At 44.9% G+C, this 139,655-nt stretch overlaps 10 protein-coding genes and 1 pseudogene across 17 annotated transcripts; 6 read left to right on the top strand and 5 right to left on the bottom strand.

Annotated features, from left to right (window-relative positions):
• Window positions 1-707: 707 nt before the first annotated feature.
• ptp4a1 (protein tyrosine phosphatase 4A1) lies at window positions 708-5,134 on the bottom strand. Its single transcript, XM_020106418.2, has 5 exons — window positions 4,763-5,134; window positions 4,386-4,478; window positions 3,417-3,547; window positions 2,874-2,948; window positions 708-1,919 (listed from the first exon to the last, which is right to left on the bottom strand). The coding sequence occupies exons 1-5, from the start codon at window positions 4,865-4,867 to the stop codon at window positions 1,802-1,804; spliced, it is 522 nt and encodes a 173-aa protein (XP_019961977.1). The 5' UTR covers window positions 4,868-5,134; the 3' UTR covers window positions 708-1,801.
• Window positions 5,135-6,908: 1,774 nt separating this feature from the next.
• lgsn (lengsin, lens protein with glutamine synthetase domain) lies at window positions 6,909-22,657 on the top strand. Of its 2 annotated transcripts, none has more exons than XM_069529741.1 (4): window positions 6,909-7,315; window positions 20,076-20,760; window positions 20,973-21,139; window positions 21,289-22,657. In XM_069529741.1, the coding sequence occupies exons 1-4, from the start codon at window positions 7,064-7,066 to the stop codon at window positions 22,480-22,482; spliced, it is 2,298 nt and encodes a 765-aa protein (XP_069385842.1). In that variant the 5' UTR covers window positions 6,909-7,063; the 3' UTR covers window positions 22,483-22,657. The 2 variants fall into 2 exon arrangements, with proteins under 2 accessions (XP_069385842.1, XP_069385843.1); XM_069529742.1 differs by lacking the exon at window positions 6,909-7,315 and adding an exon at window positions 19,515-19,906.
• On the bottom strand, window positions 11,160-18,012 carry LOC138411098 (uncharacterized). The gene is made up of 3 exons (XM_069529743.1): window positions 17,850-18,012; window positions 13,816-16,858; window positions 11,160-12,842 (listed from the first exon to the last, which is right to left on the bottom strand). Exon 2 carries the CDS (start codon window positions 16,844-16,846, stop codon window positions 15,737-15,739), a length of 1,110 nt encoding a protein of 369 aa, XP_069385844.1. The 5' UTR covers window positions 16,847-16,858; window positions 17,850-18,012; the 3' UTR covers window positions 11,160-12,842; window positions 13,816-15,736.
• Window positions 22,658-22,916: 259 nt separating the features above from the next.
• Window positions 22,917-30,673, bottom strand: LOC109644554 (protein FAM83B-like). Its single transcript, XM_020109957.2, has 5 exons — window positions 30,436-30,673; window positions 29,769-30,248; window positions 27,629-27,793; window positions 26,173-26,297; window positions 22,917-26,074 (listed from the first exon to the last, which is right to left on the bottom strand). The coding sequence occupies exons 2-5, from the start codon at window positions 30,207-30,209 to the stop codon at window positions 24,049-24,051; spliced, it is 2,757 nt and encodes a 918-aa protein (XP_019965516.2). The 5' UTR covers window positions 30,210-30,248; window positions 30,436-30,673; the 3' UTR covers window positions 22,917-24,048.
• A 138-nt stretch (window positions 30,674-30,811) lies between these two features.
• Window positions 30,812-51,698, bottom strand: myom2a (myomesin 2a). 5 transcript variants are annotated; one of them, XM_069529736.1, is made up of 38 exons: window positions 51,556-51,698; window positions 50,743-50,871; window positions 49,199-49,291; window positions 48,590-48,734; window positions 47,819-47,973; window positions 47,440-47,532; window positions 45,992-46,080; window positions 45,875-45,913; window positions 45,179-45,343; window positions 44,874-45,035; window positions 44,647-44,788; window positions 44,226-44,425; window positions 44,087-44,140; window positions 42,566-42,693; window positions 41,503-41,686; window positions 41,033-41,050; window positions 40,259-40,433; window positions 40,026-40,147; window positions 39,297-39,484; window positions 39,072-39,198; window positions 37,880-38,058; window positions 37,570-37,684; window positions 37,156-37,315; window positions 36,838-36,944; window positions 36,713-36,757; window positions 36,031-36,167; window positions 35,748-35,892; window positions 35,480-35,539; window positions 35,271-35,338; window positions 34,902-35,015; window positions 34,589-34,676; window positions 34,462-34,500; window positions 33,939-34,044; window positions 33,470-33,633; window positions 33,347-33,383; window positions 33,240-33,262; window positions 32,920-32,975; window positions 30,812-32,226 (listed from the first exon to the last, which is right to left on the bottom strand). In XM_069529736.1, the coding sequence occupies exons 2-38, from the start codon at window positions 50,847-50,849 to the stop codon at window positions 31,666-31,668; spliced, it is 4,590 nt and encodes a 1,529-aa protein (XP_069385837.1). In that variant the 5' UTR covers window positions 50,850-50,871; window positions 51,556-51,698; the 3' UTR covers window positions 30,812-31,665. The 5 variants fall into 5 exon arrangements, with proteins under 5 accessions (XP_069385837.1, XP_069385836.1, XP_069385839.1 ...); XM_069529735.1 differs by having other exon boundaries at window positions 49,199-49,294; XM_069529738.1 differs by lacking the exon at window positions 41,033-41,050 and having other exon boundaries at window positions 49,199-49,294.
• Window positions 51,699-55,608: 3,910 nt separating this feature from the next.
• LOC109641845 (hexokinase-1-like) lies at window positions 55,609-72,365 on the top strand. Its single transcript, XM_069529719.1, has 18 exons — window positions 55,609-56,050; window positions 58,616-58,778; window positions 61,419-61,567; window positions 62,785-62,904; window positions 62,985-63,080; window positions 63,193-63,292; window positions 63,482-63,665; window positions 63,947-64,102; window positions 64,179-64,412; window positions 64,853-65,157; window positions 66,302-66,450; window positions 66,692-66,811; window positions 66,978-67,073; window positions 68,900-68,999; window positions 69,087-69,270; window positions 69,440-69,595; window positions 70,166-70,399; window positions 71,118-72,365. Exons 1-18 carry the CDS (start codon window positions 55,988-55,990, stop codon window positions 71,266-71,268), a joined length of 2,760 nt encoding a protein of 919 aa, XP_069385820.1. The 5' UTR covers window positions 55,609-55,987; the 3' UTR covers window positions 71,269-72,365.
• A 4,479-nt stretch (window positions 72,366-76,844) lies between these two features.
• Window positions 76,845-83,789, top strand: zbtb45 (zinc finger and BTB domain containing 45). The gene is made up of 5 exons (XM_069529722.1): window positions 76,845-78,152; window positions 78,522-78,656; window positions 80,065-80,205; window positions 81,735-82,008; window positions 82,213-83,789. The coding sequence occupies exons 1-5, from the start codon at window positions 77,103-77,105 to the stop codon at window positions 82,623-82,625; spliced, it is 2,013 nt and encodes a 670-aa protein (XP_069385823.1). The 5' UTR covers window positions 76,845-77,102; the 3' UTR covers window positions 82,626-83,789.
• Window positions 83,790-87,865: 4,076 nt separating this feature from the next.
• dla (deltaA) lies at window positions 87,866-93,905 on the bottom strand. Its single transcript, XM_069529721.1, has 11 exons — window positions 93,686-93,905; window positions 93,218-93,520; window positions 92,866-92,926; window positions 92,490-92,747; window positions 91,505-91,565; window positions 91,267-91,397; window positions 90,404-90,573; window positions 90,068-90,284; window positions 89,189-89,969; window positions 88,975-89,083; window positions 87,866-88,879 (listed from the first exon to the last, which is right to left on the bottom strand). Exons 1-11 carry the CDS (start codon window positions 93,752-93,754, stop codon window positions 88,874-88,876), a joined length of 2,166 nt encoding a protein of 721 aa, XP_069385822.1. The 5' UTR covers window positions 93,755-93,905; the 3' UTR covers window positions 87,866-88,873.
• Window positions 93,906-104,899: 10,994 nt separating this feature from the next.
• LOC109648280 (rho-related GTP-binding protein RhoU-like) lies at window positions 104,900-108,783 on the top strand. Of its 2 annotated transcripts, XM_069530472.1 has the most exons (4): window positions 104,901-105,780; window positions 106,003-106,061; window positions 106,186-106,215; window positions 107,177-108,783. In XM_069530472.1, the coding sequence occupies exons 1-4, from the start codon at window positions 105,507-105,509 to the stop codon at window positions 107,663-107,665; spliced, it is 852 nt and encodes a 283-aa protein (XP_069386573.1). In that variant the 5' UTR covers window positions 104,901-105,506; the 3' UTR covers window positions 107,666-108,783. The 2 variants fall into 2 exon arrangements, with proteins under 2 accessions (XP_069386574.1, XP_069386573.1); XM_069530473.1 differs by lacking the exon at window positions 106,186-106,215 and having other exon boundaries at window positions 104,900-105,780.
• Window positions 108,784-110,475: 1,692 nt separating this feature from the next.
• Window positions 110,476-119,642, top strand: arhgap19 (Rho GTPase activating protein 19). Of its 2 annotated transcripts, XM_069530469.1 has the most exons (13): window positions 110,476-110,623; window positions 111,483-111,637; window positions 112,933-113,207; window positions 113,426-113,506; window positions 113,727-113,936; window positions 114,154-114,380; window positions 114,608-114,694; window positions 114,843-114,908; window positions 115,141-115,347; window positions 115,434-115,541; window positions 115,749-115,862; window positions 115,955-116,056; window positions 116,282-119,642. In XM_069530469.1, exons 2-13 carry the CDS (start codon window positions 111,594-111,596, stop codon window positions 116,336-116,338), a joined length of 1,578 nt encoding a protein of 525 aa, XP_069386570.1. In that variant the 5' UTR covers window positions 110,476-110,623; window positions 111,483-111,593; the 3' UTR covers window positions 116,339-119,642. The 2 variants fall into 2 exon arrangements, with proteins under 2 accessions (XP_069386570.1, XP_069386571.1); XM_069530470.1 differs by lacking the exons at window positions 110,476-110,623; window positions 111,483-111,637 and adding an exon at window positions 111,669-111,960.
• A 3,021-nt stretch (window positions 119,643-122,663) lies between these two features.
• The window catches only part of LOC109643916 (slit homolog 1 protein-like), a 39,287-nt pseudogene continuing 22,295 nt past the window's right edge, over window positions 122,664-139,655 (top strand).

The raw sequence follows: 139,655 nt of genomic DNA on the forward strand, positions 1-139,655 counted from the left end.
ACTTTAGTAATACTGTGGAGTACTTTAGTAATACTGTGGAGTACATTAGTAATACTGTGGAGTACTATAGTAATACTGTGGAGTACTTTAGTAATACTGTGTAGTACTTTGGAGTACTTTAGTAATACTGTGGAGTACTTTAGTAACACTGTGTTGTACTGTGGAGTACTTTAGTAATACTGTGTAGTACTTTGGAGTACTTTAGTAATACTGTGGAGTACTTTAGTAACACTGTGTTGTACTGTGGAATACTTTAGTAATACTGTGTAGTACTTTGGAGTACTTTAGTAATACTGTGGAGTACTTTAGTAATACTGTGGAGTACTTTAGTAATACTGTGGAGTACTGTGGAGTACTTTAGTAATACTGTGGAGTACTGCGCCTGAAGGTGAATTGATACCGTAATGATGTTACCATGGCAACCAAATGAAGCTTCATTCATTTCCACCATTCAGACAGAAAGACTACTACCCCCCCCCCCCCCCAACTGACCACACGCCCACGTCAGACGCCGTCCACAAACCAATCAGTGAAGTACAGGTAGACGACGCCCACCTAGGTGATGACGACAGGACGTACGTGTGTCAGACAAAATGTAGTCCCTGGATTACAAAGTGAAACTAATTGAACCCGTTTCTGATTTCTAATTAGTACTTAAACAAATACTGTGAATGCAAAGAAATGATAATAACAACTTAACGCGTCCATTTCTGATTTTTCAGTGTATCATTTAATGTACTCTCACAAGTTGGTGAACAGGTACAACTTTGTCGCTCACAGTACTAAATCACACATCCATTGATAGTATAAATAGCCAACCTAATAATAATAGTACACATTTTTCAAATACATAAAATCATCAAGTATCCAAGTCTTAAGTTACGGACATCAAATAAAAAGGCATACAAAATATCGCAGACGTTGGAAGTCCAGTTTGAAGCGGAAAAAATAAACTGAAAAATAAGAGAATCACATTTTGGACATGGCAGTTAATTAGTAAACAGATGGTTTGATAGAGAAAAGAAAAAAAAGACGAAAATCCTTGACTTTCAGTTGACAAGTATTGCAACAATTAAGCATTTTTATATTAAAAAATAGTTGCTGAAAGGGCATCGGTGTGTGTAAGACTTCCTGCACAAGACAAAGGCAACTATCTCTTTTTTTTTGTTCCGAGTAGAAAAATGAAACCATTTCCAAATGCCAGCGGGAGACGAATCTGCCTCGATTGCCTTTGTTCCACTTTGATTGTAAGGCATTTATGGATGAACCATCTGATTTCAAGGAAGGCATACCTCTTTCTAGTCAGTCTGGAAAACAGAATCCTGAAACTGAAGTGGAGGGGGGGGGGGGGGACAGAACTGCTCACATGAAATAAATCTTTATCTTTTTTTTTTTTTTTTTCTTTTCGCACATTCTCAGGCAACGTAGACGCACCGGCCGATCTAAATCTTTGAGTTGCGTTTGCAGAAGAAACAATGAATCCAACATTTTACAAAGATACACGACTCAGCGCTGCCCTTCCTTTTTTTGATTTTGTTTTAATGGGCATTAGAACAGGAAACATTCGGTTCACACAACTCTGGATTCGTCTTTTTATGACACTTGTTTGGAGCCTGAAGGGGGGCGGGGCGGGGGGGGGGGGGGGGGGGGGTTTAACTACCGCACATGGTTTTCCAAATCAAATGACTTCAACACAATGACTAAGAAAAAACAAGCCCGCCAGAATAGAAGCTAGCAAGGTTGAACTGAACTCTTCCGCAGGGTGGTGGTGGGCGGTGTTGGAGTGGCTCAGGGTTTGGCTCTACTGGATGCAGCAGTTATTGCGATGGCCGTTGGAATCTTTGAAGCGCAGGCGCATCTTTGGACGATATTTCTCCAGGTAGAACAGCTGCTTGCTGTTGAACGCTCCTCGACGCTTCCTGAAAGAAAGAAGACGTTTGTTTTTTTAATCAGCATGAAATTGTCTCCTCTCACACTTGACATCCACACTGACGCCGGTTTGTTTGAAAATGAGATTTTCTCTGCGTGTCCGCTCGAGTGCACCGGGGTGAAGGAGTTGACAGGAAGCATTCGGTTGTTAGTTGTATCAGCGATGCTTGTCATTGATTCTCCATGTTGTGTTCTACTCTGGTAGCTGAGGCTGAGGCCCGTCGATTTCTTCCGGAAGGCCTGAGTCATGTGATAGAAGCCTGAACGAATCAGGGCAGCAGCTCACAAAACTCCAGAGTAGTGCGGGCGCCAGAAGAATCATAAGCAGAAATGTGTTTACGAGCAAAAATGTAGAAATGTGTATGTAGCCTTCACATCCACAGAAACTAACTAAAATTATGAAATCCTCAAAAATATCCATCCACATACACAACAGCTCTACGTGCAGCACGAGAGTGAGGCAGCCCACAGAGAAACGTAACGTTAAAGGTCAAAGTAAGAACGAGTTTATCATCTGGTGAGAACACGGACAAATCTCGACTCGAAACATATCAAGCGATGACTCATCGTACTTTAAAAGCCCTTCCTCCACCTGAGTCACTCATCTTGATATCTCATCTATTTAGAGCTGTGATTCATCGCTGCCTGTTTCATGTGCGGCAAAATCCTCCTGTTTGTGGGAAATGCAGGTTACGTCACACAGAAAAAGTATTTTGTTCTAGTGGACAGTAATTATATTGTGGATGATAAGTTAGAGATTGTGCTGTGACTAACTTAACTGTAAAACATAGCACTCGCACATATTTGCCTAAACTATCCAGTCTCCATTGAGAGTACCTTAGAAATCCTGTTTCATTTTGACAGAAGGCTCCATCAGCTTTTCATTCAGAACAACCTTCATCCTAACAAAACCTCCGACAGTTTTTATTGTCGCGTGAACTTACTGTCGAATGAACTGGACAGCATCTTCATATTTCATCCCACATTCAATCAAGGCGAGTGCGACCAGGACAGGAGCTCTGCAGAGGAAACAACACGTCACTATAAGAAATATCAGAAATATACTAAGGTTCTTTTTTTTTCTTACGATAATGCGTCCTTCACAAAATGTCAGTATTTAAATGATTTCCTATAGTTTGTTGAGTTGCGCAGCTTTCTAGCTCAGGTTGTACAGAGTATGGAGATATGACGCATTTGAAGATTACATAAGAAATTACATCACAGCAAGAAATATAGACACTGTAAACACTTTTATTGTAGAGTTTAAATAAATAATCTATCAAAATAATACTTTCATTATCATTTCAGAAGCTGAAACCTGAATATCTTTGAGGTTTTTCAGTGAAAAAAAGACATTAAACAATCAACTATTTCTTCCTGTAGCAGAAAACAAACCAGTGTGAGTTTTATTTGTCATATTCAAATTTACGAGCGCAGCTGACGTGTGAACTAATCACTGAAGACGAGAACAGGATACGAGCGCTCACCTCCCCAGTCCTGCCACACAGTGGACAGCAATGCAGCAGCCGGGCTCCTCCCTGAACTTCAGCTTCAGCAGGTTCAGCCAATCGTCCACGATCTGGTTGGAGGGAGGAGCTCCATCATCGAACGGCCAATCCTGGAGCAGGAGAGGGAGAAAAGGGGAAATAACGTCATCGGCCCAGTTTCTTGGAAACCACAACAAAAGAAGTGCGAGGGCCGAGCCGGCAGCGGGGAGAGAAAAATGTTGTTGCAGGGGGAGGGATGAAGGGATGGAGGATTTTTTCCTTTCTTCTGTTTCAGAGTCTTTGTTTGACATTATTAAACATTTAGTTTTAATTCATTTTTACACTTTCAATTGAAACAGGCAGAGCATCAATTATAAAAAATACAGAAAATACATTTGAAGCGAAAACGTATGAATATTGATTCAATATGAATTTGTTTTAAACTGTTGCCTGGACAGAAAAACACTCGGCTTATTGCTTTATCATTTTTAAAAAACTGAGCTGTTCATATAAAACAATCTGCAGAATAATCGATGATCAAAATAATGGTTAATTAGCTGCAGACACACATTTAATACAATCATTAAAATCAGGTTTACATGCTAATCCATCGCCTACAGGAAGCAACGTCATGACCTCAACGCTTTAAATCAGTTCAATATGATGTATATGTACTGATCTGTAAAAAAACTCGGTTCCATGTCAGCTTCTTCTTGTTTTTAAAGATATTAATCCTCACAGTGAGTCTATGAACTAAACCTGAGCACAAACTCATCGTGTTGACAAGAGAGAAAGAGCTGTGAGTCATGAATGCACTTTGTCTGTTAGGTGTTTTATAGATGGGAGTTTTTACATAACGCTGTAAGAAAACATCTTGACTGACCACATGTTCGGGAGGGAAACCCACAGCACAGAGAGAAAATCCAACAAGAGTCACGAGGTTTGTTAGTTAGTTAAGTTTGAACTCACCAGAACCTGGATTCCCTCTTTCACCACCAGGGTGGCATCATAGGTGGCCTCACAAACTCTCACTACAGTGGTGACTCCATATTTCTTCAGCTCCTGCAAAAAATACATCAGAAGACTGGTGAGAAATAACAAACAGACAGAAACACATGAACACTACGCTCGATCAAAAGATATGAAATCTGCTTTTATTGTTTTATCTTCTTCTGAAACACGTGTTCAAAGTGCTTATGTAACAATATCTCTACTCAAATCAGTCCCCCAGCCTGGGGTCTTTGTCCTCATGCTTCCTAAAAGTGAACAGACACTTCTACCTGACTGTATTTTCCACTTCTATCTGAACAAATTAACTATTCTTAACCAATGAAAACGCAGCTCACCTCGATGAACTTGTTCAGGGTGGCATTGGTGGGATTGTGGGTGATGAGGAACCTCATGTTTTTGTACGTGATCTCCACAGGGGCAGGTCTGTTCATGCGAGCCATTGTGACAACGTTAAAGAAAAACAAAAATGACGAAACCCAAACGTCTTCCACGGAGTGAAAACACCAATGTAAACACTTAGTTGAACTCGGAGGGAATGTCAAAACGCAAGATGTCCAACGAGCTTCCAGAAACAAAAAATACCTCTGGTCGTCTTCGAGGTTGGCAAAGCTTGAAAAAAAGAAAACGTAACTAACGAAGGCTGCGACGGGCAGATTTGGGGAATTGGCGGCCGAAAAAAGGTTGGACAATCAGAAAAGTAACTCAAAACCCTCTTCTTTGGAATAAAACTAAAGAAAAGGAAGAAAAATAAAAAAACAAGGCTGGTTCCACCTTGATTCTGGCCGACGAGGGCAGTGTGCAGCGGGTGGAGTTACCCCATCCAGGCCGAGTTGTCGCTGGTTCTGGGAGGCGTCCCGGTCCTGCCAACGTTCCGGGGTCCCTCCTGTGGCTCAAGTGCTTCGGATCGATGGCGAGTTTGGCTGTTCACTCGTCTGCATAGGCAGCGTGCTGAGCCTGGCAGTAGTCCCCACTGCCCTTCAGAAACTCCATAAATGTGTGACCCAGAACACCACAGAACTGCTGCAGGACACAGGACGAGACAGAAGAAGCAGCTCGTTAAAAAACATGGGGACACAGAGGTCCAGTGTTTGCATGGACGACTTCTAAAAAACTAAAATCTGAACACGACAGAGCAGCCACGGGAGGGCCACTCGAATTATTGTTCATTTTTTAGTTTGATCGCTTTCAATGTTTTGGTGATTCTCCAACTTCCAGCCCAATAATGTTAGTTTAGAACAAACCTCAGATGTTTTATTGTAGGATCAAATCAAGGTTTAATGAAAAAGATTTAAGAATTATGAGTTTAACTATCGATTGACCGACAGACACAAGATTTCTTTTTTTTAAGTCAACTGAAAATTTCTCAGAAATCTGGAACCAGTCAAATTCTGACGCTTCTATTAAAAGAGAATCAAGTGAACTTCTGTTGATCATTTGACTTTTCAGTCGCGTTAATCCACGTTTCAAACAGGTGAGCAAACAAAGAGTTGAAATGTAATTGTTGTCAGTTTGGAAATGTGAGCGTCTATTGGATTTTCTCTATTTTCACAATATTATAAATTAAATGTGTTGGGTGTTTTTTCCAACACCGTTCATGAGATTTGTCATATCTTTGATTCAACTTTAATCTCTTGAGTTTAGTCCAACACCGGCGCTGATGCTGGTCCAGATCCAGCACAACGTGAGGAAGCAATAACACTTGTGTTAAAATGATAAAGTGTGTCGGTGTATTTTGTATTGACAAGTTCCTTCTACACTGAAAAACAGGTAGGTCGAACTCCTGCGTTCTTTCCTGAGAGATCACTAAAAACCAGTGTCAGTCACCACTGACACGCTGATGAGCAAGGCACTACCCCACCACATCAACCACCCACTCAAACTGAAACCAAGCGACAAAAACAGAGAAGAAACAAAAAGGTGACTTTCTTCTCTCATCTCTATTAAAATATGTTTTTGAATGAATGAGGCCATCCTGAGTTTTACTCCATGTTTCAACACTGACGATAACATGTCTGCTCAGTCCTATAAACGGGAAAAACATTTCACCACCTCCCAGTGAGAACGTCACGGGCCGAGATGAAAACCAACATGCACGTTGAAGGGGCTGATTTCCCACCAGGCCACATGGTGCAGATCCAAATAAAATCCAGATCTGGTCAGATCTCTGGCAGAGACACGACCTCTCTGAGGGCCATTGAGTGTAATGTGATTATTACTCCACCTGCCTGGATGTTCTGATGACTGCAGCTCTGTGTGATGTCTGATGGCTGCTGAGCACAACAGAGAAGATGCTCTGACACCTGGGTCACATCTGTGTGAACTGAGCTCAGCACCTTCACCTGGGCTTCACCCGATCCTCTCACATTTTAAACCCCCTGGATGTTTTCACAGGCCTCAGCAGGGACACCTCTGCAGATGTGCACCTCTGCAGATGTGCACCTCTGCAGATGTGCACCTCTGCAGATGTGCACCTCTGCAGCTCCTCGCACCAAATAAACCGGAGTCGCTCCGACGTCGATCCGGTATTTTCCGGCTCAAACTCTGCATTTCGGTAGAAACATATGAAAACCGCGGATAGAGGAGGCGATTAAAAAAAAAAAAATGAGGCAGACACGGAGGAGACATGCAGAGGAGACATGCAGAGGAGACATGTAGAGGAGACATGCAGAGGAGACACGGAGGACGGACAGGTTTCACACGGGGGTTCGGTGTTCAGCCTCCTTTGTGTGCGACGCTGGCCGCCATCATCATCTCAGGCCTGCAGGCAGCAGCTCCGGGCTGCACCGACTCTCCGCCTCCTTCGGGCCGCACACACGACGCCTCGCTACGGCAGACAACAGCTCGACTGTGTCCGCGACCACGGAGGAAACGTCCGTCGCCATTTTCAGGTATTTCACGTTACGACACGTCGATGTTTGCGCCGAGCGTGAGAGCCGGGAGCTGCCCGGCAGCTGCGCATCTGACAGCGGCGTCCTCATGCTCCTCACTACGCAGACAACCCGGAGCTTCAACCGCAGCGGAGCCACCGGGACAAACCCCGGGTCAGCCCGCTCCGGTCACCACCGAGAGGCCCAATGTTAAACGTTAGACTCGCCGGGATTTTGACCCGAGTTAGTCCCGAGCAGGCCGTGATTTCCCCCCCCGACAGCCCGGAGGCCAGCTGGGGACGAGCAGCTCCAGATTCACGGCGGAGGAGCGAAGTCAAGATGGACGCCGCGTGAGCCGCCAGGAGACGGGACTTACTGGAGTGTGTTTACTCATTGAAGATTGTAGCTCAATCATTCAGCCGCTCCCCAGAAAACGGTAGAATTAACGGACACTTCTCCACCACACGGTCCGGCGATGATTCCCCGAGCGGAGCCGAAGTCTCCCGGTGATCTCCGGATTTCTCCTCCAGACACTTCCGCTTTTCAAAATAAAACGCCTGGTTTCCTTTTGCATTCACTTTAAAATGACTTTATATCAAATCACCTGAAGTCTTTACGACTTTAAATGGTTCAATTTGCTTCTTGTCTTGTATGTATTTAAAATGGACAGTGTACATGAGTGAATATGAGAACAATGGTTCATGTAAATGTACAGGAGTTAGTCTCTTGGATTAAATGTTCAGTCCCAGGCAGGTTGGCGTTAAAAAGACAAACAAAGAACAAACAGACAAAAGAAAAATCTTACACACTGAGGAAGAATCCACAATATACAACAACATGCCTTGTATTTGTTTCAAAAAGTGCTTTATAAATAAAGGTATTATTATCAGGAAGGAGAGGGAACCATGGGAGAACAGCAGAGAAAAAGGCCTAAACTGAACAGAGAAGATCATTTTCTCTGTTTTGTACACCCTAAAAATGCTGGATTATCAAACCATCCCAACTCAGCTTACTTTAGTGTCTACAATAATAAATGTATTTGGTTTTATTTCAGACCCATTGCTCCATATCAGGTTTAACTCAGGTTTAAGTCATTTAACTGTGTAATACTTATTTCTATCAGTGCAATTCAATGGTAATCTGTACACTGTTCATACACTGTTGTGTTTACATGTTTATACTTTTACTGATGTCCGCACTTTTTAGGAACACTGAGGTCATGCCTCTTTGATAAAATTATAATTTATGTGAAGATCAGTTCCTTATATGAAAGACTAAATAATGTCCTCTTCACATTTATTATAAAGAATCCTTTATTTATCACAGGTAAATAAAACATATACACCTTGAAGGCTGTAAAGTAGAAGTTGTGTTTAAAAATATAACCTCAGTAGAGGCAGCAAAATAAAACTGATAAACAAGAAGAAGAGGAAGTTGATGAAAAGGAAGAAAAACAACAGTGTCAGTTATTTGAAAAAATTGGATTCTTCTCACATTTTCAGATATATTTTTATATTCAGACTAATATGACACAAAACGTCCTGCAGAGATCCGACCGAAACATTTCCTTAGTGTCAATACTTCAAATATTTGGCAGGAGGTGAAGACAGTTCTTAGTGCGAACTTCCCACGCAGAAATGTTTACATACAGGTGGATTTTTTTGGTCTAAACAGGTGCAGGTCAAAGGTCAAACACAAAAACAACCATCACCAGCCGGCAAAGCAGGAATGACAAGGTTTTTAGCACAACAACACGTTAAACTGTTTTCATCTTGACACCTCCTTAAAATCATTTACATATGCTGTTAAAATGTATTCGTTTTTTAATCATTTTTTACTTACTATGATATATTATATTCTTTACCTAAAATATATACTATTCTGAACAAGTAGTATACTTTTGCTCACATTGATTTCACACATGAAGTATTATTTTGAAGACAAACCCTAGAACATCTGGTTCCTCCTGCTTCATATTGTCTCCAGCTTGACTGAGCAGTGGGAACCCCACCCTGAAAATGTGAGGTCCAGACCATAGACTGAATATAAAGAGGGTCAGACATCTTTGTGACATAATGCAGAAGTAATCCTCAAAATAATCTCACCTTGCACCAGTATTTGTAAAGTGCAGACAAATCTGTGAATGCGATGATGAATCTTTTAACGTGTACCAAGATGTTAGAGGCTGAAAGAGTTGGAAACACTTCATTAACTCAGACGGGCCTCACTATGAGCTGTTACAGTTTTTGTTTTTAACTGTTTTAAACATGAATTCTGCTGCACTTCAGATGTGGCACATCTCAAAATGTGAGTTGGGGTTTTGTTCGTATCCATCAGTGTCCATATTGTCTCTTAATTTACCCTGAGCTGAGGTTGTCTCCTGCTTTTCAGTATCAACAAGCTTTTTATAACTAGGATTTATATATTTGAATCTGTTTAAATTGATCATTCTGATACAAACATACAAAAGCTAATTGTGATTGTTTTCACAATTTCACACAAGAACACACAGATGGATACGAACTCATTATCTGACGAGTGATTATTAATCAGGCTGTTGAGAATAAACTTCATGTTGACTCATTCTGCCACATTGTGTTTGTTAATGTTTGATAATCAACGGTTTGAGTTATAATAATTATATTTTTTTACGTTTACAACATCTTTGGTTGGTGTTTGGGGAGGGGGTTGGTTCGTTGTCTACGTCTATCTCCACTGTGACCTCGAAGTCTCTTCCTGAAGGCCAGACGCATGTATTCAGCTGACGTGTCAACAGGAACTATGAGGTGTGCCACAGTGCTCTCTCTGTGACCGTGTTGTGGGTTGAGCTGGATTTGCAGGTTGTAACACCGCTGATTGTCCCTGTTGATCAGTCCCTGGTTGTCAATGCGAAGATGTTTCGATTTAATCAACTCGAATCTGGCCTGCTCAGTCAAGCCCTGGTTGTCTCATTTGTTAATTAGGTCTAACGCTTCAATAAACAAGTTTTTCTTGGGTTTTTTGATGTTACTTTGACTTTCCACATCTTCGAAAGTTACTCTTCTGTTGTTGTTGTCGTCGTCCCTCCTGTTACAGATCACTCTTGAATTACCTGGTTGTCGTTTGCTGCGCTGTGTCTGGGAATACTCACACTCTCCAGGACCGATAGTTCCACAGTAATCCCAGTCGTTGTTGTCTGAAGCTTCATGTGTTTGATCATGTTTCCTGTGATCTGTGCTCTGAAGGAGAGTTTTGTTGTTGTGTTTAGTCACAGCTGTAAAAGTACACAACATCTGGTTTGTGACACTTCCATGTTCATGATTCGAGATCGGGGAGCCTCTAAGATTATCTTGTAAACCAACACGTCAGGATTATTTGGGCAGATAATCGGCACCGAGTGATCGATGGTCAGAAGGTGAAAATCAAATCTAAATTCATCCCGATTATCCTCAAGTGTGTAGCAGCCTTAAAGGTTCAGTGTGTAGAATTCAGTGACATCTAGAGGTGAGGTTTCATGTTGCAGCTAAATACTCCCCCACCTCCAAACATGACAGAGAACCTGTGGTGAACTTCAGTTGTCATGAAAACTTGAAAGGTTTTACTTTGTCCAGTTTGGACGAGAGTTAAAAACATGGCGGCCTCCACAGAGAGGACCCCCCCCCCGATGTCAATATGAAGTATTTAAATATAAAGGTCCCATTCTAGTGTAAAGAAAACAACAACTCATACAATTAAATGAAACACACCAGTGAAAACATCACTAGGATTAGTTTATATTCAATTTCTGTCAAAAGTCCCTTTCACCTAAATCTTACACACTGGAGCTTTAACGAGCAGCATCACTTATTTATCACAGTGGTCAGGGACAAATGAGTCAGAGACAGAATCAAGCTCAGAATCAAAGTCTTTAATACAAACGTTCACACGGAGAAACTTACTCCACAAAGTGCTGGACTCAGAAGTGTCAAGATGAACAGGTGAGGCTGAGAAAATCAGAGACTAAACACTGAGAGGAGAAAACAACAAGACACAGGTGAGGACAGGTGAGGACAGGTGAGGGGGACCAGTCAAAACAGGAGGTGGAGGAAGTAGTGACCTGAAATAGGACAAAATGTGAGTTTCAAAATAAAACAGGAAACGAGGCAACATGCAGAATAAAATGATCGCTAAACTAAAGATGTGACATCGATTTGTGTCAATCAGTAGAACTTGTCTCGACACACAAACCGCCGCAGTGTGCACGAGAGGTCCAGGCCCGATGAAGCCAACAGAAGCACATCATCTGCAGAAAGCACTAAGAAGACAAATAATACAAACGGTCTGAGTCTGTTATTGATTGATTATTGATAAAGACTGATTGATAACAGATCAAGACACAACATTTGATAACTGAGAGCTTCACTGACTCATTCTGCCTCTGTCACAATCATCAGCTACACACGTTTGAGTGATATTAATTTTTACGTCGTTTACAACACTTCTGGTTGTTGTTTGAGGAGGTGGATGCTCCATCGTTGACTTCCAACACCACTGTGGCCCGGCGCTCTAAACTCTCCCTGAAGGCCAGACGCATGTATTCAGCTGACGTGTCAACAGGAACTAGGATGTGTGCCACAGTGGTGCTTTCTCCCCTACTGCGTTGTTGGTTGATCTGGATTTGCAGGTTGTAACACCGCTGATTGTTCCTGTTGCACAGTCCCTGGTTGTCAAGGCGAAGACGGCTTGACGAAATCAAGTTGGACCTGGCCTGGTCAGTCAGGCGCTGGTTGTCCCATTGGTTAATTAAGTCTAACGCTTCGTTCTGTAACCTATTGTTGGTTTGAGCGATGTTCCTGGAATCTCCTTCTTCTCTGAAAGTGGTCACTCTCCTGTTGTTGTTGTCGCCGTCTTCCCTGGTACAGATCACTCTTGAATTACCTGGTTGTCGTTTGGTGCGGTGTGTCTGGGAATACTCACACTCTCCAGGACCGATAGTTCCACAGTAATCCCAGCTGTTTGTTGTGTAGCACCAGCTGTAATCTTTACCATGCCTTCCACACTCGTGATTTTGGCGACAGGGCTCATTCTTGTAGGTGTAGTCTGGTAGAGGTGAGCAGTAGTCCCAGCTGTCTGCAGTATTGCACCAGAAGTAATCCCCTGACTCAGAATACTGACAGCTGTCAATGCATTCTTTCAATTCCTTGGTGTAATGAATCATTGCCCTCGGCTCCACCCGACCACATTTGTCCAAGGATCCTCCCACCAAGAGACACTGGTTGAAGTTTTCTCCATAATTGCCACAGGGATATTCTTTTTGACAAGTGTAGCCTTGGAAATCAACGTTCTCTCCTGGTGAGCAGTAATCCCAGCCATGTTTGGTGTTGCACCAGTAGTAGTCATAACCATGCTTGTCACACCTGTCAGAACATCGCACATTGTACGTGGCAGTGAAATACCTCGCCGGACATTCTTCAATGCATTGTTCCCAAAAGTTGTAGGTTTCTCCAGACGTGAGCCACAGTGAGAAGCAGAGGATGAAAGTGAACGACAGCGTTGAATGTCTCCTCGGATCTTCCATTTCAGCTCTGTGCTGCAGAGAGAGAGAGAGAGAGAGAGAGGAAGAAGAAAAGAAGAGAGAGAGGGGAAGAATAAGAGAGAGAGAGGAGGAATAAGAGAGATTGAAAGAGAGAGGAAGAAGAAGAAGAAGAGAGAGAAGAGGCAGAATCATAGTTCAAGTAGCTACAACAACTCAAATATACAGAATAACACATGATGACCTCCATCATCACCACAGTCTATATAAAAACAGTCTATATATAAAGTTGGGTGTCGACATCTCCACTTCCTTCCACTATCGAGAACTGAAGCCAAAGTATCTTGGATACGAATGCTGCCATCTTGTGGGGAGGACGTCATCAGGCATCAGTAGCAGACACTCGACCAATCAGGAGTGATTCTCAGCTGTCAATCAGGACGTCTCCGCCCGTTTTTATATCATCAAATAACTAATTCAAACCAAACTGATCAGAAACACTTGAACAAACGTCAGTGAGATAATTCCAGAAGAGAAATAGATGTATTATTCATTAGTAGTAGTATTATTAGTTTTATTAGTATTATTACAACAATGTCAGAAATAAAGTGACAGAACAAATAATTATGAAACAGTTGGAAAAAGAGGAATTTACTCGTTGCTGTGTTTGTGTGTGTTCACATTTAAAGCTGAAATAATATAGAATTACAGACACAGTGAAAAAACCCTTACTACTACCCAAGGTGACCATTGTATCACATTCACAGCAATAAACATTGATGACAAAATACATTTATAATGAGGAAGAGTTAAGTAATATATAAAGAAAATGCATCTTTTGATAAATCCCAGTTCATGAGGAGATTTTTAAAACTGCGTCACCTCGACATGTCGAACATTCATCATGTTTATTGATCAGAGACAGCAGAGAAACCTTCTACAAATAAAATGACCCAGTATGTGAATTCTAACACTGAGAAATTTTACTAAATCATCTGTTTCTGATTTTAATAGAAAAACAGTCACTTACAGTCAGTTGCGTGTTCTGAAGTCTGTAGTTTTTGCTGCTGACGTCCTGACATATATATACAGTGTTTGTCCCAAAGTCTTGGACTGAAGCATTGTGGGAAACCTTGAACTGCTCTGAACTCGTCAAACTCTGTTCAATGTCTCTGTTTGAGTCAAAGATGTTTATTGTTCGACTCCCCTGAAAGATACAGAGTCTTACACACACTTTTAATTATGCATATATAAGTAGACTGTATGTTACTATTGACAGGGACTTGATCTATAACTTAGAAACAGTTATATTCCATGTTCATGTGTAAACAGCTACAAGCTTTGGCTTCAGATGTTGTCACGTATCCTTCACTGATGACCCTGGTTCTGAGGCTGATAAGAGAGCAGAGGACAAATTCAATATTTGATAAGCGACTCTTCCCGTCAGCCTGAGCTCAACATTCATCTGAAAATCATCCAACAAGCACACAGGTCGTGTTTTTAATCAGTAGTTAGACATATTATAGTTACTGCGTCGTTTTAATTTAACAGAGGAAAATAAACATCACACTCAGTATCAGCGCTAATGCAAAAAGAAAAGCCTTGTAAGACTCCTCCACACACTGGAATCTGTGAGAACTCAGAAAATGATCCACGTTTCAGTCAGAGATTCTTTAAAGACGTTTTCTCTCTGAGTCCGAAGCTTCATGTGTTTGATCATGTTTCCTTTGATCTGTGCTCTGAAGGAGAGTTTTGTTGTTGTGTTTAGTCACAGCTGTAAAAGTACACAACATCTGGTTTGTGACACTTCCATGTTCATGATTCGAGATCGGGGAGCCTCTAAGATTATCTTGTAAACCAACACGTCAGGATTATTTGGTCAGATAATCGGCACCGAGTGATCGATTGCCAGAAGGTGAAAATCAAATCTAAATTCATCCCGATTATCCTCAAGTGTGTAGCAGCCTTAAAGGTTCAGTGTGTAGAATTCAGTGACATCTAGAGGTGAGGTTTCATGTTGCAGCTAAATACTCCCCCACCTCCAAACATGACAGAGAACCTGTGGTGAACTTCACTTGTCATGAAAACTTGAAAGGTTTTACTTTGTCCAGTTTGGACGACAGTAAAAAACATGGCGGCCTCCACAGAGAGGACCCCCCCCGATGTAAATATGAAGTATTTAAATATAAAGGTCCCATTCTAGTGTAAAGAAAACAACAACTCATACAATTAAATGAAACACACCAGTGAAAACATCACTAGGATTAGTTTATATTCAATTTCTGTCAAAAGTCCCTTTCACCTAAATCTTACACACTGGAGCTTTAACGAGCAGCATCACTTATTTATCACAGTGGTCCGGGACAAATGAGTCAGAGACAGAATCAAGCTCAGAATCAAAGTCTTTAATACAAACGTTCACACGGAGAAACTTAGTCCACAAAGTGCTGGACTCAGAAGTGTCAAGATGAACAGGTGAGGCTGAGAAAATCAGAGACTAAACACTGAGAGGAGAAAACAACAAGACATAGGTGAGGACAGGTGAGGACAGGTGAGGGGGACCAGTCAAAACAGGAGGTGGAGGAAGTAGTGACCTGAAATAGGACAAAATGTGAGTTTCAAAATAAAACAGGAAACGAGGCAACATGCAGAATAAAATGATCGCTAAACTAAAGATGTGACATTGATTTGTGTCAATCAGTAGAACTTGTCTCGACACACAAACCGCCGCAGTGTGCACGAGAGGTCCAGGCCCGATGAAGCCAACAGAAGCACATCATCTGCAGAAAGCACTAAGAAGACAAATAATACAAACGGTCTGAGTCTGTTATTGATTGATTATTGATAAAGACTGATTGATAACAGATCAAGACACAACATTTGATAACTGAGAGCTTCACTGACTCATTCTGCCTCTGTCACAATCATCAGCTACACACGTTTGAGTGATATTAATTTTTACGTCGTTTACAACACTTCTGGTTGTTGTTTGAGGAGGTGGATGCTCCATCGTTGACTTCCAACACCACTGTGGCCTGGCGCTCTAAACTCTCCCTGAAGGCCAGACGCATGTATTCAGCTGACGTGTCAACAGGAACTAGGATGTGTGCCACAGTGGTGCTTTCTCCCCTACTGCGTTGTTGGTTGATCTGGATTTGCAGGTTGTAACACCGCTGATTGTTCCTGTTGCACAGTCCCTGGTTGTCAAGGCGAAGACGGCTCGACGAAATCAAGTTGGACCTGGCCTGGTCAGTCAGGCGCTGGTTGTCCCATTGGTTAATTAAGTCTAACGCTTCGTTCCGTAACCTATTGTTGGTTTGAGCGATGTTCCTGGAATCTCCTTCTTCTCTGAAAGTGGTCACTCTCCTGTTGTTGTTGTCGCCCTCTTCCCTGGTACAGATCACTCTTGAATTACCTGGTTGTCGTTTGGTGCGGTGTGTCTGGGAATACTCACACTCTCCAGGACCGATAGTTCCACAGTAATCCCAGTTGTTGTTGTATGTTGTGTAGCACCAGCTGTAATCTTCACCATGCCTTCCACACTCGTGATTTTGGCGACAGGGCTCATTCTTGTAGGTGTAGTCTGGTAGAGGTGAGCAGTAGTCCCAGCTGTCTGCAGTATAGCACCAGAAGTAATCCCCTGACTCATAATACTGACAGCTGTCAATGCATTCTTTTAAATTCAGGGTGTAATGAATCATTGCCCTCGGCTCCACCCGACCACATTTGTCCAAGGATCCTCCCACCAAGAGACACTGGTTGAAGTTTTCTCCATATTTGCCACAGGGATATTCTTTTTGACAAGTGTAGCCTTGGAAATCAACGTTCTCTCCTGGTGAGCAGTAATCCCAGCCATGTTTGGTGTTGCACCAGTAGTAGTCATAACCGCGCTTGTCACACCTGTCAGAACATCGCACATTGTACGTGGCACTGAAATACCTCGCCGGACATTCTTCAATGCATTGTTCCCAAAAGTTGTAGGTTTCTCCAGACGTGAGCCACAGTGAGAAGCAGAGGATGAAAGTGAACGACAGCGTTGAACGTCTCCTCGGATCTTCCATTTCAGCTCTGTGCTGCAGAGAGAGAGAGAGAGAGAGAGAGGAAGAAGAAAAGAAGAGAGAGAGGGGAAGAATAAGAAGAGAGAGAGGAAGAAGAGAGAGAGAGGAGGAATAAGAGAGATTGAAAGAGAGAGGAAGAAGAAGAAAAAGAGAGAGAAGAGGCAGAATCATAGTTCAAGTAGCTACAACAACTCAAATATACAGAATAACACATGATGACCTCCATCATCACCACAGTCTATATAAAAACAGTTTATATATAAAGTTGGGTGTCGACATCTCCACTTCCTTCCACTATCGAGAACTGAAGCCAAAGTATCTTGGATACGAATGCTGCCATCTTGTGGGGAGGACGTCATCAGGCATCAGTAGCAGACACTTGACCAATCAGGAGTGATTCTCAGCTGTCAATCAGGACGTCTCCGCCCGTTTTTATATCATCAAATAACTAATTCAAACCAAACTGATCAGAAACACTTGAACAAATGTCAGTGAGATAATTCCAGAAGAGAAATAGATGTATTATTCATTAGTAGTAGTATTATTAGTTTTATTAGTATTATTACAACAATGTCAGAAATAAAGTGACAGAACAAATAATTATGAAACAGTTGGAAAAAGAGGAATTTACTCGTTGCTGTGTTTGTGTGTGTTCACATTTAAAGCTGAAATAATATAGAATTACAGACACAGTGAAAAAACCCTTACTACTACCCAAGGTGACCATTGTATCACATTCACAGCAATAAACATTGATGACAAAATACATTTATAATGAGGAAGAGTTAAGTAATATATAAAGAAAATGCATCTTTTGATAAATCCCAGTTCATGAGGAGATTTTTAAAACTGCGTCACCTCGACATGTCCAACATTCATCATGTTTATTAATCAGAGACAGCAGAGAAACCTTCTACAAATAAAATGACCCAGTATGTGAATTCTAACACTGAGAAATTTTACTAAATCATCTGTTTCTGATTTTAATAGAAAAACAGTCACTTACAGTCAGTTGCGTGTTCTGAAGTCTGTAGTTTTTGCTGCTGACGTCCTGACATATATATACAGTGTTTGTCCCAAAGTCTTGGACTGAAGCATTGTGGGAAACCTTGAACTGCTCTGAACTTGTCAAACACTGTTCAATGTCTCTGTTTGAGTCAAAGATGTTTGTTGTTCAACTCCCCTGAAAGATACAGAGTCTTACACACACTTTTAATTATGCATATATAAGTAGACTGTATGTTACTATTGACAGGGACTTGATTTATAACTTAGAAACAGTTATATTCCATGTTCATGTGTAAACAGCTACAAGCTTTGGCTTCAGATGTTGTCACGTATCCTTCACCGATGACCCTGGTTCTGAGGCTGATAAGAGAGCAGAGGACAAATTCAATATTTGATAAGCGACTCTTCCCGTCAGCCTAAGCTCAACATTCATCTGAAAATCATCCAACAAGCACACAGGTCGTGTTTTTAATCAGTAGCTAGACATATTATAGTTACTGCGTCGTTTTAATTTAACAGAGGAAAATAAACATCACGCTCAGTATCAGCGCTAATGCAAAAAGAAAAGCATTGTAAGACTCCTCCACACACTGGAATCTGTGAGAACTCAGAAAATGATCCACGTTTCAGTCAGAGATTCTTTAAAGACGTTTTCTCTCTGAGTCCGAAGCTTCATGTGTTTGATCATGTTTCCTTTGATCTGTGCTCTGAAGGAGAGTTTTGTTGTTGTGTTTAGTCACAGCTGTAAAAGTACACAACATCTGGTTTGTGACACTTCCATGTTCATGATTCGAGATCGGGGAGCCTCTAAGATTATCTTGTAAACCAACGCGTCAGGATTCTTTGGGCAGATAATCGGCACCGAGTGATCGATGGTCAGAAGGTGAAAATCAAATCTAAATTCATCCCGATTATCCTCAAGTGTGTAGCAGCCTTAAAGGTTCAGTGTGTAGAATTCAGTGACATCTAGAGGTGAGGTTTCATGTTGCAGCTAAATACTAATTAATTGATTAATTAATTATTAAAATATAAAGAATAAAAACTTTAAACATTGAATCTGTCCATTATCAATTTGTTTAATGGACTGCTATAATATTAATGATTGACTGACATTTGCAGCTGCAGCCCTGATGTTATAAAAGAAACCCCATGAGTGTTTACTAATGACTTGCATGTTTGCAGGTGTAAAGGTTAATAGGTCATGATAATTCATTTGATGCTGTTTAAAAAATAAAAAGAATGAGCTCCAGTAGATTTTCCACAACACCTTGAATAAGCCTCATTATTCTTTTATTATCGATCTCTAAAGTATAGTAAATAATTCAACTACCACATATACATTTAAACAAGTGATGGAAATGTTACTTCTTATCTCAGCACAACATTTAGCAGCCGTTCAGGAGCTTTCTATTGTTTCTTCATCAGCACTTTGCTCTGTGGTTATGATTCTTTTTAGATATTTAACATGATGAACATGTGAAATGTTAGATCAACAGCTTGTTTTATTGACCCAAACTTTATAACCAGTATATATTTATGATTTATAGATGAAATTATTGTATTAGGAGAAATGAAACACATTTAATCAGATATTTTTAAGATTCATGTTCTCTGGTGATTTTTAGATTGAGTGATTCTCAGACAGCAGCTGTTTCATGCAGCAGCAGCAGCAGCAGCAGCCATTGTCAGTTTGTGTTTTTTTTTATCTCTAGAAAAAATACTTCGGTATCTTTCTGGAAGCACAAACAGAGCTGCTGAGCTCTGCAGTCTCACTTTGCAGCAGCACAAAGGCGACTCTGAATTGTCCTGCAGCCAATGAGCCGGCAGCTCAGCAGCTCAGTGTCCACCAGCGGCCGGCGGTTGCCAGTTTCCAGCCAGACTCCCGTGGGTGCTGGGGGCGAAAAAGAATTTTCTAATCCGTCACCATTGTACCAATTGTCTATAAAGATTAATGTGCGAGAGAAGCTCTGTCCTCACATGAGGGCCCTCAAATTTCCAAATCACTGTTCATGAAATATTTCAAACAAAGAAATGAATGACTCTGAAGATTTCAAGGTAACAATTCAATGTCTAACCTTGTGATTTTAATTTAATTTCAGCAAAAAACTTTGGCTTTTAACACAGTTTATTTTTCGAGTAGCTTGTGTGGCTTAATTTTGAATGAGTATTTTTATAGATTTGATCTCTTCTCTTCTCATTCATGTGATGGACACATGTTTTCCAGGAGGGTGAGAGAAGCAAAGACCAGATAGACGGCACAGGGATGAGTAGCAGGAAGGGAGTGAGGGTGACTGGGAGATATGTGCCTCCCGTGGATTGGAGCAGCAGAGGAGGAGGTCCATCCATCATCCACTCTCCTACCAGCACCCCCATACCTCCAGACACCCCCACTGTCATCTCAATCGGCCCCCTGCCTCACAGGCTCCCAGAGCGGGTCACTGAGCGCAGAATGGATGAAGCCTCGTCTGGGGACGACTGGCCCGGGGAGACATCGTCTCAACCCAGAGTTTCCTACAGTGAAATGGGTGTCCCCAGGCAGACCATGGAGGAGCTGAAGACCATCCTGAGGGACAGTCCTCTGCTGAGCATCCGGGTAAGAGATGATGGGAAGCCGGGGAGTCCTTATACATACCTCCATGGAAGCAGGAGTGGTAGAGACGGTGGTAGACGGCCCGATGGAAGGCAGGAAGATGGAAACCCCCACAGAGTGTTAAGCACCTTCAAACCCCAGTCTGATGCTTCCAGAAAGGGGCCCAGGTCCAGAGAGAGCACATCTATTCAGCTGCCTTCCAGCATGGATTCATCCAGCTCGTTCAGGTCAGATGGGAACACAAATAGGCAGCCAGGCGTCAGTGCACACTCACATGCAAGAGGTGGCTCCTGGGAAGAGACTGGAGCTTCTCATTCAGGTTGGTGAAGCTTTGTTTATACGATGAGTTTACACGACTTATTCATCGAATTGTAATCAGTATTAACTTGTTCAAACAGAGCTGATCTCGGATTTGACTAAAGTCGTCTTGACAACACTGGAGAAAACATGGCTTTGTGGTTTTTTTTTAGGCTTAGTATTTGAAATCAACAGTTGTGACATTTTGCAGATTTTTCAAACTGTTTTCTACAGATAACGGGAACGAAACAGTTGAGTTCTCTGGTAACCAGAGGTTCATTGCAGCCATGGAGCAGATCAAGCAGCAGATTGCCCGAGAGAACATCAACTTTGTCCGATTCGAGGCCACCGATCTCCACGGGGTGTCCAGGTCCAAGACAGTGCCTGTTCGCTTCTTCCACGTATGGAAACCTACCTACCTACTTACTTAACCCTCTATCTACCTGCCTACCTGTGGTCTTTAAGCGAGGCTAAACATCTCCCAGCAGTTCCTCTGTATGTATGCATTTTCCAAACATGTTAGCATTCTCCTTACATGTTGTATTTGCAGGAGAAAGCTGTATATGGGATTCCAATGCCAAGGAGTTACTTGGAGCTAACCCTGAGCCCTAAGAGCAATGAAGTGGACCACGCCAACACTGCCAACTTCAGCAGTGATGTCCTTCTGATCCCTGACCTTTCGACCTTCAGGGTCCTACCCTGGGCCGAGCAGACAGCCCGGGTCATCTGTGACCCCTGCACAGTGACAGGAAGCCCCCTTCGCACTTCACCTCGCCTCATCGCCAAGCAGCTCCTCGGCCAGCTCCAGAGCCTGGGATTCTCGCTGCACTCCTCCTTCACCTACGAATGTTGTGTCCTGGGAGCACCTGACCGGATTGGACCAAAGACGCTCCTGTTCCCTGCTACCACCCTGCTGAGCAACCATGACCTGCCTTTCTTCCAGCAGTTGGTGGACAGCATGTACTGCATGGGTGCAGACATAGACAGTATTGCCTCTGCCAGTGGGCCCGGCCAGATGGAAATCAATCTGAGGCCAGAATTTGGTATTGCGGCGGCAGATAGCGCCTTCACCTTCCGCACTGGCATCAAAGAAATGGCTCGTAAACACAGCTACATGGCTAGCTTCTTCACAGATGATGGCCTGTACAATGCTGGAGTGCTCTCTCACAGCTTGTGGGATGCTAATGGGCGACGTAGCCTCTTCCACAGCGGGGAGAAGGCAGACGAGCTGTCTGAGATTGGCAGAAAGTGGTTGGCCGGGCTGCTCACCCACTCTGCCGCCCTGAGCTGCCTGATGTCGCCTGGCCTTGGCTGCCGCAGCCACATAGCCAAGACAATTAAAGACCCAAAAAGGATGCTGTACGCCACCTGTGGCAGCAACGATAACAGCAGTTCCTTCAACATCAAATGTCACGGTGGTAGAGAGACGCACATCGACAACAAGCTGGGCTCAGCCATGGCCAACCCTTACATCGTGCTGGCCGCCACAGTGGCTGCAGGACTGGACGGCATCAGGCGGAACCTGACCGTTGAAAGTGGTCTGAACAAAGCCCCTTGTCAGCAGAAGGAATTTGCCATCCCTGTAAAGCTCGACGATGCTCTGGAGGCACTGGGGGATGATCACGTGATTCGCAGCACACTCGGGGAGCCGTTTGTTCAGTATTTCATTGCCATGAAAAAGTTTGAGATTGAGACCCAAGAACTGGATGATGAGAGGAACAAGTGTCTGGAGTATTTTATTTAAAAACGCTTCTTTATTTGAAACACACTTCCTCCTGCCACATAAATAAAAGCATGAGAAACTACAGCTTGAATATAAAAGTTGTTTATTTTATATATTATGTTGATATATGATCATTATCACTAGATCATACATATTTTTCAGAGTCATTTCAAAATAAAGGTAAATATATCCTAAAGTGTTGATGTGCAGTTTTGTGTGTGTGTGTGTGTGTGTGTGCAAACTGGTGTTTACATAAAAACTTAACAACTACAACATTCAACCAATATGATAAAAAACTAAGTAAGTGGCATTGCCCTGCTCTGAGTAAGTCGCCTACGGCAGGAAATAAAACTGCAATATTATGTAACTAATGTTTGGAAGTTGTTTCTCTATTTTAAGTCGGTTCAACACTTTTGTTTTCTGATGTGAAATAAAAGTAAACAGTCTTGTCTTAGTCTTGGTTTCCTGTAGTTTGGTGGAAATCTTTATTTTCAATATCATGTGTCAGTGGAACGTTCAAACTATTCACAGAAAAGACACAAGTGAAATACTACAGAAGAAGTGTTTGTGAGAAACACTGCATTTAATATCTAAGGTTTTTTTTTTACAATGTACTTGATATTTACAGTGAACACATGTTAATCAAGTTATTTTTGCAGTTGATCCAAATGTTGACATTTGTTTGACAACAAAAACGACAGTATAGAGAGAAGTTTTACACGTTTTTTACATTAGAACAAATCTGGCAAAACTGAAGTTCCAGTTTATGGGTGTTCTGGAGCTTTGGATCATATCTTGTGATCATCTTCAGGAGAGCACGATATGGTTGAAAGCTCCACTTTAGTTATTATAAACCAGGCAACAGTGTTTTCATCGTAATAAAGAAACTTGTCAAACAGTTTCTGGAGTTCTGAGGCTTCAGATACGTTCACTTAACTTTTCATCAGGATCCATTTTTGTTGGTTTTTGGACTTGTAGGATCTATTGTGAGCAAAATACAGAACATCACCAGATTTGAGCTTAAACTGAACATTTTAAAATAACAGACACATTTAATATAGAACATCGATAACATTTCTTTACAATTCAACTCTCTGGATATTCTTTTTTTAACAATCTAAAAGTGCTACCATCATATTCATCCCATTTTTAAAGGAGACATATAACGTTTCAGTGTTTTTATCCTCCAGTGTGTTAGATTTTTTTGTAAATGTAAAAGTTCTGCAAAGTTAAAAAAGGTGTTTTCTGAACATTAGATTATGTAAACCTTCTACAGTCATAACACTAATTTAATTATCAACCTGAATATGTCTCCTTTAACATCATGAGTAATTAACTGACAAGTATTTTCACATCGACCCTCCTTCAAATGTTCGATTCCCAGGTAATATAAAGACACTTTGTACCAGATACCAAATAGATCATATCCTTCATTAGGATTTTGTTTATAACATCTTGTGTTTTGGCCTCGGTGATAAATACCTTCCCTCGTAAACTCTGAGCCACATTGTGAAAAACATAAGAGATGAAGCAGAAGTGAGGATCCCAGCACGGTGCACAAATGTTGCCTCCACTCCTCCTGCATCTCTACTTATTCTTGCCTATAAGATTTCCAACTCGCTGCATGAATCTTCCCAGTTTGTTTTCAGAGCCACTTTGTGTCTGATACATTGGATAACCTGAGTCATTCCGGCCATGAACGGGGCTCGTGCTTCTGTCTTTGTCTGAGGGATACATACTCGTCATCCTACTTTCAGTGCTGAGCAAATACTCGTATCGGCTGTAGGCTTTCTCTCTCCTGGTTTGAAAGACGGTCGCCCCCTCGTCGTCCAGAGTGCTCTTTGAGCCTCGATCCTGCTCTGCTCCGGGGTTTGTCTTTTTCTTGCTTGAACGCTGAGGAGATAATCTTGCGAAAGCAGATTTATGCCTTTCGGTGTCTGTTGAACTACTGGTGTGCTGTGACCTGGAGACACTGGGCGACTGACCTTTCTTTGTTATTTGCCCAGCAGAGGACCCCTGTGAATGGTCTGCCCTGATGGGTTGGTTGGATCCTGAGGGATTCTGCGGTCTCATTGAGGCCTTCCTCTGGAGGGACTTCTCCTCTTTTTTGGAGGCTTTCTTTTCGTCAGATGAAAGCATCGATTGCACTTTCATTCTCATGGAGTTCTTCCTCTGCAGCGTCTGTTCCTCTCTGTGTTTTTCTGAGTGACTACTCTTACCCTCCACTGCAAGCTGAGATCCAGTAGATGTGTTCAAAATCTTTGGAACGTTTTCTAATGATTTCTTTCGTTCTTTCGCAGCAGTAGAACTGTTGGCCACTTTACCAATAGAACCACGACTTCCTCTGGCTTCATCTCGACGTTGTGGTTGTTCAGGTAAACTTGATTTCACAAAGTTCTCTTCTGGAACAACTATTTCATCTTTGCTAATTTCCTCATTTCCGTTGTCGAGCGTTGTGTCTGAAGTGTTGATACGAGAATTTGAACTGTCTTTTTCTTCAGGGATCTCAATCAAAGACTCCATTGCTCTTAAATGCTGGATGCTGCTGGACTGCAAATGAGAGAGTTTTAGCGAAGGATCGTTCAGTTTCATGTCTAATTCAGCAGCTGACACTGATACTGTCCTGGAAGGAGGCTCACGCCAGTCATACGTGTGCAGCCTCTCTTTTCTGTCACCTTCCTTACTTGGGTCATTGATTTTCTGGTTGGTTGATTCCATGTCACCACCATTTTGTGCATGTGGCTCGAATTCTGCCACACTCTGCATCTTGTCCAGATTTCTCAACGAAGACACAAATTTCGGTCTTTCTAGACTGGGACACATCGACCTCAAGCTCTCTTGGCTATGTCTGAAATTAGCATATTCCTGCAAACTGAGCCTCTTCTGCCTCATTTCTTCTATCCTGGACTTAATGTCCCTCGACCGGTTGTGAATCCCCTGTGATTGTTGCTCGTTTAAGCCTGTGTGGCTGCTATACGGGGATATCATGGGAGATATCACATCATATGATGCATCAAGAGGCAAATCGCTCTCATTAAAGTACGAGTCGATCTTCCACCTGTGCAGTGAAGTTTCTGAGTTGAACGGTATCAGATTCTGGTCTGCACCGTAACGACTGTGATGCCGAAGCTGCTGCTGAGACAACCTGTTTGTTGGCATCAGGTTCGGTCCAGTCCTGTCAGGTATTCCAATGTCCCTGGTCCCCATCCTCAGCCGAGTCATGGAGTGTAACTTCTGCAGTTCGCCACCATAACTGTGTCCCCGCACCAGATTCCCCATGTCGGGACAGTGGGACTGATGCAGCCTGTCCTGCATGCTCAGGCCCCTGGTTAGCATGGCGGGGTTATTAAACCTATCATCCTGAGCGCTTCTCATGTCGTGCATCAACCTGGGTGTGATGTGGAGCTGGTGGAGGGACAGTTGGCTGGAGTTTGGGCTCGTCAAGGCCACAGAGTCTCTCAGGTACGGGACAGATATTCTCTCCCTGGACAGGACCGGAGGAACTGTGGAGCGAGCGTACAGTCTTCGAAACTCCTCGTCATAAGAGCAGACCAGCTGACCGGTTACCACCAGAACCATACTGAGGTTGATCTTCTCATAAGACCACGTGAAGCTGAAAGACAAAATAGAGGCACAGTCAACGGAAACGTAGACAGACAGAGGACTGGCCTGTATCCTGGTTATTAAGAGGCAGGACCGGCACTGACTTACCTGTAAGTTCCATATAAAACTGTTCTGCAGTCCACCAGAATAAACTTCTGCTCCAAACCTCCATGAAACTTGACCCCGGACTGACACTGGTACTGCTGCCCCTGAACTGTCCGAACCCGAATGTTCTGAGGTAGAAACAAAGAAAGAAGGTAGTTTTAACTGAGCAGAACTTTGAACATTTGCTTTTTCAACTCAGTTTGCTAGAGATTGAGACACAAACTCCTTAGGAAAATGTTTACAGACTTCTTTTTTCAACCAAGAGAATACAGGATTCAGGCACTTTCCCATTGACTTCAATTTGCAGAACCAGAGCTTATGTTTGTTTTTAGAAATAGCAGATGAACTGAATTCTAAGTTCACCGCCTCAGATCCGGGGCGCAAACAACTGCAAGATCTTTTTATGGCTGCAGCAACCAAACAAATGGAAATATTCTCAAGGGTTTGCACATTTCCATTTTAAATTAGATGCATTTTACTTTTCAATTTAAATCTAAAGTAAAGTGGTGGTTTTAGTTCCCATTTCTATTACTAGCAGCTTCAACACACCCATGTAAAAGCACACACACACACACACACACACACACACACACACACACACACACACACCTTTTAACTCTCAACAAGATCAAACCTGCGTCTCATTTTTTCTGCTGTCTTACTTGAAGTGGCTACTGGCTAAGTTTAATGTGCAGAGAGATCACGTCGCCGGGTTTCTTCTGTCGACTTGCTGTTTGACTGTTCAAATGACGTCCTGATGCAGTTCAACAGGAAAATCCAGCCACGCTAACAGATCTGTCTCATGGCTGCTGCAGCCGCCTCGTGTTAATGACAGGTAGCCGTGCAGAAGACATGTTTCCACGAGGGTGTGGAGCAAATGTCAGACTTAATCCGCTAAATGCTCTAGCCAACAGAAGAAAGGTCAACCCAGAGGCGATGCTTTACCTGGAAACTTAACTTAACCTCCAACTTTACACTTTGAGCAGATGAAATGTAGATGCATGAAAGGACTTGACAGCTTTTATATAAAACGCTAAACTAACAAACTAACTGAGGGTGTTTTTAAACATTTGAAATGAATGTTCGGAGGTGGATCTCAACCTGCGTTTGTTCACTCAGCAAAATGTTTTCATTGCTGTTTGACTATTCGTCTGCAGGATTACACACAAACCGTTGAACCGATTTTCTTGAAACTCGGAGGAAGGATGGGACATGGGTCAAGAAAGAGCTCAGTCACTTTTGGAGCCAATTTTTTTAACATTGCATGAAATGCAGAGATAAATAAATGTTGTTGTTGTTGAGGAGTCTCAGCAAACAACCCCTTCAGTTCATGTGCAGCCTGCGTCCTCCGCACGCTGTCACTGAACGTTCTCTCACGCTGCATCGTCCCACAACCTCACACATTCATAAGAATCCACTCTCGTTGCTCTGGAATCTCACGGAGACGTGTCTGTCTCACCTTGAGGTCCTGGATGTTGACGCCCACCCTGTGCGACATGGTGAGGAAGCTCCTGAACTGAGAATTATCCAGGAGGATGTAGACCACCACCCCCCTCAGCGTGGCACTGACGATCTCTTTAAAAATGTCCACATCGGTGAAGACGTCCATCGATATGGCAACAACCTGGAGACACATTGGACACATGAACAATGTTTTCAAATCCTCAGGAGACTTTTAAGTAAGCAGCTGTTGTAACACATTTAAATTTAATAAAAACTACGGGAAGTATTTCGTGGAAATACTTCCCGTAGTTTTTATTAAATTTTAAGTTTGGAAGGATGTGGTCTGGATCCGGATCAGGGCGCAGATCCAGAATCCTTTTTTCCTCTTTCTTCAACAGTGTGAGACGCTTTTCAACATTTCCGTTGATTCGTTGCAGACGATACAAAGAGTTTGTTTATTAGGAGGTCGTCGTTAATGATCGTCAATGATTATGTTTACTGCGTTTCCAGATCTTTTATTACTTTAATTATCAGTATGAGTCAAAACCAGGATTTAACATTTAAACATCCACATGAACACAGTTCAGTTCAGTTCTGCAGCTTTTAAAACATTAACTTCGACCCTGGACATGAACACAAATCCATTCTGCACATCAACAGGCTAATTTTCAATAGGCTGGATATCTATAGAATAAAAGTCCACTTCCTGCACACACACACACACACACACACACACACACACACACACACACACACACACACACACTGTGATGTATGAATTATTTTCTGCAGCTCTGGAGACAGTGAGACGTGTGGAGCCGAACATCGAACAGATTCAAGATGAGACATGCCGGCTGCTTCATGCTAACGTGTCTGAAAATGAGCTGTGGCCTTTCTGCACAAATCTTACACTGTGGAAAATTAGAGAGAGAGTGTGTGCGTGTGTGTGTGGAGAAGCAGACGTTTGTGTAAATGTTGAGTTGTGTTAAACCTCATGCTGTGACAAGATCTTGAAAAAGGACTAAAGACTAATCACTGGCCTCAGGTGATTAGTTTCTCTTCAACACTGATGTAACGTTCGTTTCTGTTCGAGTCTCGTTCTTTTCTTCACGCATAACTTCCGAGATCCATAAAACTGTTTATTGTTACATAGACTTTTAACACTTTTTTTCATGAATAAATAAATAAAATACAAACTACGTGCGAAATAATCTCAAGATCTTGAAACAAACTTTTATAAAGATTTTCTTCATGTAAATTAGAAACAGCAGGAGGTGAACTTCCTTCAGTTTGATGGAAGAAAACACTACAGAGGCACATCAAACTTTGTACTGTATATATGATAAATTATATATTTTTATATATTATATCTATTCTTTTTATATTACAGTGTTTATATTGCACGTTCACTTATTTATTATTTTTACAGCATTTGACAGCAAACCTCCCTGTTACCTTATCTTATCTTATCTTAAGTTTTTAGTTTGAGGTCTTTTTTCTCGACACCATTTCAAATGTCTCAGACTCTGTGTTTCTGAAGAGATGAGCAAACAAGAGGAAAACTGTCAATTTTACTTTAAAACCAAACTGGTCTTTAGAGTCGATTTGGTCTGAATCTGTTTAGTTTAATTAGCGAAATGTCAGGAGATTAAAAGTGACAAAGTTTCCTCCACAACGACCTGAATGAAACAATGAGATGGTGTTGTCAGCTGTGTGTGTGTGTGTGTGTGTGTGTGTGTGTGTGTGTGTGTGTGTGTGTGTGTGTGTGTGTGTGTGTGTGTTGCACTGCAGCCAAGCCCACAGTTCACTGTTCACTGCAGAGAAATATGTGGTGATATTTATTTTCCTCTGAGTAAAAGAAACGCCTCTCATTGTGTTTGTGCTGCTTTTGTGTGTGTACCTGTCACCGTGTGTGTGTGTGTGTGTGTGTGTGTGTGTGTGTGTGTGTGTGTGTGTGTGTGTGTGTGTGTGTGTGTGTGTGTGTGCAGTGATAAAAGACGAAGAAGAATCCTCTACATTAACACAAACCTGACAGATCAGTAGAGTCTGGTTTCACCCTCAGTGTGTGTGTGTGAGAGAGTGTGTCTATCTGTGTGTGTGTGTGTGTGTGTGTGTGTGTGTGTGTGTGTGTGTGTACAGTATCTGACAGCTCTCACCTGCCTCGCCTCCTGAATCTGTTTTCGAACCACCTCCTTGATGGTCGGCGTGTTCTCTCTGGGGGGGTGGAACAGCAGACTGATGCTGGTGTCCGCCGTCTCCAGCGTGGCCTCGGGCCAGCCCAGGTCCAGGTCCGGCACCTCCTCGTCCGACTCTGTGGGGAAGTAGGTGGAGGGGCTGACCTCGTCCGTGACCGGCCTCGTGACCTCCGCCTCGTCCTCCACGGCCGGCAGCTCTGCATTTTCCAGAATAAAGAAGATCTCCTCTTCGGACAGGAAGTGGCTGATCTGCTCGGCCCGCAGGAACTCCTCGTAGGCCTCTTTGCCGCCGCAGAGCAAGGCGTAAATGGCCAGGCGGTAAGTTTCCTTGTAGTGTGGCTGAACGTAAAGCGGCTCCTCGTCGTCCTTCAGTGACGACAGGCCGGACAGGCTGGCCTCCATGGCAGCTGTTACTGGTGCAGTTCACACCTGAAACCTTCACTGGACGACAGATACCGAGAATCTCATTGAGAGGGGAAACAGCACAGTGTGAAAACCTGTCCGTCGAGTGTGTGAATCACCTCCAGCAGATAAACAGAGCGAAGCATGTGGTGACTCCGAGAGCTTCGCTGAATTTAACTAAACAAGCATTTGCAGAAGAAGATGAAGAGGCTAAAGTTAAACTCACGTCATGATTGGAACCAGCGACTCTGGTGTTTCCAGTGAGAGGAGGCCGCTCTCCTCAGTGTGTTTCTCCTGCAGCAGCTCTGAGGTGTGGATTTGAACTCTCGGTGTTAAAGAACACTCGTACCTGCCCTGTTCTGTCCACTGACAGCTCGCGCGCTGTAACAAGCCCCGCCCACCTCAGCTCACCTGGGTCGCAGCAGCAGGTTTGTTCAACCTGCTCGACTCAGCCGCTCTTTCACTTTGTGCACTTTTTTTCTCTTGTGTGTTTTTTTTTCTTTATTCGTTGCTGCTGCTGCAAGAGTCGTGTTACCTCCGGCCGGGGGGGAGGAGGTGTGAGGAGGTGTGAGGAGGGAGAACATGACTCAAAGACGACAGGATGAGGTTGATAAGTGAAGTTTATTGCCATCACAAAGCACTGGGGGGAGGGGGGGAGGGGGGGGGGCACAAACATGTATCAGACCTCTCTGTCAGGAAGTGAATATTTTACCTTCACACATTTTAAACAAAGAAAGTCACCTGAGACAAACGTCACTTACACGCTGACAGTTTCCAACAGTTTGAGTCTGACTCGTGAAAACGCTCGCCAGGATTGAACAGCTGAGATCGGAGACGGTGACGTGGCTACGATAACGTGAGAAACTCAATTAGAGACGAGACGACGGGTTCGTCCGATGATTCAATCCAGTTCATTCAGAGGTCACTGGTTATCGGCCCTGAACCAGATGTTTACGTCATTTCTCTCGTCACCGTGTTTCCAGATCTCATATTTATCACCATGAGCCAAAACCAGGATTTAACATTTAAACAACCACGAAGAGAGTTAACACAGGCGTTCCGCTAACAGAGCGGAAGGTGCAGCTTTTTAGAAACACGGAACATTAACATCGACCCTGGTCTTTTTATTTTTCTGACTTTTCTGCTTTTTCCCGCCCGAGTCAAAGCGCAGCGACCAGATCAACGACGTGAACGAGCTGAGACGGACAAATATATTAGTAGTCGTTGCAACTTGTCCCTTTTTTGTGGGTCTGTTTTATTTTACTGTGAAACTAGGTTTTGAAAAGTAACACAATAAGAACGAGTCGGCGGCCGGTTCTCGGACAGTCGTCGTCCGGTGCGGCCGTGCAGGAAGTGGGACTTTTAACAGAGACTACGTCTAAATAACTTTCACACTCATGCTAAACACCAGCGTTGCTAACGGCGGACGTTTCCCCCTCAGACGTCAGCTCCACCTCTACTTCCTCGGTGGGGTCGGAGACTTCATGAATCTGGGAGGGGTCGGGGACTTGACGCCGCGAGGAGTTGGGGTCGGGGATTTTGGGGTAGGGGTTGGGGACTTGGGGACGGGGGTGGAAGCAGGGGTGGAGGCTTGACTCTTCATGGACGGCGCTGGGGTGGAGGCTGGAGTTGGGGTCTTCGCGGGCGGCGCCGGGGTCTGGGACTTGGAAGGTGTGGGGGTTGGGGTCTTGGAGGGGAGAGCCGGGGACTTGGGCGGCACAGGCGTGGTCGCGGGCGTGGCCATTTTGGCCTGACCCAGTTTGGCCTCGGGGATCTGCTCGCCGTGCTTGTAGACGCTGACGGTGATCTCGACGAACTCGCCGCCGTACTTGTTCCGCACGTTGATGCTGTACTTGCCGGAGTCTTCGGGGGTGACTTTGTTGATGACGAGGCTGGAGAACTTGCCGCCGTCAAACGTGACCTTGGTGTGTTCGGTGGAGGTGACTTCCTGCTCGTTCTTGAACCAGGTGACCTCAGGGGTCGGCTCGCCCCACACGGTGCAGGTCAGACTCAGGGACTGCGGACGGTCGAGAGTCAGAATTTAATTAGAGACAGATTTTTAACAGTGCAGCTTCATCCACACGATGAAAACACAGATTCACGACTCCGGAGTTTTATAAACGCTAAAACAGAGAAGTTTGTTAACGTTACCGTTTCTGTCTGAAAACTCTACGGGTTCGTTTTAGTGGACGAGCAGAAAATGAGATGTCGACGCTCACACCCACTTGCTGATTGGGTCCTTAAGCTATGACGTAGCTTTCTCTGATTGGTCACATGACCTCCTCACTGACCCTGTTGTTCAGCTCGGTGCTGTATTTGACACTGATTCAGGCTGTGGAGGAGACAAACTATAATTCAAACAAATCTGCAACACTCCCTATGTCCAGCAGTGTTTCCGGCCCGACACGTATTCAGCGTGTTCAGCGTACGTGAGAGGTCACGTGACATGTGCTCTCAGGTGTGGACGACCTGGAGCCTTCGGACTGAAACATCACAGAGTTGACTCACAGCTGTAATTTTCATGTTTTGCTCCGCCACTCATTTCATAACAATGTTGCTCGACCTGTACGACTCGTACAACAAGCACTCGGCCGGTGATGAAACAAAAATACCTGCGATAAAAAGGTGTCAAACTTTCTGCATCATCGCTGTTGTAGAGTTTATTAATATCATCATGTGTGACCTGAGGGCGGAGCTGAGAGACCCTCACCTTGTGCTCCATGATGGTGACCACGTCCGGCAGACCACCAACCACTCTGCCGCGGTCTGAGGAGACACAACAAAAATGCACAGAATGTCACTTCTGTTCTGACCGAACACACAGAAGAGGAAAACGTCATCGTGCTGTGTTTGCTCTGTGACAGTCGACCGGTCCCAGTGTAAACAACACGCAGATATTCAGAGGAGGAAAGAAGGCGAAGCCGTAAATCTCTCATCTGTCAGGCGTAACGTTAAAAGCAAACAGTCTCATACACGACATCTGAAATGTGGGTCAGTGTCCCTGAGTGTGTAATAAACAACGATACTCACTCTTCTCAGCGAAGGCAGCGGCCCTGCAGGATGAAACGAGGACAGAGTGAGCAACACAACATTTAAAGGTTCAAGCACACAAACGTTTGTTCTGTCAAACGACTCACTTCAGTCTCAGGTACTCCTCATAGGCGTCAGTGTAGGCTGCAACAAAGAAAATAATAAATGTAGAGACGACAGATTTCAAATGAAACTGAAAACTCTCAAGGACGGGAGGACGGATGTCTCACCTTGTCCAGAGAGGTCAAAGGTCCTGGAGTGAGTCTTCACGCCGTCGGAGATCTCGATGGAGTAGTGACCCTTCTCTTTGTCGGACGGATCGCAGATCTGCATCCAGGCCATCTCCGCTGTTCCACCGATCCTCATCTTCTCAGAGGAGGCGATCTTTGTCTCCCTGCGGGTTGGAGTCGCGGGTCAGAGGTCAGAGGTCAGAGGTTTAAACTGTGGTGGTGAGTTCACGTTCACGACCGACACAGATAACAATGAGGTCGCTTTAACAGAAAGTACCAAGAAATAGAAAAGAACATTGAAACTTGGGTCTTAAATTGGAGACATGATGTTGTTTCACCCGTTCTTTCCTCTACTTTGTTTTTTAGGATCGATTGCGATATGCAAAGTGAAGAAGACTGCGGTGGAGGCAGCTCCGAGACAACATGACATCAGAGCGGAGGACGCTCTGATGTCATGTTTGAACCGTACTTGTGTTTCCAGACGGTCTTCATCTCCTCTGTGTAGTAGTTCATGTAGCACTGCAGCCTGATGCCCTCTGGAGTACACTGCATCACCAGCTCAGAGGCAGACGCACCTGAGACACAGAGACGAAGACTCCTTACAGTCCGGCTATTATTCAAATGTTATACATCGCAGACTGTTCGACTGGTAAATCCTTTCATTCTATTGTATTTATCTATTGATTCTGAATTGTTTTCACTTTCAAATCTGAAGGAGGTTATTTTTCCTCTTTGTCTGTGAGTCAGCTGGACCATGAAACTCTCACATGTTGTCTCCTTCTGGTCGTTTCTGGTTTTATTTTCTCCTCTTCTATCATTTTACTGTTTAATCCTCATGTTTTTTTTAACGTTTTTGTTTTATGTTACAGTCTAACGTCTAAAGAGCTGATGCTGGATTCACTCTGAAACCATGAACAGTCCAATCAGACGCGAGCAGCACATCCCGTCGTACACGTGCTATGAACGACCTGAGGTCAGAGAATCACACTCACCAGCGTTCTGAGCGAGGGCGTTGATGATGTCATCAAACACTGCCGATCAAACAGAGAGGAGGGAACATTAAATACCGGACAACAACAGAACTGAGACTGAGCAATAAAGAAAAAGAAAAAACGGAACCTTGGCCTGAAATGTCGAAGGCAGACGTGTCCTTTCCTCTGTCGTCGCTGAGCGTGGCCTTGAACACGCCCTGATCTTTTCTGGAGAACTGAGACACCCAATATTAATGCGTCAGTTTGTGATCTGAATTCACTTTCTACAAATTATTTACTTAACTTAAACGACACCAGATCAAATGGAAACAAGCCTGGTTCGTGAACTTCAACAAATACACACAGTATTTCATCGTGAACATGTGTACGTGAGCGTCAGTGAGTTCTCGTGCTCGACAGTGAACCCAGCGTCACGTGGCTGGTTTCAGTGATGATGTTACCAGAGGGATGGGAAGAGCGCAGGCTCCCGACATGACGTTGGGAGGAGTTTCTGGAACAATCTCCTCCTCCTCTCTGTACCAGTGGAAAGTCGTCTCCTTCTTCACGTTGGCCACCTGAAACACAAACATCATCATGAAGAGTGAGACAGGGAATAAATCCTGGTGATTTAAAGTCCGAGAGACACTTTCAAACAATAAGTGAAACATCATAACTCTTAAACTCTTTCTTCAAAGTGAACAGGTTGTCTGAAACACTAGGTGGCGTTATGAGCCATGTTCAACGCATGTTTTTATAAATGTGGTAATTAACGGGATATTAAAACGTTAAAGCATTAATGTGATTATAAGGTAAAATAATATTTCTGTTACCTTGCAGGCGAGCAGCACAGTACAATCCTCAGTGACAGTGAAGTACAGATACTCAGAGAAGTGAGGACCTGAAACAGCAAAGTATAATCTGATAAATTAGAATATCGTGGTTCTTTAAGGACACGTAGAAACACTCCGGTGTCTGACAGTGTGTCGAACAGATCTTTGGTCTCGGTGACGTGTGGTCCTGAATGTTCTGTGGTTCGTACCTTGCTTCCTGATGTGCTCTTTCCTCTGAAACTCAGCCTCCTTCAGAGCAGCCTTGAAAACTGAAAACAGGAAAAACAGTCACTGAGTGAATGTGAAGTTTTGTGTCCGTGACCAAAACGTCTGATGTGGTTTCAGTGGTTCAGGTTTTGAAGATTGAAAATCACTGGTTGATATTCATGGATCTTGATGATTAATTCATCAGGCGCATTTAGACGACGGACATCTACGTGTGTGTCGGCTGAATTTCGGTGAAGAAGAAGACCTCACCGTCCCCCACCAGGACCAGGGAGCTCTGGGCCTTGGCTTTGCCGTCGTGGATCTGGACGGTGTACGTGCCCTCGTTGGCTCTGGTGAAAAGATCCACGGTCATCTGGATGATTCCTGTGGCCACGTCGTGACTGATCTTGTGACCCTGAGAGGAGGAAATGTTGAATGTTACAGATACTATTATAATTACTACAGAGACTATTATAATTACTACAGAGACTATTATAAGTACTACAGAGACTATTATAAGTACTCCAGATCATCACACACTGAGTCTCGTTACCTCTCCACTGGTGACCTCCTTGTCGTTGACGATGAACCTGTAGGACACGGAGGGGGACAGTTTGACGGCCTGCAGCCAGAAACGCACGTGACCTTTCTCCAGAATCTCGTAGTTCAGGCCGTGTTTCAGAGGAATAACTGCACTCGGACGAAAAGACACGAGAAGATCAGATCCTGAGTGTCGTCACTTTTCACTTGCATTTAAAAAGAATATATATATTTATAAATGTCATTATCAAACCCTTTTCAGTAATTTAATTGAGTTTGGATATAAACATTATTATAAATACAAATACAAACATAAAATATATAAAACTATTTCAATTATTATCATTATTTATCAGTGAATTACTTCATAAATAATGACATTTACAATGCACAAATGATAATAACAAGTGTCCTTTTCCATTTGGGTTTTTCTTTTTTATAAAAATTAATAAAGTGATTTGTAAACACATTTATAAAAGTAATAATTATTAATTGATTAAATTAAATGTATTGCTAATTCTGAAAGTTGTCCTGCACATCTTTTCTGCTTTGTATATTCTGTGAAAGAAAGTTTTCACATAGAGAAACAGACTAAAAGTTGTGTTTTCCATATCAGATGTTTTTATATCAGTCAGGATTTAATCTTTCTGTGTTAAATTGTTTCCCTGCATTAAGCAACAACTCTGGACACTCACCGGGATGTCTGATGGCGTGGCTGAGCTCCAGCATCGTGTTCAGAGCTGCAGATGGAAAACATGGATGAATAAATAAAATCAACAGACTCGTGAGATCTTCTGTAAGAGCGAACTCCATGACCCACCGTCCTCGGTCAGCGTGTGGCTGGCAGAGACTCCGTCTGTGTCGGTGACGACCACAGAGTATTTGCCCAAATCGTCCTTATCAGGGTGAGTGAACGTCATTCTGGAGCTGTGACACAAACACAACAACTGGTGAACACACAGTCAACACAATCTTCAACACAACAGAGAGAAGAAGTCAGTTCAGCTTTTCATTTATTTCATTATTTATTTTCTTCAAGAGTAAATCAAATGTTTCTGTGACGTGTGTGTGTGTGTGTGTTGTGTGTGTGTGTGTGTGTGTGTGTGTGTGTGTGTGTTGAGGTTAGCAGCGAGCTCACGTCCTGCCCTTCGTCGTCACTTCGGCTCTGGGGCAGTCGGCGATGGACTTGTAGTTCTTTGACCACACAAACTTGGAGGTCTCGCAGATCTCACAGGCCTCCAGGGACAGGAAGATGTCTCCGGTGTCTCCGTCCACGCTGGCCACGATCTCTTGGGTGCCTGAGGACATCAGACATGACGAAGACATGACGAAGACATGACGCTCAGGTTTTAACAACGAACGAATTTAATTAACTGGAACATGAGTCAAAAGATTCTCTGCAGACTTAGTGGCCAACGGGAACTTGGGTCATAGTGAACTCAACTCAACTCAACTCAACTCAACTAACTGAACTAAACTCAACTAACATCCACTCAACACTCGCTGGTGTTTCTGAGACAAACAGCTGACAGCAGCGGGAGGTTGTTGTTACCTGGAAGAGCTCTGGCACAGACCGGCTCGGACACCTGAGACGGTTTCCCGACACCGTTAGCGTTGACGGCACGAACTCTGAACACGTAGGTTTCACCTTCCTCCAGACCGGACACCTGCAGGACACCATGGAAACAACGTTGTGGGATATATACATTTATAATATATATATATATATTATAAATTAAATTACACTGAACCTTAACTGGAAACTTAATAACTAAGATCAAACACCAGGTTACGATTTAAACCTTTACTGAGCGACGTGTTAAACGTGTAAACCTGCTGATGTGAACGTGTCGGTCTCTAACCTGCAGGTAACGGTGGCTCACAGCTTCCTGGTTCAGAGTGACGAACTCTGACGAGCCCTTTTTCGCCATGTCCACCAGGTATCCAGAGACGGCGCTCGCTCCAGTGTAGACCGGAGCCTTCCACAGGACGACCAGGGAGTGACCTCTGACCTCGCTGAAGCTCAGGTCGTAGGCCGGGCCTTAAAATATATTAAATATATATATATTTATATATGTAAACAAATGAATAAGCAGTAAAAATGTGGTTGATTTTCTTGTTTTTGAAACAAGTTGAGGACAAGTTGACGTTTTACGTCACAGGAAGATGTTCAGGCTTTTATTTTGAAATAATTGATAAGTTGTCATTTGAAAGTCGTGCCAGTAGTTTTCCTTCTTCATAAACTAAACTGAACTAAACTAAACTAAACTAAACTAAACTAAACTAAACTTAACTAAACTAACTGAACTAAACTAAACTAAACTAAACTAACTGAACTAAACTAAACTGAACTAACTGAACTAAACTAAACTTAACTAAACTAAACTAACTGAACTAAACTAAACTAAACTAACTGAACTAAACTAAACTAACTGAACTAAACTAAACTAAACTAAACTAACTGAACTAAACTAAACTAAACTTAACTAAACTAAACTAAACTAAACTAACTGAACTAAACTAAACTAACTGAACTAAACTAAACTAACTGAACTAAACTAAACTAAACTAAACTAAACTAACTGAACTAAACTAAACTAACTGAACTAAACTAAACTAACTGAACTAAACTAAACTGAACTAAACTAAACTAAACTAAACTAAACTGAACTAAACTAAACTAAACTAAACGAAACTAACTGAACTAAACTGAACTAAACTAAACTAAACTAAACTAAACTGAACTAAACTAAACTGAACTAAACTAAACTGAACTGAACTAAACTAAACTAAACTAAACTAAACTAAACTGAACTAAACTAAACTGAACTAAACTAAACTAAACTAAACTAAACTAAACTGAACTAAACTAAACTGAACTAAACTAAACTGAACTGAACTAAACTAAACTAAACTAAACTGAACTAAACTAAACTAAACAAACTGAACTAAACTAAACTAAACTAAACTAAACTAAACTAAACTGAACTGAACTAAACTAAACTGAACTAAACCAATGAGTGTAGGAGCCAGAGAAGAGAGAGTGTCTCGTACCTGGTTCCTCCATGGTCCAAGCTTCACATTTCATCGGGGCGCTGGGAGCTGATGGGACACCGACGCCCGCCATGTTTCCAGCCTGGACCTTGAACTCGTAGAAGATTCCCTCGGTCAGACCGTCGACCTGAAGATTCAGAGAAGAGAGGTGAGATGTTGTGGATTCAATCACCCAGCATCTGAACGAGGAGCTCCACAGCTGGTTTTGTGTCTGAAGCCTCTCACAGTGCAGACTCTCTCGGTGACGGCCACCAGGTTGACCTCCTTCCAGGCCAGAGTGTCGGCGTTCCGCTGGTCGATGTAGTAAGCGTTGACCTTGGAGCCGCCGCAGTGCTTGGGACTCTTCCAGGCCACGGTCATGGAGGCGCCGTCGCAGCTCAGCATGGTGATGCCGAAGGGAGCGCTGGGAGTCGCTGGAGAGTTTACACACAGATTCACACTCACATGGGACGTCGGGGATTTGCTGACGTCATCAATTATAAACCAATTAAGCAAATTGTACAATAAAATCTAAATAAAAGATTCTAATGTAAACTTCACTTTGAAGTGAAAAAAGTTTACATGAACACAACACATGTTGTTTACGGCATCCATTTTGTTTTAACACTGGACGTGTGACTTTCAGAAGTGAACGCACAGTGACATCACATCAGACGTCGTTAATTAAAGAGTCCAGCGTGTATTTTAATTAGACAACACGTCTGTGTTTGATTAATGAAAATAACAAAACGTGTGACGTGAACTCTGTGAATAAAACACACAGTGGAACGTGGAGGAGGTGGATTCAAGCAGGTCGGACACAATCCACAAAGTGATCTAATACATACCATAATCCACCCCCCTGCCTGAGAGTGATTACATGTCAAATAACACAAGTTAATTCAAATGAATCACGTTTCGTATCAGCTCTTTATTTCTAACGATGTCATTTCAAACTCTCTGTGACCCACTGACCGAGCGCCGGCTCCACGGCGATGGGCGAAGACTCCTGAGACTCTTCACTGAGGCCGAACATGTTGGCGGCTTGGGCACGGAACACGTAGGTCTCACCCGGGATCAGGCCGTGGACCACGAACCTGAGACACATGTTCGTTTGAATTACAGACATATGACTGTGAAGACATATTTCCATGTTAACCTGAGACTCGTCCTCCCTGGGACAGACACTGGACCCTCTGGACTCGTACCTGTTGCGCTTGAAGGGTTTGTGGTTACACGGGAACCACTCCTTGGATCCGACAACGCGGCCGTCGATGTAATATCCCATGAGGCTTTTCATGTGTTTGGGAGAATCCCACTGAACAAACACAGACGACTTGGTGTTCCTGGTGGCAACGACCTGACCAGGAGCAGAGGGGACGCCTGTCCACAGAGGGGAAGGAGCCATCACTCATCATCACCAGTTCTACTTCTGCATTTCATATTTCATATGAGCTCACACTGAACTGAGCGAAGCTGCAAGACGTGAAACGTGCAGTGAACAAAGGCCGAACCGTCCTCGTGGTGTTTTCGGTGAAACCTTCAGGGAGTCGTCATTGTGAACAGACACAAAGTGATTTGTTGGTTTAACACCACGGGTGGAGTGACTCAGATTTGAAAAAGTGTTAAAGTGTTTTCACACGTTTTACACGTTTAATTCAGTAAAACAGTTCACAGAGGGACACGAGGGGACGACACTGGACCTTTAAACTACAACAAAGAACTAATGAAGGAAGATGTCTGGAATTATTCTGATGATTTCAATGAGTTCAAAATGTAATATATTCAAATAATAGTTAAAAACACTGTAGCTCAAAGGCAGTGACACAAAGCACTGTGTACATATACTAATATACCAAGATACATATATATTTATATATATATATATACATAAACCAGTGTGATCCGGTTAGAAAACACACAAAGTGGAAGAGTGAACTAATTTGTGACTAAAATAACATTCAGCATTAAACTGTACATACCGACCGGCAGCTCAGTTCCTGTGGAAAACAGTGACTCACTTTAAACAGGGATCAACTTCGAGCTCGTTGCATTTCAAAAGAATAAGATGAAACTCTCAGGGTGTTTGGAGAAATTCAAAAACTCTGTGTGCGATGATGAATTTAAATTAAATGTGTTGATGAAAATCATCCAGATTTCCTGCTCCACTATATATTTTTAAATAAATGTGGATTTACTTTTTCACAGTTGGAAGACAGATATATTATATAAAAGTTTATTTTAACATGTGATGAAAAGTCCAGTTAGTTTGATGAAGACACTTCTGTCCTTCTGTTTAAAATGTGAGTCCAACCCCATTTTCTTCCTCTTTATTCATATATTAAAGAAAGCTTTGTATTGGGGATGTGGAGCAGAACTGACAGAGGAATATTTGATATCTTTACTCATGCAGCTCTTGTACTGTCTGAAGGTCTCCGATCCCGTCCCTTACCGTCCTGATCAACCTTCTGGACGGGCTCTGAGGGCGCCGACGCCTCGCTGCTGCCGTGCATGTTGACCGAATACACTCGGAACTGGTACTTTTGCCCGTCTTGCAAATCAAAAACCGGGTAACGAGGGGAGTGTAGTTTGACTGACGAGTTGATCCGCTGCCACGCCCCAGTGCCTGCTATGCACTGTGGGAGAGTCGGGGGATGGAGGGAAGTGAGAAGGTGCAACCAACCTCTCCAACGTAGCAACAACAACAAGATGAGGTTTTAGGATGAATTACTTTTTTGCATCGTTGGGGCTCGATATGTTTTGAATGAATTCTTCTAATCTGAGCTTGAAGGACAAAAGTTAAAGTTACCTCACAAGATCTTAGAGGTTCAGTGTGGAGGATTTAGCACCCTCTAGTGGTGAGGTTACATATAGCAGCCACGTGAATATCTACCCTCCTTCAATTGGAGAATCTACAGTGGCCTTCAGGAAATGTAAAGATGTAAACCACCCGCTCCAAACAAAGACGTGTCTCCACTTCCTCCCACTGTCCAGAAGTGAAGCCAAGACATGAAGCTGCCATCTTGTGCCAATCGACTCAACCACTCAGGACTCAGTCTCAACTGTCAATCATGACGTGTCAGCCGTTAAATAACTAATTAAAATCAAACCGATCCGAAACATGAACAAACATTTATCTGACGTCTACTCGGATTTTTTTTTAATTTGACCCGTGTCCCAAATGCTAACACGGAAGAGTCGGGGTGCAGCCAGCCACCAGGGGGCGATAAAGACAGTTTGGCTTCACTTTTAGGAGCAGTGGTGTCGTCCATCTTGTTCATGTCACGCAGACAGATTCTCCTCAGTCCTTCACACTCGACCGTTAAATGTTTAACTGTAATTAATCTAAATTAAAGGAATTAGAATCAGATGCAGTTTCTTGATGCTGATGTTCACATGATTCATTATTATTATTATTATTATCGGAGCCCCAACGATGCAGTTTCAGTTTCAGTGCGTTCTCCTACGTAACAATCATTGAACTTGGACGACCACACGGGTGAAGCGACACACACCTTCTCGATGACGTACCACAGCGGCGCCCGTCCACGGGGGCTGGGAGGTTTCCAGCTCAGCACGACGTACGATTTGAAAATCTCTGAGGCATGCACGTCGGTGGGCTCCCCGGGGATCGTTACGTAGCCTGGATTAGGAGTGAACCGTGTTGAGGCAGAGTACCAACAGTGACAGCGGCTGCAGAAGTCCCACATCACGCACTTTTTCACAGAACGTGTTTGAAATAATGTCTTCTATAGCAATTTGTTGACAAATGGAGTCAATGTCTTATCATTTAAATCTTAATGTGTTTCTGTCCAAATGAAAACTGGGAGCTGTCCTGTCCTTCTGAAACTGTCTCACTGTGCATTTTGTATTTTCTTCAATTCTTTCACTGTCTTTGTAAAAAGCTGAAGCGTTGTGTTTTATGTCTCTTCTCATTATACTGGTGAGACAAGTCTGTCCTGAGCAGATCGGAACATTAGATCTTGTTTTACAGCAGAACACGTCTCCTTTAACTAAAAGTACATCCGTCTGTGACTCTAAACCTCAGTCTGTTGTTTCAGCTTCTTAAAAAGAAACACGGAATAATCCTCTTAATGAAGCTGTGAAATAAGTGAGAGGTAAATACACAGGTTTGATTTCTACACTTAAGAACTAAAGTTCAGTCAGAGTTGAATAAACTGCAGTAAAATGTGGGACTTCTACAAACGCGTCAATATTACTTTTAATTTTTTTTTAAATGTTTAGTGTTGGTGTCACGGGTTAGCCTTGACGTGGGAGACGGACATGCTCGACACACTGTGGAGTCAGAAGAAAAACCAGGTGCGTTTTAAATTTTAAATCTCTAAAAGTTAGAAAAGTGGAGTTAGATCAGAGACGTCACGGCAAGAGGGTGAAAAAGATGGAGGAAGTTCTGTCTGTGGCGTTAAACTGAAGAACGTTAGAGCGAGTGACATCAGTTCTGTTGTCTGGTTTATCTGAGCCTGTTCTTGTTTTTTGCATTGTGTCTTCTTTAGTCAACTTTTTTTTTTAAATGTGCTTTTTATTAAACATACTGTACAATCATTTGTATTATCATTAATAATACTTGGAATCTAGATTTATATCCAGCCTGTGTGGAGAAGAACTAGAATATGAATAAGATTTTTTTTTTAAATGAGAAGATTCATTCATAACATTGTTCGTGAGATTGGTGGATTTTTTTTAAAGATTCTTTTATTCACATTCCTTTTTTGTCATTTTCAAGTTAATTAATTTGAAGTTAATTAATAAGGAATCTCCATTCAATCACAAAACACTTTACTTTATTGAAGTAAATAAACCAGAATGGTCTTGATGACAGATTTGACTTTAAGGTGGATGTGAACTTAGGATCATATTAATATTTCTTTTAAATGTAACTGCATTCATATTTTCGGTGTCGTTCCCCTTCCCCAGTTATTTGTTAAATAAATTCATGTTAAATGTTACTGAGATTAAAAGGATTTAAAGGATTCAAGCAGGAATCTGAACCCAGATCAGTCTGTTTCTTACTGTACCTTCCAGGTCATCGTCTCTGATCACTATGTCGTATTTCCCTTCGATTTTTATCACTGTTGCAGGAAATGAGGACAACGGATCTGTCAGAAAACACTTGTTTCCTTCCGCCGTGTATTTTGTATTCACCTTCGTCGGTACCTTGCAGCCTCTCGCTCTCTGCGGCGTCGAGAGCGGTCACCTTGTCCGATTGGCGGGACGCCCTGCTGATGCCGGCGCTGTTCACGGCTCGGACCCGGAAGTGGTAGGAGTGTCCCGTGCTCAGGCCGTGCACCGGGTATTTACAAACCTTCACCGGGGCGTCGTTGCACTGGACCCAGGTCTCGCTGCCGGATTCACGCCTACACATGGGACCAGGAGGTGACGTCATCAGCGGGTAAAATACACAGAATACTTCAAAAAGTGACTTTAAATGCATATGTACGCATAATAAACAGTATTCAGACTCATCAGATCAGTTTTAGTGATTTCCTCTGCATTAGCTGTAATTTGACTGTTCATGCTAACGTGCCAGCTCCGCTCTATAAAAAGAAAAGCCGAGGAGGCCTCAGGGCCCACTGACCGGTCCACAAAGTATCCGGTGATTGGCGCCTCGTTGACGGTGTTGGGCGGTTTCCAGGCGACCAGGACGTAGTCCGAGTTGATGTCATATGCCTTCACGCTCATTGGTGCACCAGGGGCCCCGGCTGCAGAGGGGGTGGCATCTAGGGACAGAGACTACAAACTGTTAACGAAACAATCTCTAACAGAAACGAGAACATGTCTTGATGGAGCAGAGTTGTGTCCGACCTGAGACAAACAGGTAGGCGCTGTGCTCGGCGGTTCCATCCTTTGTGAAGATGCGGAGGGTGTAGAGGCCCTCGTCGTCTTTGGCCAGGTGGGGCAGCGTCAGACGAGCTGCGCTTCCACCCACCGCCATCTCCACCAGCTTACTTGGTTTCAGCAGTTTGTCTATTAGCAGACGGGATGGAAGGACGAGAGAGGACACAATGTTTGTCTCGGAGGTGGCATCAGGACAGATTGTTTTAATGAAGGAACAGAATGAAAATCTTAACAGCACCACCCTGAGCTCCGCACATGAATGAATGTCTCACCGTCTCTGTACCACTGAGCGACGGGTGGTATGTTGGGGAGGTCGGGCACGACCACCATGGTGCACACCAGGCTGATGGATCCGCCTTCCACACCGAAGCTGACCGAGAAGCGGTCGAGCAGAGAGACCTCCAGTTTACTGGGATGGATGCCGGTCAGATGAGGCACTGGACATCAGGACACCAGAAGTTATACGTCAAACAGAGAACTGTGTCTTCTAGGTCTCTACTGAGTGAACGTTCTAGTTCAGGGTTCCCACTCATTCTGGGAAACCTGCAAACTTACAGACAACTTCTCCTGTCGTGCAAACTACCTGGACATTGATTCAAATGATCAAACCTCCTGGTAATAATCTTGATAAATGTGTTAATACTAAGACTAAAGGTGAATTAAGTGACTGTTTGTTGCCCCTGTCCTAAATGTGTCCTTCTTTGTGAGGCTGTTTTGAAAAGTAATTATTTGAATAGTTTTTATTAATAATTAAATGTCCCTCTAGTTGTTTTTTTCACTGTCTGGGTCTAAAACACTTCCACTGCTCCTCACACCTCCTCACACCTCCTCAAACCTCCTCACGTGCACTGCTATCTGAAGCCAAATGTCCATCAGCCCATGTGTTACTGGTTTGTGTCTGGGCCTGATTCCAGACAAACATTAAAGCTCCACCCTCGTCCCCGGTCCCCGGTCCCCCGTCCCCTCACCTATCCCGAGCTGGCAGGACGCCCCGGCTCCTGAGGGTCCTGTGAGGAACAGAATTCATGGTCACGGAGAGAAAGGGATGAATCCTGAAACCGCGGCGCAGTTAGAGAGGAACTTACTCTTCACGGTGACTGAAGCCTTGCTGGTGGCCGTGCCGTGCTGGTTGGTGGCCACAGCACTGTACTCGGCAGTATCGCTCACCACACACCTACGAGACGCCATGGAAACACGTCAGTGATTTGATTCAATACATCAAGACGTATCCTTTAGATATCCAATGTGTGGTGCAGCTGTTCACTTAAAAAAACACTTTTTAATATAAAATAAGAAATGTCTAAATATTACAATCAGACTTTAACAGATACAAACGGGACAGTTTTCTAATTTAGTATTCAAAGCAATTGTTGTTCTGTGTTGTATTAAGAAATACAATGATTTATGTGCAATCTGTATATATTACTTTTTATTCCATTTATATATTTCAAATGTCCTCATTGTGGGACAAACAAATATATACAAATATACGATTCTGCGTATTTAAAAACATTTTACGGACGGAGAGAAAACCGAGATCAGGGACTGACCTCAAGAACTTCAGGAGGTGGACGTTGTATTTTCATCTTTTCTGACGTGATTAGATTTGAGTGTTTTGTGAGTAAATGTTTATGGATTATTTAAATCACACATAGTTTCTGTGGATGTTTAATAAACCCTGTGCGGCGTCTGCAGCTCCGACACACCCAACGGACATTATGCAATAGTGATAAGTGTCATATCCACATTGTCGGACTCAAGCAGCTGAGAGTTAAACACAGAGTTTAACATTAGCTCACGGAGCAGCTGAGCTTTCCTCAATAAGACCTCAACCGCTCGAGGGAGAAGTCGGACTACAGCAGGAGACATGGCGTTCGGCCTCTTTAGAGGAGTGACCTCACCCTTTGGCCGCTCTGAGCAGAAGGTGAAGTGAGGCGGCGGCGGCCGTGTGACGCTCTGAGGGTGAGAATAGCAGGAAGAAGAAATGTGACCTTCACCCCGGACGCTGCTATTTTAGCGGTGGTTAAAATAGCAGCTGTGAGGGGACATAAACCGAGTCTGAGACATTTTTACTTTTCTCTCAATGAGAAAATACACAATTTGGACAAAGTTGGGGTCATTAAACCAAACGGCAGCCGCCTCACTGACCCTGTAATGTAATGATGGAGGGCTGGTGATATTCTGAGGGAGGGAGAGAGGGAGGGAGAGAGGGAGGGAGAGAGGGAGGGAGGAATTCAAGGCTCGAATGACACAAAGGTCAGCACTCCAACACGAACAGCTGAGGAGTCTTGAAGACGACGAACCCCCGGTGGGACACGAACCCTCAATCTAACGCTCCTCTCACTGCGTCTCAGGCAAACTGTGTTTTAGCTTTTCAGGCGATAACGAAGGAACGATTTGTTTCTAATTAGGAGGAAACACTCGATGTCATTATTTATATATATTTTATTATATTAGAGCTATAGAAGAAAAACCTATTTCTGGAGCTTTGGTGTGAACGGAGTTGTTTGTCAGAGTCGAGGGTGAAACTCACCTGCTAATGATCAGACTGTGGACTCCATACTTGTTTTCAATCTTGTACTTTCCTGGGACGCTCAGCGGGTCGACGGGCGCTCCTCCTTTGTACCTGCAGACAACCCACAGTCGTGTTTCAGCGTGATGTTCAGTTTGTGTGAGGACACGAGAACATCAGCTGCAGAAATAAAGCTAAAAGTGCTGCGGACTTAAACAGCAGATATTTACAAAGTAAGAACATTCCGTAGGCCGGAGTCTCTTTGCTTCGCATAACGTTAATCTGACGTCTTTAATTTCAGTAATTTAACAAACTGCCGTCGTGACTCCTACGTGATTCAGACATGACACCAACATGTTAAAGATCCAAGACTGTGAATTAAAGACGGGAATGTTCTGACCATTTGACGATGGGCCTCGGGTTTCCCTGCACGGTGCAGAACAACTTGACCGGAGTCTTCTCCCACACGGTGTGGGGCCGCAGGGCCACCAGGAAGTCGGGCATCTTGGGGATTTCATCCAACATTTCCCCCCTCCTCATCATCCTGCCTCTCACCTGGGGGAGTCACAGAGTCATCCATGTTGTATCTGACATGAAGCGTGACCCACGTGTGATTAATACACCGATAGTGTGTTTGTCTGTTGTCGTCACACGTGGTCCGAGTTCATGTTTAGTTTGAGTTTATCATGAATTAATGAAAACGATCAGAAACACATTCTCTTCTGTGGGAAATGTTATCTTAAAGTTCAGAATTGAAGTTTCACATTTCTGTTTCAAATTTGAGCAAAAAACATTTCGTCACAGTGATGACGATTCTTTATTTCTTATTTTCTTTATCGTCTCTATTATTTGCCCGATGATTCACTGATGCAGCCAAGAAAAAAGTAAATGTTCTATAAATAGTATTTAATGATTTTATCATAGTCATTTAAGCCCCTGGTGTCAAACTACTGTAATAATAATAGAAATAATAATTTAAGGTGCTAAGTACGTATTGTTTAAGTTTGGCTTTGATATGCAAGATGATAAAATTAGTATAAAAAAGTATAAAAGCCTCATTTCCAAACAAGTAAACTACAGTTATGTTTTATATAAATATAGAATAATTACACATTAGCTAGCTCCACATCAGAGCGTGTACAGCTGAGACGTCGGCCTCTTGGCTCCTCACCTCTCTCTGGATCTCCAGACTCTCCACTTGAGCCTTGGTGGCAATCCTCATCCTGTGCAGCTCCTCCTGAATAACAGCCAGTCCTTTCCCAACATTAGTGGTCACTCTCTGATACTCCTCCGTCTCCTCCGTCTCCTCAGAACTCCTGGAGACACATAAAACCAGAATCATCTCCCACTAATCCAACTCAACCTGCAGGACGAACACACAGGATTTAACTGGGGATAGTTGACGGTTTCTTTTATTTCATGAGTTGTTTTAATTTGATTTTCATCAGTTCTTCTCAAAACGAATGCAAAACACATAAACTCTCACTTTCTGTGAATTATGACAAATATCATTCAAATCACATTTGAAGATGCAGAATTTGCCTGATTTATTTTCGTGCAGAGTTTAAATCAACAACATCAGATCATTTTCCTCAGCAGTTACTTCAACATATTGGAGATCCAGGCTTCAGGCTCAGATCAATTCAGGTTAACTGTCTCTGAAATATTAACTAGTGACTCAGGACGAATGTGTCGTCTTGACGGGGCTCAGCCGAGCGAGTAGTTCAGTATAAACTTACGCCTAAAATAGCTCGACATGCTGCAGCCAATGGGAACTCACCTCTGCCGGAACACCGGTACTGTATAGGCTGGTTCCGCCATAGCCTCTGTGGCCTGGGCCTGCACCTGGCTCACTGATTTAGAGCTGGATTTCCTGCTGAGGAGAGAGTCCGTCATTATGAAGCGGCCGTTGAACGGAACAAAAGGAAAACTAAATCTTCGAGGAGGTTTTTATTCTAGTTTTGCAGAAGCAGTCGCAGTTCAACAACCACCTGGTCGAGTGAGAAAGTCTCAGATGATGAAGATGGAGTAATAATATGTGTTAACATTAAATTTGTATTATTCATTTGATTTTTTTAAAGAGCAAATACAAACACTAGTATCGTGGGTCTCTAACCAGTTGTTAAAAACATTCTCCGGCCGTCGAGGAAATTTGTCCACAGGCGGAAATTTTACCCAAAGATTTTTTGATCAAATTAATAAAAAAAAAAAAAAATTCCATGTTTGTCTTCTCCGTTGCCTCTGATGGAAACCTTGATCAGTCTCCACTGCTCTGACCTCTGACCTCAGATGTATCTCAGGTTCGGGGGGGAGCGGTATTCGCCCTCTGACATAAGACAACACGACAACATGGCCGCCTGGCTCAGATCTGAGACGTGATGTGGTTTTAGGTTGAGCGCTCATTTCATCACTGCTGACCACAAAGCCAGCGCAGCGTTCCACTTGCGTATTAAACTCAGCCAAAAGCGTAACTACGGTATTTGCTGCTCAAGCAGAGCTGAGCTAAGAGCCAGGTGCACAGAATACGAAATGATAAGACTCATCGTTCTCTGTCGTGATCTGTACGACAATATAAAATCTGTTTTAGGAAATCTGTTTCTGAGGAGCTACGACACGAAACTGATCCACCTTCGCAAGTTTAAAACCACAAACACGAAAAGACATCGTGATAATCATCGATCGTGAAAACTTCTGTCGTCCCGACCGGGTGCTGCAGCGATTCAGGCCCCGACAGTTACAAAGAGGTTAAAGTTTAAATAAGTCGCTGCTGCCTTTTATAATACTACAAAGAACAAATGGGACATGTGGGGTTTCATACCGGCAAGAAACAAACACTTAACGAACACAGAGATTTTGTTGACTGAGGATCTGATGGCTGCTGTTGAGGAGAAAGTTTAAACGTGAAATGATGCGGTGAGGTAATGAAAGATACGACGAATCAATACAATATGATAAAATACGATATATAAGATAACACACAAAAGACACGATGATAAACAGGAACATAGGGTAAGATATGATATAATAAAATATGATAAGACAACATGCAACAAGATACGATAATCCTTTATCGGCCCCACGAGGGTGAAATGTGGAGACAAAAGTGAGATAGAGAAACGATAATCGGACATGAACACAAAGAAAAGAAACATGTTCAGTGTGAACAGATGTGAAGTGAAGCAGAATGACACGCAGGGCCCGGCACAGCTTCAGCAGAACAAAGATCAGATGCTGCCCGGCCCCCAGCAGCCGCTCTAGTCTCCACCCGGCCAAAGCGGCAGCAGAAGCGGCAGCGGCAGCGGCAGGTGAGCGGCACCGTCATACCTTCCCGTCTGCTGCTGGACAACATGTTTAGTGTGATGATACGCGTAATCAGTTTTGACTTGGCTCACACGCTTCTTCTTATACCACGGTATGACTTTGGAGGCCATGACGGGAACACTTCAAGGAGACCTGGCCGAGAGCACCAGCCAGGAGGAGGAGGAGGAGGAGGAGGAGGAGGGGGGGGAGACCAAACATGAGTTAGCCATGTCAATATAACTTGTCTTTAACGTGACTGAAGCCGGGACTGAATCAGAGGAGCCGTCGTCCTCTGAATACACAGGAACCGACCACACCAGCAGTTCCCTAACAAACACTGACGTATTTAAATAATGTGATTAAAGTCCAGTTCCAACAAGTGACCAGAGCTTCAGCTCACAGCCTCACACAGCTCCGCTATGAATAGCTGCAGCAGTCAAACGATTCCACGACTGGAGCAATGAAGGAAATACAGCAGCAGAGCATCTAGAGACCGTTTCAAACTGAACTTCTACAGCAGCTGTCAAATCCAGAGCTCTGCCTCTTAATTACTTCTCTGTGTGGCCGATCGTTTTTCTACCAGAGTCTGTTTATCTGACGCAAATTAGGACAAGAGGTCCGGCCGCCTCTTAATGCTCTGGTATGTGAGAAAGTACCGTTCGGGGACGTCAGACTGTTGCTGCGTCCTCTCACAGGAGACCGATTATCTCCAGACGTTTATCACAGCAACACGTTCCACCTCTGACAGCAGATAACTTCTCCTCCCTTTCTGGAAAAAAACATGTTCCTGAGATAAAATCAACCTGCGAGGAGCCAATAAGAAGAAAAGTGACTTACCCCAAGAGATTAAAACAGCGCAAAGCGGTGGCAGACCAGCCTGATGCCGCTTGGGAAGCACTTGCTGATGGTAACAAAAATATTACCCTCTCACCGGAGGAATGCTGAGCCCCTTCCACCCCATGTATGGAGCCACTTAAGACTATATATAGCTTTTACCCCCGGATTTTACTCTCATTCTGCACTTTGGAGATGAAGCGTGTGCATCCTTACCTGCACATTTATTAAAAGTGTTCTGAGGTATGCTTCATCCACGTCTGTCCAATGAAACAATCATCTCAAACTTCTATTTTAAGATTGAGAGGACATTTTTAAATGTCCATCAACATCGAGGGAGTCGACATTTCTTAAAAGAGACTTTCGGCTCCTCTCATTGATGATCGAGTCTTTCGCTCTGTTGACAGGACGACTTCTTACATCATCACTGCTCATATCAACAATACTCATTCAAGCTGCGACAGATGATTTCAGATCATTTGCTGGCAGATCCCGACTCTGAAAACCTGACGAGACCTTTTTAGGTTTCTTGAGACGGCCCGTCCTCCTCGGCTCAACACATGTGAGCAGCACTCAGGCTATTTTTACCTGCGGCGCCTCCGTTACAGTGATACCCCCCCGATTCCTACTGTACAAGAGCCGCTGCAGCTATTAATGTTCACACTGTTCGAACATAATATGAGTGAGGATTGAGAGGAAGAAGACATGTATGTGTCTCCTCCAACTCTTCTGTCCAAAGTCCAACACACAAAGGAGGCCGGGAGTTTATTGACGAGACAGTTGTTGTGACTTTAAAGGTCACCTCCACTTCTGTTTCAGGACACGGGTCTGAGTCTCTGCCGACATCTTCTGAAACACACGCATACAATAGAAACGTATAAAAACATATTACATGTCTGTGTAACGGCCCCAAGAGGAGAAACTTAGAAATTTCAGATTTTTTTTGGGCGACTCCAAGTGGAAGCATCGAGAAACACACCGATCGGTGACGCTGACGAATGTGAGGATGAAAGAGGAGTTCAACTTTAACAAGTTTCACAATAATTCATTTTAATAGATCTTCTCCAGGCCAGATGATATCTCCTGACGTCTACTCCGTTGGGTCAATCTCCACAGACACAGGATCCTTCATGTCCCACAATGCAACTCAAGCATCTTTTATTCGACCTTCACTCGTGTCTCTCTTCATTTGCAATGCGGAGTTTCTGCAGAGTTTTAAAGTGACGGTCGTGTCAACAATTGGTGGAATCAGCCTTTGCAGTCAGTTTTGTCTTATTCTCGGTTAAACGCTGCCCCCTACTGTAAATTTATGTGAAGCTTCAGTTTGGCTGAATTATCATAGAAGACTTTGGTATTTACAAAGCTGGGACCCTGAGAATTATTTAGAACGTTGTTGAATATAATAATCACAACTTTTGTTAAATTGATTTAAGTTGTTAATTAAAAAAACCAGAAAAAGTTAAATATGATTGAAATAGAAGGCAAGCATTTTTTTTGAAGGACACATTTCATCTAAATTTGAGAACTTCTGACTAACATGATAGACTTGTGTTTATTTTCAACATCATTTCAAATGTAATTCTCTCCATAACACACGTGCTTCAGCATATTCAAAACTTTTTAAGGTGTAAAATTTGGATTTTCGAAGTTTTTAAACTTTATAAGACCCGACGGAAAAAAACATTCCCGAGTGAGACAGACAAAGAGAAAACAAGAGCTTCTTGGTGGACGAGTCGATTCTCTCCTCCACCATCTTCAGGTCAAATCAACACATTATGAGCTTCTACAGCACAAACACCAAAGCCTGTGTGTGTGTGTGTGTGTGTGTGTGTGTGTGTGTGTCTCCTGCTGATGCTCACTCCTCTCTCTGGCCTCAGCACACAGCCTGTTTGTAGTGGGAATAAAAGAGATTATTGGAGCATGATAATCTGACGGAGAAGTTTGAGGGGCCTCATCGCTGCAGAGCAACATTCACTTCTCACTCTGGACTTCAAGTCAGCACAAACAGCAGAAATACATCATATCATGTGTTTCTCTACAGTTTCTTGTTCGTGACTAATGAAGACAGATTCCATAATAGGTATAATCATTTTTATCCCAGTTACAGTCTGACCTCAGGAGGAGTTAAGAAGTTAAATTTAACACTATGATCAGAAACAAATCATTCATAAAGATCCCAAATCAACTGGTCGTAATTAGCTCTAAATAGTAATCAGGCTGTTATTGGTGTTATTTTGCTGTAAAGTTTCAGCCGACACTTCAAAACTAACAGCAAGAGAAGAGAAGACGCGTGAGCCGTGAATGAAGACTTTGCATCCTGTCGAAACATTTCTCTAGAAACAAAGTTTGACCAAATTAGTATTAAATTAACTTTTACACAATGAAAACCAACCTAGATATATTTAACACTTGAACAATATTCTAACAAACTTCTTACTTTTTAAGGAATCAAATTATTTTCCTTCTTTTAATTTCCTTCAATTAATTTAAAAAATCTTTCGGTCAATTCACTTTGACTCGTCCTCAGATGTGTGAGTGTCGTCAGGGCACGGACTTCCTGTCAGTGGGTTCAGTGAGTTGTGGGTTTGTGTGTCAGGAGACTGACACACATGAAGGTCAGCGGAGAAGGTCACCCTGAAGCAGCCATGACACCACACTGGATATTCTGCCTCTGACAGGAGTGAATGAATGTTGAGTGCCCCTCCTCCCTCTCTCCCTCTCTCCCTCTCTCTCTCTTTTGGGGGGGGGGGGGGGGGGGGTTATGGGCAGGACTCAGGAATCAGGAAGGGAAGTCCTAAATCACAGCAGTTCCGTTGGAAAAGAGAGGGATGTCACCGAACTCGCACGTCATCGAGTCAGCAGACGATTTCACTCGGAGCGCGGTGACGTAACCGAGCTGCAGGGGGTGGGGGAGGGGCTTCAGACCATGTGATGACTTTAAGTGAAAAGGTTCATTGATGAAGAGATGAAACTAATTTATTATTGTTTGTGTCAAACGGAACATTTACAAGCATTTAAACAACAGAAGCTTTAAAATCTGACATATTTAAGGTTCAGTGTGTCGAATCTAGTGACATCTAGTGTTGAAGTGCCATATTGCAGCTGAACGCCCCTCACCTTCCTGAAATCATACAATGTGTGTTAGTGTTAAACCCAGGAGACGCCTACTTTTCCTTGGGATTCCATCAAGTATCCGTCCGTCCAGTAATGGCCGTGTAGGTTTCTCTGAGGAAGTGATCGTTTACCCTGCAGGTCCCACTGGACACTGGAAGTGGAACCCTTTACTGTATCGGAGGCTTGTTTGTGGGATTTGAACCAAGGACCCGTTGACAAGAATCACATTACTGAAAAAACAAGATTGTGAAGAAAGATGAGATCAGATGGTTTGGTTTGTTTTTAATTACACAAAAGCTACAAGGCGGGACATAAACCGAACCCACAACATGTTGGTGTGGATCCAGATCAGGTGGCAGAGCCAGGAAAATGTTTTAATGACTATTATCACGACTGAAAAGAGACGTTTCCATCGTCCCAAGGTCGTGAGTGAACACCAAGGTCCAGATATTTAAAATCGCAGGTTCTGTGAGTGCTGGTCTGAGGGTCGTCCACCGTGTCCTGCCCAGAGGACTGAGACACTGTGAGGCTGCAGGAGATAAGACACCATCGGTCACGAGTCTCTAACGGTCGCATGTCACAGTGTGCATGTGACGCCGCGTGGACCGGAGCTGATGCTGCAGGAGTGTGATGCAGCAGGAAGAGAGGTGATGACATCATCATGTGGCCGCCCTGTCCCTCTGCACGTCCGCCTCTGGGTGCCATGGCAACGTGCGGGACGTGGCGGCCGGCTGAGGGAAGTCTCTGTCTGCTTGTGCTGCTGTCCGCCTGCAGGTTATCATGCAGGAGCAGCTTCCTCCCTCAGCTCAGACCACCCCTCCCTCCCTCCCTCCCTCACTGCTGTGGGAGAAGCCCCCTCCTCTCCTTCACGTCCCCTGCTCAGCCAATCAGAGTGCACGGTGGGGGCAGGGTATAATAGAACCACCACTCCAGTGCAGAGCTGCTGCATCTCCCCAGAGCTAACAGGGAGCCAGCAGCTCGGAGGGAGGAGACACACACTAACCCAGCCTCTGTGTGTGCTTGTGTGATCCAGAGTGTGTGTTTGTGTTGTGTTGTGTGTGTGAGTGTGAGAGAGAGCGGGGCTGTGAGTGTGTGCCTGTCGCAGACTAGCAGGCACGACCACTGCTGCACTCTTGCTCCACCAGACTTTTCTCCTTCAACCTTGCCTTGTCACGGCGCTCAGCTGCGGCCTGCTTCCTCCTCCTCCTCCTCCAGGATAAAGAGGGATCACTGTGGGGGGACGGCAGCCTTCCTCTCCCTCCTTCTCTACTCTCTCACCACCTCCTAGTCGCTGACAGCTCCTGGCGGACGTGCAGCCAAGATGATAGCGGCTCAGCTCCTGGCCTACTACTTCACCGAGTTGAAGGATGATCAACTCAAGAAGGTGAGTGCAGGAGGCCGTGGAGCCTTTGTGTCGGGGAGTAATGTGTGATGTGATGTGGTGGGGGGGCAGACATGGAAGCCGGCTAACATGGCAGCGTTTACATGAGGCTGTGGGGCGTAACGGGCTGGGAGAGGAGGGTGGATTTGGGAAGTGGCGGAGGCCACGATGAACTCTACAGTGTTGGACATGGTGTCCTTGACAAAGGCTGTGGTGAGTGATGGTGCTGCAGACAGACCCTCACCATCCAGTGCTTCCAGAGCGTCGGTGGCCAGAGCAGAAGCAGACAGGTGTCTGTGAGCAGCTGACAGGGGGGGGGGGAGTCGTGAGCGCCATGATGTCGTCCTACCCTCGCTCACCTGCTGCTTCAGGGTTGTTCTCTCCTCTTCCATCTCTTCTCTCGTTCTCTCGTTCTGTTGTTTCTGCCGGGAAAAGACATGAATTCATCGGCAGAGACGTGTGAGAAGAGAAACTGACCTGAGGATGAGTAGAAACCAGCAGCGAGATGTCCCCTGGAGGGGGGAGTGGGCAGACGTGGAGGGGGAGTGGAGGATTTGTGATGTCATGCGTTATGTCACGGTGCAGTATTTGCACTACCAATGATGAAGTAGGACGACGTAACCTGACACTTCCTGCTGGTGCGGAAACGCTCACCGAGGATGTAAACCCTGGATTATACTGATACACTTAATACTGGATAAATATTCAGCATGAACCTGAATGAATGAAGAAGAGCGGCGACAGTAGAACACACTGAAATGACAGATTAATGAAGCGTTCAACTTTTAACTTCCCACATTTCCAAAAAGTGGGTTCATCAATTTAAAAACAGGAAACAATAAAGTTTAGGGCAAAGTTTAGGAGTACAACTATGTTTTATACAAACGTGTCCCACAAATACATCAACGGCATCACTTCACTTCAAATAAATGATGGAACCATACTAGAGTGTGTCTGCATAAAGCTATATATTGTTTTGTATTTACTTTTATATTCAATTTTCTATTTTCTTCCCTATTTTGTTTTATTTTTCTACTTTTTCTATGTTGTTCTGAAGCTGTAACGATTTTCCCGCCGCAGGATCATTTAAGTTTATCTTAGAACAAGCTGGTCGAGAATAAAACCATGTTTTTTTGTGAACATTGAAGAAAAGACGTTGAATAAGTGAAGTACAGATATCTGACGAACGACAGGAAATAGAAAAAGATCTTAATTTTTCTGCTCATTACTTTTAGGGAATCATCTCCCACAGTGTTTATTGACCTCACATCACATCTGGTTGTTCTGAGAGGCTAATAATAGCAAAGCTACACAGAGAGGCCTGATGGGAAACAAGCGTGTGGACAGAATAGGTCGGAGTGCCCCATGGCATGCACTGTGTGATTATGCAACAACAACAGTGAGCGTCCAGTGCAAATCCCCCCCGAACACACGTCCCCTAATTAGATGCATTAACTGTAATGCAGCAATTAAACTGCACAGAGTGGCAGTTTTAAACAAGCTGATTATTGTGTTGCTGCATCTTCTGATTAAAGAGTTTAGCGAAGCCGCAGTTTTGAGACATGGTGAAAGTATCGGAGGGGTTCAGAGGCTCCTCCACATTGTATGTTAACATGTGTGCGACTCAAAGGAAGTGGTAACACAATGCGACGTGTCCTGACACAAGGGTTGAACTTTGGGTTGGAGGGGGTAGAGGTCAAATTCTTACCGAGGACTAATGGCTTGTTATTGAAAAATCACTCACCCTTGCCAGATAACTAGTGGCCGACGTAGCTGAAGCAAAGATGGGATGAAACGAGTTATTCAATGTTCTCTCAGTGTGACTGTGTGATGATTGTATGAACACGGTTGTTGGAGGCCAAATTCATGTTTCCACCTCTTCAGAGATTACACCCTCGTGGAAATAATGGTTGAGCTGGAGGGAAATAATCCAGAGATGATTATTTTCTGTGTCTCAGTGTATTATTGGATTCAAACCATGTCAACACGGCAAAGGAAGAAAAGGAGAGCAGCATTTAAAACGTCACTGAAGTTAAAGTTTGACGTCAACACGTGGTTATTGTCACGAGTTAACCAGTGACACGGCACGAATTTAAACTTGATGTTACCAAGGTTATCTGCAGCTGTTTGCACACGGACTTATATTTTACCAGAGTTTATCTCCAGATGATTAACTTTTGAAGCTGATCGGTCAAAGGTCAACGTCAATAACAAAGTTAAAGTTATTCTCCATCATATGATGAGTCAGGACATTACATCATGTGTAGTTCAAAGATGTTTTTTATGAATCTTTGCTTCTTAACTTTTGCAATTAAAGATTATTTGTCATCATATGGTAGAAATGATATTGTTGTATATAAAATATTAAAAAGTTAGTATATATACAGAGTAGAGGCAGGTTCATGCATGCTTTTAATCTGAAGTTAGACTGTTGTAGGACAGTTGAAGATAAACCCCTCGTCTGGATTTATGTTTAAATCTATTGCTGTTTAAAGGTTTTAATATCTGGGTTTTTATTTTGAAGTATCCCTGACTTCCTTGTGTTTGTGTCTTCTTCCTGTACTTTAGATCGATAAGTACCTGTACTCCATGCGTTTCTCGGATGACACGCTGAAGGACGTCATGAACCGGTTCCGCAGGGAGATGGAGAACGGGCTCGGCCGTGACACGAGCACCACCGCCACCGTCAAGATGCTGCCCACCTTCGTCAGGTCCATCCCCGATGGATCAGGTAGAGTTTACATGAAGCGTCTCAGGGAATAAAACATGAGTTATGATTTCAAATATATAAGATATGAGGGAAACATTAAAATGCTGCACGACTTAATGCGCGGTTTTAAAAATCACTCGATTTAGGAGTCGCTGCAAACTTCACTTCAGATTTTACCTGAACTGTAAACTGGTTAAAGCACATTCTGATGCATCTGTTCAAAAAAAAATAAAAAGTGCTGATGCGTCGTTATGTGACATGAGCCTCTTTGTGCTCTGGATTTGGACTCAGTAGATCTCTATTGTTTCAGCCTCGGGGCCAAAGAGTTCAAACAACACGATCACATGATGTCTCCATCTCATAACAAACACACACTGATGCATGAAAAGTCTTTAATGTCATCGATTCTGGTTTAAACGTTTCTGGTCAAAAGAACGATGGTTGTATGATATTGAGGTTTCAGGAAAACAAACTGAATCATGTTTTCATTTCAGGTTCTTTTAATAATCAGGCTGTTGAGGGTCAATAATGAATTTACTGAGGAAACAAACTGAAATATGGAATTAACGATGACTCTGTGTGTAGATAATGTTTTAATGTGTGGAATCGAACCTCCGCTCAGAGCAGAGTCACACCTGTCAAAGTCAAGCGCTCCCCTCTCAGACCTGCGTGCTGCCGTCTCGTCCTCGTTAGTGAACAGTGTCCAAACAGAAATAACATCAAGTGGCTGTCCTACATGCCGAGGCCCCAACAAGGTCAGGAACAAGGAGGGGGACGCTGTCACCTTCAGGCCTTCTCCTATTTTTAAAAATAGCTCCATGTTTCAACTACAACACAATGTGTGAAGCCCGGGAGCGGAGCTGGAGCCACGGGGGAAAACTGAGGAACATATCGATCAGCTGCAGCAGGAACTTTCCCCCTCTGTAACCTGAGCTGTGGCTCAGTAACAGATGATCTAATTCCTGTCCCGCCGAGTGTCTCAAAGGATAATGGGTGAAATGAAATCATGGCTGAGCTCTAATGATGTCAGTTCACAGAGCATAGTAACCCCCCCCCCCCCCCCTGTGTAATAAGATTAGAGTCAAATGTAAAAAGACTTTCTCTCACATATCCAGAGTAAATCTCTATCTTGATTTGAGACTGAAAAACAACTGAGACTCCACTGATTCGTTAACTCAGCCACAACTCACAACACCTGAGTCATGCACGGAGATCCATGAACTTTAAGAGTCACGTATGCTGAACGTACAGCCACTGAGGCCGCAGTGGGACGGCGGCTATAACCTGGACACGTGCTCTGCATTCAGTCAATAACACTTGTGTATGTCAAGCCTGGTCACAGCCACAGCTCATTCCAGTCAGGTCAAGAGGATAAATAGCACAACGCTGCAAACACTAAAGTCACAGAGTCACTCGGACTTGAATCAAGACCATAAGGTCGCAGGTCAGTTCCCACTGCACAACCACACACACACGTGTCATCATCCAGTGTTGATTTGGATTGTGAGTCACTTTAGATCCGCGCCAGACAAACACAAAATAAGGGTATTTAAATAAATAACAGTACTTTCCCCTTTAGGATTTTCAGTTTAGTCTTAAAAGTGCCACGGTTCAGACCAGTGGACCCAAATCTAGTGCGACCAGAGGAGGTGTCTTCTGGGTCTGGATCAAACTGAACCGTGCACTTTTCTGGATAGTTTGGACTTTTGGACCAAGGGGCAAGAGGTTGAGATCAAACGATAGAAGGACAAGTCTTGTATGAGATGACGTTGAACAGCTGAACCTCTTCACTAACGTCCTGCTATAGGTAGACACAGACACAGAAACCAAAACTAATAGATCGAATGAAACAGGGAACAAACACATGTTCGGACTCTCAGGTGTGAAAATAAGAATATGAATCTTTGCAAATTCAAAGATCTACTTCACTAATTGATGAATTCCAGGAATCTCGCTCTTCTTTTCCAAATATCGTAACATTTGGAGCAGGTCAACACGCAGGTTTTTAATCAAGACAAAATCTTCACATGAACCAAGTTGTGTAAATGTTTCAGTGAGTGAAATGAAACCAGCTCAGTATCTGAAGCTGCTTCTCTCTGTGGAGGATCCATTTACATTTGGGCTTCTTGCCTGGAGCAGCAGTTCACCTCGTCACCTGGCTGCGCGCCCTGTTCACAGAAAAAGCTTCAGTGGGAGACAAGCTGAAGTGCTTCCTGCATTTAGCTCATTTTAGTTTGTGTCTCTTTTCATGCCTCGGCTTCTGAGGGGATCAGTTTCCACGATCAGCAGACGGATGTGATCTGCATCCAAATAACGGCACATCGATTAAACCAGCGTTGATAATAGATCTGTGATCTTTGTGATCACATGTAGGGTCCTAATGAGGAAATTCACCTCAAAATGTGTTTAAAGTCAAGTTTCCTAGTTTAAATAATGCAAAACTCTTCTGAGCAGTAATACTTTGTTTATTTATAATCATTTATCCATCATGAACTTTTATATTTACTTTCTTTAGTTTTTAGATTCTATATATATATATCACTGCTCCTCGATATCTCAGGACTTAGTTTTGACGGCTGATGTTGTGAACTGATGACACCGACGTCTAACGGCCTTTTTCATGTCCGTCTCTGAAGTTGGTCTGAACTGTCGTTCTGTCAGAAAAGGGAGACTTCATAGCGCTGGACCTCGGGGGGTCTAACTTCCGGATCCTGCGAGTCAAAGTGACGCGGGACAAGAAGCAGCCGGTTCAGATGGAGAGCCAGGTGTACGAGACCCCTGATGACATCATCCATGGGAATGGGACTCAGGTGACCGCACCTCTTCTATTTTTACCTCTGCCAAGGAGGTGAAGCCCCTCCCACCTGTTTATGTGTCGGCAAAACACGCAAAAACTTTCTGAACAGATTTCCTCAAACCTGGGAAGAATTTCTAAAATTAGATTTAGCTTCTAGAATTTTTAAACCCTTCTTTAACAAATATAAATTATTCAAGGATGTTGAGAATCAATGAATCAGGCACATTTAGGAGATTTTATTTAATTGGCTCTACTGAGTTTTCTATTCTCGTTAGATTTAAACTTCTCAGCCTCAGATTTCAAACCTCAGGGTTCAACATTCTTGATTTTTCCTAAACAGACAGAAAAAAATCGATGGCTGTTGCTAAAACAAGCACCAGACTGTGTTTAATATGTCCTCGTGTCGTAATCCCTTGATACTGCCCGACCCAGGTCAGACCGTCGATTGTTTCTACTCAGTGTTTGTGTCGGAGCCGAGCGGTACTAAAGGTCACTTTGTGTAAAACTACCTCGGCGGTAAGGCCGTGACAGTGACGTCAGAACGTGTCCTGACCTACACTGAACCTGGAGAGAACAGCTGGCGGCCGCATCGTAACTCGATCACCAAAACACGGGCGGCCGTCTGTGGCTGTGTGATCGGTCCAGAGCGGGACGGAGATGCAGACAGAACAGGACAGATGCTGGTTAATGAAATGTGGAAGGGACAGCTGCTCGAAAATGTAACGTGAGACGCGAACAGGTTTGTTAACAGAGTGGCTCAGATGCACTGAGTGATTTTTGTTCAGACTTTATAAGAATATTCTTGTTACAAAGAACGGAGTAAAACATGAACTGCTTCCAGACCTGCACCGAAAGAAGTGAGTCCATGTGAGAAAACAGCAGGGGGCGTGTCGATGAGGTTTCTGACTCGGGACAGATGGGAAATTGTAAGAATACAAATATGTCAGGATGTCAAAGAGGAGCCGCAATAATTTAATGTCTGAAAACAGCTTAAAGAAATCAAGTTGATCACAGAATAGTATGAATGTTTGTATTGTAGCTTGTAAATCAATCCGTTCACACATCACGTATTATATATTTATACTCCTAAAAGGTGGTTTTAAGTATAAAACAGAGTCCTTCTAGTGACTTTTATACTTTGTTACTCTTACGTCAATCGATTGCTGATTTAATAATTTTAATGATAATAAGGTTTGTGCCTCATTATGTTAAAATCTCTTCTGTTTGCAGCTTTTTGGCCATGTCGCAGACTGTCTGGCTGATTTCATGGAAAAGCAAAAAATCAAGGATAAAAAGCTTCCTGTCGGATTCACCTTCTCTTTCCCCTGCGCCCAAAGCAAACTGGACGAGGTAAACACTTGAACAAATGTCATCTTCCTACGACTTGTGAGACCTTTAAGTCTGGTCTGATGAAACCAGTTGTTTTACAGGCAGTTTTAGTTACTTGGACAAAGAAGTTTAAAGCCAGTGGCGTTGAAGGCATGGACGTGGTGAAGCTTCTGAACAAGGCCATCAAGAAACGAGGGGTGAGGTTCTTCTCCTTTAAAACTATTAGACAGTTTAGTTCGTACCACGATGGAGTAGTTCTGGTAGAAGAGACCGAAAATAGCTGTCATTTGACAAATCTTGTTTTTCCAGGATTATGACGCCGACATCATGGCGGTGGTTAACGACACAACTGGCACCATGATGACCTGCGGATTTGACGACCAGCGTTGTGAAGTGGGCATCATCATCGGTGAGGACAGTCGATCACATGATCGTCAGGGAGAAATCCACTTTCTCATAAAAATTCAAAAAATTCCATGATCAGAACATTTTCATCGAACAAATTGAGAACGAACAGGTCAAAGTACCATGACCACAGTTCTACATGTGAGGGCGCCAAAGGTATCATGTGAAGTCACACAGCTCTGCCTCCGTTCAGGGACGGGAACGAACGCCTGCTACATGGAGGAGCTGCGTCACATCGACCTGGTGGAGGGAGACGAGGGCCGGATGTGCGTCAACACCGAGTGGGGGGCCTTCGGGGATGACGGGTCCCTGGAGGACATTCGCACAGAGTTTGACCGTGAGATCGACAGAGGTTCTATCAATCCGGGAAAGCAGCTGTAAGAATTTCCTTCAATGCTCAAGTTTTTGTTTTCGGTAGAGCTTTTGTTCCAAAGCGTAAAGGACTGACATTTGAATAAAGTAGTGTGCTTGTTGTTGTCTTAATGTGTAGGGAACGTGTTTGTTGTGATTTTGTTTTACACACACTATTCTAGAAAAGAACCACAATGTCACGCAACAGAAGAAGAGGTTACAGGCCTCCCAAACTGTCGAGCAAAACCAGCCCGTCAGTTCTTCTCTGAGCCTTTAAGATTCAAAACGATTCGTTCCCTCTGCTCAGGTTTGAGAAGATGGCCAGTGGGATGTACATGGGGGAGCTGGTCCGACTCATTCTTGTCAAGATGGCCAAAGAGGGCCTGCTGTTTGAGGGTCGGATAACCCCCGAGCTCCTGACAAAAGGAAAAATCGAGACCAAACACGTCTCCGCCATCGAAAAGTGAGTGAGGAGAACGACTCAGTCCTGCAGGTGCATGGACGACATTCTTCACACTGATGATTCCCTCTGATTCCAGGACTAAAGAAGGACTGAAGAAATGCATGGAGACCCTGACGAGGCTCGGGGTGGAGCCCTCAGATGAAGACTGCCTGGCCGTGCAGCACGTGTGCACCATCGTGTCTTTCCGTTCAGCAAATCTGATTGCATCCACGCTGGGAGGCATCCTCTCTCGCCTAAAGGAAAACAAAGGAGTCGTTCGCCTCCGCACCACCGTGGGCATCGACGGGTCTCTGTACAAGATGCACCCGCAGTGAGTACTACTTCAAACAGAGCATCTATGGTAAATACAAGGATGTGGTGTCACAGCAAGTTAATCCTTCGTCTGATGAATATAGAGACAAAGTTTAAAGGGGGAAAGTTTTCCTCTTGCCACTTTGACATAATTACTCCAAACTCACTCGTGTTTCTAATTTAGGTTCATTTATAAAACACATTTTTTCATTAAGAGATTTGTTGATTATTCAGCTTCAATGGGATTTCAGAAGTTTTCTGTCATCCAGAGGAAAAACGGACATTTATATCTTTGAGTTTTGTATCTGGACACGAACAATAACGCATCATTTAATGGACAACACTGAAATACAGGTCATCCTCTCAAATACTACACTCTGTACACAGTGTCCTCCCTCATGTCAAAGATTTTGGATTTGATTACATAAATGAATCCTCTCTCTGCTGCTCTCTGCACAGATACGCTCGCCGCCTGCACAAGACGGTGCGTCGTCTGGTCCCGGACTCCGACGTGCGCTTCCTGCTGTCTGAGAGTGGGAGTGCGAAAGGTGCTGCCATGGTGACGGCGGTGGCGTACCGGCTGACGGAGCAGTCGCGCCAGATCCAGCAGACGTTGGCGGAATTCCGGCTGAGCAAAGCCCAGCTGCTGGAGGTGAAGAAACGCATGAGGGTGGAGATCGAGAGAGGCCTGAAGAAGGACAGCCACCGGGAAGCTGCGGTCAAAATGTTGCCTACCTTTGTCCGGAGCACACCAGATGGATCAGGTGATTGAAGGGAGGGGCTGGCTTCATGTCACGTGATTAAAGCTGCACGATTAGCGCAGGGAAAGTGTTTATAACGTCAACAAGTCACCGAACTGAGAAAATCAGAAGTTTGTGCTTTAACGTGATTCGAGACGTCGCTGCAGTTTTTAAATCGATCAGATCTGTTGAGTCCTGGTTTACATCCGACTGTCAAAGAAAGACGGTCGACATGACAGCGTCACAAAAGTCAATGTGTCCCCCTGGTGGCTGGCTGCAGTATAGGCCATAAATAAGCCTCCTCCATGTTAGCAGATGGGACACGGACCAAACCAAATTTTTCTCAAAGATGGTTTCTGTGATTTGAGGTCGTTCTTATCAAGCTCAGTTTTAATTAGTTATCTGATGACGTAAAAAATGAACTGACCCTTGATTGACAGCTGAGACTGGCTTGTGATCACCTGACCGCCACCGTGTAGACTTTGGCCTCGGTTGGTCAAAATGAAAGCGATAGTGTCCGAGACGTTTCAGCCTCTTATTATGGATCGTGGGAGGAAGCGAAGACGTGGCGTCCATCTTTATTTACACTATGATCAGGAGGTAGAGCGGATCAGTCACTAATCGGAGGGTCGGCGAGTCGATCCTCAGCTTTTCAGTCCCACATTAACTAAATGTCGTCCTATAGGCGTGGTTAATGGAGGGTTTACCACTTGGCAGTTTTCCAAAGTTCAAGACGAGACAAGACGCAGATGAGGCAAGAACAAGAGAATCAGGCTCCTCTAAGATCCATCACGCCATCATGAGACCAAACCTCCATTAGTTGTGGTTTACAACTAATGACAGTGGAGAGATTGACGTCACAGACCAGTTCAGACAAGAACGGGACCATTTAAATCCAACAGGAAATGTCTCTTATTTTATTAACGAACCTCCAAATGTTCCTGCTGTTAAAACCTGTAAATCATCAACTTCTGATGTTCAACCCGTGTTTTTAATTTTAAAGTTTTAAAGAGTTAAAAAGTTGATTCACTGGCAACAGATGAAGATCTGATGGTTCTCAGACTAACGAGGACTTTCTCCTGAACTTATTACCTGCTGACGTCTTTTGACTCTTGCTGCAAACGTCCCCAGAGCGGGACTAATAAACAACTTCTTATCTCAAACACAGAGAACGGAGATTTCCTCGCTCTGGACCTTGGAGGGACAAACTTCCGTGTACTTCTGGTGAAGATTCGCAGCGGGAAGAGACGATCAGTGGAGATGCACAACAAAATCTACTCCATCCCCATAGAGGTCATGCAGGGAACTGGAGAAGAGGTGAAGAGGACTCCTTTTGAAAAGTCGTCTTTTCAGCTTGGAAATAGATTTGATTTTTGATTTATTTATTTATTTATTCACAATAAACCACATTTGGAGGATGAATCCATCCAAATCTATGAGGGTGTGTTTGTGGAGTTTGTGTAAACCAACATTCTTCTCACCATAGAAACTAAACTATGAGCGAAACAACCATTTCTCTACGTTTAATAACTGCTAACAGCAGCTCTCTCTCTTCCAGCTCTTCGACCACATTGTGCACTGCATCTCCGACTTCCTGGACTACATGGGAATGAAAAGTGCTCGACTGCCGCTCGGCTTCACCTTCTCCTTCCCCTGCCATCAGACCAGCTTGGACGCAGTACGTTCTCGACAAACTGTCTTTAAAAAAAAATCAAGTTTTGAAATAACAAGGCCCCCGTGTAACAGGATTTAACCTGATTTAGTCAGAAGGCCGTTCTTCAGACTGTTATCGTGTGTTTGCTCTCTAGATTTTTTTTCTCAGTGAGTGTTGAATGCTCTTGCAGGGGATTCTCGTAACCTGGACCAAAGGCTTCAAGGCCACAGACTGCGAGGGCGAGGATGTGGTGGAGCTTCTTCGGGAAGCAATAAAGAGGAAAGAGGTAATGTGAGACTTTTATTGCATCTGCATCAACACAGACAACAACACAGTGTGTGCACTGATATTCACTGTGACGTTAATGTGCTGCCACAGCAAAACCATTATTCCCACTGAGAAAGAGTAAATAGTTCAATATTAAATCATTAAAGCTTTGACCATTTTTTTCTACATTCTATAACTTTTATATCTGACATTTCCCTGCTCATTAAAATTAATATCTGCTGCTTTGCTGATGCAGCTCTAATATCGAGGCTTTGACTCTTCAACAGTGTTCATCGATTCAGTCAGTGACGTCAGATCCTAAGAGTTCTGACTCGGAGTGGTTTCGTCTGCTCACTGTGTGTTGCTACTGCAAATAGCTCCTGATTCATTTTGATGAAGTAGAGAAATGAAACCGTTTACTGCTCAGAAACACTCAAGAATGAAGTGGGGAGGCAAAATGAAATGTTTAATAGAGCAACATCATACAATGTGTGTCTGCGTATGTGTATCGCTGAGAAAGAACTCGAACTCACAGAGACATCACAAACTTCACATGACACCAACACATTTCTCTCAAACAAACTTTTAAATGAATATTAACCTTTTAAAGCTCCAGTGTGTAAGATTTAGCTGCAATATGAAACTTCACCTCTAGATGTCACTGAAATCTACACACTGAACCTTTAAAGCAAAAAAAATTAATTCTTAAATTTCAGACTTTTTATGATTCTGATGAAATCCTGCATAAATGAACAGTCCCAAGAAACCCCCCCCCCCTCAACGTGCTTTGTGTCACCAAGAGAAAAAATACAGATACTTCTTCAATGGATGAAAAATAAAACATTAAAACAACTTATTTTGAAGTAGTCCACCACTGTTCTTAAAGGTTCAGTGTGTAGAATTTAGTGACATCTAGTGGTGAAGTGTCATGTTGCAGCTGAACACCCCTCCCCTCCCCCTCTCCTTCCAAACATGAAGAAGAACCTGTGGCAGCTTCAGTCGTCATAAAAACTCAAAAGATGTTTAGTTTGTTCAGTCTGGACTAATGTAAAAAACATGTAAATATAAAGGATTTAAATATAAAGGGTCTTTTCTGGGGTAAAGAAAACTACAATTTAGATAAAAAACAAACTAGTGAAAACATCATGAGGATAATTCTACATTACATTTCTGACAATAATTCTCTTTCACCTGAATCTTTCACACTGGAGCTTTAAAGCAGCAACATTTATCCTAAATAGCATCTTTTTTTAAATTGAGTTTTCATATTCAAATGTGATCATTTTTCAGTTTCTTCCGTTGATTTCACACTTTTAGATGGAGGATCCAGTAAGTATTAAGTGACTGTAACTCAGTAACTGGAAGGTAAAGCACTGAGGGCGTGGAGCTGCGTGTGGTTATTGTTGTCAACAGCATGTCGTGACACCTGGGAAGCTTCTCTCAGAGGAAGCTCGTGTGTTTGAGTGTCTGCTTGTTTAAAGTGAGAATCCCCACAGTGCTGACAGAGATCGTGCTCTGTGTTCTGTGAGTGAAGTGCATGCTGCTCAGTGTGGTCAGAGATGGATCCCTCTGTCTACACGCCCGTCAACTGTTGGATAGAAAACTCAGAATTAAAACTGCTCTAATGTACAATGGAAACCTGGAAACATAAATAAAGGATTTAAGTAAGAGTCTGATATTTTTGTGCCTTGCAGATAAAGAGAAACAAAGCAAGCCGTGCCTCTGCTAACTCTTTTGTTGGATTGTAACACAAAGCATGATTCTTCAGTCGTGAGATCGGTGGAAACGTTATTTCATCGTCTCCTCGCCCTGAGACGAGTTCTTCTTGTGTGGTTTGTTTTTAAGGAGTTTGAGCTGGATGTGGTTGCCATAGTGAACGACACAGTGGGGACGATGATGACTTGTGCGTATGAGGAGCCCACTTGTGAGGTGGGACTGATCGCAGGTGAGTTTTAAACAACGGACTCCAAAAAACAAAAAGTAAAATCAGTCCAGCTCAGTGTAGAGGTTGATGGACCGTGTGTCCCCTCAGGGACGGGCAGTAACGCCTGTTACATGGAGGAGATGAGGAACATCGAGACAGTGGACGGAAATGAGGGTCGCATGTGCGTCAACATGGAGTGGGGGGCGTTCGGAGACAACGGCTGTCTGGACGACATCAGGACGCAGTACGACCAGGCCGTGGACGAGAACTCCCTCAACGAAGGCAAACAAAGGTCAGGAGGCTTCTGATGTTAAAGTGTCGTGTCGTAGGTGGATCTAACAGCAGAGATGTGAAAAACAATCGTCCTCCCGAATCTGTTTGAAATAATTCAGCATTATCTGCTCAGTTACGGAACTTGAATTTCTTTAACAGGTGTTTTGTCATTCCTCTGTTGTGGTCAGGTACGAGAAGATGTGCAGCGGCATGTACCTGGGAGAGATCGTCAGGCAGATTTTGATTGATTTGACCAAGCGTGGCTTCCTCTTCCGGGGACAGATCTCAGAGACGCTGAAGACGACGGGCATCTTCGAGACAAAGTTCCTGTCGCAGATAGAGAGGTGAGTCAGACAAATCAAGACTATGTGGAGTATTTAAAGTATATTGAGAAAGTATTAAAAAAGGAAGGACGTCTAAAGTTGATAAAAAACCTGTGCTGGACAGAAGTTAGCTCTCCTGCCTTCTTCCCGTCTTCTTAAAACCAAACTATAATGTATTTATCAAGCTCTGTCAGTTTCAGTCAAGATTTCTAATTTCAACTGATGTTTTGATGTTTGTTCGTGGTTTTATCCTTCAACAACTGTGACATATAAAAGATCTGAAACACCAGGAAGTTAAATATATCTGCGAGCATCTCTTTATACACAATCTACGGTGAAACAAACAGCTGGTTAACTGAGAGGATAACTGCATGAAAGCTTGTGCTTAAGCAGCATTGTTCACGGAAAAGTAGCATCCAGAGGGATAACACCCCCATGAACGAGAGGAGGAGGGGGAGGCACTGTGACCGCTTCGTTTACACACTGTCTAAGCCTACCTTGGCCTCTGGCAACAGCTGTGAGGTATCCGGTGACTTTACTGCTGTCGGCTGACCCCTGACTCGCTCTCCCCCTGCCCCTCGTGCTCCACAGCGATCGTCTGGCGCTGCTGCAGGTCAGGGCGATCCTGCAGCAGCTGGGGCTCGACAGCACCTGTGATGACAGTATTATCGTCAAAGAGGTGTGCGGCACCGTGTCCCGCCGCGCGGCTCAGATCTGTGGAGCCGGGATGGCTGCCGTGGTGGACAAGATCCGTGAGAACAGAGGACTGGACCACCTGGACATCACCGTGGGCGTGGACGGCACGCTCTACAAGCTGCACCCACAGTAAGACACCAGAGGACGTGTTATTATGTTTCATCATGCTGCATCCGTTTTAATCTTCTCGTATCATTTGTGGACAAGGAGACGTAGGTCAGTGATGTCTTTTTTTGGTAGTGCAAAAGTTAAAAAGCTCAGTCATTCATTTCTGTGCCCACCCTGCTACTAATCAACACTTAGTCTGAAAATGCAATTATAGAGTCAAATGCATTTTTCTATCTGACCAGACCTGAGCCCGAGGTGTTTTCATTTTCTACCTGACCCCGGACAGACCCGTGGTGTCTGGCTGAGGTAGAAACGCTCGACAGCAGAGTCACGAAGAGAAGAGTTGACCGACAAGGTTGACGAGGATTTGGTGTTGATAGATAATTCAAACGTCTAAAGAAGTCTAAGTCTTGAGTTTGAGCACAAGCAGGAGCTGTTTGAGCGCTCAAAGGGTTTTGAGTAAAAGCATCTTAACGGTAAATCAGCAAGTCCTTCTCTGAAGCTGCTGTCGTCCGTGAAAGGCCGAGAGTCAGGTCTGGGTCATGAGGCTAAGATCCTGGTTCTACGTCCAATCGAGAGCGGACTCATTGAGCAGGATTCCTATGTTGAGTAACAGAACTCTCCAGATTTCGTCTTCCTGAACGAACGTTCCTCGCTCCACTCTGCTGCTCGTCCTCTTGGTTAGAACCATTTGTTGCTGGTACTAAAGAGCTTCTTGTCGCCCTCTTCCCCCCCTCAGTTTCTCACGGATCTTCCAGCAGACGGTGAAGGAGCTCGCCCCGAAATGTGACGTCACCTTCCTGTTATCCGAGGACGGCAGCGGCAAGGGGGCCGCCCTCATCACCGCCGTGGGCTGCCACCAGAGAGAGCTGGAGGCGCAGCAGCACTGAGGAGCTCCGCCCACGTTTGTCCTTGAGAACTACCTGCTGCTCCACCGTGACCTTCACCCCCCCCCACCTCCCCCCTCGCACAGCCCAACTCCACCTACCCTTGGCAGCCGTGACTCCACCTCTGCCCCCCCCTGGCCCACCACCACCACCACCACAGCCAGAGAGACATGCTGCATGCGTAAGGAAGTAAAACTGAGTATCTAAATATTTATTTATACAGCTCCAGAGGTTTTTATTATTTCCATGTTTGTACATTTTCCTCAATAGCTTGTCCATAATCTGATACATTTAAAAACTCCTTAACTGTGCAATATTTGTGTATTGCTAATTTTATTTTTATATGGAGGCAAATATATAATTGTATTTATATAACTGAGGCCACTTTGAATCCCAGAGTTCATTAGGGTTTTGCAACATAGACACAAGAAAAATGTCTGCACTTTTTATATGAGGGTGACAACAGCAGCATTTTGATGTAACTTCAGAACGAAGGACGTCCTTCTCCCTGAATGATGAAACTCCGCTGGTGCAGAAAACCGGCTCCAAACACAAGGGCTCGCTGCAAAGGGTTGAATGCAAGAGTCACGGCTGTTAAAACCATCCTCATTCTGCGACATGCTCACAATACGTGCTAAGCTACTAACCCCTCTTTGTGTAACTGTCAGTGTAACTCACGTATTAACGTATTCCAGCTGCACCGTTCCATTTATTCCTCAAGTACTGAGAAAAAGTCCCGGCGAAAGAAAGTGATAGCGTATCCTGTTGCTATTTGTGAAGTACTATACTTTTGGTGTTGTGATGAATCCACACTTCTACTCATCGTTTGTGCAAAGAATAAATGTATATTGGGCCAAGAGAAAACGAGTGGACACTACGAGCGCTTCTGTGTGTATTTGTGGCTGAGTGTCAGTGTGTCTCCTGTGACGACCTGTAGCTTTCAATGTCCAAAGCTCTGTCAAGACTGCATGCCTTACATTAAGACGAACGGAGAGTGCTGAGATATTTCCTCTTCTTATTTTATTTTTTACATCAATATAGATTTGTGAACAACACGGTGAAAAGTGAATTCATTAAATTATATTTTGTCGTGGAGTAAATCCTGGTGTCTCTTTCTTAAGATGTTCCAACAGCAGCACGGGTGTGTCTGAACCGCAACACTCTGCATCACGAAACACAGGGCGGCGTCGAGAAGAGAGAGATTATCTTGTCGTGACGTTGACACGCGCTGCAGCTCAGCATTAAAAAAAACAGAACCGTCGACCGCTCCGACCACAGGCAGCGGTGTGTTTAACGAGGGAGGAGGAGGAACCCTTTGAATATTTAATGTTCATTTCCATAAAAATGTTTTTTTTGTGAAACTCTGCAGCATGAGAAACGAGGTCCAGTGTATTTCGAAGGAGAACGCAAAGTGTTTTTATTCCATCAGTAGCTGCAAACTCTTTCAGAGACGTTTCTATTGAACAGTATTACAGCAAACAAACAAAATGGCTGAAAACTTAATATGAGTCATGATTCCTCCCCTGCAGAGAGTCAGTCTGTTGCTCCTTCCTGGAGAACTGAAGTCAGTCCATGCTGGAGGGTTTTGACAAATGCTCGAGGAACGACGTAGATTATTTGCGTTATCTTTAATTACACATATTTCATATCAGTAATTAAAGATAACTTTTATTATAACCAATCATACAGTTGTTTCTAGATTCATTGATTAAATGGTTTTAATTTATGCAAAGTCAGAAAATAACGAAACACGGTGTCCTCGAACTTATTGTTTAAGAAAAACAGTGAATATCTGATTTTAGCTGATTTCATGTTTTACAGTTTAACCATAAATTAGTCTTGAAAAAAAACCAAAAAGTAAATATATCAAACTTGAATCAAGACAATAAACACATTTTCAACATAAAATATAAATACTCAACTTTTCTGCATAGTTTATTCTATCACGTACAGTTTTTATATGAGAAAACATGAATGAAGATACTGGTATGTCAGTGAAAGAGGATATTATCGGTCAACTGATGAAGAATAAGGCGACTTTGTTTGTTTAAGCGTAAACAAGCAGAGGGGACATAACAGCAACCTCTGCCCATGAAAGTACGATGAGATCCAAGAACCACGCTGTGCTCAGATCTCCAGACCTGCTGCCACCGTCACTGAAGTTCGTCCATCCACAGCCAGGCTGCAGCACAGACACGACAACTCACTGCTGGAACACTCGTTCGGCTTAAACACACAATCGTACACCCTGTGTGCAACCTGAACACCCGCCCACACATTCAATCAACTCATTAAGCCATTCGTTATGATTTACCGTGCATCTTTGTCTTAATTGCACCGTTCGTTTCTCGTGTTCTTTTCCACTGTGGTTCATTTAATATGTTACATCAGCTTCTTCTCCTTACACTGACGCCATGCGCTCACTCTCCCATGACTAATAGACACTTTTTAATTTAAGATAAGATCCCACACCGGGGAAATTCACTTGTTACAGCAGCAGAGAGTCAGAAGGAGGTAGACAAGAGAACAACGTGTGAAAGTGTAAAACAGAATCAAATAGAAAATAAGAATAAATACAAATATAGACGGATGTTAACTGAATGTAGATGTTGAAATAGACAAACATTACAACTGTCAGCTCCCTTCAGCGCCGTCCGCATTTAATGTTATTCATTTATTATTTCCTTTTTCTTGTCGAAGGGTTGCGGGCAGAGGATGTGGCACCAAACCCAACGAGGCAGATTGTGATTTGTGAATATGGGCTTTACATGTGATATACATACAGGCTGTTATATGCATGTTACACAACATGTTTATGGCACGGTGAAACTCTGCCCCTTTAAAGGACCAGTGTGCAGAATTTAGTGACATCTAGTGGTGAGCATTTAAACATGAATCAGAGTCCTTCATTGTCAAATGTTCAACATTAAAACAGTGAAACTTTGTTTTAGCAGCAATCATCCGACTTTTAGAAATCAGAACAAGAATCAAGAAGTAAAATCTAGATTTTTTATATAAACACAGAGAAAGAAAGTAGAAACACAAGTAAAGTGAAACAGTGTAAGTTGTACAGTGAGACAGTCCACCTGAGTATCAGTGCAATAATAATTTTTACAAATATTACAGAGATTATGAAAATACACTCGTGAAAACGTCACTAGGATTATTTCATATACATTTTTTATTTTTTTTTTTTGCTAATAAACCAATTTCACCTGAATCTCACACACGAGAGTTTTAAGTGGCATCGAGGAAAACTTTCTATAAATTAACTATAGTGCGTTATATCTGATATGAACCTAATCAAACGCATGCATGAGGTTGTGTTTCATGCAGGGTGTGTGTGTCTGTGTGTGTCTGTGTGTGTCTGTGTGTGTCTCTGTGTGTGTGTGCAGGTATTTGTCCCACTTCTCGCTGGGTGTGGAGCTGCAGGTACTTGTAGCAGCTGTGGATGGATTAGCTGGTGTAAAGCAGGAGAGGCTCCACATCGCTTCCTGCGCCGAGTGTGTGAGTCACAGTGTGTGTGTGTGTGTGTCACAGTGTGAGTGTGTGTGTGTGTTTGTGTGCATGTTTGTCTGCAGCTCTCACCAGGTCGGTCGGGTGCGTTTACACCACCGAGGGCTTCCTGCTGCATCCACCCGCCGCACACCGAGGAGCGGCGGCCCCGCAGGTCTGTGGGTCACCATCAAACACAACCACGCGCACTGACACCGACTGGAAACGGGCGGATTGTAACGTTAACGGGGAGCAACGGGGGCTTGGGGAGGGGGTGGTGGTGGTGGTGTCGGTGATAAAAGGCTGCTAGCGCGTCAGCTAGCATGCTAACTCCTCTAGTTGTGTATGGCAATTTGCGCTAGCTAGCTAGCAGCGTAGCTAGGCTAGCGTGAGGGGGGTTGTTTTTGTGTCGTGTCGCACGCGCTGCCAGCAGCTGTTCCACATGTGAAAACGCTCGTCGGTGCTTTAGGTGTCGCCGGAGCTCGGTCCCGCTGCTTGGACTCTGCGCGTTCCGTGCGAATTTCCGCGCGATTAATGTCAACAGCTAACGCGAGCTAGCGTTAGCCCCGTCCGTCGCCGTTACCGCTGGCGGTTCGGTTACCTGAGGGACCGGGGAGCTGCCACACGTCCACACACCGGGGGCGTTTCAGCTCTTTGTGTCTCTCGGTAACGTTAACGGACACACACATGCACACACGCACACGCACGCACGCACGCACGCCAACACGGTTGAAGTGACCCCGTGCAGCGGCTGCAGGGCTCGCGCGCGACACGTGCCATGGCTTAAAACTCAGGTGTTCCAGATGTTGCACGCGAGGACCTGCAGCCACAGTGACACTGACCAACAACTCACCGAGCTGGTGTCAGAGAGTCCTGCGGTAACAAAGCACCGGACTGTGAAAGTGACCTGACTGGTCCATGCACACAGAGTTCTGAGTTCTGTGTTCCGAGTTCTCTTCAGTGTGGGCAGAACCCAGACACACTTCAGTGTCAGAGGATGCACTTGAAGAACTGTTGCATCACCGTGGATGGACAGGCTCCTCTTAAATGCAGTTGACCATCCCTCCCAGCCCGAGCAATCCCAGGATTCACTGCTGCACGGACATCTAGTGCACATCTGTCCTGGGAGAGGATCCCTCACATGTGGCTCTCTCTTTCGTTAGTGTTCCCTCACTCACGTTATGACATAAGAGCACATCGCGTCGCACGTCATTAAGATCTACTAGACAAATTGGGATCTGTGAATATGGGTTTTTTAAATCAACTCTGGTTGTGCTTCGGTGATTTTGAACGGGTTTTTCGAAAGAGGTGATGGCTCTGGCATGCGACTGGACGAGAGGTCCAGTAATCGAGCGTCACGTGTCTCGTCTTAATGAGACATCTAATGTCAGACGTGTTACAAAACCCATCAGCATTCAAACTTTCTCATCTTGTCCAATTGCAGCTCTGTTGCTAGGCAACAGCAATAACGGCGGGACAAGCTGATGACACCGATTACGGGGAAATCCTCTGTAGACCGGACCGTCTCATTTAGGTTCTGCCTTCGTTCTAGCCGGAACGCAAAGACCGCATCCTTCTTGGCCCGGGCTTCACGGCGTCCTCCGTCGCTGCAGCTACAGAACAACAGTCGCCTGTTTATTACAATATAATTACACGTGTTTGAATTGAACAATATTCAGCACAAATTCATCCAACAACAGAACAGTTCTCGAGATGTGCGAGTCACATACAGACGGAGGTTTCTAGAATTCATAGAAGTCACATTGAATCCAATCAAGCTGCACCAAATTACACTTCTGGACCCGAAATGTGTTAAAGCATTTTTCATCAAGATCTTTGCATCATCTGTTTAATTCACCTTCTTAATCAGATTTGCTCCGACAGTCTTTCTTGGCCCCTCACCCCTCCGCCAAGTTTCAATTAAGTTTTTGCATAATCCTGCAAATAAAAACCTCCTCGTCAGAGTTAACTGGCAAAATGTTTAATTAATCCATCAAATGATGTTTCTGTCACTAATGTAACATGTAAAACAGCGGCTCGGTGTGTAATCAGTCTTTTTTTTTGGTTTCTAACAGAGAGCGTGACACCGGTGGAAACGTCCCCTTCATCGTCTCAGGACCACAGAGGCAGCTCGTCACACTCCCACAGCACAGCAGCAGTTTGAAAGCTTCCATCAGACCCATGACTGTTTGAAGGGACACAGCCCCACCGTGGCCCATGCACTGTACCCGTTTCCCTCCCTGTCCTACTCCTCCCTCAAGCTGACGCAAAACCCCAGGCACCTCCCCCCCCTCCCCCACCCCCATTCCCACCCAGTCCCCAGCGACTCGCCACCTCCCACCATGGCATCTGGCACAGAGACTGTGCACTACATCCACCTCCACAACTCCAGCCAGTCGGTGCTGGAAGCCCTGCGCACGCAGCGGCGCGAGGGCCTCTTCTGCGATGTGACCGTGCGGATACATGACGCCTCGCTCCGTGCCCACGCCTGCGTCCTTGCGGCTGGCAGCCCCTTCTTCCAGGACAAGCTGCTGCTGGGTCACTCGGAAATCTCCGTGCCACCTCTGGTGCCCGCAGAAACCGTGAAGCAGCTCGTGGATTTCATGTACAGCGGCTCGCTGGTGGTGCTGCAGTCGCAGGCCCTCTGCATCCTCACCGCTGCCAGTATCCTGCAGATCAAGACGGTCATCGACGAGTGCACCCAGATAATCTCGCAGAGGAAGGCAGCAGCAGGGGCGGCGGCTGCGGCCGCTGCCGCAGCAGCGGCGGGAAGCGCTATGCTGGGAGGAGTTCTCCCTAAACAGGAAGAGCGTGGCGGGGGCAAAGGGCGAGAGAGCGGTGGCAATGGAAGCTGTTCTGTTGGTGGAGCAGGTGGGGGTTATGCAAACTTCTCCAACTTCATGGCTGAGTGTGGGGCTAGTAACATGGGCGCTGGGTTAGGGGGTGCCAGCGTTAGTGTCACCGAGGGCGGCCCAGGTCCGATGGAACAAGGTAACACAGTGAGTCTGATGGCGCTGGGCGACATGGGCCCCGGCTCCATGTGTGGTGACGGGATGGGCTCTGGGGCCGGCACAATCCTCATGAAGCAGAGCTCCAGCTGTACTCAGGACGTCAGGTACAAGCTCCGAGACCTGTTGGCACAGACGGCCAATGGAGCCAACACTAGTAGCACAGGGAACCTCTCAGCGGGCTGCAGCTCCGGTGTGGCCAGCGTGGACAGCATCGGCAGGGACAGCCTCCGCGGCAACACAACCGACCTCTCTGATGACCTGGTGGGGATGGACAGATACAGTGAGGAGGATGACTTGGACGGCAGAGAGCGGGGGAGAGACGGAGACAGAGACAGGGGGGCGAGCCACAGCCGCAAGCAGAGGCAGCCGCTAAGACTCCAGGTAGGGGGATAAGGGGAAGGGTTGCCATGGTTACAGCTTTCAGGCATGCAGAGCTGCAACGGTTTGCTTTTTCTTTCTTTTTCTGCTTTTCCCTCTTCTCACACTGCATTGGCGTATATCGCTGAGATGTTTCTGCACTTTGCACAATTGAAGAGAAGCTCTCGTCTTCATTTCAGCAGTAATTTCCTTGTTGATGTTCTATGGACTTCTGCATATTTACTGTACGTCGTAAAAAAATTGCCAGTGCCTGATTGAAGCCGAGTCAATGCACTGTTGTTCTTACAGACCATCTGCTGCTCCTACCGCTGATGAAAACCTGATCATCTTTTGCTGCTCAAAATTCAAATTGGACCTCTTTTCTCCCTTCAGGTGCTGGGAGGCGAGGGAGTGGTGGTGAAGGATGAAGGGGTACAGGACACTGACGGGACCGTCTATGCCTTGGAGGAAGGGAGACGAGACGGAGAGCAGGAGGGCTCCCAGGAATCCATGGCAGGATTTGGACAGGTGAGTTTAATTCAGAGGGAGGACGAGAAAAGGGAGTTTGTAAATGTCCACATTAGAGAGATGCTGCACATGTCAGTAAAAAAAAACATCTTGCATATTTTAGTCGTTTTCCGTGGATTTGTTTTCATTTTATTTAGAAGGAAACTTTGAGAATCACCTTTATTGTGCTTTTTAATTCGTATTCAGCATTTCTGTCACAAGTCTTGAAGTAAGTAGACGTGGGGGGGGGGGGACACGGTGGAGCAGATTTATGCCGCAGCCCGCTCTGCCCTGCAGGATACACAGGGAACATCTGCCGCGCAGTCAGAAGGATTCAGTCAAAACTGCTGCAGAGAAGTTACGACTGGAAGTAGAATGATCTGCTCGGTTTTGGAGGGTTAAGACGTTTTGTCCTTCACGCAAAGAAAAAGCATGTGATCATAAATTGATTCAGCTCCGCCACTAGAACTAATCTAATTCAGTGTTTTTTGGAGCAGTGTTTTCTCTGCAGCGCTTCAGTTCACATGATGTGAAGCATCTTCACATTGAAGCAACACATGAAGCTTTTAGTCCTCGAGTAATAAAACTGAAAACCTTGTGACGTCTGACTCAATTCAAAGCTCAAATAGATTTTTATTAAAATTACATTTTCAATTTGTTCTAAAAGTGAAAATAAAATATATAAATAAAATACTTTAAGTATTTAAAACTGGGTAAAATCCAGTTTGCAGGTTGGTCTAAATAAAAAGAAAACACAAACGTAACCAAAGATATAAAAGTTGAATCAAGAAAATAAACATTTTTAAAATGTGAAATATAAACACGAATGCAATCGTCATATAATATTCAATTAGATATTATATATATTGTATTTCTAAGTGGTGAATGAACGTCTGCCTAACAAATAGAAAGTTTCTCAGGTCTGCTCCATGTTTGCCGAGCTCCTCCCCTGAGATCACCTCCCCTCGCAGCCATACATCAAGCTGTGCTTTTGATCAACTGCTGTTCTCGCAGTAATGCAGCTTGACTGGTCGGACCACATCACGCAAATTTATCTTTCCAACGTCTGTGTGTGCTCACGTGGGGGTGAAGCCAAGGCTGCAAATGCGGAAAGTGGTCCGTACAGATGTGCACATGGAAGGAGACGCAGCGGCACGGTACAGAATGTGTAGCTAAAGCTTTTGCTTCTGTACGTATGCACTCGTTAGTTGAGGTGAACTCACAACACAGCTGGATTACACCCATGGAGCAGGTGAGTGTTCTCCTGCTGCAGGATCTCAGTGTTTGTATTTCAGCGACAGAACTGAACAGAAGAGGTGCTGCAGCTCAGCCACCGACTTTTCCTTGGATCTGAATCCAAAATATGAACACTGACAAAACTGGTGTCGTCGGATGTTTCATTTCACACTCGTGTGTGTTTGTGCTGCAGGATTTCTATGATGAGCAGGGGGTGTTTTCCGAGAGTTTCTGGCCACAGAGCGAGCCTCCTCGAGCCATGGCCTTCAACCCGAGGGGAAGGGTCAACAAACCTCTGACTCCACCCCCAACCACACAGTCCATCAACAACCAGGTTTGTGCAGTAACTGTCTGAGATCCGTCTGTGTGGTTCCATCTGAAGCAACATGATGGAATCATTTAATTCAGAATCAATTCTACACTGACCTGGAACATGGAGAATGTTTCCTCTTTCATTCCCACTCCTCGCCCTGAACGTCTATGTAACATCGGTGAGTGGGTGTTTAACCCCAGCCAGTGATTTACACTGTGAGTCAGGCCGAGTAAGTCCCAAGTGTCTGATGCTCGGCTGTAGATCATTCACCGAGACCTCAAATTCATTAAAAGCCAGGACATTTTTTAAATATCAGGAATTCTAAGCTAAAGCAGCTGCTCTTCAAGTTCCAGACGCCGGCGATCGTGAGGAATATTCTGCTTTTCCACGGAGCAACTGATTGGACTCAGAGAAAAACAGGATTTATTCAAACTCACAATCCGTTGTTGCTCTGAATTAAAAATGACTTTATTCTGAAAGTGGCTTCTAACTTTTACAGAACATCTTGTCCTAACGTCTTGAGACGTGCACTGTCAGAGCTGAAGCTCATTGTGTACAAACGGTTCCTTAACCAATTGTTTGAAAAATGAACGAACCCCTCTGCTTAAAAACTTAGTTGTGCTCATTGTTTGTTCTGTCGGATGTTTGAGCATCGGCGTGCAGAAAGATGTGTGTGTGTCAAAACCGGAGCAATTTTCTTTTCACGTTTCATCTGCTGAAGGGGAGAAATGTCTCTGTGCTCGCCGTCAATCATTTTTTTAAAGACCTGTACCAACAAGCATGATTTTTGTGACACCACAACTAGTTTAAAGCCGAACGTTCTCCGGTATGTGACTCATGTAACTGTGACGTGGACGTGCGATGAGGATGGACACGGTGAAGTTAGATTATTTTACTCATTTTAAAACCAGGTAATTGAGCAGATCATTATTTCAAGCTGTGAATCTTTACGTCTCCACACATGCTAGAGGGGAAAAAAAAACAGGATATGGTAATTAAATTAAAGAAGCTGAACGTTTCCTTAAGATGCTTCATTTGGCCAAAACATCTGCTGCGTTTCTTCTGGTTTCTGTCGTGATGTGTGACAGAAGTGCAGCAAGAAAATATAACAATGACACGAAGAAACACAGGAATCCATCTGACGGCTTCAGTTTTAATGAGTCTTTTTTTTTTTTTTTTTCACACAGTTTCACTGACAGAGGTGATGATTTGACAAGTTTGATAGAAAATGTGGAAAATTGTAAATTATAATTTACTTATCTGGTGACACTTGGTAATCAAGTGTTTTCTGAATTTGTGCTTTTAATGTAAACGGATTGATTGACAGGAAAGAGAATGAGTCTTGTTTACATATTACACATAATTATAGTTTTATTTTCATGGATTGAATATTTTGCCTCCCAAGATGAAAAGTGCAATTAAAGATGAATGAATTAACCCATAATAACACATTAAAAATATAAACTGATCTTATCTATGTTTTAATGACTGTTTATAATATGGAATAAGAATAAATATCTTGATTCCGATGACGTATTTTTCCTCTTCAGCTCCTGTTCCAGTACCCGGTGAGCCAGTCGCAGCCCCCGCCATTCTACGTGGGTGGGCCCATGGGCGGGATTGACAGCATGGCGGGGACTGAGCCCAGTCAGCAGCCTCCGCCCCCAGCGCCGATGACCCCAGCTCCACCTCCCTCGACTTCCTCCTGCTCTGCTGGCCCCTCCCCTTCCTCCCAGGGATCTGAGACCTCGTTTGACTGCACGCACTGTGGCAAATCTTTACGTTCCAGGAAGAACTACAGCAAGCACATGTTCATCCACTCTGGTAAGACACACCTCCTTCTCCTGCGTTTCACCTTAACTTGTTAAAAGCAGCCGCGTCGATGGTTTCTGCGTCTCCAGGGTTTTAGGTTCGGCGTATCTTGGCTCTACATGGATCCAGTTCCCAAGTGATAGACTGGTCCGGTTTGCTACAGAACCTTAAATGTTAACGACCGACTTTGAATTGTGTCAAACTTTGCCTTTCCAGGCCAGAAACCTCATCAGTGCTCCATCTGCTGGCGCTCCTTCTCCCTGCGTGACTACCTCCTCAAACACATGGTGGTGCACACCGGCGTCAGGGCCTTCCAGTGCTCCATGTGCGGCAAGCGCTTCACCCAGAAAAGCTCGCTCAACGTGCACATGCGCACCCACCGTGCCGAGCGCACCTTCCAGTGCAACGTGTGCCACCGGGCCTTCACACACCGCACCTTGCTGGAGCGCCACGCCCTGCAGCACGCCCACCACAACCCCCAGGGCCAAGGCCAGGGGCGTGGAGCCGACATGACCTCACCTACCAAGCACAGTCCTCCGGCTCTGGGAGGGCCCTCAGGTATGGCTGGCACAGCTGGCATGGTCGGCAGCATGTCCAACATGCCCAGCCACGGAGCTTCCTCCACCTAGAGGAAGGGGAGGGGAGGTACGGGGGAACAGGGGAGTGAGTTAGCGAGCCCATCCCTTATTTGGTCCTGACAGCCTTGCTGATCTTTTCTTCTGGAGGTTCCCGTCGTTTTAGTGTAACACCACCTTCAATCAGGGTTCCTACACAAGGCTGGAAGTTTTAACATTTCAGTAAATTAACGAGGGGGGTCGGAATTGCACAAAAATCTTGTAAAAGTTTGGGAGGGAGGGGGAGGGGGTGAATGTAGTTCCCTTTTCAGAAACCCGTTTTAAATAGTTGTAACCCTGCTGTCGTTTCCTGTGACGTGACATTAGTTAGTGTGACGACGAATAATCAAGCTGTGGAGCAACAATCACGCACCTTGAAGAACAGCCATCAAAAGTCCATCCAAAAAGAGAATGTGTAGGAACCCTGGTTCAGAGACCAGAGTCACCAAAGAGGTTAGGAAGACAGGGCGGGGGCGGGAGTTCGTAAGCGGAGGGTTGGGCGGAGTCATCCAGGTGGAGATTATGGGTATTGGGTAATAATGAGATGCAAGTTGCGGAAACAAGGGGAAAGGGGGGGGGGGGGGGGGGGTTCACAGGGTTTCATTCACCCTCAATTCATTTAATTCATGTTGAGAACTTGATTTAGTTTCCTGCTGCAGCAACGGGTTCGTCTCAAGATCTCAACAAAGCAGTAAAATGTCAAGTTCTGATGAAAATCCACCAGAAAATCAGATCGGGTCTAAAAACTGTAGTAACTGAAACGACATCATGTTATATTCAACAATTAAACCTGCAAAAAGTATCCAGAACTTTACTGAAGCATTCACACCGAACGTGAAGAGTCATGTTCACACAGTGAGACACACAGAATCTGAAATGAAATATTCCAGCCGGTCATCAAACTGGCCACTATCCTCAGGTAGAGCTGGAGCAGACGGGGAAGTTCCCGAGCTGTGTGAACCTCGATTTGATCACATAGACACAAACGACCTTTGTGGCTTCACTTCCACAACACAGCAAAACTTCAGCCAGCAGTCCGTCCTCTTCTTCTTCTTTCAGAGAACAGGCGGGTGGTGGTGAGTTGTATTTACTTGTTTAGATCTCAAACCGACCTGGAGACTTAAGAGACTTGGAGAAAAATAAGCTTTGTATTTGGTGTGAACGTAGAATTTGTCCCAGAATTGAAAGAGTTCCACCAGATCAAGAAGGAGTCTGAAGACATTTTTACACAAGAATAGTTCTCAGCTGATCACAATTTAAAAACTAGGAGGACTAAAGTAAAAAAAAACATCCTGGATCTGCCTGTTTATCCAGGTTGGCTCCAAAATGTAATTTGTTTTAGCGTAATCCTGCTAAATCACAAACCAATGCAGGTGAATCCACGTTCAGTCAATATAATGTTGTTTAGTCCAGTTTAAACTCTTTGTACCGGAACATAAAAACGTGCACGTGTCCTACAGTGTTTCACTGGGCGCCATTAAAACGCTCGATATCCACTGTGGATTAAGAATTCATCCAGATGAAGGAGGACAGTTTTGCTTCTCATTCATTCTTTAAGAAAAAATCTCCAGGCAGAGAAAATGCTCTTCATGAATTAATTGAATTGAATGTGAATGGAGGCTGACGCCATTCAGGAGCAGGGGGGGGGGACAAAGACGGTTGTTGATGAATGATTCGATGAAGAAGGAAAGTAGTCTGAGCGGAGAGGGGCTACAGCAGGGAGGGGAGGGGGGAGGGAGGGGGGTGCAGCATGGGAGGAGGAGGAGGAGGAGGAGGAGGAGGAGGCGGCGTGACGCACAGCAGTGTGAATGAAATTCACCATCATCCATCAGACAGCTTTGTAACATTTTCCACAGGCGCCACCGGTCGGCCCCAGGATCATATACCTCGTACCAGGACGAGCCCCCGACGGCTCGGAGGGACACTATTTTCTCATTTTAGATATTTGGGAAACATTTTAGCATGTTTTACACACACACACACTCTCTTACAGACACACACACACACCTACAATTACCTCGGTGGTCCAAAGACAGGCATTATGCTTCACATCTTTAAGCTACATCAAACGAAGAAACAGTGAAAACTAAAGCTACGATAGATCCATTTACGTTTTTAAAGCTTACTAAAGTACTTCTATGTAAAATTCCTGTACATCGCTATAACGCTCAGTTTGTTCTTTGTTGCTCATGTGATTCTTTGATGCGGAAACAGGTCAGAACGTTTAAAAAAAAAGAATACAACTTTTAAAGTGAAAGAGCCATTCACAGGAAGTTAAACTTGGTTTAATAACTTTGACAAATCAGTGACTTTTATCAGGATTTTTATTGAGTGTTTGGTTGTGTTTGTCTTTCAGGGCTCTGGTTAATAATAAATGGGAAGTGTTTGTTGCTAAAAAAAACTTTAAAAAAATAAAAGCTTTTCTTGCAGCATTGTATTAAAAAAAAAACAAAAAAACTTTTTAACGTCTTAGTAAAACTAAATTAATCATGAAAATGTACAATCACCCCTACAAGTTTTGACAAAGTCAAACTGGTGATAATGAAAATTATCACACTAATATTTATTACAATTTGATCTCTATGCACAATTAAGTTTGCACATCATGTAATTTAGACCTAGATGTTGTCGTCCCCTCAAGTATTTGGCCTAAGATTGTTTCTGTTTTCTCTCGCACCTGAAAGGTGATCTTTAACGTGTCCCTGCTTTTTGCTCATTTTTCTTAATGTTTGTCAGTCGAAACATTTATGAGATATTCAGTCGTTTACCTAAAGCTTTGTAAGAGCCTTCTAATTGACATGATTTCACGAGTGGTCCTCCCTAAGAGAGAGAGAGAGAAAAAAAAAATCACTTTAATGAAAACGTATTATTTTCAACTAAAAGAGTGAGTCCAGCAAAGACGTAGATTAAAATCCTTTCTGTCTGGACGTCACTATAAATATTGGCATCAAATGGCCCATTTCAATGTGGAAAACCTGCTTATTTACACGGAGCAGGCCCGGCAGCGTGTGTTCATTGGCCTTTAATCTGCAGACTCAGTAGTTTGTTTCTCCAGTGTTGAATTTAAAAAAAAAAAAAAAAAGGAGAGAAGCTGGACTGAAACGCCCTCAACTCACTGTTGCATATAAGCTATATAGAAATGTTATCGCCAAACCTTTGGTGCTTTCTTTGGACACCTTTACCTCATTTGCCAGTTGCCAACACCACGCTGTGGCCTGGGTTTGGTAAATAAGCAGTGTTGAGCTGTTTCAGAGGTTTGATCTATCCTCAGCAGTGGAAGTGGTTTTGGTGCATTTTGTCTGAGGCGGACCCTTGTACAGTACTGTAATATGTGTGCTATGAAGCCATGTCATTGCATTGTAACGTACTGTGTTTTGCCTTTTTTTTTTTTTTTGTTGGTTTTCTGTCTTTTGTTTTATTGGGAGGGAAGTTGGTAATTGTTTTTTTCTACATTAATATTTCTTTAACAGATGTTGAATATGTCAGAAGAAGAAACAGTCATTTTATAATAAATTAAAAAAAAAAAAAATCACTTGTCATCGTAAAACCACATCTTTTATGTATAAAAAGACTAAAGGCATGATTTTAACTTTTCTGAGAACTTAGATGTCGTACTCGATGAATTAATTGAATTTTAAAAATGAGTGATTTCAAAGATTTCTTTCTCCAAATAAAAAGGCTTCTATGGCTCCAGGCCAGCTGTTGTCATGTGTGTGTGTGTGTGTCACAGCAAAACTCACACGGGGAGTCGTCACTCGTTGCGTTAGTGTCTCCGACATTTTGCTTGATTAACTCTGTGCGGTTGTTTTTGTAAAGCAGCGGTGAAACATGTATTCAGATCCTGCGTCAAGGCCCAAAAACTTTCTGCGCCTGTAGTTCGTTTGGACATTGATCTAAATCTACTGAACACAAAAACAAGCTGTTGATTCAAAATCCACATGATCTCAGCTACACGTCGGTGCAGCAATTATTCTGATGATCGACTCGTAAAGAGGATTCTAGACTGAATATGTGTTTTACAGACAAAACAAGCTTTTTAAATATATAATGGTTGAACCTTTAGTTGATCTATGAAGAAGAAGTGAAATAACGAAAGTGATGCAGTCTGCACCAGTTCTGGCTGCCGGGTTAAAAAAAGACGATCTTTTTTAAATTAGTTATTGTTGAAGGTTTTAAAAGCTAATTTTCTGTGTTGTCCTTCGAATGTGGAAAAGAACTTTCCTTCATTCCTCAAATTGATTAAATGTTTTTTTCTGTTCCTGCAGCGACACTGTAGTTTCTTTGTATTCGTCGCTCGACACAAAAGTCCTCTTAGATTCTCTTATCTCGGCCATTTCTCAAAACTCCCGACTGATTCACCAGGACAATATAAAAGCTGTATTTTCCTGAAGGCCTATTGATAATCTGTCTTTTTTTCCTACAGCTTGAGTCTTTGAAGGTCTGGCTGGTTGAGGCTGAACTCTGGCCAGAAGGCATCTGTTACTCAACAACATCTGTTCCTGTTACTCTCTTTCTCCCAGCATGCCGAGGGACACGCAGGCTCTCCCAAGGGTGGCCTTTTGTGTGCCCCATTGTCAATTCCATCATTGTCTGCTGAAGTCTGTTGCCATAATGCCACGGGGTTATAAACCCCAGCAGAGGCCGACTCCACCGGGCTGATGATTTACAGTTATTTGTGCCTAAAACACAATCAACGTCTTTGTGGGCCAATTAGGACAGAAAACTGAGGTGGACGTAAAGATGCGATGGTGAGAGAAACACAATTTATACGTCTAATTTATTTATTTTATATGTGATCTCTGCGTTCAGACGACGGGGAAAGGAAAAAGACGCTTTGGTTTGTTGGTCGTGGAAAAGACTCTAAAGACATTTGTGGAGGAAACGGGAAGGGAGGAAAACCAAAAAACCCAAAGCGCAGGATGTCCAGTAGGCGTTACCCGACATTGATCTGAATTTTAGAGCAATGAATTACCTGACTCCTTCTTTAGGGGGAGAACTAGGAGTGGTAAATCTAGCGTAGGGACATTGTTTTTTATGAATAGGCCCCCTCTCCCGTCTCCAGGGAGACACTTTCAACTTCTGGCAGTAGCCAACAGTGTCGGCATAGAAAAGCCCACTATGTGGTCGCCAGGGGAAGACAACAGATGTTACTGATTAACTTTGCTCACAGACCCCTAAAGAAATGCAGGGTGTTTTTTTTTTTTCTTTCACAGCACTTGCAGATGGACAAAACAAAAAGTTGGACGCAATTAAAATTTCACGTTTAGGAATATTTATTTGGAAAAATAGTCTTGGCTAATTCCTTCATTCAAAAATGGTAAAGGAGACAGTATCATAACAATTTGTACAGTACAATCCCTCTTAAATAACATTTTCTTTAAAAAAAAAAGTCCCATTGACCTGAAGTGCCTTTGCAAATATCATCATTAAAAAAAGCAACTTTAAATAATCATAACAAACATCACAAATATACAATACAAAATAAAAATAACACAAAATCATTAAATTAACTTAAATTAAATCATAATCTTAAATCATAACTTTTTTCTTTTTTTTCTTTATTTTACAAAAAGGACAATCTGTATGGAAAAAAAGCAACATTTTAATTTTTTTTTTTTTTTAATTAAGACAAATTTTTTTTTATGTCCCCAGGAAAGAAACAAAAAAAAAAAAAAAAAAAAAATTAAATGAACAATACTATGTCATAAATGGTTTGGAGGGCTCCGGGAAGAAAAACGCACTTCAGTTAACACAGTGATCAAGTATACATACAGTCTTCACAGGTGTGGTGATGGGTGCACAGCCCATGTGAACAGCCTCATGAAGAACAGGCCACTATGGCCAAACATCCACCGTTTGATGCAGTTCCTGCGCTCAGCAACGGCGTGTGGGTTAGAGAAAAGGCCTGGGTGCAAATGTTGCAAAAAAACTCGGTAGCGTCGCGTGTTATCGCCGGCGTTCCCTAATATTTAATTTTCACCCCCACTCCTTGACAAAAGGCAGAACAGAAAGCTAAGTGGCAGTTTACTTTTTAACCGTAAACTTCTCTATTTCAACCCCGCCAGTTCTTATCCCACAGGCCGCCGCTGCCTGCACTTAGTTTCCAGTAGAGAACCAGCTCACTCTGAATATCAGTTAAACGTCTCAGTATCAGCAGCAGTCTCAAGGTGGGACACCTCCCCCTAGGGTTAGAGCAGCATCTGAAGGAGTATAAAAACTCTCCCATAGAGCAAATGAGCAACGGGCAGCCCATTGGTGGCTCGTTACACCTGCAAACACAAGAGACGACAGAATGAGGTTAAGTGTTTGTTGGTGGAACGACCTCGGAGAGAAGTGTTTATTTCAGCGGAAGCACCGAACTCACCTCAGTTGCAATTATACATTCGTCCTTCTCTTCTGACATCACAAACACAGATTTGTACTTGGTGTCCGCACATGCAGACATTTCTGGGGCTTTCTTTTCTGATGCATCGCTTCAGGAGAGAGAGAGAGAGAGAGAGAGAGAGAGAAAAGATGTCAGCTTCGTCGCATTCGCAGCCACAGACTTCAGGTCAGCTTTAGCAGTTTGAAATATTTACCATTTTAAACGTTTGCTGCGCTTCTCCTCGAACTCAAACGAGTCCAGGGACTGACACTTGTCCTCGCAGGCTGCGTCCAGCATGGCCTCTTTAGCCGCCTGCTCATAATTGACCTCGTGTACGAGGTTGTAGTCTGCAGGCGGGTGGCGGCTCTTGTAGCTGCTTCTCCCCGGTGAGGACCCTTCATCTGGGTCACTGCTGCAGAAGTCCATCTTCTTATTGATATTTTTGACGCCCGGCGTCGGTATCATGCTGACTGCCAGGTCCCTGTCACCGCGGTGACAGTTGTTGGTGAGGTTATTTATTGTCTCTCCCTCACCAACCGTTTCGATTTGATCGCCGCGCTGGACTTTTGATCGGAAAAATCCAACAAGTACGGCACATCCCGCCAGAAGGAGCAGTACCAGGGCCACACCGGACAAAACGGCAATCCAGGGAACTTCTGATCCGCGAATGGCGGCGTGCTCTGGAAGCAGGAACTGGCAGTTTCGGCCACCGTAGCCAGGAACACAAGCGCAGACGTAGCGGTTGTTTCTTTCGTGGCAGGTGGCGCCATTGTGGCAAGGGTTGTGTTCACAGCGGCTGATGGGTGAGCTACAGTTGCGACCAGTGTATCCCGGTGGGCAGGTGCAGGAGTAGCCATTGGGACCCTCCTGGCACGTCCCACCATTCTGGCAAGGGTACATGGAACACTCGTCGCCGGTGTGGTCGCAGTTCATGCCAGTGAAACCATCCGGACACTGACACAGGTAAGAGTTGACGAGATCCACGCAGCGTGCACCTGAGAACAGGGACAAAGAGTGGCGTTAATGTTTGATTCCACAGAGGAGAAGGGAAACAGTCGTCCCTGTTCACTCAGCCTGTTCTCGTCCGTCTTACCGTTGGAGCAGGGGCCGGACGTGCAGTGGTCGATCTTCTTCTCGCAGTTGAACCCTGCGTATCCTGTGGGGCACTGGCAGAAGTAGCCTCCGTCGGGGTTGTCAGCACAGCGGCCTCCATTGGAACAGGGCCCGTCTGCACACGTCATGGCGCTCAGCTCGCAGTTGTTGCCATAGAAACCGTGAGGGCAAGTGCAGGTATATGTGTTCTCCAAATCCTGCGGAGGGAAAAAATAGAGGCGGTAAAGAGCTGTCGCAGACGGCTCACTCTGTGAGTTGCAGCTTGCTGCGTATTCACAGAAATGCTGAGGTGCCATTTCAAGTAGTTTTCACTCACAGTGCAGCTCCCCCCGTTGCGACAGGGGTTTCCAGCACATTCGTTGACCTGGATCTCACAGCTGGCCCCAGTGAAGCCAGGCCTGCAGGAACAGGTGTAGCTGCCCTGGCCGGTGTTGCTACAAGTGGCTCCATTCATGCAGGGCTTGTGGTGAGTGCAGTAGTTGAGATCTGGAAAAAGACACAGCAGCATGTGTGGATTAGCCACAGTCCAACAACTGGCAGGACAACAGCAGCAGAGCGAGAGAAGCGAGAATGTATTTTCGTCCTCCAGCACACTCGACTCGTTCTCTTTTCCAGAGGTTTTCGGTTTCTGTCCTCACCCGGAGACAACAGCTGCTCTGTTGTTGTTTTTATATCACTGTTGATACTTTCATGTTGGGATTTGAACGTCTTGCTAACTTCGCTTCGCTCCCCTTTTGTCCCTTTGCAAACTTTTGAACTTTACCAAAACGTGTTCAGCGATTAAAGACCAAAGAGATTTGACGCTCGCTCTGGGAACTTGTAACTCTCTTCCCCCGTGAGTTTTCATAGGTTTCAGCTGATAAACACACAGAGCGACTTTTGGCAATTTGCAGGTCGAAAGATAATAAGTTGCTTGAGCTGAAACTTGGCTTGAAAAGTGGGTTTTTTTGGACACGTAGGTTAAAAATAATCTTTGTGTCAAACGAATTTCATCGGCCGTGTTTCAAAATGTCAAACAGACACTGAAATGCAGATTCGACGGAAACTTTAACCTTTTATCCGAATCTAAAAGAGCTTCAGGCCTCCGGCTTCAACTCTTTCAACCAGCAAATGACCCAATCGTTGTTGCTCTCTCTCCTTCTTTTTGCTTCTTGTCGTCCTATCAGACCCTCTCCTCACCTTGGTTGCAGAAGAGCCCCCCCCAGCCTTCCTGACAGTTGCACTGCCACGGCTGCTGGCAGGTCCCGTGGAGGCAGCCCGGGTAACGGATGCACTCATCGCAGTAGCGGCCTTTGAATCCCACTCGGCACCTGTTGTTGTCCAAATTAGGAGGAAAACACCGGTCAGTCCACTCACATTACTTATGTGTCCCGCTAATTAACTAATGAACTAGTGGTGGGGGGGGGGGGGTACTCACTTGCACTCTCCAGGTTTCTCACAGAAGCCGTGTTCTTCGTCACAGCCCGGCAGACAAATCGCTGTACAGGAAGTCAAGAGACACATTTAGTCTAGGAGGGACAGAAACAACTGAAACACTGGTTCTTTGTTCGAGTTTCTGAAGAAAAAAAACTTTCACCTGAATCTCAACAAAGTCAGGAAAATAGAAGAAATGAGGGGAGGGGCCTAGATGTTACCTTAAACTCAATCTCTTTATCACCATGGAAGAATTTTCTGCTTAACATAGTTCTGAGACAAAGGATGGAGTGTGTGTACTCTGACACACACACACACACACACACACACACAGGCCCCCTCAACCCACCCCACCACCCTCTTTTTTCTTCTTCTCTGCGGGTCAAAACTCTTTTATTCATTCTCTGTGCGCGCTCACGCACCCACACACACTCACACACTCCCCTTAATGTCTCGGATTGGGGCAGATAAGAGTGGACAGCTGGCGAGTGTGTTGCCAGTGCGCGACAGCTGCTCCATTGTCTCCTCTCTGCCGGCAGCTGCCCACTTCAAACAATACCTCCCCCGCCTCAGCCAATCCGCGCCCTGCCCACTCCGAGAGTAACGAATTGGAAGGTAGCATGTAAATTTATGGCACGCGTGAGATTATTCCCAAAAACTTTCCTTAGAATAAATCAAGTGGTCGTGTGTGTGTGTGCGTGCGTGTGCGTGTGGCAGCAGGAGGGGGCTGTGTGTGGTGTTTACGCACAAGTTGCCTTCTAACGGTACTCACTGGATCTGGTTATAGACCCAACACAGACATTAACTCCTTATATATAAATTATATTTAGAATTTACATTTACTACACAACTCAGACGTGTTCCTGTAAACTTTAAAACAACTTTATGGTGTTTATTAAAACCTTGAAATGTACATTTAGGTTCTATCCCTCCCAAACCAAACACACTTTTACGCACATGCTTCCGATGGGATAAGTCTTGTCACTCACGTTCTGTGCAGTACTGTCCCTTCCACCCGGCGTCGCACACGATCTCCCCGCGCTCTCCGCAGGTAAAGTGTCCGAAGGCGTCGTCTCTCGGCCGGCAGAACACCGAGCAGCCGTCCCCGTAGTAGTGCTCATCGCACACGAACCGGTACGAGTACTTGAGCTCCGTCTTGCCGCCAGGTTGCAGGTTTTGGGACCAGTCCTCGCCCACGGTGAGATGCCTCTGGATGGTCATGGTGCTGATGATGCGGTCTGGGTTCTCTAAAGTGCGCGTGGGGAGGAAGAAAGTGGATGGAAAGAGGAGGGGGGGGGGGTTAAGAAACCGGGAAAGTGCGTAAATGTGACCTAATTCGAAAAGGGAAGGGTGTTTATCTCCTACCTGTGGAGAGGTCGTCTCTGGAGTCGGTGTGTAATGCCTCAATGATCAGCGAGAAGGTCCCCTGGGAACACAAATGGCTTCATGAGACAGGTGGCCAGCGGAGATGCGGCGATAACATCAAGCACAGGCCCGAGGCGGTTGTGCCATACAGTCACTGGGCTGAAAACAAACTGCCTACAACCCGATCTGCTGAAACTGAACACCCGTAAACCTTCTGCGCTCTCTGTCCTGAACTTGTGGTCAGACATTGTGTCGCTGCGCGTTTTTACGCACGGATTTAACAAAGAAAAGGGCGCGATTTCGCTGCCTCCGCTTCTACTGTTGTGACACGAACACGAGTGGCTGCACTTACCGGCCACGTGAAGCCGAAGTTTATCCTGACGGGGTTGGTGAATGAACTCTCCGGGATGACATCGGGAACCTGGAAGGAGTTGGAGCCGAGGACTGGCGTCACGGCGCCGCCGTAGGTGCACGGAGGCTCCGGGGAGGCGTTGGGCTGATAGTGCTTGAGACAGATCCTGAAGAAGGTTTTACATTCGCACTGCTGCTGGAAGGCTGAGGTCAGACCTCCCTTACAACAGTTCTTGTTGCCCTGCACTCCCTTCTTGTTTAGGAACTCCTGCAACTTCAGCTCAAACACTCCCGAACAAAACCCCTGCGGAGGAAAAGCAGCTTATTATCAGTAACTGCGCACACGGCACCGCGTGCATGTGTGTGTGTTGTGGTGGGAGTGATGGGAGGGAGAAGTGTGTGTGTGTGTATGTGAGGGGGGTGATGCGATGGTTCATTGTTTGGATAAAATAGACATTGAGGATCTTACCTGGCACAGCAACATGGACATGACGGCGAGAGTCAGCAGGATGACGCGCCCCATATTAAATAAATACATAATAAATAAAGAATAAATAAAATGAAAAGTCTCGGCTGCTCCTCAGGGTGCCTCCTCCTCTTCAGACCCTCTGAGGAAGATGCATTGAGCACGTTTCTGTCGCCTCTCGGGGTTTTCTCATCAACTGCTGCCGCTGTCAGCCGCGCCGCTCTCACTCATATCCCGAGGAGCAAAAAGAGGATAAATCCCAACTCTTAAAAAAAGAAAAGAATAAAACCACAGAATAAGATATGTGGTGAATTATAAAACAGAGAAGTCCTCCAGTTCCGTTATGAAGCGATAATCCAGTGCGTAAAAAAAGGGGGAAATGATGGTTCCTTGTTTTGTTGTTGTTCAGATAGTGACAGATTTTCTTAAGGAAGTATAATTTTTTTGTGTTCAGCTCTTGGTCGAACCCAGGGACAAATTTGTCACTGGTCCAACATGCTTCCCTCTCCTCCCCTATGTCTTTCCTCACTGTGAACTGTGCGTCTGTCTCCAGCCCCGGCGGCCTGTCGCCTGTTATATACGGCCTGACACATGCTATGGTAATAACATGCAAATGGAGCCTCCTCCTCCTCCTCCTCCCCGACTTCACCTCCCAATCTGGCCCGGCTCTCCACAATGGGATCCCATGCAAGTTGCCCCCTCACCCCCCAACAGCCTCTGAGCAGCTCATATACAGCGATAATATCTGCGCCCAACAAACCCGGAGATGTGTGAAAGTATCTCAGGCAAAGTGGACGAGGCGAGATTGAATAAGAATCATTTTCTGTTTGGTAACATCAGCTCATCCTTCAGTGTGTCTCCAGCAGACCCACAGGCTCAAGTGAGCTTTGACAATGGGAGCAAACTTCAGATAAAGATCATGACCCAAGTGTTTCAGTCAAATTAGAGCCTCGGATAGAAACGTGGCACCAAAGTCACATAAAGCGCAGGTTTGATGCCACAGATGCCAGATTTGCTCCTGGCATGTGGATGTGAGAGCCGTGCGCTCTGGACTGATCCCTCCAGCTGTTCCCTCCCTGGACGAACCTCTTTGTGTTTTGGCGTGTGAAGATGTTTTGGGGGGTAAAGAGCCAAAAACTCAGTGTGAAGCTAATTTAAAAAAATCTTTGGGGGGAAAAATGTTTCTTGGTCAACCCCTGACTCAGTTAATTGTTTACACCCCTTCCTTCCTCCCCCTTCTTCTCCTCCCCCTTCTTCTCCTCCTTCTCCTCTTTCCTCCTCTGCAAACACAAACACACACACTCTTGAAATGTTTTGGAGGCTGTTTGTGGTTGTGGGAAGAATGTGATGCTTTGAATGGAGTCAAAGGCGCAGAGAAAAACATTCCTTGGCAGAGCAGCGCGCTGAGGTGAACGACTGGAGGGGCTGGACTCCTGCTTTTACCGTTTTGCTCTTCTCTTCTTCTCATTCTCTGAGCTGAGATTAAAGAAAACCCGTGCACGCGTGCGTTGTGTGCGTGTGTTTAGATGTGTGTGTGTGTGTGTGTAGGTGCTTGCGGGGGGGGGGAGGGTGGCGCGCGCACTGGAGTCGCTCGCGTGGCCAACATGAGGGGGGAACTTTTGTTATTTTGCACGTGTGTGTGTGTGTGTGTGTGTGTGTGTGTGTGTGTGTGTGTGTGTGTGTGTGTGTGTGTGTGTGTGTGTGTGTGTGAGAGAAGAAGTTTGCTCTGTACGCACACACACACACACACACACACACACACACCCTCAGCTGTATGGTAATTCGTCCAGCACCTGCTCTCCCCTCAATAACAGCGTGCGCGCGCCTCCCTTAGCTGAGCGCGCGCCCACACGTCCATATAGCCAGTACACAATACGTACTCTCTCTCTGCCCCCCCCCCAACACACACACACACACACACACAGTCACATATTAAATACATCATCATTTGTTTTTATATTTAACTTTTTAACTAAATTCTGCAGCACGAGTTTGTTTGTTTTTGTCTTGCAGTGTGTGTGTGTGTGTGTGTGTGTGTGTGTGTGTGTGTGTGTGTGTGTGTGTGTGTGTGTGTGTGCGTGTGTGTGCACCGGGATGAGGAGCGTGCGGGGGGGGGGGGGGGGGCTTGTTGTTTCTTCAGCTCGTTTATTAGTGATTTTTTTTTTTCCACATCACATTGCGTCACTGTGCTCAGACACGCGCGTCACGGCTCGTGTTTTCTCACGTCTCTCCGGTGCGCGTTACCTGTCACGGGAGGCGCGCGCCCTCCCACCACCCTCCACCCCCCCCAGAAATAAAGTGACACGCTTTCCCTTTCTCTTCCAAGTCGACTTCACCTCCCGCGTCACGTGTGCGTAAAGTTACTCATTAACTCCAATCAGCCCCCAAACAAAGTCCTCCTCCATTAATGGACGTGTCCATCGCTCCATCTCTCAAACCGTCACAATTATAACCCGAGATGGAGGCAAGACAATCAATGACGCTTTGACTCAGAGCAGAGACTGTTTCTAATGTTTACAGCTTTGTGACACTGGATCTTTGGAACCAACAGAGCTGCAGGTTTACCCTCCTTCACGAATCCAAACTCTTCTGGCTGAATTGTGCTCCTAAACTGGAGGAAACTAAAACTCCAACTGAACTTCAGTCCTCCGTCAGCAGCTCATGTTTAAAACTTTTCAACACCTCCGTGTTTGTGCACTTGAACAAAACCGCAGAAATGCATCTAAACCCTGAACCTAAACCTGCAGGTGTCAGAAACAGAACCCACAGGGAGAGTAAACCTGTGAGGCCAAAATAAAACCTCTGTCCACTTTGGACACATGTTGTCTCTGGACTTTCTGTCCAAGCTGCCGCTGGCTGAGCTCTGACTGTTTAACTAAAGTGCTACTGTAGGGGGCTGCTGTAGTTTAACTCCTGCCCACCAGTAGCTGCGCCAAACAAAAAAGGGTGACTCGGGGTCTGACTATTCATCCATTCTGTGCGCTTTAATTTCCATTGATTGTGAAAGCAGGAGGGAGGGAGGAAGGGGGTCTTCAGTGAAGGACCACGACACGCCTTCAGACGCGGACAGACCCTTACAAGCCATCTGCCACTAACCACCACCCCCCACCATCCACATCCAGAAAACGACGTTTATTTCCCTGCTTCCCTCCCTCCCTCCTTCCCTCCTCCGGCCCGAAGCGCACGTCTCTATGCGCCTCTGTCCACCGGGCTCCGTCTACACTCAACTGGAAGCATGTTAAAGGACCTGTAACGGTATGGGCCCTCCGGGGCCATATGGCGAGGGGGAGGCCAGGAGGTTTTTTTTCTTTTTTGGTCCCAGAAGAGGAGACACCACATGGTCACTCGTGGGAACGTAAACACGGCACGCATCACACGATATCGATCATATGAAGCGGTGATCGGGGAACGGGTGGGGGGGGGGGCGAGGGAGGTGCCACCGTGGGATGATCAATTGGTTTTCTTTACGCCGATGCGTCATCAATAGAAACTATACTGACGCATTTCACTTGAAGCAGCAACTGCTCAGCAAGTTGAGACTATATGGTGCAAGGGTTAGAGGTTCTATTCCCAGGATGGTGCAGGAGGCGCAAGGCAGCAGGCCAACGCTGCCAGGGCTTGATGGAGAGGGGGAGGAGGAGGAGGGGGAGGAGGAGGGGGAGGGTGTCCTTCTAGAAGCTACCCGTGCTAAAATGTAGGCTGGTTCTTAAACGCCTCGAGGAAATGGCAAGTTTTGAATCAGCACTTTCTCGGGAGAGAGATAGGCTGCCTTTACGCACGCCCCCTCCAAGTCTTTATCGACGTTTACGCACAAAACCCTGAGATGAAAAACGACCATGATAATCACACGGTGAAGTAGATTGACTCTCACTTGTGAATCAACATCTAGCACATTAGTTTTTGTTTTGCTTCTTGCTGATGTCAGACTGGACCTCCTGGTCTCTCCTGGTCTGCTCCGCGTCCTTTACCTGCTGAAGCAGATCAACTGGCCCCTTTGTGTCCAGATCAGATTACCGTGGCCAGCTGCTGGAGGAAGGGGGGGGGGGGGGGGGCGAAGGCCAGATCCCGCGGATCCCCAGGGCTCTTCGGGGTTTCCGTGAGGCTCCCCGCGGCTTCCCACGGCCTCCTCCAGCCTCCCGGTGCAGGCTGCCGTCTCATTTACATACGCTGCTGTTACTGGAGACGTGCTGAGCTTATGGGAAGAGTGGCGCAGTAATTACGTGGGGTGCCCAGAGACGCGCCTGCAAGTGTGTGTGTGCGTTATAAGTGTGTGTGAGGAGGGAGGGAGGGAGGGAGGGGTGTGTGTGTGTGTGGAGACACTGGGGACCTAAGGGGGAGGGGGGGTAGGGAGGGAGCTGTACGTGGCCGGTCGCGTGCCAATGTTTACGAAAACACATCTGCCGCGCACCCCGGGGTGACGCACCACATATGCGGGTCCCCATGAATAAAATCGATAATTCAACAACTGATACTGTGCGAGACACGTTTACCCGCAACTAATACTCGTCAACGCGTCCGGACGGGAAGAGCTGCAGGGTTAAACAAACTCACTCAACACATATCCAGCTGAACAGATTGGTATAGAGGGAGCCTGTTAATGAGGTGAAAGGTGACTCACTCATATCAGAGGATTATTATTGAGATCAGATCAGTAAATTAAACCATTCTTGGCTCCACAGTTTTACACTAGTTTGTACAAATATATTTATTGTTTAGCAGAAATTTAGAAAAGTGCCTAAAACCAAACTTCAACAGATACCGAGGATCTCAGTCAGTCCACCACTTCAGACTGAGACAACAACTTGGAGCTGATAACCAAGAAACTTTGAACAAACATTCACGAGGCCCAGAAATGAGTCTTCTGGAAGTTTGGAAACGCTGCAGACTCCAGAGTTTTAATGTGGACGGGCAGAAACGTTAGATGTTTGGAAATGAAGACGTGGACACTCACAACCTCTTGCTGACTGACTGGATCTTCTCAGTCTTGATGAAGCCTTCGCCGATTCGTCAGGCTCCTGTCACATGACCTCCTGCTGGAAGAAAAGCAGCGTTAGCCTTGGTTACCATGTGTAGAACAGTAACTAATGCAGATAACTGGTGAAGTGAATAATTGACTATTTCCGCTCCAGTTCATCGTGGATGTAAATGTTTTCGCAGCTCTGCAATTTTCTTTTTGGACGATGGTTTGTGGACTCAGACGATTTTGGACCAACAAAAAACAAAACAAGCTAATTCGGAAGAAAACGACGCAACAGCTAATTTGTCACTCTGACCTCGCTCTAATTTTGTTTGAGTTTAATCACCACAATGAATGATGAGAGAGTAAATGGAGGACGTCCACCTCCCGTCCCCTCCCCTCTCTCGCTCTAACTCTCCCTCTCTATCTCTGCAACCATGAGCATCTGCCCAGAAATGAACAGATGTAGGCACCTGCGTCGTGGGCCCACATATGCGCACATGTCCCCCTCCCCAAAACCCCCTTTCAACCTTCCATGGGACCCGGAGCGGACCACAATGGGGAGAGATCAGGGATGCAGTAACCAAATACTGCCTATCCCCCCAGGACACTTGCTCTGTTAGAGGCATTGTCACCAGTTATATCAAGTGGCTGCACCAAACAATCTGCTGTACGACTGCTCATTTCAGACATAACATAATTCAGAGGGACAGAGGAGGGACGGAGGGAGGGAGGTGTGGAGGAGGGGTGTGGGCGGTGGACAGAGGTGGCTGCCTGGATAATTTTCTATGGCTCCGATATGAAGTGGTGGGTGTTTTAAACAAGTGGGCTCAGCTTTTTCTTGCAGTTGGGACTTCGATTGAATCGAGTCCAGTCTCGGGATAAGTGGCCGTTGGGCTGGTTGGAGGGCCCGGGGGGGCGGCAGGTGCTAGCTGGGGTAGGAGGATGAAAGAGAGGCTTGTCAGAGCAGGGTGGGTACAAGACCAGGTTACACATAAAAAAAGACTTGTTTTTGTTCGAGGACAGAGGTCCGACAGCCCACCGGTAGAGCAGCGGTGGATAATGGCTCTCACCCCCCGTCCCTGTCTCTCAGCTGCTGCTGCAGGACAACGGAGAATCCACACGCACCTGTTGTCATCCCCCTATTGTGTCCAGCTACCCTTATCGTGCTACACCTCAGGAATGCTCCCTGTCCAGAGGCCTGCCTGATCGTCCCTGGAGGGAGCTTAGCCACGTTGGGATGAGGGGAGGGTGTCAGGAGTGTGTGTGTGTGTGTGGAGAAGCTGGGGGGGGGGGGGGGCACGGAAACCAGCAGGGAAGCTTTAGAGGACAAGGAGAGGGAGGGGAGGTGGAGGTGGGAGGAAAGGGAGGGTGCGTTCCTCCTAAGCCAGTGTCTTCTCTCCTCCTCTCCAGGGGCCTGTCCAGAGAGCCCTGTCCTAAATCACTGGCCCCAGGGGTAAGGCTCTCCATTGTGAGGAGATGGCCCCTGCAAGCTGGGCCGCCAGCTGCCACTGCTGCAGCGTCATGCCCCCCCTTCCCCACACACACACACACACACACACACACACACACACACACACACACACACACACACACACACACACACACACACACACTCGTTCACCTCCTCCCAGTGTCCCCTCCACTTTCAGCACCATGACAATGCTCCCTGCGGCCAGGGCCACAGGCCAGCAGAGAGCATTAAAAAGGACTTGGAGGAGACGCTTGAGAAAGGCCGCAGCGGAGCAACACCTTTTTTGGACGAACATTAATGATGACAAACTCGGAGCAGGGTTACGGTGCGTGACACGGTAACCCTCGCTCCCATCAGCCCCTCCGAGGGCGAATGAAATACAGCGAAGAACCAGATAGAGACAGATCGTAATTTCTGTTTGATGGTTTATAACTTACCGCAGTTTGCAGTGGAGAAGTTTGGGCTTCGAGGCTCGTTGCATTTCTTCGTGTTAACGTCAACGATGTAAAGTCCGAGCCTGAATATCTCTGAGATAAAAGAGAGTGTTAAAGTTTTCCTTTCTCTCTCACCACTCAGTTCTTTTTCTGTCCTTTACAACTCAGGATTTAACCTTTGGAATTAAACCATAAACAAGTTTGTCGCCTTTAATCAGATACCGATCTTATCAAGTAAGTGAGTCTAATTCATTTTATTTAACTCTGACTTCCCCCCCGTCAGTTCAGATGTGTTCTCTGCCGTGAACTCCACCTGCACTATGTTGAAATGAGGCGTTCTCTATCGATACAGATGAACTGAAGTGTCTCAATGAGGTCACCACTTTGATTCAGGCTTTGATTCTCATCAGACAGATTCTTTGAAACTCTGCTGGAGACATGAATCCTGTTCTCAAGAAAACTTATTTCTGTTTCGATGATGGGAAATGTTCACGGTTAAGTAGAGACGACTGGTGAGACGCTTCAGTCCGATATTCTAGTAAATATTTGGTTGGGTTGAGATGTTCCGAACTTAGTTAAATCCTCGGCCGGCCCAGTGTTGGACTAGATCGTCCGACTCGTTCACAACAACAGGAACATGTGGGGGGCATTCAGGCGAGGGGTGGAGCCTGTAGAGCAGCAGGAGGCGGGACATGACGTATAAATTGCGCTGTGGAAACATCAGTGTCGTTGTTTACAGCTCGTCCACACCGGCGTCGGCCTTCATCACCTAAACATCTGGAATCTCCTCGTCTTTCCGAGTGGACGTCTTCGTCTTCTACGTGTACGGCTCCTCTTCTTCATCCTGAGAGATTTGAGTTCCTCCAGTTTCGAGTTAGAAACCTCATCAACATTTCCTTCAGTGTTTACATTGAGTGCATGAGCGTGCGCGGCGTCTTTCACCCTCATGATGAACTCGATCGTGAGTTTTTCAATGTAATGAAAACTTGCAGGAAATTCTCATCCTCTAAAAATAGAGCGACAGAAGATCCGTGTTCCAAATCGTTCAGTTGAATCTTTTTCGTGCTGCTGAGGGAGGCGTTCTCCATTGTGCAGCTTCTAATGATGATTGTAATGATGGCTTGTCCATCTTTGATAAGAAGCAGCACGCCCCTCATTAAAGGGCCCGGGGCCCCGGTTCTCATGGCTGCCGGTCCTTTCCTGGAGTCGGACAGCAGGCGAGGGGAGGCGAGACGACACCCGTGGCACACGCCTGTTGACCGAGCCACAAAGCAAAAGCGTGTGACACTCGCCCCACCCCCGGCGCTTCCATTGTTCTCCCCATGAGTCCCACAGACAAGACCAATCCTGTTACCCTCCAGCCCCCCCCCCACCACCAAAACCACAACACACACTCGTAATGCTGCCCACACACACACACACACACACACACACACACACACACACACACACACACACAAACCCCTTCATCCTTTCCCTCTCACCCTCACAATCAATTTTACCAATCAGCTGATCTCTCTCTTTCTCACACATCCACCAGGAGTTGCCCTCACCCCCTTCTCCTCCCACCCTCACCCCACCTCCTGCATCGCCTCCCCCCTCCACCATCAGCTGCTATGTAATGTTGAAATCCATCATTGTGTGTAAGGAGGGTGCTCATGCACGCTGCACAGCCATTACCATACACACACACTTAGTGGGGTGTATCTTTTTGGAGGAGGGTGTTGGGGGGGGGGGGCTGATTGGTCCAGGATGTTTGGGGTGAGCTGGGGTGGGGGGGGTTAATTCACTGATTCACATGCAGACAGTATTTCTTGGTGGTGCTGAAGGAGGGTGTAGCAGGTGGGTGGGGTCTGGGTTTGTAGGGATGCTGGATGGTGGTGCTGATGGTCGTGGGATGGAGGAGAGAAGAAGAGGGGGAGGGAGGGGGAGGCACGGGGCGATGGGGAGGAAGGGGGGGCTGCAGCGGCTGCTGGGGTCAGGCCTGTGTGTCCTGGGAAAGTTGGGTTCTCCATTTAAATCTGCACATGTTGCGGCCTTCTGGTGGCTGCGTGAATGCGCACGGTGACAGATGGCCCCGGCCCATAACTATAGAGTCCGAGCAGCCCGGTCCCCCGGGGGAGAGGGAGAGAGAGAGAGAGAGAGGGAGAGAGGGAGAGAGGGAGAGAGGGTCCATGGGGAAGAAGAGGAGAATGTAGCGCTCAGCTGATCGCATCAAAAAGAGTGATGAGGGAAGCAGGAAGGGCAGAGGGGGTGCAGGAAGGGGATGACGGTGTGTATCTGTGTGCGTTTGTATCTGTGTGTGTGTGTCTGTGTGTGTCTGTGTGTGTTATAAGGGGGGAAGGGTGGGTCCTTAATCCCAAACTCTAAATTGAGTTAATGTATTTGCCTGGTCTGCAAACTCCAAAAGGAGGCCCAGGGTCCCCAAAGATTCTGATGAGGTGTCTAGTTTATCAGATGTTGGAGGAGGGGGGGGGGGGGGGGGGGCTGTTTGTACATGATTAGAATAGTAGCTTTGTATGTTACATGCGTGTGTGTCTGTGTGTGTCTGTCTGTGTGTGTGTGTGTGTGTGACAGGGTTATGGGTTTCTGGGTCCTGTGCCAGCTTCACAGTGCAGGCCTGCCCGATGTCTCCATTCACAGAGTTGTCGGGTGTCTGTTGTTTTTTCCCTGACTCTTCGTTAATCCCGTTAAGCAGCGATGTCGGCGCCTGGTTAAAGATAATTATTGGCAGGTTTTCACCGTCGAGGAGCCAAGAGACGCTGTGCTGTGGTGCGTCTGTCTTCACGAGGACCGAAGACCGTTTTCAAAAAGTGAGGGCGTTTTTATTTCCTCTGCCGTCCTCGCGGTCAAGAGATGAAACCTGGTTTAAGATTTAGAATCGCTGCGGCTTTGGTCAATGAGGAGGAAGTGGAGATGCTTCGACAGAATCCATCTTTGACAAACATTTATTTAAAGTCTGATTTTTGTTTTGTTTTGTCCATGTCCCATCTACTTACATGGAGGAGGTGGAGTTTATGGCCTGTGATGTAGTCACATAATAAGGAAGTTTTAAGAGCTGGTGCCTGGAAACAAACACAATTCTTGACAGTAAATTATTACGTGTGTGTGTGTGTGTGTGTGTGTGTGTGTGTGTGTGTGTGTGTGTCACTGCTGTTTCTGGTGCTGTTCAGAACATGGCAACACATTCTGTCTCTCACACACATTCTGTCTTGTCGTGTTGTCGCTGCAGACGTCAGATGGATTTTGCGACGTGTTCTTTCTCTTCATCTGACGAGAGAATAAAACATTTATAACTTTAATATTATTATATTATATCAGCGTATTTATGAGCCTCGTAGTAAAGAATCAATCTACAGCTGAAGAAAAAGTGTAGCCTGCACGTCTGAAAGTTAAATTCTACTCATTCTATGTCACATATTTATCTAGATGAGTTTATTATCTGAAGGATCTGAATGAATCTCAATGTTTCTCTAGAGGACACATCCGAGATCTGCAAATAATCTGTAGTAATCAGTCTCACAGTTTCTGAGCAGGGTTTTTGAAGAAGGAAAGAAAAAGTTCTTTACAGGTTCGGTAAAAGAAAGGATGAATTCCAGACACACGGGATAGATGGAGAAAGAGGGCTGGAATTTGATTTTTACTTTTTAATTGTTGTTTTCTTCCCTCATGACCTGAGGAAATCACTTGAAGCAGTTTATCCATTTGTTCATTCTTCTCTTTCTTACCTGATTGTTGGGTCTGTTGAAGAGCTCTTGATTTGTGTATCGGTCTGATGTGGCTCAGTGTGATTTTCAGTCTCTGTTGATAATGATAATAAGATTGAATATTGTTGGTTCTATTTGTTTCAACCCCTCACACGTCAGAGTCAGTTTCAGAAATAACTCAGAGCAGCAGCCGGGAGAATCTGTGTGTTTCTCTTCCTCGTGTGTTTCCTCCTCGATGACGACTTCAAACTCGAAACATCGGCTTTCGTGTGTGTTTACTGTTAATGCAGCGTCCCCGGCCTGCTTTGATGTTTTAATCTGTTTTCAGCTCCAGGCTCTCTCTCTCTCTCTCTCAGTGTGTGTGTGTGTGTGTGTGTGTGTGTGTGTGTGTGTGTGTGTGTGTGTGTGTGTGTCTGTGCAGTTTATCTTTTATTGCTGCTGATGAGAAATGATGATTCATGCTGCATCCAATCCAAGCCCTGACTGGCTTCCACCACTAGGGGGCGTCACTTCACCACATCACCACCAGGTGCTGTTGAGAGTGTGTGTGTGTGTGTGTGTGTGTGTGTGTGTGTGTGTGTGTGTGTGTGTGTGTGTGTGTGTGTGTGTGTGTGTGGGGGGGGGGTGATTGGATGTTACAGGACAGAAGTAGAATGAGAACAAACACAGTGGAAGTGTGAAGTGTTGTTTGATTGACTGATCTTAGAACTGGTTCATTCAGCAGATGTATGATTAAATATGATTGACAGGACAGTTGGAGGCAGCTGCTCTCACTTCTATTAGAAAAGAAGAAAAGAAGAGAGAGACTCAAAACTCTTGAGGGTGAATGTTTTACCTCCGGGTTGTAATTGGCCTCACAGACCTGCTGTATGTGGCCTGTGGGATAAAGTCTCCTGAGCTCAGTTGATTTCAGTGGGAAAGCTCTGGAGCTTCATATGGCGCAGTGCTCGCTAAGCCTCTTAGGAATCACGTCCACAGCAGATGCAGGGAGAATGCCAATCAGCGGCTCCTGCTGAGCTCACAAACCCGGCGGCTGTGCCAGTGTGCGCCTCAATTCTGCGCCACCACGCGTCGCGTGAACCAAATGTTGTTTGTGGCGCTTGAGTTCGTTTTTATTTCGCGGTAAACAACGTGAAGGTGCAGCAGAAACACGTGATCGGTGGAGGATGGAGCGCGCAGGGAGTCTCCGGCGGCTCTGAGGCGTCAGGCGACTTGAAATAAATCCTTCCACGGAGCGAAGGGAGAGTGAACCATGCTCCCGCAGGATGTCGGGAGGCTGCAGAAGCCGCGCCGCGTGTCCGACCCAGTGTACGGGGGAGACGGTCCTCCGATCCCGCCTCGGCGCTTCAAGAACCGCGACTTCCCGCTGAGCGCGCTGCGCCGGCGCTCCGGTTCCGCACCTGAGCGCAAGGTGAACTGCGTCCTGGTCGGAGACGGAGCGGTGGGCAAGACCAGCCTCATCGTGAGCTACACCACCAACGGATACCCGACAGACTATGTTCCCACCGCGTTCGACAACTTCACAGGTAGTATTTCACACCTCTGTGGCTGAGTTTGAGCTTTACGCACAGGTTTTACGCACGAATTCCTCCTGAAACACCGTGAATCCTCTGTGTATATCGACCACATGCAGTGTTTTGCTTTGGTTGTGCGCGTGTCTCTGTTTCATCTCATTGATAAACGGATGAAGCTCATGTTATTGTAGAAGGAAAAGCTCCAACGCGCTCAGTGAACTGTGTTTTCCTCAGTGATGGTGGAGGTTGACGGGAGACCAGTGAGGCTGCAGCTCTGTGACATGGCCGGACAGGTGAGAGGTTTGAATTTCCTCCCTCACACTCAGAGGAACATTTAATATGTGACTCTCCAACAGGTGCGTGTGTTTATAGCCTGAGACTCTTCATCTCATGTATCACTCTGCTCTGTCATGGTAGAAATGGGGGCTGGTCGATGGATCAATCAATGTAAGTCAATCAGTAGGTGTTTGTCACTAATTGGTCCTTCACCTAAACATGTGTAGTTCTTTCTGTTTGTGTGTGTCGCCCCCTGCAGACAGCTTTTAGTCTGAGAGGAGAGACCCTGTAGTTTAAGTTGCATGCAGTTCGTAGCCCAGTAAACATCGCCCCCTGCAGGAATAAAGTGAGTTTGTATTGTCACTCTATCGCCCCCTTCTGGTAATTGTCAGCAGTTTCTTATCCCCCCACCCGACCTCGTTTCCCTTCACATCTGAGCTGCAGAACAAGAATGTGAACTTTTCAAACACAAACAGGAAACAGAAATATTCATCCAGTTTGTCTTTTGTTCGATGAAGTAAAGTTACAACATGTTTTTCCAGATTCAGTTACTCTGGATGATCCAAATACTTTAAAATCTTTAAATAAGTAAAATCTTAATTCAATCAATCCGTAAACTCTTTTTATTTAACCACTGATTCTTTGGTTGATTTTGTAAAAACAGAGTCAAAAAGAATATTACACTAAAACTCAGGTAATACCAGAAATAGTAAGAGTGAAAATATTTGAACTTGGTCCCTGAGGAGTAGATTTAGATTTATAGATTAAAATCTAGATTCATTTTCTCTGTCCATTGTTGTTTTCACCACATGAATCTGAAAACAGAGTTTATCAGTTCAGCTTTGAAGGTCAATTTGAGATTTAGAGATAGAGATCAAACATTATTTGAAAAGGAAACCAGCTGCTGGAAATACTCACCACAGAACCAAATGTGGTTCAATTACAGATTAGTCCCCAACAAGTGTCCCTTCTGTTTGACGTCTGATTAAACCTGCAGCTTCCATCCATTTCAGGAAATAAGTGAGAAGGACACGTGGTTGTGGTATTTTCAGGGGATTTCTTCATTACAAACACAGGCCTCATCTTCTCTGTGTCTGACTGAGTGACCTCTCTGTTTCTTTACCTCATGAAGGACGAGCTGGAGCGTCTCAGGCCACTTTGCTACAAGAACGCAGACGTCTTCCTGCTCTGCTACAGCGTGGTGCGGCCCTGCTCCTTCCGTAACCTGATGGACAGATGGGTCCCTGAGATCCGTCAGCACTGTCCCGGCGCCTCCCTGGTCCTGGTTGGCACCCAGTTGGACCTGAAGGAGGACGTCCAGGTGCTGATCCACTTGGCACAGAATCAGCAGCGGCCGGTGGACACAGAGGAGGGGGAGCAGCTCGCCCAGGAGCTCGGGGCTGTGAGCTTTGCCGAGTGCTCTGCGCTGACCCAGAAGAACCTGAAGGATGCGTTTGATTCGGCCATCTTGGCCAGCATCCAGGAGACGGACAGTAGCAGCGTCCAGCAGCAGAGGACGACTCTGAGGAGGAAGACGCCAGACAAGATCAAGAGTCTGTCCGAGACCTGGTGGAGGAAGATCAACTGTCTGATGGGAGAGCAGAGCTGTGACTTCAAGTGAACGAGTTCCACACCAGGGGATGTTTGTTTCAACCTGCTGAGAGACGGTGTCAGGGTGGGTGGGGGAAAGTGTTTCGTCCTCCAGCACCTGTGATGTCTCTTTTACATTTGAAGCTCAGTTTACTGAGGAGAAACCCGAAAGGCTCTCAGGAGGTCTCCTCCTCTGCATCGAGGTTTTCCCCCTTTTTTTTTGTTCCATCTTCCATCAACAAGCGTTGAAATCATCAGCTGCTCTGTGGCCTCCGGCACAGACGTGTGGTGGTTGTTTTGCAAACACTGATGTGGATCACTGAGGCGACCGAGCCAGAAAACAAGATGAGATGTTCAACAAGACGCCACTTTAACCAGTGCAGGATGTAAATACTCCTCTTTTCTCATATAACCACATTTTAAAATATAAATGTGAAACAAAAGGGTTTAACTAGTTAGAGAGAAAGATGTGCAAGAATATGACATTTAAAAATAACAAAAAATGTAAATGAAATTAAAGCCTGTTGAGATATTACTGATATCTTTTTAAAAATGTTCTTAAGATCATTTTAAAACTTGGCTTCTTAGTGGTGAATTCTTTCCAATAAGACACTTTACAACCCAGAACTTTAAAAGTGCAGAATATAAATATGCTTCTGTGTGTTTGCACATTAATTAGTGTAACATGCTAGAATCATTTTTAACCGTGTTGCATTTTTAGAGCTGACTCTTGCTCCCTCACCTCCCTGGTTTCTTTTGTCTGGAGTGTGGAGCAGGGCGATCGTCAGGTGGATCTCTGAATGAACAAAGATTCAAAACAAACAAAGTATAAATTGTGCAAATCTTTCTTCAAACTGACCTGATTCTTTGTGAACAAGGCCCGGTGCAGTTAACCCCACCCGTCTGAGGCTCACAGCAGGTTAAAACAAACACCACAAATGTTGCCAGACCCAGGTTTGATTGAAGCAGCGATGATCTGATCAAATCTTTTTTTTGACTCATATTTATTAAATTTTGTACTTTTACACCCCAACACGACCAGTACTTTGTAGATTATTTATCTATTTATTGATTATTATTATTATCCTTGCCATCACTGATCATGGGAGAATGTTCAGAAGCCTTGATTAAAGTTTATCACAGTGAGAAGGAATGTGTCGTCACTTGTATGAAACAAGCGTGAACGAGTGCGATGAGGAGAACGACAACGTCACTGTGCAAACTGTGCTTCCACTCGAGTCTAAACACAGAACCGGCTGCTGCGTTAATAAGGATCAAGGTCTGTTGATTGTCTCGTCCTCAGTATCACAGGTTCACATGCACAGAAATGCATCTTTACCTTGATGAGACTTCGAATGACATAAATGAAACCTGGATCTCTCGGTGGGACTTTGCTGCAGCTCTGTGATTCAGGGTCGGACGGGTGGAGGCTCCTCTAATAGGAGCAGACAGCACCACCTGGACCGGATTACATCAGCATATGGAGCCTGATTCTTTCTCCACGGAGGCATCACACCTTCAAGAGCCAGAGAAGATCTCTGCTCCATCACATTCTCATCCAGAACATTTAGATTTTACAAGTTACAAACTGGTTTCTTTCTGACCTGCACAGCTTCTCTTGAGGCTTTTCCTCCGAATCAGAATCTATTTTCTGTTCACATTATAAAGTTGCTTGAGGCCAAATCTCAACACATAAGTTTCAACATGTAGATTGTGGGCAAAGTCTTTGACACACTGAGGTAGATTCTAGCTGCTGGACAGGGACATTCAAATTAAAAATTAAAAGACATTACATTTAAAATCAGAAAAGATTATTTCAAGCAAAAGGAAAGAGATTAAAATATGTAAAGTGATTAAAAGAGGTATATAATACAGTGATGTAAAACAGTTTAATTTGTGAATAGGAACGTTTTCAATCTGCTTTTAAAAATCCCCAATTTAAACAGAACTTCAGGAAACACTTCTGAAAACTAAAAAGTCTGTGATGGAACATTACAAACTATAAAAATTTAATTAATGAATCCAATAACTATACTTTGAATATTCTGGGACATATCTCCAGAGGACTGTGATGTAAAATACAAAACATGTAAATGAGTAGAAAATGAATAAATGGTGAATACATAGTCAAGATTGAATGAAACAAACAGATCCCACATTTTCAACCAAAATGAACTAATGTGAAATAACGAGTGAAGTGTTTTTCACACTGTAGATTAATGATCCAGTCGTAAAAATTGGATCCAGCTCCATTAATAAAATCCAGGTCGTGTGATATTCAGACGTCAAACATGAAGTTTCTTTCCTTCGTGTCGTGTCCCTCTTGTTCTCTCTCTGTGGTTTTCAGCAGCAGTTTGTGCAGAAACACGTCAGGAGAAGTTAAACCTGATGTAACCTGACCTACATTTCACCAACAGACACATGAGCAGCTTGAGAGATTTACCAGGTGGAGGTTCCTCTGCTGGCACCTGGTGACTGTCAGCCTCTGAAGGATCAGGTCTTACACAGCGGGGTGGATTCGGACCGCTTACATACAAATGAGAAAGAATCAAACAGGGTCATATAAAAAGCAGAGGATTATAAGTAACAAGGGTTTAGTTAGAAATATGTCAAACGTCCGTGTTAACTTTCATTTTCAGTTCATCAGCTTTTTACTTTTCAATCAATCGAACAGTTTAGTCACAAAAAGCAAATGATATATGACATCAAAGGAAGGAAGCAGATGGAAGCTGGGATCAAAGGACATTATTCAGCGTTTTTAAAGAAGGCTCCTTCAGGTCGCTCTGTGAACTGCACCGTGAGTTTCTGCAGCTTCTGTCAGGCTGCAGATACAAGATGCAGAAGGGAGAGATTCAAACAGACATGTCTCTCTGCTGCCACCTGCCTCTCAAAGGACTCATCGTCGTGTGTTGGTGTTTTTTAATGTATTTGGTTCCTGCTGGAGAACCTCGAAAATAAAAAGAAGTATCATGAAGGAATAATACATAATGTAATACAGTAAATATAATCATTTATAATAAATCAATAATAATAATGATTAGAAACAATATCATATATCAAATAATAGATCTTTCTATCTATCTGTCTGCCTGTCCATCTATCTATCTATCTATCTCACTCTCTCTATCTATCTATCCCTCCATCTATCTCACTCTCTCTATCTATCTATCCCTCTATCATCTCTCTCTCTCTATCTATCCCTCTATCATTTTTCTCTCTCTTTTTCTTTCATCTCTCTCTCTCTATCATCTTACTCTATCTCTCTATCCCTCTATCATCTCTCTCTCTCTCTATCTATCCATCTATCTATCTGTCTGCCTGTCCATCTATCTATCTATCTATCTATCTCACTCTCTCTATCTATCTATCCCTCTATCATCTCTCTCTCTCTATCTATCCATCTATCTATCCCTCCATCTATCTCACTCTCTCTATCTATCCCTCTATCATTTCTCTCTCTCTTTTTCTTTCATCTCTCTCTCTCTATCATCTTACTCTATCTCTCTATCCCTCTATCATCTCTCTCTCTCTCTATCTATCCCTCTATCATCTCTCTCTCTCTCTCTATCTATCTATCCCTCTATCATTTCTCTCTCTCTTTTTCTTTCATCTCTCTCTCTCTATCATCTTTCTCTCTCTCTCTATCCCTCTATCATTTCTCTCTCTATCCATCCCTCCCTCCCTCTCTCTCTCTCACTCTCTATCCCTCTATCATCTCTCTCTCGATCCATCCCTCCCTCCCTCCCTCTCTCTTTCTCTCTCTCTCTCTCTCTCTCTCCCTCCCTCCCTCCATGTTAATGTTGTTTTCCTCTTGTCAAACGCTGCGAATTCAAACCGACCAATCACAGCGAGGAACATGAGAATCAGAGACAGCCCCTCCCGCCTACATTCGACAAACGGCCAATGGCGGACGCGGTGGGCGGGGCGTGTAGACAAACAGCGGAGGATTCAAAGTGAAAATGGCTGCTGGGAAACATGTCGAGGAAAACACTCCGGATAAAAGGTAAGAACGAGCTGAGCTGAGTTTAATGAAGGACTTCTTCTGGAGTTCACACACTGAGTTCACCTCAGTCACAGACAAACTTCAACCTGCGGGATCTGAACACGATTCACTTCATGTTATTGAGTCTGATCGACAAGTGCTGTCATTCCTGACGTTAGCTAACCTAGCTTAACTCAACGATAACTAACCTAGCTTAACTCAAGGATAACTAACCTAGCTTAACTCAACGATAACTAACCTAGCTTAACTCAAGGATAACTAACCTATCTTAACTCAACGTCATCGCAACGCAGCTGAAAATCCACGTTGACGTCACATTGGTCGTAAATTGTTTATGTCAAACGTTCATCTTAAAATCCGTTAGCCAACATTAGCACTGTTAGCTGAGGGAGCTTCCACACGTATGTGCTAACGTCTGTGGTGCTAACTAGCTAACAACAAAGCGTTGTAACGGAGGTTAACGTTGTTTCTTTACGTGTTTACACCACACACGTCTGTAGCTGTGGACACGTGATCAGAGTCCCCGTTGTTTACTGCTGCCTTTGTTCAGCCTGTGATCTGACTGACGTCAGAGTGATTCTATAGAATTATTACATTTTCTAATGCGGCACCATTTTGGATTTATGGTTTTAAAATGGTCATAAGCATAAAACAATGTCAGTAATCATCCCAGTATGATTTTCTTCAATAGCAACACAAGTGTAATATGTTTAGATTTATTGATTATTGAGGGTTAACACACTTGATTTACCTCAGATCTGTAAAATGTTTTGCTGTGTTCCTATAATTTTTGATTCGATAATGAACGATGTGACGGTGGATGTTTGACCACATAGAACAGACTGTTCACCTGCTGCACTTCCTATTTATCTGTTATATATCAATACTGCATATTCCAAGCTAAACTGCTGAACCTTTTTCCTATAGCTCCTTTAAAACAGCGTTTACAAAGTACTTTGACAGACAAAGCAGACACAGGATACTCGGGGGTAATTGCAACTAGGCAGTCACGCTGAAAAAGAAATAAACGCAACAAGGAGACGACATTGTGTAAAAGGGGTATTTAAAAATAAAAAGAGTAGCATTGAAAAACAGTACGACGTTACATAAAAGCTAATAAATACAAATAAAAGCAATAAAAGATGACGACATAGAGACACAGTGTGTAGTACAGTTTACAACACAGATCCATCACGCAGCTTTTTTCAAATTGTTGACAACTTGTATTTTCCTGATCATAACTTGTCTCAAGAGTAAACTTCATGTGGAGTGTGTGCATCCCCCCCCCCCCCCAGAGGTACAGTGTCCAGCATGGTGATCAATCACGAGGAATCTCCGGGGGACTCTCGAGTGGGACGACCACCGGTCATCTTCAATCCAGACTTTTTTGTGGAGAAGCTCCGCCATGAGAGCCCAGATGTTTTCCTGGAGCTGGTGCTCAGTAACATCACTCGCCTCATCGACCTTCCTGGGACAGAGTTCTCACAGCTCCTCGGCGAGGAGAGTCCCAAGACCCCAACGGGGGGAAACGGAGGCTTCTTTCGTTCTTTCAACTTCCTCAAACGCAAAGGTGAGAGGTCAAGGGAGCTGCAGCAGAAGATTTGTTTACTTTTCATTTGTTAATCATGTGCACCATCGTGCTTTTAATCTGCTGGATGAGGTCTTTCAGCTCATTTTTGAGGAAGTTTTCCGACTAATGAGCCTGAAGCAGAAACACCGGAGCACTTTTTCTGATGGGAACTTTTAGATGTAATCACTCACTCTCAAAATCTCCTGGTACAATCACAGATAAAGGAGTTGTGTTTGGAACCCCGTTGACAGAAAGCTGCATCGCTCAGATCTACCAGCTCATTGAGTACCTCAGCAAAAGTAAGTCAACAAAATCCACTTTTGTCAGAAACAGCAGCGACTGTTTAAAGCAAATCTTTGAATCTCCTGTAACTTATTTTAACACTTAATTCACCCTTGATTTCTTTTAAACCGCCTTAACAAGTCAGCACACGTATAAATACATCAAACTAAACAGATTTAACTTTAGCAGATGCTTTAGGAGTTATTCTGTGTTCACCACCTGCTCTTGCGTCCTCAGATCTGCATGTGGAGGGTCTGTTTCGGGTGCCGGGGAACAGCGTGCGGCAGCAGACCCTGAAGGAGCTTCTCAACAGCGGCGCCGATGTCGACCTGGCGTCTGGAGACTTTCACCCCAACGACGTGGCCACGCTGCTCAAGACTTTCCTGGGAGAGCTGCCCGAGCCGCTGCTCACACACAGACACTTCCATGCACACCTTAAGATAGCTGGTAGGAACACACACACACACACACACACACACACACACACACACACACACACACACACACACACACACACACACACACACATCCTGGAGAAGCTGTGAAATTCTTGAAAGTGCAAAATTTCATTTTAAAATGTTTATCACAGGGAAATGGATAACGAGAGGGAAAAGGTAATACTCTGTCCATAACTGTACATCTACCTTCATCATCTCTTTCCCAGACATGACTCTGTTTGACGAGCAAGGCAACAAGACCTTGGTACCCAACAAGGAGCGTCAAATCGAGGCCCTGCAGCTCCTCTTCCTGCTGTTGCCTCAGGCCAACCGCTCACTGCTCAAACTGCTGCTGGACCTACTGTACTACACTGCCAAGCAGCAGGACAAGAACAAGATGTCCGCCTTCAACCTGGCACTAATGTTCGCTCCGCACGTCCTGTGGCCCAGACACGTGAGATTTGTACTTTATAACCTGAGCCAGAGGCTGTTCAGAGAAATTCTTTTAGTCACAATTACTTATCCAGTGAATATTCTGTTTGTAGAATGTGATATTATTAGTGTACTTATTAAGAAGTTATTTAAATTGACATTGTTTTTAGCATTTCTGCCCAATCGTGGTTCAAAATCTCTTAATGCAGCAAATGTGTGTTGTTTTTTTTTTGTCCTGTTTTGTTTCAGATGACGGCCGGTGACCTGAAAGACAACCTGAAGAAACTGAATACCAGCATGGCCTTCCTCATCAAACACTCACAGAAACTCTTCAGGGTGATTATTGACCACGCGACCAAACAATTCAAAATAAAACTAGATTAGTTCTATGCTCTAAAAACCATATCTAGAAACTGATTTGAAATAAAGTATGTGCCTGTTGTAATGAATGACGTGTGCCACATGTCCACGGTTTGATGCTCAGGCTCCAGCTTACCTGCGGGAATATGCCAGAGTGCACTTCGCTGGGACCAAGGCTCTGCAGACCAAGGTTAGTTCACAGAGTCAGATCTCAGTGTCTGTTAGAGTCCAGGCGATACAGATGTTTGGTGGAAGATAATATCTGTGGACTGAAAGGTAGATCAAAGCTCAGTCTGTTTAAGAGAGTGAAGAACATGCAGCTTTGATGAGAGGGCAGTGAATCAAACAAGATGAATCATGTTGCTGAGGCCCACTTCATCGGGTCTCCAGTCCACAGCCTGACCTGCTCTGTCCTCTCTCAGGACGATCTGGAGCTGCTGGCAGCGAGCAGCTCTCCGGCTCAGCGTGCCGTGTTGCCCATGAAGAGGACGGCTGCTCTGGGCCCCAGCGCTCACGAGCCGTGCCATTCTCCGGCTCAGCAGTACACAGAAGAGGCTCTGAAGGACCTCTTCAGACACGTCCACCACAACATGCCGGACTCCGCCAAGAAAAAGAAACTCGTCCGACAGGTTCGCTTCAGCGTCTTCCTTCTGTCCCACGGTCCGGCTGCTGAGTGTTAAATGTCTTATAGTGTAATGTGATGTTTTGTCCTCAGTTAGTCAAACAGACGACCTCGGGGACGCCTACCAACGAGCACCACCAGGCGCCCCCAGCTCCCAGCAAGAAACATCCCCGCTCACGGTCGTTTGGCGGCCTCATCAAGGTACGGACTTCCATGTTGGATTTGGAAAGTAGAGAAGAGTATCACAGGAAGTTCAGCGAGAGAAACAAACCAGTAATCTGTGTAATTGATTCTGAAAATGTAAAGAATTAAACTGAAAAGCTCCTCCTGTGAGTTCACGCTAGATGTACCCATGTCGTATGTTTTCTCCACCGAACTGACCTTTTTATAACTTCACTCTGGCGACAGCGCAAAGTTCGAGCAGAGCAGCTGACAGCAGACAGGCGGGTCAGACACATCTCGCCCGATACCGTCAACAGGGCTGGAAGAAAAGCTGGTAAAGAGAACGTCATCCTCCAAGGGGTGAGGCTTTTATTTAGCTTTTAACCACTTTTACACTGAGAAACTCTACTGCACGTTATTTACCTTTGTTTGTTGTGTTTGTGTGTCTGCAGGTGAACAGCCCATTAAACGGTCCTGTGCTGGGGAAGGTGGGGCTTGTGGTAAAAAACCCAGACTTTACTTTTACTGAGAACAAAGCTCTGAAGGTTTCCAAGGTACGAAACAGTTTCCTTTTCTTTTTTTTCACCTGAAATGAGAAAAATCTGAATTTAAAAAGATGCTGCACACGTCAAGCTGCACACTCTGCAGTGAGGCCTGCTTTCTAGTTTGCTTCTAGTTTTGACGTCATGATCATCTCTTTGTCCGACCAGTTGCAAATGTAAATCTCCATCCTCTCTCCTCCCCTCCCTCCATCCCCTCCCTCCATCCTCTCTCGGCAGGCCTCTCCCGCTGTGACCAGGATGCGTTTCTCTCCTGCCCAGGAGATCTCTGTGTAAAACCCGCCACCGTCTTCTCTTCAGACTGGATTTGGGCAGTGTTACTATAATCAACCCTCATCTGTTATCGTTGTGTTTTCATTGTAGTAAGTTTGATATAACTGTGAGTTTGTTCAGCAGGTTTAACCTCAGCCAGGGCAGCTGAACCAAAATCAGCAACTCGACCGGTACCCACAGTTTTCATTTTAGATGATATGAGGAGAATTAATGTTTTTACTGGTTTTAATGTCTGTCGGTTTTATTTTTGAGGCAAAAAGCAACAATATTGAATCATCAGCTGCACTTTGAAAGGAACCACAGAGTTTTTCATGTGATGGCAAAGTTTGGGATCTAATATTGTCTTTAGCAGCTTAACAGACTTAATTTATTTAACAACACGTTAACGGTCTTTAAAATAATTTAGATGTTAGACCACACTGTGCTTCTGATGGAGATCCAGACCTGTGGGAGTCAGGCTGAGTGATTTCAAATCACAACTCAATGATACTGTGATGCTGATCGGTTGTTCTGCTTCTGATATATCTGAATATATCCATTTTGAAATAATCTTTAGTTTTTTCTTAAGCGGCACCATCTGATACGATCAGTCTGCGTTATCTGATCCGAAGCATTAATGCTCTTCTTCTGTCGCAGAACTCGTTTTATAAATAAACACTATTAGTATTTACATGAGTTCAGCTCCGCCTCGGGGCGAACAGATTCACCTGAACCAGTTTCTTCACGTTGGTTTGGCTTCTCTGGCTCGAAGCTGCTTGTGCCAGTTATCACTTGAAACTCATTTTATTTGTTTATATCTACTTTATATCAGAATCATCGGCCTGTAGTTAGCGGAGCTCACATCGGCCGTAGCATGTAGAATATGTATATATGTTGTAGTGTGTGTGTGTGAGTGATGTGCATGTTCTGAACGTTTTTAGATTTTATTCTTATTGGGAACTGTGATGAGCGCCTTGGGTACGATACTTGGGTGAAAGACTTCTTGGGATTGTTGCTGCTGATCCAGAATCAGCTGGATTTTATTTTATCTCCTGGTATGAAAACATTAATTAATAATCGTCTCACGGGGTCAAAACCACCGACTGGGATCCCTGCGAATCTGTCAAATATCAAACTCAGAATATCTCGAAGGGCTTTTTAATTATTTTTTTAACTGTAGCTGGTGATGGAGGACTCATTCGTCTTAAATTGAACGAAAGTGTTTGTTCTGTTGAAATGAAAGTTTTTTGATTTTACATCAGTGGAAATGAGCAGTGATCTGTTACAGAGAGGTGCACTCCTCCTCCGTGTGCGTGTGCGTGTGCACACGTTGTGTTCTATCTAAGGGTGATTGTGTTACGAAGAAGAGGCCGGGCTCTGAGTCTGAGTAAAGTAAGAAAGGATCTAAATGTGATTGGACGTCAGGCAGCGTCACCCGGTCGTCTTCTTAGCACATCGTGTTAATGTGATAAAACATGAGTCTGTTACAGATTCTGATTTCATGTGTTCCATTTAGAACGATGTGAAGGGACGACAGTGACAGTGAGTTTCAGGATCGTGTGATGAAAGGGACATTAAGACGTCTTTCTCCACAAAATAAGAGCATCTATAATGTAGTGACACAAACAAATGTGTGATTGGTTGAGCAAAGGATCGATTTTGAATATTTTTGCAGTTGGTTCTCTTTTGAGTATTAACAGTTTACACAAGGGGGGGGGGGGGGTGTTTACCAGCACCTCCCGTGGTCTGAGAGGTAGAATGACTGTTTCCATCAATGGAGTCTGAGCAACATAACAGCTGCTTCTAGTTAAACACAGAGCATCTTATGATTTCACTCTGTCAGGGAACAGATGTTTTAGTGCTCGGACATCTGCCCCGTTTTATTATTGGGCAGCAACAGTTGCTGGAGATACTGTGTTTGCTCAAAAGTGAACTGGATGCAAAGATTCTTGTTCTTATCCATCATTTACACTGAAAAACACAAGGTTCAACAATCCCTTAATTAAATAAAGTTATTCTCAATGATTGTGATTAAAGTCCATAAATATCACAAACAAAAAAACATTGCACTTTTTTATCTGCAGAATAAATTCTGCTGTTAACCCACAGATTTATTTTGTCATGTTTGTATTTGCAGAAACTGAAATACTAACTTAATGTCCCTTTTAAATATTTTGAACGATGTAGTTTAATTTGATTAACTGTTTCGTTCTCTGATCCTCAACTTGGCTGTTTGACCTAAACTGACTCGGCTCAGTTTGTTGTATCGTCAGTACGGATGCACCAGTTCCAAGTTTTCAGCTCTGAGAAATACATTTGTTTTTAATTTCCAGACTTTTCCCTAAACACTCCAGAGCCGGTGAGCGTCCGCTGCCTTGCTCAGTGGCACCTCTGGCAACATCCGGCTGAACCCAGACCAGCTCTGCATTCATTCGTTTCCATAAACTTTAAAAAGGTTTTGTTCGCTCATGGGTCTCATCATATATTTGTTTCTCTGGATGTGAAGCTGAGTCTGTTTCTGGTGCATCCTGCTGTTGAAGGTTTTGTGGATGTTGTTTCGATGGGTTTGTGGAAGTGCTGAAGGTGCTGAACGTGATGCGTCGGGTACAGATAGACACTAAAGATTGACTTCATGTTTGTTTTGACTGAATTTAATGTCAGAAGAGAAACAAGCTTTTGAACTGAGACCCCTCCGTGTCGTTGTTTTCTCTTCTGACGACTTCTCCTCATCTGTTTTGGTTCTCTGCAGTTTTACGAGCCAGTTTTAAAGGAAGGTCAAATTGTTTTCCGTTGTATTTATTGCTGTTTGCAACTTTAACATTTTTAATAACACAGTTTGTATGTCTGTGGTATTTACTAAAAAAAACCCTGCAAGACTTAAGTGACACTGTTTTTCTTTCTGAGTCAGTTTCCTGCTACTGTTCTATCGGTGTCTTTAACATCTGTGTGAAACATGTAGTTCCTCTGCTTCTTCTGCACACTGTGAAAATCAACACTGAAGGAAGTTAAAGTTGAACATTAGTAAATTTAAAATGTTGCCTGATGGGTTGAACTGCGTCTCAGCTCTTTGTTTATTGGGACAATGAGAAGTTGAAATGTCAGTTTGACAAACTTTTTGACTTTTTTTCAGCTTGATGAACCTAAACTTTTCCCTCGTGTCATGATGAGTTCAGTCAGTGACTGTTGGACCGCGTGGTTTAAACTGTGGTAACCTGTCTGTTTGTTTTTATTTTTTTTTAGTGTAAAATAATTTAACCCTGTAAATTGGATTCCTTGGCGAATGTCCCGCTTTGGATTAAATCTTTTTTTTATGTTTACTACAGAATGTCTGATGTTGTTTTTTATTTTAAATGTCTCAGTTGTGTCCACTGTCTTCTTCTTTCTCTCTCCGCTTCCTCCCATCATCTTCAAAAGAAGCGAAACTATCCCGGATACAAACGCCAGCCACCAGGGGGCGATTGATACACTTTGAGTGTATTGGGGAGTTGTAATGTCGTCCATCTTTATTTCAAATTCAAGTTGAGAAAACAATTGTCCGTCAGATTGGAGCAGATTGTACTTCTGTAGTTCCGGTGTTTGCTCAGCAGAGGGAGTTATTGGACAACATACAGATGTGTACATCTGGTTCAAACTTCAAGTTCAAACACACGTGTCACATTATTCACTAAATATCAGGACGACATGTTCAGATTCAAGTTTATTATAGTTTAACTGTTAGTTTTCTGTTTCTCACTTGAATTTATTAGGATTGTTGTGTTAAATGTTAAAACTCATCATCATAGACAAACTGTCTCCCCCTGCAGGAAGGTCAGAGGTCAGAGGTCGGGTCGTCCTTGACTCCACAGAACAATTTAATCCTCAAAGTATAACAAACACTTGTTATTTTTCTGACATCACAGTTTCACAGAAAGACTCTTTGATCTAAATATAAAGTATTTGAATATAAAGTATTTGAATATAAAGTATTTAAATATAAAGGGTCTTTTCTGGGGTAATAAAAACTACAATTCATACGATTTAGATGAAACGAACTTGTGAAAACATCACGAGGATTGTTCTACATTAAATAGTTCCCTTTCAGCTGAATCCTACACACTGGACCTTTAACTCGTCGGTGGTGTGTCTCAAATGATTAATCGAGCATTAAAAGTAGGTGCAAATTAAAAGGCTGATTATTTCAGCTCTATAAATTGAGTTGCAGCATTAAAACCATAATCAGCATCTCTTGCTCTGTGCGCTGAAGTTGTGACGTCATCAGAAGTGGTGGGAATCGCAGGGTAACTAACGATGTGCGATACATGGCTGCACGATAACGATAATATCGCGATTTTGCGACGATCGATAAATCGCAAGAAAATCATGTAACGACCCGTCACGATATCTGTGTAACTGAGGAAGATGCTCCTAAAACTGTAAAACTAAATACACGTGGATGTTTGGCAGCAGTCACATCTCTGTGCTCCTGAACGGACGTTTGGCTCCACCTCTGATCAGGAGATTCCTTCAGCTCCTGGACGATTTCTTTATCAGCTCTGTTGGTTTTTTTTATCAATGGATCGTTCTGCTCTGGTTTGTGACAGTAAACATTTTGGTTTTAAATGATACGAGACGCAGAGACTTTTCTAAATCTGAGGTTATCGTGAAGTGATGTGTTTGAGACAAAAGCATCTGCTCCGTCCTTCCAGAAATCAATTCAGACGCGTCTGCAGAAAAAAAAAACACCTCCCACCCACCGACCCCCGCCTCAAAAAAAAAAAAGCTATTATGGCCCCAGGAATGAGGGGGTCCACCCCCCTGGAGATGTCAACATCTCGTCCCTCCCTTTGTTGCAGATTATCGCTGAATGAGTCATTCAATACGGCCGCACAAAGGAGGCAGCCGGGACTCTGCCTGTGGCCAATTTGTTTTCCATCACTTCTGAAGAGCGCCTGGTTAAATTAACCCGTCATAGCAGGTCTGCAGGGAGAAGACAAAGTGAGGCCACGAGCAATAATCACTCATGTATGGTGGTAAATAAAAAGCCGGGTAAACTCTGCCCTCCGGTCGCTGATCGCCGTACTGTAAACAAACGCCAAATCAAATCTGTTACTCAGAGAAAATCTAATTATGCGCCACAGAACCGCCTGATGTGGTGATAAATACAGCAACTGCTGCAAACCAGACGAAAACAACGACTCCATCTTTAACTCCTGTCTTCAGTGCTGCTGTAGCATCCTGTATTTATCATTTACAAAGGTTTAATGTGTCTCACAGTTTTCACAATGAATAGAAGCTTCACATTTTTTCAGTTTCCCAAATGTGAGGATTTGCAACTTTCTCTTGTTTGTGGACGAGTTGTGAATCAACCTCAACACATTTCTGATGAAGCCACGAATCCAAACATTGAGACTTGCTGCCCTGAATGTGATGAACAGAAGGTGGAGACTCTCAGAAGGTTTATGGGTTGTTGGGTTTTCTTTTTTTTTTTTTTTTTAGCTTTCCTCGCTGATTCAGATTTTTTCCCTCCCCTTCTTTCTCTCCTTGGTAATATGGCAATCACAAAAGCTGGAGCCAGCGTTTCTGTGGAGATTTAAAAAAAGAAAACAGCCAGGCCCTATTTGAATTTCAAAGCCTCGCCAGTGAATTCATAATAGACTTCTGAGGAGCTGTGGAAGCTTATGGCATTCCAGTTATGCCAGTTTAATAAGACCCCCCCCCCCCTCCCCCCAGCACACACCTTCCTCCTCTAAGTTCCTGCAGTTTGGTTTGATTCTGAGTCAAAAACACAAATATATTTTTATGTGTTTTCACATTTAAAAGGAGCAGAACGTTTATTGTTCCATCTCTCCACAAATTGTTTTTCTCTCCTGTCATTTTCCCTGGAGCTTCCTGGTCGGATGCTTCAGCCTCATCACGATTTCCTCTCATCTCCTCTCTCTCTCTCTCTCTCTCTCTCCCTTCCTCCCCTCTTCTGTCTCTCCTCTCATCATGTCCATGCAGCCTTAGGGAGGAGAGAGCATGTGGGTGAGAGAGATAGACAGAAGCAAGGAGAAGGGCAGAGAGAGAGAGAGAGAGAGAGAGAGTGAGGGGGAAAAGGCTGCCGTCACTGGAGGTGAAGGCTCCTCCACTGCTGCTGTCACTGAAGAGGTGTGTGTGTGTGTGTGTGTGTGTGTGTGTGTGTGTGTGTGTGTGGAGGGGGGTGTTATGGGAGGAGTCTAAGTGCTGTTATTTGTAAAAGCTATTGATGGATGATTGCTCTGTGTGTGTGTGTGTGTGTGTGTGAGTGTGTGTGTGAGTGTGCGAGTGAGAGACACACAGAGGGAGTGAGGGAGTCCCCCCCTTCTCTTTTTTCTAGTCTCACTGTTCGGTGCACAATGACTCAATGAAAAGTGGAGGGGAGAGGCGAGCACACTGTACGTCTGCATGAGAGAGAGGGAGCAGAGAACACAGAGCAGAGTGGAAGAAGAAGAAGAAGAAGAAGAAGAAGAAGAAGAAGAGGGGGAGGCAATTGGAGGGAGCTGTGAGGCTGTGGACAAGAGAAGGGGAGGATATACTTGTCTTCTCCCCCCTCCTCTCTTTCTCTCCCTCTGAAAGGCCACTCTGGGATCAAGTGGCAGCCGTTCAGTCCCAGCTCAACTTCACCTGGCTGCTCGTCTCTCTCAGCCTCTCGAAGCGTCTCATTCCACCTCAAGCCTCTCCCTCCACTTCTGTCCTCCTCAAGGAGCTGCTGCCGCTCACTCACTCCACGTCCTGTGCCTGTCTCTGCAGTGTGGTGGAGCACCGCAGGAGAGCAGGATGCCTGCTGGGAGAGGAGGGGTCGGAGCCGGGTCAGGACTCGGCTGCGGGACAGCTCTTCGCTCTGGGCTGTGGACGACGCTGGCGTGGGGCGTTGTGGTGCTGCTGGCAGGTGGTGGATGTGCGGAGGCGTGCCCGGCTCTGTGCAGCTGCCTGGGGAACACGGTGGACTGTCACGGCCTGGGGATCCACTCCGTACCCAAGAACATCCCCAGAGGGACCGAGAGGCTGTGAGTACTCGTGCACTGACCGTGTGTGGGTTCACGTTAGGTTCCACTTGTGAGGACGATCAGGGATAGTAAGAGGAGGGGGATCCTTCAGAGTGACGGCACCTCACTTCATGTGTAGGACCAGGTTCTATTAGTCTTGGTTTATAGGTCAGAGAATGAAGGTCCGCACATGTATGATGAAACACACATATCTGCATGTGTGTGTGTGACAGAGGAAGATGAAGGAGTTTCTGTGTGTGTGGATTTATAAATTAGTCTGTGGTGGGAATTGAATTATCAGTGTGACTCACCCTGTGTGGAGTTATTACCATAGTGTGTGTGGCTTTGTGTAATTTCTGGTTTGCTGCAGTGTCTTTTCTCCGGTGCTCATTAGGTCTCTTTACATCTGTTTAACTTCATCACACACACACTCTCTCTCTCTCTCTCACACACACACACACACTCACAGTGCTGCTCTGCGGCATCGTTGCTCTCCCTGTTGTGATTTCACATTCAATTGGTTTTTAATTTTCTCCATTATCATGTTTATATTATTCACATGCCTCATGTTCTGCACAGAGTCCTCATCGTCTGCTAGTGACTGACTCCTCACACGGTGAAACTGCACAAGGTTCAGAACATTGTGATATGATATAAATCTTTGCTCCTCTCTGACTCACCTCCTGCAAATGTTTCTCACTGCACATTTTCAGTTCCTGGCTCCGAGTCTAATTAATGAGAACACGTCTGCCACATATTCCATCTTAACGAGGCTCCTGGTGTCCTCTGTGATGACCCTAACATGTTTATTTAAACTTTCCAAGACGTGTTGATTTAACGATGTGAATTTTAATAAGAGCTTGTAGTTTATGATGCTGTTGTACCAGAATGCATTGCACTAGAATGTGTTTCTAATGTTAAATCCTTAGAAACCACTGCAACCTCATCAACCAATACATTATATAGTCAAACAAACTGAACATTATTATATTTGTATTTATAGTTTCCATTTGTCTGAAACGTTAGAATATGAAATCAGATAATATCTATATTCTCCGGTAAACATTTCACTTTTGAGAAGTGACTCACATCAACTTCTCGTTCTGCCCCACTGATCTAATTTTCCTGAAACTTCCAGGAGTCATTAATCTTCCCTCCGCACGGAAACGAGCGCTCAGATCGTGTTAACACGTTTAGCAGCCGCTATTTCCAACGCAAGTCTGCTTCAGATTGAGATCACGTCCGTTTCCAGGAATGCCTCTGACGGCCAGAGAAGATGTTTGAACCAAAGTTCCTCTAATCTCCTGATGATGATGATGATGATGATGATGATGATGATGATGATGATGCTGGTGGTGTCATCGTTGGTTTCTTGTCCGTCCCGCAGAGAGTTTCTACTTGTGTTGAACGTCAGTGTGAAATGACGACTCTCTGAAACTGTCCTTCACTGTTGGATTCCTATTTGTCAGAGCCGAGGTTGTGCTGGAGAGTTCTCTTTTGAAACCCTGAACTGAAATGGGAAATGGGACATATGTGAATATATATAAATATAAATATAATACACAAAAGGACGCACTTTATCTGTTTCCTTCTCAGTGTCCTGGTTGTGGCTCTGGGTGAACATGTGTGTGTGTTTACTTCAGGTTCCAGAGTGCCTGTGTGTGAATAATTGATGATTGTCAGCGGTGCCAGCAGAGATACATTATCCGTCGTCCTCTCTGGTTTACTGTAGCGTGGAGGATGTTTTCCCCTCTGAGGCTGATAGCTTTATGATCGGGGACGGGGGGGCTCGGGCTCCCGGTCAAAGAGAAATGGCCTGGAAAAAAACTCTGAGCCCGCAGAGCCACTTGCCCGTTTGTCTTCTCGCCGTCACAGTTTCTCTCTGAAGGTTGTTTTGCTGTAAGAGGAAGTGACAGTGGAGGAACAGAGGAAAATGGCTCAGCGTCGACAACATGACGTGTTGCTGGTGCAGATCAGAGGAACAGGGTCCTTTAGCCTTTAACCTTCATGTACAGCTTCACTGAAGCTTCGTGTTTGCTCACAGTTTCACTCGATCTGTTATTTTTAGTTTCACTTTGTAATTTAAGGACTAAAGAATTCTGTCCGACACACGTACGTTCTGTCGCCGTCTTGACTCTGATCGGTTTGCAGACGGCGAGGTGACACAGATTCTGTGTCTTGGACAACGGAGATACTTTTTATTCCCTTTCTGTCGCCTAGTTTAACGTTCACTAACGTCAGCAGTGAACTCTGTGACCTGGGCGCAGAGCAGCCGCGGTCTGTTCCAGTCCAGAGTTGGTTCTTATCAACAGACTCGTCCCAGATCAGTGCAGCGTTCGTGTTATTCTACGTACAAACGGCTGAAGGAGAAACTTCACCGACAGGCATGTGCTGAAGTTTGCAGATGACACCGTGCTAATCAGTCTGCTCCAGGATGCAGAGGTCGATCATGTGCCAGCTGTGGAAAAGTTTGTCGAGTTCCTGAAGATACGAGCATCGACTGCAGGGAAACACTCTAACGCCTCGCTCGCTTGTTGGGTACCTGGCTACTTCAAGAACTTCAGATCAAATCCGATTGTGTTTGTTTTGCCTCATCTGGTTTAATAATCTGCACAAGGTTGCGACATCGTCTTAAGTGAACAAGAACTTGAACTTTGACCTCAGTACATCCACAACCTGGAGAAAAAGGCCCTTTTTAGAAACAGTAAGTGTTCTGTCACTTTTCTTCATTTAATGGTTGAGGAGTAAATCCAGCTCACAATAAGAATGAATCACCTCAGCCCATGTGTGACTGGAACCAACGACCAACGACCGGTTATTCCGTCCATGTAAACTAACCAGCGTGACCTTTTGACCTCTGAGTCGTTTCCCCCCCCCCTCAGACAGTCCCTGCCCTGCAGTGGAGAGGAGTGACTCATTAAGCTGCTATTTGTTAAAGGGCTTGTCGCCCAATTAGCATGTAAAGTGATCTGAGGGTGTGTGTGTGTGTGTGTGTGTGTGCGCTGGTCACCGGTGGGCATAGTTAGTGGTGTGTGTGTGTGTTGGTTAGAGACGTGTGTGTACAGTATTCCCTGGGAGACAGCCGGCAATAAGAGAGTCATTTATCAAGGTGACTGCACCGGTCCCACCAAACACCCCCTCCTCGCCGGATTGTCATGGCAACGCTGAAAAATGGATGCCCCTGTGGGCCCTGATGAGCTCGGTTATTTGAGCAGAGCGAAGAGGAATGTGTGTGAGAAAGAGCGAGAGCGGGGGAAATGTGTTTGCGAGTGTGTGAAGTGGAATCAGAGAAAAGACTAAAGAGCAGAAGTCAGTCAGTCACTTCTGCTTCTGGGAACAATATCGTTTAAAAAAAAAAAAATCCAAGAGAAGGAATTCAGGTCACTGTGGTTAACGGAGACGCCGAGGACGATTCAGAACATGCTCACGATAACACAGAGAAACTACACTAACAGTGTTAACTTGTAAAAGCTTTTAACACTTATTAACGTTAACAAACGTCTAAATGGATGATGATGATAAATCCATTACTTGTATACGACTTCATAATGTTCTGAAAAAGTTTTAAAGACAAACTTTGTGTGAGTAGCAGTATTAGTAGTAATGAGTAGATGTTTAAGTTTTAATTCAGAGTTTAAAGATCAACAACAGAATTTCTCTGCGTTGGATTAAGATTTTAAAACTCTGCCAGGAAAATAAGATGAAATTGAATTTTAGCGGTGATTCGTCTGTAGAATGTGACACACAGAGCGGTCCGGGCACTTTGCTGCAGGACGACAGAGTTTGATGCTGAAGTGTCTTTAACAATCAGCTCGAGGAAATCTGCAGACGAACCCAAACTGTGTGAGCGTGTTTGAACGGGACTATGAGACGCAGGTCGGAGTCGGACTCTGCGTTTTTGTAAAGAGAGTCTGTGGATACCAACTCAAACATGAACACCTGACTCAGCTGCACACTGAATAAACACTTATTTTCTCCATGCACCATTTTACAAATTGGGCATGAAATAAAAATATGAATCAAGCTGTGCGTTTGTGTGTGTGTGCGCCGTAATGTGTTGCCGCCAGTGAGACGGCTAATCGAGTGTGCAGAGGATTAGCGTTAGCGACTGACGCTGTGGGTGGAGAGCGGGAAAGTGAGGTGCCACGTGCACACAGGGACGCTACACACACACACACACACACACTTAGAGGACATTGCATTGAGTTACTGGACATTTAACAGAAGTTTAATGCTTCATTTCACAGGGACAGAGACGTCTCTGTCTCTTTTCATGTTTAAATTCCGCCACACAGTGAGAAGTCTATTGGAACTGGAATGGCACAGAGCTCATACACCTCCGACGAGTTCTGACAGTCTCCTTCACCGAATCACATAAGTATGTCTCAGTATTTTCCATCAAGACACGTGAATCTCTCTCTGTGACATCAGTGAACATTTCAATAAATATCTGACAGTGTTAAAGAATGTAAGAAATAAAATCCTGGATCCACCCGTTTTCCCAGATCTGCTCCAGAGTTCTTCCTCGGCCCATCCCCCAACCCAATTTCAATGAAATCAGTTTGGTCGTTTTTGTCTGTTATCTGTAATCGGATGTGAAAATTAAAAAACGTTGTTTAATTTCAAATGCACAAACAAGGGATGAACAAGTTATCGTATTAAAATCGTGATCTCGATTCACGGCTGTATCTTTTCTTACTGACGATTCTGCTGGATTCCCATCAGCTGCATCAAAACACGCACTTCTACTTCCTCCTAATAAAGCGCCCCTCCCCCATAATGCTGCGTGATCTCTGCCTCTCCCTCAGTCTGTGACAACGCAGCGTCGCATGGTGCAAAAGTTGCAGACAAAGAAAAGCAGAGAAAAGTTTGTGTTGCGGACAAAAAAAACTGAATCTGGAAGAAAAGCTGCTGATGATGGAAGAGATGGTACTCAGCGGTAACACATCTGTCTGAAACTGCTGACACACACACACACACACACACACATGTCTCTATACTAAGTTCAGTTTCGTCACAGACGTAGAGGATCTTAAAACTTTAAAGTTAAACTGGAGCTTTCAGAAGACTTTGTTACAGTTGGGTATAAGTAACACCAGTTATTAATTAGTAGAATCTCTCTCTCTCTCACACACACACACACACACACACACACACACACACACACTCACACACTCACACACACACACCTAATTTCTCAGTTCCATTACCAGTGAGCTCCACCTCAGCTTCTTTCACCGTCTCTCTTATAATCATTGTACCATTTTCCCTGCAGCCCCTCAGTGGGAAAGACGCTGCTAATGAAGTGCCATTAGTCCTGAATGTGCGTGCTTGTGTGTGTGTGTGTGCGTGTGTGTGTGTGTGTGTGTGTGTGTGAGATGGGGAGAGTGAGGAGGAGAAGGCAGCAGGAGGAGGAAAGTGGAGAGTTGTTTCAGGCTGTCAGATGAAGAGGAGGACACGGGGAGGTGAAGATGTTAGTGAAACCTCAGAGAGTCTTACTGTTGACTTGGGTTTCTCATGAAGACTTCAGGCAGATGGTGATTTATCAATAAACTCTGCCTCGTTCCTTTTGCATGTCAGGAAATGACTTGTTCTTTGAGCAGCAGTACGTTTGCTGCTGATTCCAGGTACCAAGCGTCCGGGTGGGATGTTGGGTCCAAATGAACGACCCGAGAAACCTCAGACTCCAACATCTTGTACCGGATGTTCTGTTCTCGTGAAACAGAGAATTAAAATCCACCTTTCTTCTTTTCTTTGTATTTCTTTATTTCTAATTGTGCGTGATTCCTGAAACTCATCTCGCGACCCTCGAATCTTTACAACTGCTGTTTCTCTTCACAGTTTCTCAGTGAACATCGCAGACAGTAAATAAAAAATGGACGACGCAGCTCGACTTCCTCCCACTTTCCAGAAATGAAGCCAAAAAAATCTCAGAAATGACAAACGGTGCCGTCGTGTGCAGAAGATACGAGATCTGTCTGTGCAGCTGCGATCGATTGGACGAAGTTTCACCCAGTTATACGTCAAATAACTAGAAAACCAAACAAACCAGCCAAACTGACAGAAACAGGATCTCTGAACGTGATCTCACTTCCTGTCTCTGTCCGCTGCTCCACCTCTCACGACGCGGAGGATTCGATGCTGTTGTGTCTGCGCAGAAAAAAACCTGCTGCTGCGTTTTCGAGTGTGAAAAACAAACCCCAGACCCAATTTTCTGATAACGGTCGGCACGACGATGCCGCTGACGATGGCAGCGTTTGTGTTCTGGTGTATTTCGGCTTCATCTCCGGATAGTGGGAGGAACCGGAGACGAGCTAATGAGCGTGTTCATGATGTCAAAGTGAATCAATGAGAGTTTTTCATGTTGTTTTAACAAACGCGAGGATTCGACTCAAGGAAAAACTTTCCAGTGTTTCCAGAATTATTCACAGTTTGTCTCATTCTTGGATGTTTGACTCGCTCCACTCACCGTTTGTCTTTTTCTGTTTGTTTCTTTTCTCTCTATCCACATGACGTATTTCATCATCTTACTGAATACACCTCCTCCTCCTCCTCTTCTTCCTCCTCCTCCTCCTCCATGTCAGATCTGACAGTGGAGAGCTGAGCGGATCAACTGCCTCACTGCCCACTGAGGCTGTGTGTGTGTGTGTGTGTGTGTGTGTGTGTGTGAGACGCGTTCTGCTTTAATGAGCTATTGTTTGGCAGAGTCGCCACTCGAGGGGAGTCTGTCGCTCAGCTGACCCCTGACCCCGCCATGCTGCACAAAACTCAATTAACCACGCCTCATCAGGCCGGTGCTTGTGTTCATCTCTCCCCTCGAGTCTCTCTCCTCCTCCTCCTCCTCCTCCTCCTCCTCCTCGCACAACAAAGACAGAATCCTTCGAGCGCTCCGTCATCGCTGGCTGATACTTTTCGTTCTCTGTGTGTTTCCTGCGTCGTCCGCACGTGCTCCTGTGTGAGTGTGAAAAACGCGGCCGCTCGCTGTTCGTCCCCTCGTCCTCCTCGTGCGTGTTTCTCCAGCGAGGTTTAGCTGTCGGGGTAATTTCACACACATCCAGGGAGTGATTTTGGACCCCCCGCCATGACCCGTCTCCATCCATCCTTCCCTCCCTCGCTCCCGGCCAATCCCCCTCCCTTTGCTTCCCGCTCGAGAGCCAGCACCTCCTCCATCACTGGGCTGTGAGACCTCATCTTCCAGTTGGATTAGATTGTTCCACCTTCAAACGGTGACTACACCCAGGTGACAGTTCTTGAACTGAACTACTTAGAAACGTGTCTTTCTTTCCACCATAGATTCGGACAAACTCCTCTAACTTTCTGTAACTTTCCTTCGTCTCTAAAGTTGGTTCTGCTCCGACAAACCGACCTTTGCCGATTCCAGAAATCTCCGTCTGTCTGTGACTCACACGTCAACAAGCCGCACGCCTCTCATGTGTATTGTTCAGCGGCCCAAGTCCACAGCCCGTCCCGAACAGGCAGGGTTAGAGCAGACACTGAACCGGTGTCCTCGAGGTGGATTGTTTGTTTTGCAGATGTTGTCGTTTGTGTGTTGAGTTGAGAGTTCAGGAAGTGAAGCTCGTCAGGACTGAAGGAAACGACAACAGTGGAGGGGGAGTTTCTGTTGTTGTGACAAAACGATCAGTCAGTTCATTGATAATGAAATTCATTCTCATGAAAGACAGTACACACAGTACACACACAGTACACACACAGTACACACACAGTACACACACCAAACCACAGCATCCTCTCTCTCTCTCTCTCTCTCTCTCTCTCCATCTTTCCTTCACATGGGACAAGGCAAGGTCACACTCTGCTCCACCCTTTACAGTGGTCCAGCAACATGACACCCCCCCCCCCCCCACACACACACACACACACACACACACACACACACACAGGTACGTGCACGGGGCTCAGCTTACCTCTCCTTCCACAAAGCCTCGTGGGAAGAGTGACATCATCCCCCTCTCTTTCTTCGCCGCTGTCAATCAAAGTAGACAATGCGGTCACGGGGTTAAACCCCTCCCTCAGAGTGGCTGGACGAGTAGAATATCACATGACGCACGTTGGTCGACAGTTTGCACCTGAAGTGAACGAATGAATGTTGGCAGGATGGAGAGAAACCCCTGGAGAGAGAGGAGTTAGAAACATGTGACAACATGAAGCAGGTGCTCGTGTCGTCCTCGAACTGCACGAACCACGGACTGTGAATGAAGATGGACGACGTGGCGGCTCGCAAAAGTGAAGCCAAAGGGGTTTGATGGCCCCCTGGAGGCTGGCTGCAGTATAGGTCAGAAAGCCCGCCTCCTCCATGTTAGAAAAAGTCAAAGTAGACGGGCACTGATACGGCGGCTTCATCCCCCAATCGCTGCACAGGCTTTTGGAAATTCTGGATAGTTGGCGGCACGGTGGTGCAGTGGTTTGCAACATTACACTGGAAGAGCCTGACTTTGAGGAGAGCTCTGATTATTTATTACATCATATTGTCCTGCTGCCGTGTGAGTCGTTCTTTACTTCTGAACAATGTGTGGAAGCAACAATCAATATTTTTATCCAACAATAACTGAGTCGTGTGTCTGAATTCTTTGTATTTGAACTTGTGTACTTGGCCGCAGACCGTAAACATGTTGATGGATGTTTCTCAGATCCCACAATTGATAAAGTTTATTAATTTGATATGAAGTTTTCTGATCTGCTGTTTGTCTTTCCTGTCTCTTTCAGTGACCTGAACGGAAACAACCTGACAGTCATCACCAAGACGGACTTCTCTGGTCTCAAACACCTCAGAGTTCTGTAAGTCACTGCCTCGTCTATTCACACCACTGTTTATAATCCGACCTTCGCTCACTGCTGTCGGACGCCTTGTTGACACGGCGGCAGCTTGTGTTTGTCCAGCACAGATTTCCCTGGTAGCTTTAGGTCCGGCAGGAATGTGGGGATCATCACCACAGAGCCGTCGAGGGCCAGAGGGCACGGAGCGACGCTTGAGCTCAGCTCTGACACGTGAACCACCCAGAGGTGCTTGTTCGGTGTCGGTGTCAGTCAGATTTACAACAGGGAGGGGTTTGTCTGTGACCCCATGACCTGGAAACACCGTGCCCTCTGGGAGAGGATGGATGAGCAGCGGTTTCCTGTGTTAACCCACGGATTGGGACGGTGCTGAGTGTCAGTGATGGACACGAGGTGTTAAAAGGACGACATGCCAGGAGCTAATGACATCTCCGGAGGCCTGCTCAGAACAGATTAGCTGCCCGCTGGGTTCCTGGGAGCTGGCTGCCGTCAGGAGGGGGTTTGATGTGGGGGCGGTTTGGAGAAACCTGCGCTCATGAGAACGTGAGATGTCAGAACTTCAGTTTCATTATTTTGTGTAAGGATTCCTGCAACAGCTCGCCCCAGAAGACGTAGGATGTCGGGTCGGTTCAAGAATGAATCAACGGGAATCGAGCGCAAGCAAACAAAGATGGACGACCCGTCTCCACTTCCTGCCACTATCCAGAAATGAAACAATAAATATCCCAGATATGAACGCGAGCATCTTGCCGAGATGTCTTTTAGAGGCAGAGTCTGTGCAGCGGCGATCGGGGGACGGAGCAGCGGAATCAAGGCGCCGCCAGAACACGAGCTCCACCAATCACGAGTCAGCCTCAGCTGTCAATCATGATGTCTCAGCCCCTTTTTTATAACATCAACTAAATAATTAAAACCAAACTTATTGGAGACATGAACACTTGAACATCATCGAGAGGAGACGCCATGTTTGTTTTGCTAACCCTTTCCTGTCTCTGGAAGTCTGCTGATGTTTCCTGAGAGAAAGAAGTTTCTAATAGCAAAACTAAAATGAAACTATAATTACATTTTGTTCTGAAATGTTCTTATTATTTCTAGAATCTCACTTTATGACACCTGCAGCTTCCTGAGTCTATTATGATGAGTTGATCGATTATTTATGATCTGCAGACATCTAATGGAGAACCAGATCGGTAACGTTGAGAGGGGAGCGTTTGATGAGCTGAGGGAGCTGGAACGACTGTGAGAGGACACACACACACACACACGCACACACACACGCACACACACACACACACACACTATAGAATCAAGGTGATGTTTTCATTAGTTGCCTAATCCACCATGTTCTTGTCCATCTAGTCGTCTCAACAAGAATCATCTCAGTCAACTTCCAGAGCTGCTGTTCCAGAAGAATGAAGCTCTGTCTCGACTGTGAGTACAACTACACACCTTCTGTTATAGATCTATAGATCTATAGATCTACCCTACGCTCTTAATTTACTCCCACGTACATTCTGCAGCATCAGGACCAAGTAGTTTGCGGCTCGTCTGTGAGCTCTAAAGCCACAGTGTGTGTGTGTGTGTGTTGTGTAGTGACTCTGATCAACTCGCTGCACGTTGTCATTGAAGTGCCCACATTGTGCTTTTCTGTTAGTCTCAACAAAGAGAGTCCAGTCTGCTCCTGAATGAACTTAAACACCTTGTGTGCAGTCGTGGATTGTTTTACGTTAAGCGTCTCAGAGAGAACGTGTAACACGGCCGCCTACCGGGTAGTTTGGCTACAGTTACCGTGGCTACACCCGAACGGGAAGCCTCTGGGTCAAGGACGCTATATTTCTGATATCCTCTCAAAGAACAAGCCACTAATTGGGTTGGATCTAGTTGTTTTTTTCGGTGCGGTTGGGCGCAGGCTACTCTGAACTGTTACCCTGCTAGAGCTCCATTGTTGGCATTATACCATCGCTGCATATTAGCCCAGTTTGTTTGGGTTTAATAATAATAGTAAACCATCACAGAGCAGTTGTTTCCTGCAGCTTCAGGCTGAAATGTGCTCGCTGGATTTTCTAATCAAAAATTGACCCATTTTTCTCACCTAGAAAACTCAGTGAAAGTTTCCCTTCGGACGACAGAAGCACCACAAATCACTTACAGGCTCCCGCAGGAGCAGGAGGCTCAGTTTAATTTGACAACCCAACACACATGCACTTACACACACACACACACACACACACATACGTGCACACACAGAGTTTTTATTTTTTTCTTGTTTAATTAGTGAGAGCTTGGACACAGTTGGTTTTTACGCAGCTAAATGTGTCACACAGACGCTGCTGTGAAGTCTTTGTTACAAGAGAGGGAAAGTATCTGCTGACTGCCTGGAGACACACACACACACACACACACACACACACACACACACACACACACACACACACACACACACTGCTGCACAGAAAGAAAAGCAAATATACCAGCACTCTTTAATTAAGTTTTCTCATTGATTGATCGATCCATTTGTGTGTGTGTGTGTGTGTGAGTGTGTGTGTGTGTGTGTGTGTTTAAATTGGTTTAAATGGTTGACACAGAAATTTTCCAGCTACAAAGAGACGCTCCTACTTTCCCTCTGAGCAAAGGGAGTAAAGTGGATAACAGCCATGAAAAATAACAGTAATTACAGGAGATGAACAGGTGGACGTGTGTGTGATTGTGTGTGTGTGTGTGTGTGTGTGTGTGTGTCTCTCTGTGTGTGATTGTGTGTGTGTGTGTGAGTGAGAGAGAGGGGGAGAGCAGGACAGGCAGATAAAGAGAAAATGTTGAGAGCGATAAATGGTGAAAGAAAGTGTGTGTGTGTCCTGATTATTTGCTGTTTGTCTTTTTGGCAATTTCACACTCTGGCTCCCATCAGGGAAAACAGAGATGGAGTTGGCATGTTCCATCAATCAGAACACACACACACACACACACACACACACACACACACACACACACACACACACACACACACACACACACACAGTGCAGAGCCATTAGCACTTCCTCCTGCAGGAGTGATTTCTTTTCCTCCTGCTGCGTTGATGGACTCTATGAAGCACAGTGTCCCTCAGTCACACACACACACACACACACACACACACACACACACACACACACACACACACACACATCTCTGGTGTAATCTATGTCTCCCAACACATTCATGTGCACACACCCATGGACACACAAATATGTTTGTGTGCTTTAATTCTCTCTTTGTCCATAATACCCCTCCTCTCCTCCACCCACGTGTTTTCTTCCGCTCCAGTTTTGTCGACAGTTAATCAGAGTTCAGAAAGTTTTATTTGGTGTTTTTACATTTTTACGTTTTTCTCCATGTGGACGGAAGCTGTCGTCGACGCCGTAGTTTGAGCTGAACGTACGGGGAAGTGGTTTCCAGCGGCTACAGTCTCTCGTGTAATAATAATGTGTTAATATCACATGTTCATACTTTCACCTGCGCAGCGTCAGGAAACGACCTGCGTGTGTTCTTCTGTCGGATCCATCGTCGTCATCATCGTCTGTCCTCCTCCCAGCGTCAGCTCATCTTTATCTCCACTCTCTTTCCTCTCCACCTCCGTCTTGTCGTTTCCTCTCCTTCCGTCTCTCTTGTTTTTGCTCACTCTCATTTCTCTCTCTCGACGGTCTTTTGTTGGTTCGCTCCACACCCAGTAACTGTCCTTTGTGTGTTTTGATGATACCCAGAGGCTGCCTGCATGTGTGTGTGTGCGTTCGTGTACCAGGTTGCGCCCCCCCCTTCCAGAACCTCCCTTTAGCCTAGGGGAACCCAGGAATTATGGGAGTGAAGCTAAATGTGACACACACACACACACGCTCGCTCACCTTGACCTGGAGGTGAACCGTGTGTTCAGCTCCTGTTTCCTGTTGACTGTGGATTGATTGAATTGACTCTGTTAAACCAGGTTAATGCTTCGTCCTGTCGACTCTGATCGTTACGAGGACTCAACGAATCTGAAATGATTTACAGTAAAAAAAATAATTAAAACTTCAACGCAATGAAGTGAAGCTCAGCAAATACTTAGATGGTGAATTCACATTTGAAAACACTGAACACTTCTCCTCCAGTTTCCATCAAGGCTGCGTGGAGGGAGGAGTCAAGCATACTCGCTGATTCCGATGACGTCAGGGCCGAGCCGTGCATCTCTGTGGTTTTTAAGCGTGCAAATTTTGAGACTACGTATATTCCGTCTAGACGTTCCTGAGATATGTCGCGTTCACGAGTCCAAGAGTGGGATTCGTGAGGTGACAGTGACCTTTTGACCGTCTTTGATTCACAGTGGCGTTCTTGAGATAACGTGTTCACAACAACGAGACGGACGGCCTGAAAACCCAATGCTGTCGTCGGCACAGAGACTAAACCAGTGAGCGAGAAAGAGAATAAACCTCTGAGTGAGCGTGTGCGTGTTTTAATGTGTTTCTTTTGGGCGTGTGTGTTAATGTTTCCCCTCAGACGCTGGCAGAGCTTCTCTCATTAGTCGGAGTGGCGGAGCTGCCCTCATTAGCGACAGTTGATTGGCGTCTGAGCGCGGTTAATTAACGGTGTGAATCTGACGACAGCTGTTGTGAGGTTAACCGACGGAGTGTGACCTCCACGTTTACCTGACTAATCTTCTGAGGGAGACGAGCAGGGGTGTGTCTGTGACTGTGTGCGATAATTGCTTCTGTTAGCATTTGTACCGTCTAATTGTCTGTGTGTGTGTGTGTGTGTGTGTGTGTGTGTGTGTGCATGTGCTAATTACACAGATTTGCATCCACACAACAAAGTAACCGTGTTGTGTTTTTGTGTGTGACGTGATTATTTATCGGTGTGTCTGCTGAATGAAAACGAGTCTGAGGGAGAAAGCGTGTGACGGTGGCACGTGTGCGTTTCTGAAACACGGGTACATTTGAATGTTTAAGTCGTTGAGCGGAAACCGGTGACTGCTTCAACCCTACAGCTACGTCCGTGTGTTCGGTTCATCTGCACACGCATGCAGTTCTTATGTTTACACGAACAGCTGGACTCACACGTGTCACTGCTGCAGACGTACGAGCAGGATTTTCCCAGAAATGTGTTTTCCTTGAAGCTGGGTCTGTGCGGCGCGGCCCGCTGCGCGTGGGGACGGCTTCGCACTGGACACCAGGGTCTGCGGCGAGGACGACACCATCACTCCCCTTACAAAAACCCACTCAGCTGTTATTCTTCATGTGTGTGTGAGTGTGTGGGAGGTCAGACCACGAACACTGATGTTCCCTCTGTCATGTTCTTCCAAAGTAAAGCTGACATGCTGAGGGCTGTAGAAAGGCATGATGGGAAGGAACACACACACACACTGTCTCGTATTGGCTCTATAGAACAAATATTAGTGGGACCATGAACAAACACGTTCAACTCTCACATCTCCGCCTCATCTGCTTCTTTTTCACTCTCTCTCTCCCTTGGGTTTTTTGTCATCTTCCTCCTCCTTCTCCTCCTCCTCCTCCTCCTCCTCCTCCTTCTTCTCAACCTCGTCACCTTCCCTTCCTCTGCCTTTGGGGTTTTTCAATTAGGCGCTTTGCTCCCCTGTGGATGGAGAAAGGGAAAGAGTTCACAGGGAGGGAGGTGGAAGACGATTCAGGGAAGATAGATGAAGATGAAGGAAAGCAAAGGAAGGTTGTAATGAAGGAAGGAACAACAGGAATTACATCGGGGGACAAAGAGGGAGGACGGCAAAGGAAAGATTCACACATGGTGAAAATATATTGGGAGGACATGACGTCAGGATGAGGAATAAAAAGGATGAAGGGAGGGATAGAGCGAGAGGGAAGGAACAATTAAAGTTTCAGATAAGAGTTGAAGCAGATTTATTTAAGAATAAAAGAAAAAATTAACAAAACTGACCAATCAACGCTGACCCGTGTTTGACCAAGAGACGAGCGAGATGGACGGACACAGAGGTGACGAGGAAAAAGACGAGGAGAGGGAACGAGTGGGAAAGTTTACCTTTCTCACCCTCCTCAGCAAGCAGGGAGGGAGGGGGGAGGGGAGGAGGAGGATATTAGAACGACAGGAGAGACGGAGGAACAATGAGAGGGTGGGGGGGGTGGGGGGGGGGATTGGACACGGACACAACGGACGACAGAGCGGATCAGAAAATGAAAAGAGGAGATAACTGGACAGAGAGCAAATATTATGAGACTACCTCCTGTCCACACACACACACACACACTCACACACACACACACACACACACACACACACACACACACACACACACACACACACACACACACACACACACACGTCCAGCTGTGACCACTGTGTTTCCCTCCAGTAAACATCATATCCAGCCTCCTGGTGTCCTGGCAACAGATGTCTTGGTAACCTGATGTGAAAGCATCTTCAATATTGTGTGTGTGTGTGTGTGTGTGTGTGTGTGTGTGTGTGTGTGTGTCCATCATTATTAATTCATTATCGTTCTCGTCAATGTTTATGAAAACTCAGATTGAAACTGAATCCGAGCCACGAGTGCGTTCTTCTTCTTCACTTCTTCTCTTTATCCTCTTGTTTCTTTAAATTGACTCCATATTGATTGAAAACAGTATTTTGTGCAAATAGTTAGAGGAAGATAAGCACGTGTTTCATTTATCGGTGTTTTTTTTTTGTATGTTACGTTTGTTGTAGTAACAGTGGAGACATAGAGAGCGAGGACGAGGAGTATATAATAAATATAATATCATAGTAATGTGAGTACAGAAGAAAAGTACCAGAAAACTCTTAAGTTAAACTGAAACCTGCAGAATCTCTGTTCTCCACAAACGGTGTCTTCTCCTTCAGATGCATTGTGGAGCTGTGTTTGTCATGAGCTCCTCTGTGTCGTAGAAAAATATCAGAACTGGTTTTTCATCTGCTCGATTCAAGGCGCCCAGGCGGAGAAGAGCAGACAGACAAAACCAAAGGGCCGGTTCGGTTCACTGGTCTTCAGCTCTGTCTGAAATGAAGCAGAAAAAACTGGACTTCACCTCTTCCCTCCGCCGTCTCGTCCTATCGAGCTCCCATCCCTCCGTCTGTCTGTATCCTCATCTCTCTCTTTGCTCTGTCGTTGTCTGTCCCGTACTTTTTCCACGTCTCTGTCTGCAGAGATGTTTTTCACTCTTCTTGCTTTTCTCTGTATCTCCCTGCACGTTCTGTACCACCCCATCTATCCATCATCCTGCCCTCCTTGTGGCCGCCCTGTCGCTCTGTATATCCGTCATCACTTCGCTCAGACCGTCATGAGGTTTGGTTTATCTTCCTCTGGTTCTGTCTCGCTGGTGCACTTTGTTTCAAGCTGACCTGCTGCTCTTCACCACAGACCTCGCTGTGATACTCGGGTTTGGCCGCTCGGAGAAAACCTCCGGTTCACCACTGAACCTTCGACAGAACCAGAGCTGTGACTGACAGAGAACTGAAAACATCAAGTGGCTGGATGCAGCTTGACAATAGAAACAGGACTATAGCTGTGGTATTGGCTTTGCAAGGCTGAATGCGCATAAAATAAAATTGTTGGGTG

This window comes from Paralichthys olivaceus, chromosome 8 (assembly GCF_024713975.1).
Source record: "Paralichthys olivaceus isolate ysfri-2021 chromosome 8, ASM2471397v2, whole genome shotgun sequence".
NCBI classification, from domain to species: Eukaryota; Metazoa; Chordata; class Actinopteri; order Pleuronectiformes; family Paralichthyidae; genus Paralichthys; species Paralichthys olivaceus.

What these genes read in the sequence shown, in the direction of transcription:
- LOC109648280 (XM_069530472.1), top strand. Translation starts at nt 105,507, where the DNA reads ATGCTCCCGCAGGATGTCGGGAGGCTGCAGAAGCCGCGCCGCGTGTCC. An exon ending in TCTGTGACATGGCCGGACAG is followed by an intron (nt 106,062 to 106,185) that starts GTGAGAGGTTTG and finishes CTGTCATGGTAG; the next exon opens with AAATGGGGGCTGGTCGATGG. An exon ending in TGGTCGATGGATCAATCAAT is followed by an intron (nt 106,216 to 107,176) that starts GTAAGTCAATCA and finishes TACCTCATGAAG; the next exon opens with GACGAGCTGGAGCGTCTCAG.
- ptp4a1 (XM_020106418.2), bottom strand. Translation starts at nt 4,867, where the DNA reads ATGGCTCGCATGAACAGACCTGCCCCTGTGGAGATCACGTACAAAAAC. An exon ending in AAGAGGGAATCCAGGTTCTG is followed by an intron (nt 3,548 to 4,385) that starts GTGAGTTCAAAC and finishes CTCCTGCTCCAG; the next exon opens with GATTGGCCGTTCGATGATGG. An exon ending in GCTGTCCAGTTCATTCGACA is followed by an intron (nt 1,920 to 2,873) that starts GTAAGTTCACGC and finishes TCTTTCTTTCAG; the next exon opens with GAAGCGTCGAGGAGCGTTCA.
- dla (XM_069529721.1), bottom strand. Translation starts at nt 93,754, where the DNA reads ATGTATTTATTTAATATGGGGCGCGTCATCCTGCTGACTCTCGCCGTC. An exon ending in ACTTCGGCTTCACGTGGCCG is followed by an intron (nt 92,927 to 93,217) that starts GTAAGTGCAGCC and finishes TTGTGTTCCCAG; the next exon opens with GGGACCTTCTCGCTGATCAT. An exon ending in GCAACGGGGGGAGCTGCACT is followed by an intron (nt 90,285 to 90,403) that starts GTGAGTGAAAAC and finishes TTCCCTCCGCAG; the next exon opens with GATTTGGAGAACACATATAC.
- lgsn (XM_069529741.1), top strand. Translation starts at nt 7,064, where the DNA reads ATGCAGAGGAGACATGTAGAGGAGACATGCAGAGGAGACACGGAGGAC. An exon ending in ACGTCCGTCGCCATTTTCAG is followed by an intron (nt 7,316 to 20,075) that starts GTATTTCACGTT and finishes CATGTTTTCCAG; the next exon opens with GAGGGTGAGAGAAGCAAAGA. An exon ending in GACTGGAGCTTCTCATTCAG is followed by an intron (nt 20,761 to 20,972) that starts GTTGGTGAAGCT and finishes TGTTTTCTACAG; the next exon opens with ATAACGGGAACGAAACAGTT.
- LOC138411098 (XM_069529743.1), bottom strand. Translation starts at nt 16,846, where the DNA reads ATGGAAGATCCGAGGAGACGTTCAACGCTGTCGTTCACTTTCATCCTC.
- LOC109644554 (XM_020109957.2), bottom strand. Translation starts at nt 30,209, where the DNA reads ATGGAGGCCAGCCTGTCCGGCCTGTCGTCACTGAAGGACGACGAGGAG. An exon ending in AGATTCAGGAGGCGAGGCAG is followed by an intron (nt 27,794 to 29,768) that starts GTGAGAGCTGTC and finishes ATGTGTCTCCAG; the next exon opens with GTTGTTGCCATATCGATGGA. An exon ending in GTTTTATATGGAACTTACAG is followed by an intron (nt 26,075 to 26,172) that starts GTAAGTCAGTGC and finishes TTTGTCTTTCAG; the next exon opens with CTTCACGTGGTCTTATGAGA.
- arhgap19 (XM_069530469.1), top strand. Translation starts at nt 111,594, where the DNA reads ATGGCTGCTGGGAAACATGTCGAGGAAAACACTCCGGATAAAAG. An exon ending in GAAAACACTCCGGATAAAAG is followed by an intron (nt 111,638 to 112,932) that starts GTAAGAACGAGC and finishes CCCCCCCCCCAG; the next exon opens with AGGTACAGTGTCCAGCATGG. An exon ending in AGAACGTCATCCTCCAAGGG is followed by an intron (nt 115,863 to 115,954) that starts GTGAGGCTTTTA and finishes GTGTGTCTGCAG; the next exon opens with GTGAACAGCCCATTAAACGG.
- zbtb45 (XM_069529722.1), top strand. Translation starts at nt 77,103, where the DNA reads ATGGCATCTGGCACAGAGACTGTGCACTACATCCACCTCCACAACTCC. An exon ending in GGCAGCCGCTAAGACTCCAG is followed by an intron (nt 78,153 to 78,521) that starts GTAGGGGGATAA and finishes TTCTCCCTTCAG; the next exon opens with GTGCTGGGAGGCGAGGGAGT. An exon ending in CACAGTCCATCAACAACCAG is followed by an intron (nt 80,206 to 81,734) that starts GTTTGTGCAGTA and finishes TTTCCTCTTCAG; the next exon opens with CTCCTGTTCCAGTACCCGGT.
- myom2a (XM_069529735.1), bottom strand. Translation starts at nt 50,849, where the DNA reads ATGGCCTCCAAAGTCATACCGTGGTATAAGAAGAAGCGTGTGAGCCAA. An exon ending in GTACCGGTGTTCCGGCAGAG is followed by an intron (nt 48,735 to 49,198) that starts GTGAGTTCCCAT and finishes ATGTGTCTCCAG; the next exon opens with GAGTTCTGAGGAGACGGAGG. An exon ending in GTGACGACGAAGGGCAGGAC is followed by an intron (nt 36,945 to 37,155) that starts GTGAGCTCGCTG and finishes TTTGTGTCACAG; the next exon opens with CTCCAGAATGACGTTCACTC.
- LOC109641845 (XM_069529719.1), top strand. Translation starts at nt 55,988, where the DNA reads ATGATAGCGGCTCAGCTCCTGGCCTACTACTTCACCGAGTTGAAGGAT. An exon ending in AGGATGATCAACTCAAGAAG is followed by an intron (nt 56,051 to 58,615) that starts GTGAGTGCAGGA and finishes CCTGTACTTTAG; the next exon opens with ATCGATAAGTACCTGTACTC. An exon ending in GTCCATCCCCGATGGATCAG is followed by an intron (nt 58,779 to 61,418) that starts GTAGAGTTTACA and finishes TCGTTCTGTCAG; the next exon opens with AAAAGGGAGACTTCATAGCG.